The sequence below is a fragment of the Lemur catta genome, chromosome 1 (genome assembly GCF_020740605.2).
Source record: "Lemur catta isolate mLemCat1 chromosome 1, mLemCat1.pri, whole genome shotgun sequence".
NCBI lineage: Eukaryota > Metazoa > Chordata > Mammalia > Primates > Lemuridae > Lemur > Lemur catta.
In genome coordinates, this window is record NC_059128.1 from 224,909,091 (window position 1) to 225,053,269 (window position 144,179).

The window sequence follows — 144,179 nt, forward strand, 5'->3', positions numbered from 1 at the left end:
AACCTTCGTCCTGAGAATAAAAGCATTCTTTAACCCACCCAGTTCTCTTTAGAACTAATGCCACAAGGAAATTTTTTTCTTCACTGACTTCTCTCTTTGTAGATACCAAATAGCCAGAAGTTTTCAGGGGATATGTGTCTTAAGCATGTTCCAACCAGTCACTTTCAGCTTCATGAGCAATTTATCAGCATTCCCTAGAGTGTTAGAGCTAGAAAAATCCTTAGAAGTCTGAAGTTGACTCACTTATTTGAGAGATGAAAAAAAATTCAAGCTCAGGGAGACATGTCCAAGACTCCATATAGCTGAATCTTAAATCCAGTCTTCTGGATTCCCGCTTCAACCCTGTTCCTCTATGAGATGCTCCTTCCTTTATTTAATATGCTATGACAGGAAATCAGTATTGGTACTACGCTATAACTGACCTAGAGCCTTGAAGTGATGCTGTCTGTACTACATCGCAATGTAATCAGAATTTTAGATCTGGTGGGGAACCTTAAATAAGTCAATATTTGGGTGGCTCTTCACCGTTTACAAAGCACTTTGGAGAGCCTACCCTTATTTAATACTCATGACCCTGTGAGGTAGTACTAGATTAGATGAAGTGTGTTGGTGTGGCTTATCTAAGCCTTCCCCTTCCTTCCCCCAAGTTTAAAATCAATTGAGAAGTTAACATAGATGTGAGATAGGCATCTAAATATTAGCCTTATCAAATCTGAATATAGCTTTCTGTATTCTTCCACATAAATTGAATGTAAGCAACCCAAATCACCGGCTTCCCCTGCAAGGACTGAGTCTACCCCTAGGTAGTGTTCTATGAGACTGACCAGAATACGCCACTTTGGGCAGGCAGATTCAAAGGAGGACAGGTCAAATCTTAAACCGTTTAGTGTGGCCCAGTAGAGAAACTTGACCAATTATCTTCAGACTTCAGCCATCTAAGCAGATGAATTAGTCTTTCTCCCACAGGGAGGAAAAAGATACTAGAAAGGTTTCTTCTGGGCAGCTGTTCTGAAACCTGGTTGCACATTAGAACCACCAGAGGAGCTTTTAAAGTGTACAGATGCAAGGGCATTGTCCTCAGACTAGTTGAAACCTACTCTCTAAAGAAAGGTAGAGTCTGGGCATCCATAGTTGTAGAAGCTTTCCTGGGTGACTTTGTTGCCCAGCAAGGGTGATAATCAGTGCTTTAGTGCCAATCCCCTTATGGTAACTTGAGGTCAGTGGATTAGGGTTTTTCCTTAACAGATAAATAGGAACAAAGTGATGAAGCGACTTGCCCAAGTTGTCTTAAATAGTAAGAGAGCTGGGGCTAGAAGCCATTCATCTATCAAAAAAGAATTTTTTTTTAATTGAATGCCTACTTTAGACCAGACACTGATTGCTAATCCAGTGTTCTTTGCTTCTCCATGTCAGTCACTTTTTTCCTAAACTGAAAGTATTTTGAAAGTGTGAGATGATATACTCAAGTAGACTGGCCATATTGAAACCAACTGCAACTAAGGCAGAGTGTTTGCCAAATTGTGGAAAACAAAAGCAGCAAACAGATCAACTTGACCAGAAACATTCATGAAAGGATGACTTGGTCAAATAATTAGGTTACAGCAACAAGGCAGGAGACAGCCTTTCCGTATATGAGAAAAACCTTGTCAAGCTGTGCACTGGTTCTTTTGACCACAGATAAACACATGGCTAACATTGTAAGCAACAGTGAACAGCATGACATTTCCAGGAAAAGAAAATGTAGACATCCATCTTATGACACTATAGTTAATCTGTAAACATAGATTCCCATGATAGGAAAAAGACTCAACTACAAATCAGCACTATGCATAATTTGTACCTTAGTTTCTTCTAGATCTAGCTATGAGACTATGTGATTATTTTCCTGCTTAACTCGGGATAATAATGCAATCTTAAGACTTCTTTGACTATATGGAAGCTTTAAACGGAGAAGAAGAAAACTTGTTCATGATGCCATGGGAAGGATACAGAAAAGAAAATATTCTTAAAAATGTTTTGGGTATTTTCTCCCTACAATTAAAGGCTGAGTTTTAAATGCTGCTTTGGGAGTTTTAAAAGCTGAACTAAATAATGATATGTGAAGTAAGTTTAACTTCTTGAAAATTAAGTTTATTTTACAGCTAGAAAGCTTCTACAATTTTACAATTTTTGTTGTTAATTTTAACCCTCTTGTAACCTTGACAGTGATCTCCAAGACTCTTTCTAAGAATCTCCAATTACCTGTGCTGAAAAGCTCCTTTCTATTTTTTTGTAGCTCTCAAACATTTGTAAATTCTTGTGTCACTCACTGCACACCTTTTAGTCTTCACTATTTAAGTCCTTTAATCTTTCCTCCTGAACCAATGCACATGCAGCCAAGGGCAGAGTTAGTGGGGTAATAAAAACTTTACCCCTAATCTGCAATTAAAATTCCACCCTTTATATCACTTCCAAGGGTTTGTTGTAGTGGATGACAGATGTCAATGGGCAGCTTTGAAAGAAATAATCTTAGTGTTTTATTTCTGCTGAGGGCAGCAACTCATAAAAGAAAGGCATGTGTGTAATTGACCAATGGACGGATAAGAATGAATCAGGTGATTACTAGATGCCAATGGCTTAAGCTGTGGCATAACTGTAATTACATTTTTAACCCTGGCCTGATGTAGGAATTTTTCTCTAGTTCTAAGCAATCATAGAATCAAAAGTTTAGCAGTAAGAGCTTGAGAAGCCATCATCACACCCTTTGTGCAAGAGGACAACTCAACCATCAGGGTAAGAACATATCCTATGTTTAAATACCTTGAGAAAATTTTACTTCTTTAGCAATTCTGAAGCTTAACAATGGTCACTGGAGGAAGCATCTCCTAAGGTTCAAGTGATTTGTGCTAGCCAGAATAGATAAGTGGATAACTTTTCAATTATTCATGCCAGCAGAGAGGCACAGTGACACTGTGTATAGTTGCATGAGAGTGTGTGCACACAAGTGCACATGCTTGCATATGTACACTACCCATTGTAGTATTTTTGTACCTTTGGCTCCAAAATGTTGCTTTTCCCTTCCTCTTCCTTACTTTCTCCCAATCCAAAACTCTTCCCACCACACAAGAATCACATTTCCAACAGTTCCTACCTTTTAACTGTTCATGCAACACCTATTAGGAAGAGAAAATAAGAGAACAACAGAATCAGAGCTCTATGCAGTTGAGACATAAATCTAATTAAGGACTGGACATCAAATTGTGATAAGTTGAGAAAAGAGAATTACTGATGGTGAAGCTTTCAATTTTGACACCAGGAAGCAGCCAGACTAGTACAGATACAGGGGTTGATGTATCAAGGAGGAGGAAAGAAGAGCAAGGTACTTCCCAGCCACTCTTGGCTGAGTGTACCATGGTGCCCCAGTGATTAATGGTTGGTGATTAATACCGGAAGCACAGTGAAGTTATGTATGCATATGATTTGTAAATTGCCACATAAACATATGTACATGTTAATTGTAAACTTATCCCAAAGAGGTTTTGCTTTTTATTCTTTGTTATCCTTATGAATTCTCAGGTAATATAATCTCTTCAAGGTACTATTAAGGAGAGTAACAGTGTCAAATCAATATTTACATTCAGACAAGACCAAATCATTGATGCAGTCCCACATACGCATACACACAGATACCCCATGCAAATGTACACATATGTACACATTAATGAGCCTATTACCCTGAGGATGACTTTCCTGTATGTGCCATTTAGCCCCAAGTAGCCAACATCTAATCTCTTCTTTATACAACCATGAGCACCAAGAAAGGATTAGGCAATCATTCATATACTAACATCCAGAAATACAAGCCCTGTGAGTGCACAATCCAATAAAATTAGGCAATTAAGAAGGTAATAGGGTCATGTTAGATGTAGATGCTGATTTAAGGAATCACTTGGTACTAAGAACCAATCTTCAAAAGACTGCAGCAGCTCTGAAGATTTTTGGCAGTGTTATCTTGCTTTCCTTCTTTTTCTTCTTATTCTCTTATTCTCCTCCCCCTCTTATTCTTCCTCTTCTTCTTTATCTGCCTTCTCCTCCTTCTTAATTATTGATAATGATGCATAGGTCACAGAATTAGACATGGAGGACACAAAAGGTAGTCTTGTCTTCCAAGGGCTTAGTGAGTAGTTGAGAACTAGAACACTGAGAAGATGGCAGTTTGAATATAGTTGCTTTTCCTCCAACCAGTGACCCCAATCTTTAGTCAAAGGGCAGCAAAGGCTTATGGGTATATGAATGAAAATGAAGCTGTGGGCTCTGTATGAGTCTTAGAGGAAAGGATACCAGGCTCCCCGCCCCCCCCCCCCCCCCCCCCGCCCAAAGACTACAAGCAGACCATCATTAGAAAGCCCCAGGGCAAGAACAAACCAATAAATCAATAAAGGGAAAACTTGTCTCATAGAGATCTTGTGGATCCTAAGCATAGAGGTTGATTTCAGCCCCACATGAAAGTGTGACTTCTCTATGGTCCCAAGAAGGAACTGAATAGCAGGCTGTGTCTTCCCTGCCTCTGAGGCTAAGAGAATTTACAAAGACCAGGAAGCAGGGTATCTTCCTACCTGCTTCAGCAGAAGACTTACGGACAGCTTATCTCCACATAATGAGCTCAAAGAGAGGAGATCACTTTGCTGTCCACATCTATGACTGCTGTCTTTTAGTATATTCCACAACCAACCCTGAACCCCACTGAGTCAACAAAGAAAACAAAAATGTATCTAAAGGAAGAAAAAAGGAAATAAAAGATTTTCCAACTTAATTCTGTACATGAATGAAAGGAGAAGATGATCACTGTTGAGACTCAGATTAGTGGGCTAGAAGATCAAATGCAGAAAATATCTCAAAGCATGGAGGAAAGATACAAAACAATTAAAACCATGAGAGAAAGGACAAGCAACTTGAGGATAGATCCAAGAAGGTTGGCATACTATAATGGGAGATCCACATGGAGAAAAAGGCACATAGAAGAAAAGCCAATAATTACACATGTGAAAGGAGAAAATTTTTTTGGACCAAGAGATACCTGAGTCTACAGACTGAATGGATACACCAAGTTCCAGGCTGGATTGATATACACACAAACCTAGCAAGATTCTGGTAAGATTCTGGAACTTTAAGGAAAAAAAAAATTTACACAAACTTCCATACAGAAAGAATAAATTATTTTAAAGAAAATAGAATCAGACCTATTCTGCATCAACAGCAGCTAGAAGTTACTATAATAACATCCACAGATTTCTGATAGAACAGGATTCCAACTCAAAAATTTCTTGACCAGCCAGGACTTCATTTAGTTGTCATGGTGATAGGAAGATACTTGCAGATAAGTAAAAAGTCAAAGACTAATACCTACATTTTCCCACCTAAAGAAAATACTTAAGACGAGACTCTAGCCAAACAACAGATTAACCATAACAGAGACTGCTGGATGATAAAGAAGGAATGAAATGATTGTGAACGACACTTAAACTAAATAGACCAATATAAAGACAGATTTAGATATATAAACAAAATATACACAGAAAATCAAAGATTGAGAATGTTTAAATGCTGATACCAAACAACCTAACAGATAAATATATAAGGCAAAAGCTGTAAGAAATAAGACATGTAAAACACAATTATATTGGAAGACTTAAATACTTTTATTTTAGAATTGGACAAGTCAGATATATAACAAATGTGGGATGATATAGGAATTGAATAGTACAATTAATAAACTTGATGTCATATCTACGTACAGGACCTAACATCCTTCAAACAAACAACAACAAAACCTGTTTTTGTACCCATAGAATATTTACAAAAGTCAGTCATATTTGACCATGAAGAAAACCTTAAAAGATTCTAAAAACCACCTTCTCTGATCTCAATCCAACAGACTGAAAACAAATAATGTAAAGACGACCAAAACCATACACAGAAAAGCAATGAAAAAGAATATTTTTTTACCAAAATTCAAATGTCACAGTGGAAACTGTTCTCAGAAAAAAATGTATACCTTAAATGTTTTCATGAAATAATATAAAAATAAAGTTAATTTTTAACCTCAAGAAATTAGGAAAAAAAAGAACTAAGTATAGTTTTAAAAATTAGGAAAAAGGGGGTGTGATGGCTCACGCCTGTAATCCTAGCACTCTGGGAGGCTGAGGAGGGAGGATCACTTGAGGTCAGGAGTTCAAGACCAGCCTGAGCAAGAATGAGACCCCGTCTCTACTAAAAATAGGCAAAATTAGCCAGGCGTGGTGGCAAATGCTTGTAGTCCCAGCTACTGGGGAGGATGAGGCAGGAAGATCACTTAAGCCCAGGAGTTTGAAGTTGCTGTGAGCTATGACGACACCACTACACACACAGCAAGATCCTGTTTCAAAAAAAACCCAAAAAATTAGGAAAAGGGAATTAATAAAGATAAAAGCTAAAATTAATATAATAGAAGTAAGAAATACAAATAAATAAAAACTTCACAAAAGTTGAATAAGATCTAGGCTGATTAAGAAAAAATACTGGACAAAAGTAGATAAAATTAAGATTTCTACAATAATTCTAAAAAACTACAAATAGAGGAGAAATTCAAAGCATAATAAGAGAAACCCATGGCAACAAACTGGAATCCTAAAGAAAATGGGTGATTTCCTATTAAAAGCACAAATTACCAAAATGGACCCTGGTATAAAGAAACTATAAATAGCATAGAAAATCTTAGAATGGTCATTAAAAATCTTACATTGGGAAAGATCCCAGAGTTACATGGGTTTACAGCTGAGTGTTAGCTGAACTTTACTTAATTCCAATGTTATTTTAAATGGTCAAAGCCTAGAAGAAAAGATGGGACTTTCCTCAATACATTTTATGGTTTAATGTCAAAGCTTGATATAGTTAACATATTCTGACTAATCTAAGATGCTAATGGTTATAAAATTCACATTATTTGATGTACCATTACAAAAGTACTTTCTTAGCACTTAAAAATTTTTTTAATTTACTGAAAGCACTGCTTTAGGCTTATTTTAAAAGATTTTTACTATCTATCATTTTTGTGAATTGATTAAAAAAGAAAATATCTTCATATTCAGAGTCTTACTCTTCTGAATCACTTTTTAATTCAAAGCTGCTGTCGGTGTTTTTCCATATAATATTGTCTTTTGCACCAAAAAGCATTGGTTCTATGACCTTTTCCAAAAGAAAGATCCGTTATTGTCTCTGAGATTTTTTTTCTCCAAGCTGCTGACATTCCATTGGGAAATTTTGATGCATAGCTTTCTTGCTCTTGCCAGGAGGTGTCAATGGAGGGTTTCATGCAAGTTTACACCCACACAGCCGATGATAGCTGTCATGACTTAGGCCTGGCCAGTAGCAGTCATCAGCTACATCCTGATTTCAGACATACTAAAGTGTGAAAAAATATGCTTCATGGAATCAGTGAAGTATAATCGTACAAAAACAGAAAACTATAGACTAATCTCACATATGAAATAGGAACACAAACCTTCTGAAAACAGTATTAGCAACCAGAATCCTGCAAGGTATCAAAAGAATAATGACCAAACACCAGACCCTCAATTCTGAGGAGCAGTTGGGCAATTAATAGGAAGAGAAATTGAGTGAAGATACTGAAGCCATGACTAGAACAGTGCTGCTGTCACTTTTTTTTTTTTTTTTTTTAAGAAAACAGTAAGTATTTGCCTGGAGACTTGAGTTACAATCCTAGTTCAGTCACTCACCATCCATGCGACTTGCACCAGCACAAGTCATTCCCTGGTTCCTGTTCCCTGGAGTATAACGAGAGCACACCTAAGGTCCTTCTCAGTTTTGATATCCCGGGAGTTCATGAGTCTGGGACAGTTTCTCATCCACCAAGAATCCAGCCCAGATTTTATATAGGATCTTGTACATGCCAAACCCTTAGTTAGTCAGGTAGAAAACTGGTTGCACTGCCCAATAAATCCTCCTGCTCTTTAATTTCACACAACAGTGCAGGGTCTAATCACAGCTCGAATAGAAATAAAAAATTACCAGGTTCTCCTCCCCAACTTATTTCAAACAAATATGCATGTCCTGGCTGCTTTCTGACCCCCCCGTAAAAGCCTAGGTTGGCCTCCTACGCAACAGCCTTCAGTGAGAGTCCCCTCAGTGAGAGTCGTGAGACACGGTGTTGATCTTGTTTCTACTGCCACCTCGGAGCCTCACACACAGACACTCTCTTCCTGCAACTTCTTAGTCTCCTCTTGATATTTATTTTTATTTAAAATCAATTTATATATGTTTATTTTCTTTTTTATTGTGGAAAAGTACACATAAGCTAAAATTTACTATTTTAACCATTTTTTAATTGCACAGTTCAGTAACATTCAGTGCCTTTATATTACTGTGCAACCTGTTTACTTACTTTTTCCATTTTTAAAAATAATTACATGCTCTTAGTAACAAATTCATATAGTACCTAAAGGTATAAAATGAAAAGTGAAAGTCTCCCAGTCATTCGTTCCAAAGGAAATTACTTAAGTTTCTTGTGGATTCTTCTAGCAATAATTTAAATTTATATATATATATATGTGTGTGTGTGTGTACTTTTTTATACATCCAGTTTTTATTTTTAAAAATTTATACACATTGTGCTGCCCCTTGCTTTTTTCATTTAATAGAATATCTTGGAGTTGTTTCTATGTCAACACATACAACTCTACCTTGTTCTTTTTGTTGTTTTTAAATGTGTGATTATGAGGTAATTGATTTAACAAGTATCCTATTGATGGCATTATGTTGTTTCCAGTTTTTTGTGGCTATTGTTTCTTTTTCTTGTTACTGTTACTTTTTCTATTATTAAATACAAATATCATCCTTGTGCATGTAATTTGTCATACATTAGCTGCTGTATCTGTGGTCTCAATTCCTAACTGTGGAATGGCAAGATTAAAGGGAAAATGCCAGTAATAGGTTTATTTCAAATATTCTCTCTATTTATACACACACACACACCATGGCACCATGGAATACTATTAATATGAAATGCTTTCTTCTTGGTAGAGTATAAATGTGACATGATTTTGCTTTCCCAATGATTGCTTTCAACTATGTGATGTTGAATGTCCTTTGGCTCTTAAGGACATCTTGAGCAGATTCTGTAACTTTCCAATACATTTAGAACTTCAAAGCTGATTCAAAGCTCTCCCCTTCTCTTGAGAGACTTGGAGAACCTCCTTCAGTGATGGAGACAGGGAGGAGGAATGGAGGTGGGGGGAATGGCAAATACTTCTTGACTTTAAACCCTCTTGTTGGCTGTGCCAGCAAGCACAGGCAGATGGTTGATGTTATTTGTGTGGCAGGCAAGATGTTGAGTTCTTCGGAGGGGTCCTGTGAAGCCTCCTTCTCTCTTACAGTTTCTTGATCTGCCTCCAGCTCCATCTCTTATATCCCACCTTCCACCCCACTGGACCACTGGGATCCACTTCATAGCTGTTTCTCCCTGCATGGGTGACCTTCCTGGATGGGATGCTGGCAAGATAAATCAGCCCCAGGTACTTTCTGTAGGGTCCTGTGAACCCTCTCAGCCCTCAGGACTCAGGTGTTCTTGCCACCCCAGACGGTGCAGAGCAGACTGCTGCCCCTTTCTGCAACTCTTTTTCCCATGTCAGGCAGACACGGGAGGATCAATCTGTCTGCACCTAAGCAAACATTTCAGAATGAAATGTCTATCTCCCTTTATTGTTGGCACCCCCAATCTTTATTAATGATTCTCTTGGCGTTCTCATTCACCTGGATTCAGGAAAAGTTAAGTTAATCCCTCCTTCTCTCTCTCAAAGAAGAAAGGAAAAGCCCTTCACTGTGATCACTATAGTCTTTTCCTACCAAACTACTACTGACCACTACTCCCTAGTCTTCTTAAATGGACTCAGCATATCACTGGGGTGGTGTCAGTGGCAGCAGTGACAGTTTTGTCTTCTATAGGAACAGGAAGAAGAAGAAGAAACCAGACTGGGAAAGCTCCAATCCTCCTGCTATCATATGAGTATCTCTTTTGTACATGTTGGACTATTTTGTGGGGGCATGCTTGACTTCTTATAATTAGCTACAGAGTAATGTCTTGCCTCTACCAACATGAGAGTAGGTATTACCAAAGGCAGTGGATCTGTTGTGAATGCTGCGCTTGCAATGGTAGAGGAGAAATCAGCATCCCTTGAAACCAATGTTGAGCTGCTTACGGAGAGACCTCAAGGGGAGTACAATAAAAAATTTGGCTGGCCTTTGTCACCAGTTCCCGGGTGGTAACCTTTAAATTCTTGGAATTTCCAGAGTGATAAGAGTGTCTTGTTATTCACCTGATAGTTTATGCTAAAGTGGTATCTCATGATGGGCCCCTAGATCATTTATGCTAATGAGATAACTCAGGATAACGACTAGCCATGCCAGAAAGACCAACCGTGTGTTTAGGAGGGTTGGGTTTTAAGTGATGTGATATCAGCTTGACTTCCAGGAAAGGAAGAGGGGGTAGAAATTGAGTTTAACATGTGGACAAAGATTCAATCAATCATGCTTATATCAAGAGACCCCAGTAAAAACTCTGGATGCCAACGCTCAGGTGTGCTTCACTGGTTGGCAATACTCAGCATATTGTCATACACCAATGTGCCAGGAGAATAATGCACCTTGAGGATGATGGAAGACTCTCTCAGCCCTGGCTTTTTGCCTCTGACTTTTGTGATTCGGGCTTACATTCTTTTGCTGTAATAAAACTGCAATTATAAATATAGTGCTTTTCCTGAGTTCTGTGGGTCATTCCAGCAAATTATTAAACATGATGGGATAGAGGGCATCCTTGACTTTATAGTCAGCTGGTCAGAATTGAGGGTGGCCTGGAGACCCTTGAACTTGCAGCTGTTGTCTGAGGTGAGGGCAGTCTTGTGGAGGACTGTGCCCTTCACTTGGGAAGTTTTGGCCTTACTCTGGGTGGTTGGTGTTAGAATCCATTATAGGGAGGAAGAATCTCTAGGCAGAAGTTGGGACTGTGAGGTCTAGTCACCCCTAACCTGAGAGAGAGTCTACTTTCATGACACAAAGAGTTAAGAAAATTAATTTCCATTCATGCTTATTAGTGAAGAGTTGAGCAACCCTGTGACTTAGCAAGTGGACTGTCCATCTGCAATGTTCTCCCATGTCTCTCCTCTAAATACTTGGCCCAATGGGCTACTTCTACAACCCAAGGGAAGATAGTAGGTTCATCAGGGAACATAAGTTATTCAATTTTGTGAATACCTCTCTGAGAGGCCACAACAATGCTTCCCTATGACACATGCTTGCGAATCATCAGTCTTATGGGTTAAAAAAGAAAAGATCAGGCCAAAACAAGGAAGAATGAAAGCAAATGTGATGAAAGTTTATGAAATCATGAAGGGTCTGGATGAGGCAGCCAGAGAGTGCTTATTCCTCACTAAATTTCGAAATATTTCAATCTTGAAGCAGAAAAATTTAACACAAGCCATATACACAGTGGGTAATGGACTGGGAGAATCTGTTAGTTAATGAAATAGTGCAAGCTGAAAATATAAAAAAAGTTTAGAGAAAACTCAAGAGATACAAACCAACATAGATTATTTCTTAAGGAAAAATAAAAATTTAGAAAATTTATCATAACTTTCTGAGGTCATGGAGCAGAGTCAAGCATTCGTAACATACGTACTGAGGATTCACTGCAGAAGTAGAGCCTTCAGCTGAGATGAATGGAGATGACTCAGTCTCATCTCCTGAGAGCAGGGGACCCAATTACATCAGACTTGTCTCAGCCTGCTTAGGACTCTCTGAGGCTCACTTTGCCCAGTCATGCTGGAACTCTTTGACCTGCCCTCAGATGTCAGTTTACACACCCTAGAAGGAATCATTTTTGTCCTTGTTATTGTGTCCCCAACAAACTTCCATTTCTACCAGCACTGTCGAGCACTCTGGTAGGAAGGGATCCTGGAAAAGTCTTGGCAATTTGTTGTTATTTATTGATGAATCCAGCTCCAGGCCAAAATTCTACGTGTGATCTTTCAGGCCTGACCATAGGCAATTACTGACAGGCCTGATGGGGGAGAAGATGCCCTCCCCACATAGCACTTTCACTGCCAGTGCATTACAATTTTCTTAGTGTGGAGGGGGGAGGTTGCAGTCAAGGACTCAGCTCTAGTCTTTCTGCACCCCAAGGAGCCATGCTGATATGCATATTTACATTCCTAGCCCCGGTGCCTTCTTTCAGAGGCCTCCTTATTGGGAGCCTTGCTGAGGCACTTTTCTCCACTTGGACTTAGTATCTTCCCACTCCTAGCCCTTCCCACTCTCTCTCTCCCCCTGGCCCACAGGTCCATAAAGAGGACAGAGCCTTTTGTTCCAGGCTCCTTGCTAGTGAGACGATTCCCTCCACGTGCTCTGCACTCACCTGAAGTTTTCAAAATATGTACATCAACAACCTAAATACCCAGCATAAGGATTAGGTAAATAAATTTTGGTAAATTTATAAGATATAATACTATGCAAATATTTAAAATAATAAGGGACATAAATGAAAACATATTTATTATAGGCAGTTCAAAGCAACATGTACTGTATATTTGCTTTCATGTAAAAAAAAGTATGCAGACAATAGTTATCAATGTTTACCTCCACAATATTACCAACGATTACCTCTGGGGGGTAAGGTTATGTCTGTTTTATTTTTTTGCCTATCTGTATTTTCTAAGGTAGGGTGACCATGTATAATTTCTTTAATAAGAAAAAAACAATAAAAGTTGTTATTTTCAATATGCAAACTCCTTGAAGGAACAATTTTATACTTAGGAATTCATATTAAGGATAAAATTTTAAGCATGCATATAAAGATTTAGCTATAGTAATGTTTATTGCAAGCTTGTTTATAAAAGAAAAATTTAGAAATAACTCAATTTCTAGTGTTAGGGGATTGGGAAAATAAATTTTAATAGATTCATAAGTTATAATATTAGGCAACTAAATTAAATATTTAATGAAAATGTTTAATGTTTTGTGGAAAAAGGTTTGTAATATATTAATAGGTTAAAAAAAACCAGGTTACATAATAGTGCATTTTCATACCCTTTGACCCAGCAATTCCATTTCTAGGAAATACTAGCACAAAGAAACGAGTGTAAATATCTTGATTGTGTCATTTCTGTGCAAAAATAGAGGCTACACAAATTTTATCAATGGAGAATGCTAAAACAAATAATGGCACATTCATACAATGTACTACTAACAACTGTTGAAAAGAATGAAATAAATCTCTATAAGTTAACATGAAAAATGTGATATATTCTTAAGTGAAGATATATTTGTATAGAGAGATTATAAAGTACATTCTAAATTTTATATTTCTAGACCATTTTAACAGCTTTCCACAAGCATCTATACCTTTTATAATCAGAAAAAAAGATTTAGAAATATATGTAGTATGATATATATATTGTGTGTGTGTGTGTGTGCGTGTGTGTGTGTGTGTGTGTGTGTTGTGTGTATAATAGGCATAGCTTTGAAAAAATATTTATCAAAATGTTAGTGGTTGTTTCTGGGTGCTGGGATTAGAGCTGATTTTTATTTTATTGGTTTTGCTAATTTTATACTCTGAGATTTTTACAATAAATATATTATTTTTATAATAAGAAAACTTAAAACTGCCTTAAATTGAAAAACATTCAAATTTTTAAACCCAAGAGTTTGTGCACTGCTCCTGGATTTGTGCTGTGAAAGCCCAGTATAAGGCTTTCTATAGAGATAGAAAGTAGGTTAGTGATTATTTAGGGGTGGGGGTGTGAGGTGGGCACTGGGGAAGGGGAAGGTGGGGATTAGAACGTGATAACTAAAAGATATGGAATTGCTTTTTTTCTTTTTTTTTAAACTTATTTTCTTTTATGCTTTACGTCATTTTATGTTGGAGACTATATGCTATAGTTGTCTAACAGAATTTTAAATTTCAAGAATGTTCCACAGCTACCAGAGCCATGCTGCTTTATTATTCCCATTTTCCAGATGAGAAAACAAAGGTTGGAGAGCATGTGCTGGTCACATGGTTCACAAGTGGAGGCAACAAGCTTGTCAGCCTCTGTAGTGCACGCCCTTCCTGCACGGCAGCTGTGCCCTTTAGCTGTGTTGGAGACAGGCTAGAAACAATCTTTCTTCCCAAATGCCTCTTTATGATGTTCCTTTTTTGTAAATTGTGGTAAATACATACATAACAAAATTTACCATTTTAATCATTTTTAAGTCTACAGTTGTGTGTGGCATTAAGTACACTCACAAGGTCCTGCAACCATCACCACCATCCAACTCCGGAACTTTTCCATTTTCCCCAACTGAAGCTCTCTACCTATTAATCACTAACTCCCCATTCTCTCCTCCTGCCAGCCCCTGGCAACCACCATTCTATTTTCTGTCTCTATAGTTTTGATTATTCCAGGTATCTCATACAAGTAAAATCATATAGCATTTATTCCTTTGTTACTGGCTTATTTTACTTAGTATAATGTTTTCTAGGTTCATCCATGTGTCAGAATTTCCTTCCTTTTTAAAGCTGAATAATATTCCATTGTACACATATACTACATTTTGTTTATCCATTCATCCATTGGTGGACACTTGGGTTGCTTCTAAATTTTGGCCATTGTGAATAATGCTGTTACAAACACAGGTGTACAAATATGTGTTTGAGACTCTGATTTCAATTCTTTTGGGTTTATACCCAAAATTGAAATGCTGGATCATCAAGCGATTCTACGTTAATTTTTTTTTTTTTTTTTTTGAGGAGCCGCCACTATTTTTCACAGCAGCTGCACCATTTTATATTGTCACTGGCTAGGGTTTCTTCTTGAGGTAATAAAATTATTCTAAAATTGGCCAGGCATGGTGGCTCACATCTGTAATCCCAGCACTTTGGGAGGCTGAGCCAGGAAGATCACTTGAGCCCAGGAGTTCAAGGCTGTAGTGAGCTATGATCACGCCACTGCACTCCAGCATGGGTGACAGAGTGAGACTCCATTTGTCAAAAAAATAAAAATAAAATAAAGTAGACTGTGGTGATGGTTGCACATATATGTGAATATAATAAAAACTTTTGAGTTGTAGAGTTTAAATGGGTGAATTGTGTGTTATGTGAATAAAGAAAGCTTTTTTTTAAAAGCAAAAAGACTTTTTATAAAAGAACTATGGCTGAGCCGTTCTTAATATCCATCCCCAAGAAGGGCTGGCCAACTAGCAAGCCTCCCAACCTCAAAGGTCTGCCAGTTTGAATCAAGTTTGGATTCCAGACATCTAGTTTCAGGGAGTCTGGTGCTCTTGTTAAAACTCTGGCTGCATGGGGCCACAACACATAAAACATTTGGTGATGAATGTTCACTTTAATAACTTAATTATTCTTAATATAATGTGTACTTATGTTTCCCACAGGTGTTCCCCTCTGTATCTTGTTCCTGCTTGCTCCATGGACTCACTGTGAGGTCTAGGAGATGGGTTCCCTGCCAAGACTCATAATGGCAACCCTTTCCAATAGTCTCTCATTCATCCCAGCAAACACCAACAAAAGATGTCTCTTACCTTTTTAAAGGCTTGCTAGGGATTGAAAAGTTAACCTAAGAGTCATTTAGGTGCATGACTGTAACATGAAAAAAACCAACCTAATAATAATTTGTTAATTAACTGTGACTCAGTCTCTCTGGTTCACACAAGACCGGTATCCACACATGTGACCAGAATTTTCCCACTTTCCTTATAGGAAGTTATTTAATTTGTGCTCCTGAAACAGTTCTAACCCATCATGTTATTAGAATTCTGGAGGGCATCTGCCCTTCTTCTTCAAAAAGGATGTTGTTGATGCTTTTGCTTCTTAGGATGGATTTCTCACATTGACATCTTTAATTTTTTTAGATGTGCACCTAGTGTTTATACGAATATTCACTTTGTATCTCTGAGCTTCTTTCTTCATTTCTAAAATGAGAAGTTTAAACTAAAATATCTGTAAGATCTTTGCCAATTTTGATATTTTATTAATGTACACCACATAAATTATAGAGAAAGGTATTTATTTTGGGATACTTTTCCTTCTATTAAGGAGTTTAGCCTCTATTGGGACCTTTTTTTTTTTCTAGCTGGGGTCATTGACACTTAACCATCAGGCTCCACTGCCTCTGATTAGACCAGCAGTCGAGAAGCCACACACTCTAGTTCCAATCTCCCTGACCGGTTATCTCCCATTACTCTCCTGTAACATTCCCTCCAGTTTCATCAACATGAGCCGCTTATCTTGAGCATTGCTGCCTCCAGGCTTATGCTCATGTTATTTCCACTACCATTTCCCGTCTCTGCCCTTGGAAAGTCTAATCTTCTTAGACCAGTTCAAGAGCCCTTTTCTTGGTGAGGATTTCTCCATAAGGTCCTTGAGAGCAGAAACAATAACTTATCCCTGTATCGTCAGCACCTGTCACGAATTCTACAAACACAGAGTGATTCCAAAATATTTGATGATAATATCCTCATGTGAATTGTCATTATTTGTATAAATGTCTTATCTCCACTACAAAACCACACATTTCTTGAGGGCAAGAACATGTGCATAAATTCTTTGATCTCTCCAGATTTAGCCCTACAACAAATGCTAAAAGGAGTCCTTCAGGCTGAAATAAAAGGACACTAAACAGTAACTTGAATCCACATGAAGAAATAAAGAGCACTGCTAAATGCAACTAAGTGGGTAAATATAAAAGACAATATAAATGGATTTTTGTTTGTAACTCTTCCTTTATCTTATTTTAAAAAACAACTGCATAAAGTAATAATATAAAACTGTGCTTATGGGTTTATAATGTATGAAATAATACAAACAATATTTGTATGGAAATAATAGCATAAGGGAAAATGGAGCTATATTGGAGCAAATTTTTGTATATTATTGAAATTAGGTCAGTATTAATCTAAATTATATTATTTTAAATTCAGATGTTAATTTTAACGCCCAGGGCAACCACTAAGAAAATAACTAAATATATACAATTGAAAGGAACAGGGCAGATCTGGGGATTTAGTGGATGAGATTAAGGTCAATACTTTTAAGACACTGCCATTTTAAAATTCAATATTCAAACTCCTGGGACAGGGTGTTAATTTGTTTTATTGTGGGTCACGCCCACCATTGTGGTGAGGAGACTAGGGTTTCGAGATTGACAGACCACTATCATGGCACGGGAGTGACAGTGGAGGAGTTTTCCCAAAAGAATGGATTTGGGGCAGGAAGAAATACATGATGACCACTACATGAGGTACTTCTTTGTTAACCAGAATTTTGATTAATCAAAATGGTTTATTTAATGTGACCCTGCCAGATAATCATATATAGAAAATTTATACTATACTATAAACACAACTATGTTTGTGAATGGGGCAATGTGGATTAATAGTGACTAAGCATGGGATTAGGGAGTAGGAAGATGCACCATATTCTAGAATAAATTGTGAAATACTGAAATAGAAGACTGGTTTTACGTTTGAAACTGCAAAGTCTGTTTTTGTTCCCTAAGAGCTATATTGACTCTAGTTTTAAGACAAATGTGACATTAACTTGATGTCAACCTAAATGAGTTACAATTCATTTAAAAAATTACAAACATAGTTAAAAGAGAAATGATAGATCAGGAAAAGTACTTGCAATACATACAACATATTAAGGAGTTACTTTCTATAGTTACTATTTATAATATATAAGAAATTCTTACATGATGAAAAGAAAAAGACCAGTAACTCAAAAGAAAAATGATCTGAGTATATGAATAAGCAATTTACAAAGCAAAAAGTCCTAGGGGTAAATAAAAGAGAAAACATGAGCAACTTTACTAGTAGTCAGTGAAACAGTAATTAAAGGAACAAGCTATCACTGTTCACTTATTAGAATGGCTAAAATTATGCAGAGCAAATTGTTACAGCCTTGTAGATGGCAATCTATCAACTTTTTCAATAGACCAATCTCATATCTGATCATCAATCCCTCAGAAATTAAAGTACCAGGGCGTTTGGATATACATACAATGACATTTTTCACAACATTGATGGCAGTGACAATTTTTTTAAAAAAAGAAGTCGAATGTCATGGCTAGGGGAACTCTTCAGTAAATTTTGGTACATTCATACCGTGGAACATTATGCAGCCTCTAAAATAAAAGAATGAATTTGAACTACACCAGTTTAATCAGAAGAATTTTTATGACTTATTGTTTAATGAGACAAACAAGAATCAGAGAAATGTATATAATATCTCATATTATAAAACAAACAATAACAAAAAATGCAGATAGATTGGTAGATATAGATACATTAGCATGGAAAAATTAACCTCTTAAATATTTGGGAGTAGGGAAAAGTGGTGAGGGGAAGGATCAGGTAAAAAAAAGACTAGAAAAGGGGGTGTCTAAAGAAAACACAGCATGCACAAAATGATTCCATCTGTGCATATGTGCATAGACATATGTATAAAGAGATGCATGAAAATATGATTACCAAAACATTAACAGTGGTTATTTCAGTATGTGGGGGTTTATTTCCTTCTTTATATTTTTGTAAACACACAATTTATATTCAACCAAAAAATGGTCACTTATTTTAAAATGTGTGTGTGACTGATTGCCTTGGAGGATGATGATAAGACAAAAACACACCCTGCCTTGTAGACCCTGACAGTTAGTAGGGATATGGGAGGACAGAGCCAGCCGTAGCATACAGCTGAAAACTTCGTGAGGGCTGTAACAGAGGCAAAGAGTGCTGGGAAAGAGACATTAATTGATCCCACAGATCTGACTTGGAAGATCTGGAAGAACCTCATTAAAGGAGAAGGCAGCTGAGTTGGATCTTGAAGGCTTGGGAGCAACTTAACAGGTAAAGATGGCGCTAAAGAGAAATCCAGGCAAAGGGAACAGAGTGAGCAAAGCAAGCAGAGGCATTAAAAACACAGGGTGGATTCAAAGACTGGCAATTGGCCCACCTTGTTACAACTGGAACACAGGTGTTGAGTGGAAAGAAGATTGAAAAGGTAAGCTGCTTCCTGATTGTGACCATATTGCAACTGCACAGGAGCGCTACTGCAGGTTTGGGAGCAGGGTGAAGGGGAGAGGATGTTTGCTTGTTTTGTCAGGAGAGTGCCATTCTTAAGTCTGTGTTGGTGGTGGGGAGAGACAGGAGGCAAGAAAACCAGCTAAGACACTATTAAAATGACTCAGCCCCAAATAATCAAAGTCTAACAAGAGCAGCAGTGTGGGCATGCAGAGGAGAGGACAGTTTCCAGAAACATTTCTGAGGTAACTATGGCAGGCTTAGGTGGAAGATGAAGACCTTAGTGCCTGACAACTGAGGGGTTGGGGATACTCCAAACTGAGAAAAGGGATGTGGGGATGAGACACAGGGACCAAGTTGGGAGCAAGATTCCCATATCTTGCAGAATATAGAGGGAGTGGTGAGAATAACGGGCCAAGAGCCCAGGGGAATTTCAAAGTAAAATAAAAGCCCTACAGAGATCAGAAGGGCAAATCCTTAATCTAAAACTATAGAACCGAAGATCTGGTTCTGGACTCTGAAGTCAGCTGTCCCAGGGAAAAGATGGACTCACAAGCTTTCTTAACTCAAGCAGCCCCCCAGGGAAGAGATAAAATTAGATCTCCTTAGTTTCTGTAGGTTCCAAATGAAAGAGTCTGGATGTATAGAATGAGAAATCTGGAAAGAGTTCTGGGTAAAATCTCAGACATAATTCATGCAAAAATCTTGGCTATCCTTTTTTCCTCTTGTTTTTCCCCTCAGTAGAATCCTTTCTGTGAAAAGGAGCATTTGGGTACTACAGTGTGTAAAACATCCAAGAATGTTGCTGCTGTTTTGTTGGAATGGGGTCATCGTGACCTGGCTTCCCCCTTATCCCTCTTTACAGCCAAGGGTTTCCTCAAGGCAGCCATAAAAATGTGGGATTTCTCAACAAACATAATAGATCTGAGATTTTAAAACAAAATAAATGAAAATATGAAAAGTCTAAGTGGGTCAGGCACGTTGGCTCACCACCTCTAATCCCAGCACTTTGGGAGGCCAAGGTGGGAGGATTGCTCGAGGCCAAGAGTTTGAGAATGGCCTGGGCAACATAGTGAGACCCTGTCTCTACAAAATACGTTTTTTAAAAAATTAGCCAGGAATGGTGGCGCATGTCTGTAGTCTCAGCTACTTAGGAGGCTGAGGCAGGAAGATCGCTTGAGCCTAGGAGTTTGAGTCTGCAGTGAGCTATGATCGCGCCACTGCACTCCAGCCCTGGTGACAGAACTAGACACTGCCCTAAAAAAAGGAAAGAAAAAAGTCTAAATGGATTCTCAGGACCCTTTCCAGATCTCTCACTCCAGGACTTCTCCTTAAAGGTGTCTGAAACACAACATCTCACACATTTTTAAGGGGTGGATTATGGGCTGGGTGTGAACATCGTGTTTGTGGCCTCCTTGTAGCATTCCTGGAAAAAATAATGTTCTGGTCTTCTGATCTTTCTGATTATAAAATAAATACAAACTCAACGTAAAGAATTGGGAAACGCCAGAAAGCATAAAATAAGAAAACTTCTGGTATGGTAACTCCATACCAGAAATAAAAATGAGCATTTGTGGGAAATCCTTCCAGTCTCGTTACTGGGGCCGTTTGGCACAGGAGCCTGAGTCTCCACGGCCCCAGGCCCCGCAGCCGCTCGCCCGAGGCCCGGGCAGGGGCGCCCACCGAGGGAGGTTCCCCGAGGAGGCGGTCGGAGGCGGGGCTGCCCCGGGGGACTCGCAGGCCAAGCCAGGAGGAGCCGCGCGGCGCGTGGAGCCCGCGGGCCCCGGAGCCGCCCAGCCTGGTCTGGCCGCGCCGCGCGGGGCGGCGCCAGGGGAGCGCGGGCAGGCGCTGCCCAGCCAGTGCCCGGGCCAGGGCGCCCCGCGCCCGCGCACTCCGCTCTGCCCGCGCCGCTGTCCCGCAGCCTCCACGCCCGGCTCCCGGCGCGGCGATGGGCGCGGGGCGGTGTCTGCCCTGGCCCGCTCCGTCCAGCCCCGCGAGCCTCAGAGGCGCCCGGGGACCGGGGACCTCCCGCGCACAGCCTCGGGCTCGGCGCTTCTGGCCGCAGGAGACTCGGTGAGGTGAGCGCAGCGCCCGGGAGGATCTCAAATTCGGGATTTCGTAGGACCTCTCTATGGACACTGTATATCCGCAAAACTTCAAACACTTAATTACAAAGTAAAAAGCGGAAAGGGGAAACGGGCTTTTTCTTCTCTCCTCTCTGGAATCTGGGCAGTTTCTTTGGAAACGGTAAAGAAACTCTTAGAAACTTGAGGCGAACGTGGGGTCACTCATCAGGGATGCGAGCGGCAATTTCAGAAGAGAGAGGAAAGCGCTGGAATTTGGCGTCGAGGGGGCCGCGGCAGTTCGCTGAGTAAGTGGCAGTGCTGAAAAGGAGAGATCCTTCCCAGAGCCTCCTCACCGAGCAAGCGTGTTCCCAAATCTGCCTTGCTGGGGCACGTTCAGCCGCCGGGCGCAGAGTGGTGGGCAGGATGGCTGCCCTTATGGGGATTGTGAAGTCCGCTGTCTGTTGAGCTGCCTCGCTTCCGGGCACAGGGGAGTTGCCCGGGAGCTGCAGCATCCTTCCACCCTGGCCAGCAGCCCTTTCCAAGTTAGCTCTATGGGAAACTAGAGGCTTCTAGTTGGAACTCCAGGTAGCCCTGTGCTACTGCAGAATACGAACCTTGAGGTTTTTCTTTAAAATCGAATTCTGTTGCTAATATTTCGAGATAGAAATCTACAGGAAGAGAAGTCATGGCATGATACAACCCTTTGCTTGTTTTCTAGGTCCATGCATGTATGAATCATAGGTAAATTAACTCCTAGCCTATAATGGCTTTCCTGGTGTAGTTCTTTAAACCAGGATATAAAGGATAACATTACATTTTTGCATCCCTAGGTAAAAGGGAAAGATTTTCACGTGGGAGTTAAGAACTGGAAACGTTGTAGATATAGTTGTTTTAGGCAGCGAGGCCTGCAAAGAAAAACGAATTTTTCCCCACCAATGGCTCAATTCTACCCAGAGGTCTCCCAGCAGGCAGGGTAGCAGCCAGGCTTGCAAAACAGTAGCTTCTTTCCTTGCTGCAGATAAATGGCTGAGGAAGCACTTGCATATGTGTTAAGGCAATTTGAATCTGGACAGTAAAGTGCTTTGGCAGGCTTTGCTTGAATTAGGGAGCTCTTGGGGAGGGGTGGAGGTGGCTCTCTGGTCCCCATTGCCAGCCTAATTCCACTTCAGGGACACCACTGTCTCTGGAGTGTTCCCTCATCTTCCCCCTCTCCCACCCCCAGCTTTTAGCTTCTCTTTTTTCCCCAACAAAGTCTAGAGTGGAGCCTGGTCAGAGGCAGAGTTATGGAAGCCTGGGGAAAGAGAACCTCCAGCCTGGTGAAGGCACAAATGTGAGGTGGGAGAGCCCCCAGGGGCTGGGTGGGATGAAACAACTTCCAGCCTAGAAGGCTCTCAAGAGAGTGGAAGAATAAGAACTGAGGGAAAGGGATTCTCTGGAAAGGAGAAGAGGCATGGAACAGTTTGTTTCCTGTTGAGAGTTTTAATATTTCCTTTTTTGTGTTTGACACCATAAAGGTGTTTCCAGATGGGATAGGAGAAGGATGAGGCCTTCTCTGGAAAGTGCCCCCCCCCCCGAATTCCCATTTTATTCCATTCCTGTGTAGGTTTTCAGAAAGTAGTTAGGCGCAGGGGGAGAGCGGCAATAAGCTCAAAGGCTCTGACATGCCACAGTTATAATAGAACGTGGACTGACTTTGGCCTCGAAGTTAGATTTCAGAGTTGAAAGGAATATTCTACATTTAGTTAAAAATCAGAGCCTTTATTTTGCAGAAAGGTGTTGAGAACCACAACATTCATGTTTAGTTGCTGATGAGTTTTGCCTGATAAAGGATGCAGATCCCTATCTCACTTTTTTCTCCAGCATTTTATTATGAAAAATTTTAGACATATAGAAAAGTTACCTAGCTCTCTTTTTACAGACTGATAATTGTCTTAAAACATAAACTTGTTAATAAGAGTCAGAGTTTAGCATCTAGACATATGTGATCTGGTCCTGGCCAGAGCTTAAATCATAATAGGGTGGTTAGGAAATAGATGTGTGAAGGATATTAAAAAATATTTCGAGGAAAAAAATATGAATTGTATTCTTCTGACTCTCCCAATTGCCTCCTTTTTCCCATTCATAAAACATTAGTTGAATTATATCACTCCCATGCTTAATACCCTCCAACGGCTTCCCCTCACACTTTGAGTAACATCCAACTCTCCGCCAGGGCTTACCAAAGCCGCGTGTGATCTGGCCTGTTTGACCTCATATTCTGTCCCTCTCCCCTCACTCACTGTGCTCCTTGCTCTTCCTGCTGCCTGAACTCTTCCCTCAGACACCGGCACTGCCTTCCTCAACTCATTCAAGTCGCTTTTCAGATGTGACCTTCTCAATGAGACCTTCCCTGACCACTGGATCTTAAACAGCCCATTGTCACTCTGACTCTCCTTTATCCTGCTTCATGGCACTTGGCCCTACCTGACACTATACAGTTTATCTGTTTCCTTGTTAATTGTGCATATCCCTCACTCTGATGTAACCTCCATAAGGACAAGGAATTTTTTGTTTTATGCATGGTTGTGTTCCTGTTTGGCATATTAATAGGCAATTAATAATTATTGAATTAATTAGATAATTAAGTGACACAAACAAGGCATTGATGCTCAGAAGGGTGGCAGAACCCTTCGTAAAGTACTAGTAGTCCTTTGAGGTAATTGGAGTTAATCAATATTTTACAGGTAAATGATGATCCTGGAGACCAGTGGCCTCTTATCCTCACAGTGCTTCTAAGCTGAATCCTATGCTGGAAGCTAGGCCAGTTTTGACAAACCCACATCCCAAATAAGATATTAAATATTTCGACCCCAGAACTTTCCCTATGCCTTATTCTAGTCACCCCCACCATCCAGAAGCAGCAAACTTTGCTCTGATTGCTATGATCATAGATTCCTAAACTTCATATAAATGCAGTTACACAGTATGTACTCTTATGTTTGGCTTCTTTGTGTTCAACATAATGTCCCTGAGATTCATCCATGTTGTTGAGTATATCAGCAGTTCATTTCTTTTTATTCCACAGTAGTATTCATTGCATGAATATAGACTGTGTTTATCCATTCTATTGATGGATACTGGGTTGTTTCTAGTTTGGGGCTGTTTTGAGTAAAGCTGCCGTGAACATCCTTATAGTGTCTGCATTGTTTTGATTCCAGTGTGCTTTATTTGCAAATCTTCCTTGTGCTTCCAGTGCTGAGAGAAGTCTGTGACTGATGTGGCAGCCTGCCCGCAGCCCAGCCAGCACGCTCTCTGGACAGCTCCACTGGGAGCTGCCCTGCCTCCCACTTTGGAGGAAGAGCACTTGGAAGATGAGTTAGACACTTCAAGTGCAATTCAGGGGAGCCCTGGGATACACTTTAAGTGCTTTTAGATCCTTGAAAGAGACCCTGTAGAATGCCTGCTGCCATTGCTGTTCTATTTCCCCGCCCCCCTCAGTTCTCTATCCCAATACAAGCTGACTCTAATCAGCCTCTGAGCACTATGCTATGCTATGCTACTGAGCAGTTTAAATATTTATAAGCAAGAGTCTTGTTCAGAGCCTGATAAAATATTTACGTGTTTCCATGGGGCATTGGTTTCCATCTAGACTTCTCAAGGTGTTTTTCTGAGATGCTTGTCATAATTGTGAAGTACTCAGAGATAGATGATACGGCCTGAGAACACCCGTGTTATTGAATGCCACCTTGCAGAGCCCCCTGCTTTCTGGGGACAGAGAAGAAGGAGCACATAGAAAAATGGGCACTAATAGTGTCTGGATCAGGAAAAAGACTGCATGTGCTCATGAAAATGGCTTCAGAAAAGAAGGGCCTGTTAATACAGTACCCATAAAGATGTGACTCCTGAGAGCATAATGGAAAGAACTTGTTAGAATGAGGAGGGATTAATTAAGATGGGAGGCATTCATTCCAAATAGGAGAATGGAGGAATCAGCATTGTAAACGGCACAGTTCCTTCGACACTGATGTGGACGAGGCCTGTACGAGACAACTATGCCGAGTGCTATAATGAAGCTACCACAACCTGCTAGTAGGGTGTGTGGGTGGGCGTGGAGGCTAGCCAGGGTTTCCAGGTGGAGGGCAGAGAGCTATTTCAGGAGGTCATTATTTTCCTCCGAGGAAGAAGTGGCTTCTGAGTCAGGTTCTGAAGGAGGTGTGCCTCTTTGACTGGCAACTGTGGTGTGGAAGGGCCTTTCCAGAGAGACAGAATAACTGGAGAGGATATTTGAGTCTGGGCCACAGTGCCAGTGTGGTGTGAGTAAGGTCAGAACGGGGTGAGGGGAGGTCAGGGCCAGGTTGCAGTAAGAGATAAAGCAGGAAGCTGAAGGCCACGGGAGTATGGACTTTAGTTTGTTTGTCGGAGGGAATCATGTAACTTTTGACCAGAGATTGGGTCAGATTTTGAGCAGTTTGAGGGAGGTACATCCAGCCTAGGCAAGACCTTGAGGTATGTCTATGTCCAAGGCACTTCTAGAATATTCTGCTGTGTCCAATCCAGTCTAAAGACTCTGTGCAGTCTATTCTAAGAGAGGTAAACCAGAGGAGGTCGCATTCATGCAATACACTCCCAGGACTGACCAGAAGCTGATCTCACCAACCACCTTCCTGCCCCCAGCACATACAGGCACAATGCTCCCAGTCAAACTGAGCCCCAGGCTGCGTGCTGCATGCTCCAGTCTCCTTCGTGACCACTTTGCCTCGGTGGGGGAGTTGTGAGGATCTAAGTACCCCTTTATTACCTGAACCAAAATCGGGGCCAGTAGACCTCAGACATGGATGGCCAGGCAACAGAGGACTAAGCAATGAGGCTGGCGAACCATCCCCATAGGACCAGGCCTGCCTTGACCAGGCCACCGGGCTGCATCTGGAAAGGTGACCAAGGGGTTGAGGTCATACACATTGATATCCATAGACAGGACCACCCACCCACATTCCATGTGTTCTCCCTCCAGGCTGCAGGTTCCTACTCAAAAATACCTCATAATGAAAATAGTGAGGTCGGGAGGAGTGTTAAACCTATCAGTCATCTATTCCTTATGCTTGTCATTGGGAAGAGATAATTGTGCAAATCATGGGGAAGTCAGCCCTGAGTGTTGCAGTGCGGAGCTTTGCATATACAAAGACTAACCAGGAAATTCTGGGGTTCTGATGAGCAGAAGGGATTTCTTGGGGTGAGGACAGGAAAGGCCAAGGGAGGGCCACATAGAGAAACTTCTGCCCAGAGCTCTGTGGGTTGGAATTGCTCTCTTGCTGCCGTGGGTAGCATGGGTTCCAGAGGAACCTTGGGAGCCCCTGGGAAAGTATGCTCTGGGTCTGCCCCTTGCCATCCTTTTGCTGGAATGTCGGAGAGTCTGCACTGCCACCAGCTCTCCATCTGAATTTTCTAAGGGTAACTGGGAGAACTTTGAGAGAGAAGGCAGATGTGAATGTCTTCACTAGGGAAATGCTAAGGGCCTGAAGGTGTGGTCTGGGTTGAAGGTGTGGTAAGGGCCTGAAAGTATTGGTCTGTCAAGACTTCAGACCAACAAGCCCTTTCTTGGCTTTAATCTAAGATATTCCTGATTTTCTGTGTGAGGTGGAGTCTCTCAAGGGCCACATTAGCCTTGGTCTTCCCTCTGAACAGGTGAACAGCGTGTGTGCTTAATTGAGAGCCTTTTTGGAACATTGTGGTGATTCTGTGATTGTGCCAGAGCCAGTGATGGTTGCCTGCTTTTGGATGCTTTTTGGATAAACCCAGAAGATCAGAGTAAAGAGAGAGAGAGGGAAAGATAATGGCAGGAGACAGAAACGAAAGAGAGTAGTGATGTGCTGGGGTCATAGGTAGCCAATTACTTACCAGTGAGAAACTAGAATGAAAGAAGATCGAATAACCACCCATGGGAATTTTTACAAGCAAATATTGCTGACTTCCAAGGCAACTGTGAGGAGAAAGGAAAGGAGGAGACACAAAGGCTGCTGTCACAGTCGGTCTGAGGAATATTAATTCAGGCTTGACACAAATACACATAGCCATACCACAACAGCACCGGTCCCAGCAGGAATGTTCTGTCCAAACCCCACTATCACATCTCCACACATTCTTTTGTATTCATTCATAGTATTAGGTATATTTAAGAGACATTCATCTATACTTGCAAAGATATGCAAATGCAGACTATTTAAAAGGGTAAACAATTGCAAAATATTAGTGTTGAGATTATAAATGATGATTTTATTTTTTTCAACTTATCTGTATTTTCCATGATTGTATAATGAGCATGGATTTATATGATAATCAGGAAAACATTAAGGAAAAATCTATTCAAGAGGCTAAGTAAGGAGACAGAGGAAGAGGCATGGGTGGGGTAGAGTACAATTGTAGAAAAGAAAAATGTTGGAAGATGAGTTGGACAATTTAAAAAGATAATTCTTCACAGACTGCTAGCTTTTGCATACTTTTTCTTTATTATTGAACATCATATGTCTGTTGCCCCCAGAAGATCTGAAAGTATTATTAGCATGAAACCAAATTGCAAATACCATGCCAAGTATCCACCTCCAAGGCCATTGCCTTGGTCAGTGTCATTCTGTGGGTGACAGTTGGAGGGCCCACAGGTGGCTTCCAGTGTCGCTCAGAGTCTCTTCCACCAAAGGGCTAACACTGAACACCTCGAACCTGGGCAGCGGCATCTCTCCCACAGAGTCTAATATTTATTCCTGCAGAGGCTGGGCCAGCTTTGTGCTTCTCATCTCTGGAATATGGAACAGAAGCCAGCAGAGATTGTCAAGAGTTGGAGTAGTGAGATTTTCTCAGACAAAAGCCTGTGCTATTTTCATCCATGCCTTTGCTGGCCACTCACGGGCTCAGGCAGCCCCTTGGGAAGCTCTGTGGCTGAGGCTTTGGAGAAGTAGGTCCAGTTTTTGTTTCACCACTACCAGCTTTTTCCAAAGTCACTGTTGATTCCGTGCTTAATTGGCTTCTGTTGTGTGACACTAGGTGAGCCATTTTTCTGGAAGCAGAAGTTGCTATCTACCTTTACCCACTAGGATTAGTTTAAAGGAAATGTCAGAGAACCACATACTCCACTGAACTCTGGGGTCTGGCATTACTTGTAATTATAAAGTCTCAATAAATCCTTTTTATAATTTAACTTTATTGCATTTTTAAATTATAAAATTACATGTAACAAGTCTAACAAGACAGCAGTATAAAGAAAATATTACTAATTTCCACTTTCTCTCCCCTCCATCTGACAAAACCACTATTAAAAGTTCGGTTTGAGTTCCTTCACTCCTTTTCTATGTCCAAACAGACACATGTAGAGCTATTTTCTATTTTATATGTAAATGGGATCATAGAATATCAGTTACTTTGTTATTTGTTTTATTTTGTTTATTGTATTATATGCATTATTCTAGATTAATACATATAATTGATCTGATTTATTATTTTTAATAGCTACCTGATATTCCATTACAGGAAGTTTCATAATTTCTCCCATTACATCCCCACTGATAGATATTCATATTTATCCTCTAGTCTTTTTATACAACAAATTATGCCACAATAAACACTCTACATTTTTTTTATTTCAGCTTATTATGGGGGTACAAAAGCTCAGGTTATATATATTGCCCATGTCCCACCCATCCCCCCGAGTCAACACTCTACATTTATCCTTACACTTTGGTTTTTATTTCTGTAAGAGAGAGTCCCCAAATTGGCATTTCTGGGTCAAAGAGAATACACGATTTTAATTCTCACTATAGGTCTCCTCTCGAGCAGTTGTTTCCCTCCCTCCTTTTGTCTTTTTCTCCCCTCTCCCACCGCCTTGCTCCAGGAAGGCCTGTGGATTTAGGAAAGAGAGGCTGCAGGAAGAACTCGTCATCCGTGCCAAGTGTGGATTATATGAGCTCAGTGGGGAACGGGGTTTGCAGTATCTCGGTTGCATTGTGTCTCTCTTGCTTTTGGTTGGCCAGACTGTTTACAATTCCCCTTGCTCATTTATTCCATGCTGTGGAATTATGCATGGTCTTCATCTGTGGCGGGAGCATCTGAGGGGTGGCAAGTTGGGGAGGGCTGTGCTTGCAGAGAGAATAGGCTCAGTTTACAGGGCTTTCTCACAAAGCCGTATCTGGTATGTTTTTTGTTATGCCCTTTCTTTAATGGTTGGATTGAAAAAGGTTCTTCAATTCCCATTTCAGCCTCTGTCTTCATTTTAAGGATTTGGGATTTGGGGAGTTTTATGAGTATATAGTCAATCAACTGTAACTGATTATTTGACATGGGGATAATTAGTTAAGAAGGTAGGGGTCTTGGAGCTTAAGGATCAGTGCCAAGCAACAGATGCGAACATTTTTAAACAAATGATTTTAACAAACCCGGTATTAGGAGCGAGCTTCCCAGTATTACTTGGCTTTCATCTTTAGTTTTGCCCTTATTGGCATGTAAAACTTCAGTCTAGTCCACCAGACTAGAAAGGAGTGGGATTTCCCACCACACCAGGGCTGGAGAGAATGTCAGAGAAGCATTCAGGGAAGCTGGTGAGTACAAACAAGTGAAATAGAAACAGTGAACTGACAAATAGAAGTAAATGAGATTTTTAAATCCTCAGCTAAAGACTGTTATGTGGCCAGTGGCCCTGTGAGCTAGTGGACACTTTATGGAAATCTGTGATCTCTAACCAGAATGCAAACATTAGCTAAGCAGGAGAAAGAAATTATCAAGTCCTGTTGGCAGATACTTTGCTTTTGGCTTCTATAAATATGCTGCACTTTTTACTCAGTAGTTTTGGAATGGATATCTGTGTCCTAGTTTGAAAACTAAAGTAAAAGAAAAACAGACTAGAAGTTATTGCAATTAATTTCTAGGGAAAATTTCTTAACTTCAGTTTGCACCTGCATATGCCTGCAGAATAACCATTGTCCTTTGTGTTAATACATACTTTTACATAAACTTTTAATTTTCAGGTATGCACTGAAATGCAGTAATGATGATAGCAAAACTAGTCCCAGTAGTAGGTTTGTGCTTTATAACTTAGGGATTCTATAATGTATCTTAATTGGTCTCATAGTTAATAGTAAGGATAGTTATACTGTTTGCGCTGTCATTTGTGTTTGTAGAATAAAGATTATCTTTACACAATTTGGTCTTGTCAGTAAAAAAGTTTTAAGGTTATACATATTACAAGACATTAAGCATCTGATTCTGGCTATAGTAGACTATCTGGTAGTAGACCATTGCTCCCATAGAGGACATCTAGACAAGCTGGATTTTAAAAATCTATTTGAAGGCATGGAAGACCTACTAAGGCAGCTAGGACCTGAGTACTAAGACCTCAGAAAGAAGAGAAACTCATTAAGTGCCCCACATTCTACACTGCTTTTTCCCTTTAGACATTTACTATTAAATATTTATTAAGTAGTATGTAAGGAGAAGCTAAGAACCCAGATAATAAGCAGCTGTTAAAATCAGAGAAGCTGAATGGAATATTCTGCAGTCTAATAGGTCTGGGGAGGAAGAAAAAATTGGAATTCCAGGATACCAAACGGGCCAGAACATGAGAGGCCACCATCATGGAAAGAGAAGAGGCACAGAGAAATCGGCCCAATAGTCGAAGCAACTTTCCTTCCAAGTCATTCACTAATTTATAAGTAGCACCAAAAAGTAAAACAAACAAACAAAAAACCCAAAAACTCCAAACAGAAGGAAGGTGCTAAAAAGCTGAGAAGCTGATCAGAGCAACTTGCAGTCTTCTTATGCTGGGAGGAAGAAAATTGGAGTGTAGGGCCCACCAAGGTGGAAGGGCCTGAAAAACATCCTAAGCTTTCAGCTGGGATTCCTGAAGGATTATACCTGACCAGTTAGGGGAAACCAGAAATAGACCTAGTCTTATAAAATACTGACATCCAATTCCCGATCAGCTCAGTCACTGATTAGATTGAAATAATCTGTTTTTATTTTAACACCCTAACAGAAGCCTTCTCCATATTCTTGGGAGAAGAAGAAATGATCTAGAGGCTGTATATTTTTCACACATGGTTTCTGGTATTCAGTGAAAGAAAACAAAGCAAAAACAAGCACACTAAGATACAGTTTCCAGAATATGGTGCAAAGAGAGAGAACTCTGACTTCCTGAATTAAGAAGACAGAGCTTCAAGACTAGGGAGACCAAGGGAGCTAGAGTTTTTAGCACAGAGTATTGGAGAGGAGAGAGCTACAGAAGAAACTCTAGAGATCCTCACAGATAAAGCTCAGTGATGATCAGCACATGCAAGCGAGGAAACTACCTGGGTATGGAAAAAGAACCACCCAAAAAGACTTGGGGAAACAGTACTCAGTGCTAACACAGGGCCAGTAATAGTGCCTGTTCCCACCAGCCAGACTGGAAAGCTCATAATTCATGGAGTTGTGGGTTGCATGCTCTGAAAAACCATGCCTTAGTGGTGGGTAATACCTAGCCTGAGATTGAGGACTGCTCTGATCTTGCCTAACAAATCTTGAAAGAGACCTGAAAGGACCAAACTGTTCCCAGTTAATTTGACTGCATCCCAAAACAAAGCTCAAGAATATTTAGATGTATTTGGGGTAGCAATATTAGTATAAGAGAAAGTATATTGCAGAGCAGAGAATATTACCAGGGATAGAGAATAACTTTTCATAATGATAAAGGAGTCAATTCATCAGGAAGAAAACAGTACTAAACATTTGTGTATCTGATAATAGAACTTCAAAATACATCAAGTAGAAATTGATAGAGCTTCAAGGAGAAATAGACAAATCCATAATTGTAGTCCAAAATTTCATCAGCCTTCTCTCAGTAATTGATGAAACAAGAAGGCAGAAAATAATTAACTATATAGAAGATAACAATACAATCCACCAACTTGACCTCATTGCTCTTTGTAGGACACTGTACCCAACAGCAGCAAAATAGATGTTCCTTTCAAGTGCAGAGGGAACACTTATCAAGATAGATCATATTCTGAGCCACAAAAAGTCTCAATAAATTTAAAAGGACTCAAGTCATACGAAGTATGTTCATGACCACATCAGAATTAATTAAGAAATCAATAACAAATCCTCAAATATTTCGTAACTAAATTACATACTTCAGAATAACTCATGAGTCAAAGAAGAAATCAAAAGGGAAATGAGAAATTGTTTGGGGCCAAATCAAAGTGAAAAGTCATGTATCAAAAGCAGTACTTCAGTGGAATTTTACAGCATTAAAGGCTTATAAGAAAAAAAGTCTCAAATCAATATCCTCAGCTTCCATCTTAAGAAACTAAACCAAAAAAAAAAGAGCAAAGAAAACTCAAAGTAAGCATAAGAAAGGAAATAATAAATAAATATGAGAGCATTAATCAATAAAACAGTTTAAAAAGCAGAGAAAAATCATTAAAGCAAATGTTGGTTTGTTGAGAATATCAATAAAATTGATGAGCCTCTCGACAGACTGATCAGGAAAAGCAACAGGAATATCAGGAATGAGAGAGGTGACATCACTACAATTTCTACAGATATTAACAGATAATAAGGGAACATTATAAACAGCTTTACTCCAATAATTCTATCAACTTAGATAAAATGAACAAATTCCTTGAAAGACACAAGCTACCAAGGTTCACTTAAGAAGTATTAGAGAATATAGCCAGCACAGTGGCTCACTCCTGTAATCCTAGCACTTTGGGAGGCCGAAACAGGAGGATTGCTTGAGGTCGGGAGTTTGAGACCAGCCTGAGCAAGAGCGAGACTCCCTCTCTCTACAAAAAACAGAAAACTTAAGCAGGCATAGTGGTGTGCCCCTGTAGTCCCAGCTACACGGGAGACTGAGGCAGAAGGATCACTGGAGCCAGGAGTTTGAGGTTGCTGTGAGCTAGGCTGATGCCATGGCACTCTAGCCCGGGCAACAGAGCGAGACCCCATCCCAAAAAATAAATAAATAAATAAATAAATAAAAATAAAAATAGATAAGAAATATTAGAGATTGTGAAAGCCCAAATCTATTAAAGACAAAGTCTCAAAAAACTAGGAATAGAAGCGAATTTCCTAACCTGACAAAGGGAATTATACAAAACCTGTATCTAACATCATATTTAATGGTAAAAAATAATAATATAATAGATTTTTAACTTATTTATATAGGTAATTATCTTAAGTATAGATTACTCCAATTTAAAGGCAAGATTGTGAGACTAAAGAAAAAACATTCAAAATGCTTATTAAAATGTTTTAATTGGTGATAATTTGTCATAGTTTGCATTTATGAGAACACTATAAAGAATAATTTAAAAATTTTTCTTCCTTGGCTTCAGCTGAGTTGTGGTTTGAAATGAGCCTCTTCACTTGGGGTGATTGGGCCTTGCAGGAGGGGGTGTGGGTGGTCTGTGATTCCCCCACTCTATTTTTTATGTACAATATTGCATTTTTATATACTTTTTTCAGAAGAGAGTACATAGCTTTCATCAGTATCTCATGACAAAAAAATATTTAAGAATCATGGTTTGAAGAATGAAAGAATTGAGTGCCGTTCAAAGTATCTAATTTTTCAGTTATACTTTGCTGAAATTAATTTCTATAGAATAATTCAAATGACTTGAATATGTGTACATGAGCCTCATCAGAGTAGCCTGGAATAACAAGTAAAATGTTATTCCAAGGGTTTGTGTGGTTCAAACTGTGATAAAAGGCCTATATTTTTTATGATGGACTGGGGTTCTCATGTATGATTCCCAGATTGGTAGCAGCAGCAGCACCTGGGAACTGGTTAGAAATGCAGATTCTTAGGGCCCCGTTCAGACCTGCTGAATCAGAAACTCTGGAGGTAGGGACCGGCAATCAGTGTGTTTTAAGAAGCTCTCCAGGTGATTCTGATGTGCACTGAAGTTTGGTAACCACTGGGTTAGACTGTACTTAATCTAACCTGTTCCTGCCTCCAGGCCAGGTTCGTAACAGTTTGTTAAGGAAGTATCCACAGAATGACCAGTCTAATGTTGATAGCTTATATTTTCCATCTTTTTATCCTCAAAGAGCCCAAATCGCTTGCACACAAGTGTCCTAGGTTGCACAGCAACACCTAACAACAGTTAGAGAAATCCGATGTCCAGCTGGAACTGGAATTTAGAGACACAGCATGAGAGTTCACTCATAAAAATTCTGACTAGGAGGCTTTTCAGGGATGAGCCCCAGTAATTCCACGAGCCTTGGCTCTCAGCCTGCTTTGAGGGGTAGAACATTCAGTCTCTTGAACAGAATGAACCTCAGGCATGAGGTCTTCTTTTCCCTCTTCCAGCTGTGTGGCACCCTCACAAACGTCCTTTAACAGAGCGCTCAGTATCACCATTGCTCTGTCTGCAGAGTAGCTTAATGAATTCACTCAGCCTATGTTCTGAATTCCAAGCAGGACAGGAATCTCAGCTGCAGCAGCATAAAACTTAAGTTGTCCAAACCCAGCCTCTGAAACCTTCAAGTCATTCTGTCTGGTCCTACTGTTGCCTGAAGCTTGATTTGTTATGACACCTTACTGTTTGGCTGATGAGAAATAGCATAGGGTACTTCACAGCAGTTCTCATTAAAGGAGGGCAGCCAAGTGGAATTCATTCTTGGCTCTTAATAGTTTTCAAACGAGAATTTTATTGCATATTAATGAGCACTAATTGACATTTGTGACTGGTTTTTATGGAAATCATGAATGTATGATTTGCATAATAGTACCTAAGTGCTTTGAGGTAACAGTGCAACTCTGGGAAGTTGGTAAAGGTTTTTGTACGGTGCTTTTACAAAAATCCCCAAATCCCAGCTCCTGGAATAGCATGTATATTAACAGGTCTCTAGGATCTGAATATAAGGCAGTAGTGGCTCAGTTTATGTGGTTGTGCCAGCTTGTGCCTGAGAGTCAGCAAACACTTCAGGGCAGATCTCTGGAAGCAAGAATGCAGCCACAGTAGCCAGGAGGCATGTTCTGGCCCTCCTGCTACCTTCATGAATCAATCCTCCTGCTTCTCCTGAGTTACAGGGGTATCTAGAGGGTCCCAAAGATTGTTCCTAGGACTCCTATGCTATATGATGTTTTCTGAACATCTTTTCGGGTCCATATCAACAAATATGTATTGATCACGGACTATGTACCAGTCACTGTGCTAGGTGCTCGAGCGAGACTATGTTGGCTTGTTCCATGCTGTGTCCCTAACTCTTAGCACAATAACTAGGAGGTAACATTATCAATCAGTATTTATTGAATTAATGAATAGATCTCTTCCCTTGGGGATCTAAAATTCATTATTCAAAATCTGATTTTAAATACAGTGTAAAGATCATTGCTCTTCATGTTAGAAGAAATATCAATGATTCAAAACTTGGGATTCTGTTAGGAAATTTAGAGAAAAAAGACAACCTTGGTTTTATGTACCCGAAGTCTTCTGTATAGATGACCCTTCTAAATTGTGGAAATGAAAGAATCCAATATTCATTGACAATCTAGTATGTATCAGTTGCTTTTATCCTATACATTGTATGAATTAATCATCAAAGGCCGGGCGCGGTGGCTCACACCTGTAATCCTAGCTCTGGGAGGCCGAGGCGGGTGGATCGCTCGAGGTCAGGAGTTCGAGACCAGCCTGAGCAAGAGTGAGACCCCGTCTCTACCAAAAATAGAAAGAAATTATCTGGCCAACTAAAAATATATATACAAAAAAAAAAATTAGCCGGGCATGGTGGCTCATGCCTGTAGTCCCAGCTACTCGGGAGGCTGAGGCAGTAGGATCGCTTAAGCCCAGGAGTCTGAGGTTGCTGTGAGCTAGGCTGATGCCACGGCACTCACTCTAGCCCGGGCAACAAAGTGAGACTCTGTCTCAAAAAAAAAAAAAAAAGAATTAATCATCAAAAAAACCTATGAGGTGTGGATAGTATTATCCCTGTTTCATTGAGCAGGCAGCTAAGAATTGGAGAAGTGACTGACCTAAGGCACCCATAGATATAAAATTATAGAGCTGAAACTTAAATTCAGACTTGGCTTTGTCTATAGTAGTGCCATTATTACATTAGATGATCCTAGGATATGTGGAGTGAAGCCAAACTGCACATACTATCCTGGGATGAGGGGTGAATTGGCCTATGGGGGTCCTGAAGTGTGCCTTGACATTCAGTTGACTTACTGCATACGGTAAACCTACTGTTCACAACACTGTTTCCTATATTCTGTGGGGAACCCAAACCGATAGCCAGTCTAGATCACTGTAATTCTACCCAGCAGCCAGAAAAGTTTAAACACTGTATAGCAAAAGAATAAATCAAGGTTTAGTAGAAGAAAAATTACAAGTAATGTGAAACTAAAAGGTTGAGTATAGCATTCTGTAGTATTGAGAAAAATGTTCTCCAGACTGTGGAAAGATCATTAACTGTGGGCTGGGAAGGGCAGGAGAGGAGGGACTTTGAAACACAGAGATCAGGAAGGAGTGGTGGTGTAATCCAAGAATTCATCATAGGAGTAACAGTTCCAGGATTGTGGTTAGAAGTTTGTGGAGCAGGCCCAAGAGAAAAAAGGCACACAGTGGAAGGGGAAAGAATATTCTCATAGGAGCATATCAATGTTGGAACTTGAATGTTTTCTCCCCAACAACATAAAGTGAACTGAATGTATCTGGCTTGTCTAACAATCAGATTTGCCTTATAAAAGAGGGAAAGATGATAAAAGTTCCCCTTTGTAGCCCTTACAGTGCCTCTAATTAAGTTTTCTACATCTTTCCTGGTTTCTGAATAATCATCCTGGAGCAGGGTTTGTGTGGGGAAATTCACCAGAGGGAAGAGCAGGGGAAAGAGAGGTGGCTGCTCCAGACACATCCTTCGTAGGGGATTTTACGAGCAGAATGGGATCACAGGGTGGTCCTCGGCAGGGAGGGAAGGTGGGCAGGTTCGGGTGAAGGGGAGTGGACCTGATTCACTCCTTTAGTCTGACGCGGATCTCAGAGAAAACAAAGCTTTGGTATCCTTGGGCTTTGGATTGTATTTCTGTGGTATCAATGGTAATGCCTCCTTTTTCATTTCTGATTGAGGTTATTTGAGTTCTTTCTCTTCTATTTCTGGTTAATCTGGCTAGTGGTCTATCAATTTTGTTTATCTTTTCAAAGAACCCACTTTTTGTTTCATTGATCCTTTGTATTTTTTTTCTTTTTTCTTTTTTTGGTTTCCATTTTGTTTAGTTCTACTCTGAACTTTGTTATTTCTTTTCTTCTGCTGGCTTTGGGTTTGTTTTGTTCTTTTCCTAGTTCCTCGAGATGTGACATTAGCTTCCGAGTTCCTCGAGATGTGACATTAGCTTGTTCATTTGTAATCTTTCCATCTTTTGATGTAGGCAATTAGGGCCATGAACTTTCCCCTTAGGACCGCTTTTACTGTATCCTGCAGATTTTGAAAGCTTGTGTACCCTTTGTCATTCAGTTTGAGGAATCTTTAGATTTCCATCTCAAGCTCATCATTGACCCAAGGATTGTTCAGTAGTAGGTTGTTTAATTTCTGAGACTAGATGCCACTGTTTATTTCTTTGCTTAGATCTAGTAGAATTTGCTTTATGAATCTAGGAGCTCCTGTGTTAGGTGCATATATATTTAGGGATTGTTATGTCTTCTTGTTGAATTGCTCCCTTTACCATTATATAATTACCATCTTTGTCTTTTTATTTATTTTTTTTTGCCATTGTTGATTTAAATTCTATTTTATCTCATACGAGAATGGCTATACCTGCTTGCTTTTGGTTTCCATTTGTGTGGAATATTTTTTTTCCATCCCTTTACCTTGAGTCTATGTGAGTCTTTGTGGTGTAGATATGTTTTGTGGAGACAGGAATACTTGGGTTGTGTTTTTTCATCCATTCAGCCAGTCTGTGTCTTTTGAGTGGGGCATTCAAACAATTCACATTGAGTGTTAATATTGATATGTGGGATGCTGTTCTATTCATCATGTTAGATGATGCCTTATTTTGTTTATCTCTTGTGCTATTGTTTTATAAGAGCTGTGAGCTTTAACTTTTGGGGTTTTTTTACACTGGTGGATATCTATTATGCTGTTCTATGTATAATGCACTTTTGAGCATTTCCTGTAGGGCAGGTCTAGTAGTGACAAATTCCCTTAGTGTTTGCTTGTCTGAAAAAGTCTTTATTTCTCCATCATTTATGAAACTTAGTTTTGCAGAATACAAAATTCTTGGCTGGCAGTTGTTCTGTTTAAGAAGACTAAAAATGGGCCCCCCATCTCTTCTCTGCTGAGAAGTCTGCTGTTAGACTGATGGGTTTTCATTTGTAGGTTAGTTGTTGCTTTTGTCTTACAGCTTGTAGAATTTTCTCCTTCATTTTGACTTTGGCCAAGCTGATGGCTATGTGTCTTGGAGATGTCCTATTTGCTGTGAATCTTCCCAGAATTTGATGACCATCTTGTATCTGAATATCTGAATCTCTGGCAATACCAGGGAAGTTCTCTTCAATAATTTCCTTGAATAAGTTTTCCATGCTTTTTGCTTTTTTTTTTCTCCCTCTGGGGTACCTATAATTCATATATTGGCTAGTTTCGAATAGTCCCATATTTCTCTTGAGTGATTGTTCATTCTTCTTTATTCTTTTTTCGGCATGTTTGACTGACTGGGTTAGTTTGAAACCCTGGTCTTCAAGCTCTGAGGGTCTTTCTTCTGCTTGATCTAGTCTGTTATTGAAGCTTTCTTTTGTATTTTGAAGTTCCCTAAATGACTCTTTCATTTTTTTAAGTTCAGTTATAGCCTTTCTTATGTTGTCCATCTCTTTAGCAAGTTTTTCATATTTTTCGTTTATGTTCTGAAATATTTTTTGGTGTTTCTTTGTGTTGGTTTTCAGCTTTCTCTTCAATTCCATTCATCTTATTTGCCATCCATATTCTGAATTACATTTCTGACATTTTGACAATTTCCTTTTGGTTGGGGTCTGTTGCTGTGGATCTATTGTGATCCTTTGGGACATCGAACTAGCTTGTTTTCATGTTGCCAGAATTCTTTTGCTGATTTCTTCTCATTTGCAACCTCTTCTCTCAGTTCAGGGTGGATAGGTTTGCATTACAGCTGTTCTCCTTTGCTGGGAACTATCCTACTTAGTGAGAAGGAGGAGAGGTTCCTAGATAGTGCTTTTGTGTCCTACTCTGGAGGATTGACCTGGTGGGAGAGGAGAGGATGCACTGAGAGCATATAGCACAGCTGTTCTTCTGCATCCTCCCATTCCTCTGTGGTTGTCACAGTCCAAGCTGGTGCTGAGGGATATTCATCCGGTTTGGTGGGTTGGTCCCCAGGTCACTGTTGAAAGGTCTTGCTAGGGGCTGGGTAAGTTCCCCCCATGGAGACAAGTGTCATGACCCTAGCTGCTGTATGGGCATGTTGGGGGACCTTGAAGGGTGCCTGAGCATGTCGCAAGACCTTGGCCAGTGCCTCGGTGTGTCATAGGACCTTGGTGGGTCTCTGTGTGGGTGGCATGACCTTGGTGAGTGCCTGGGCAGGTTGTGGGACTTTGTTGGGTGCCCAGATGGGTAGAGGGGACTTGGCCAGTGCCTGGGCAGGTTGCAAGACATATGCTGGTGCCTGGGCAGGTCGTGGGACCTTGGCTGGAACATAGGTGGGTTGTGGGACCTTGGCATGCACCTGGGCATGTCAGGGAATTTGTCTTCATGATTCTGTTTATTTTTGTGGCATCAGTTGTAATGTCTACTCTTACATTTCTGATTTTATTTATTTGTGTCTTCTCTCTTTTTTCTTAGGTCTAGCTAAAGGTTTGTCAGTTTTATTTATCTTTTCAAATAAGCAAGTCTTAGTCTCACTGATGTTTTCTATTTCTCTCTTCTCTGTTTCATTTCTTTCTTTTTTAAAAAAAAAACTGCAAAAAACAAAAAAAAATCTTTATTGCAATAAATTAATCCAGTGGGTATACCTGGGCATGTTGTAGGACTGCAGCTGGTGGCAGGGTGGCTTGCAGGACTTTGGCGGGTGCCTGGGTGCATTGCGGGACCATAGCCGGTGGTGGGGTGTGTTGTGGGACCTTCCCAGGTGCCTGGGCACATCACGAGACTGCAGCCGGCAGTCGGGCAGGCCACAGGACATTGACGGGCACCTGGACTTTTTTTGGGGGGGGGGTGTGTTGTCTGATGCCTACGTGGGTGGCAGGACCATGGCCAGTGGCAGGGTGGCTTGTTGGGCCACAGCAGCTCGACCACCCATGGCTGGTGGGCTGGGAAGTCGGGCAGTGTCCTGTCAGGCAGCTGTGGTAGCTGGGGCTCTCCCTCCACCCCAGTCTGACTGTGACAGCTGCTGCGGTGCTACTCAGATGGTAGCAGAAGTGCTCTCCAAATGGCAGCAGCAGATGCTGAGGGCTGGTGGATGCCTGCTCTGTTTGGATCCCTGGGAGGTGGCTGGTGGTGGGGCTGGGTCACAGTGCACATGACAGCGCCTGCCCTTCCCAGTCCCTCCCTGGCCTGGCAAAGTAATGGGGAAGCGGCTGCAGTAGAGCCAACCCCTTTGCAGACCAGGAGCTCTGGGGCTGAAAGCGCAGAGTGGTGTCTCTTGCAGCAACCTGAGTTCAGAAGCTGGAGGGACCCCACTGTGCCTGCTCTCCAGTGTAATGCTGCTGCTCAGTCTCCAAGCAGCTCCCTGATCAGTTCAGAGGCCTGCTGTGGTGGGGGAGCCCCCTCACAGCTTGGGTTGCTGTGCCTGCTGGGGGAGTGTGGAGCCCTGGGGATCTTTCCTCTAACCCCTCCCCATGTGTGGACACTTTCCCGAGGTATTTTCTGATCTTGCTGAGGGGGATCACCCTGCCTCTCTCTCCCCTGGTTTGGGTGTGTCCAGTTGCTTCTCTGATGATTCAGAGCGCTCTCTCTGAGATGGTCCATCCACAGGTGAACCTCTACCCACAACCTTTGATCCTCTCTTTGAGAGCAACAAGTGCAGGCTGCTTCTAGTCTGCCATCTTGGCTGCCCCCTTAACATTATTTTATTCATTTATGTATTGTGTCTGCTGATTGTTTGACTCCTCCATTGGAACACAAATTCTTTAAAGGTGGGGATCCTTATTTTGTTCACCAGTGTATTCCCGGTGCCTAGAACAGTGCCTGTCACATTGTTGGTGCTCAAAGAAAAAGTAAGTGAATGAATATCAGCAGTTCTCTTTTTCCAGAGAAAGGGAACATGTATTGATACAGTTCTGCATTAATGTATATACATCATTCCCTTACACATTTGTGCCATCACTTCCTAGCTCCAGAACTCTGTCATGATTTGGTTTTATTGTTGGTAATGCAGGCTGCAGCTCAACTGGCAATGAAATGTGAACCAAGGCAATTGTGTGTGAAAAATGAAAGGATATAGGTGCTATGCGTGTAAGGAAGAATTCAGTACATGTGTATTTTTCCAGTAGGTACACACTTATCAGCATAGTTTGAAAAATAACAAAAATAGTTTTTATATTTACTCATATAATTACCTTTTCTAGCACTCTTCATTCCATTGTACAGATCCAAATTTGCATCTGGTATCATTTTACTTCTGCCTAAAGAACTTTCTTTAACATTTCTTTATGGTGCACATCTCTCAGATTTTGTCTGAAAATGTCTTTATTTTACCTTCATTTCTAAAAGACTAAAAGTAGAGGGTACTGTATTTTGAGTTGATTTCCCCCCCCCCCCAGGACTTTAAAGATATCATTCCATTCTCTTCTGGCTTGCATAATTTTTGATGAAAAATCTGTAGTGTTACTGTTTTTCCTCTGTAAATAATCTAACTGCTCCTAAAATTTTATCTCTATTGCTGGTTTTTAGCAATTTCATTATGATGTACCTTGTTTTGTTTTTGTTTTTGGTGTTTGTTCTGCTTGGCATTGGTTGAGCTTCTTGGATCTGTAGGTTTATACTTTTCATCAAATGTGAAAAAATTTGGGTCATTATTTCTTTCAAATATTTTTTCTACTCCTTCTCCTCCCCTTTTCCTCTGAAACACCTGTTATACATTTATTAGGCCATTTGCTATTATTCTGTAGTTCATTGAGGCTATGTTTATTTTTATCAATTATTTTTCTCTTTATGCTTCTTTTTGGATAATTTCTATTGCCATGCCTTTGAGTTAGCTAATATTTCTTTTTGCAATGTCTAATTTGGTATATTTTTATTTCAGATATTATATTTTTATCTCAAGAAGTTCCATTTGGGTCTTCTTTATACCTTTTATTTCTCTCCTCATTTTGTTCATGTTTTTCTTTATATCCTAGAGCATATTTATAATAGTTGTTTTAAGGTCCTGTGTGATACTTATATCATTTCTGCTATTTCTGTGTTTGTTTTTATTGATCTATTTTTTTAAATTTATGGTTATGGGTCAAATTTTTTTGGTTGTTTGAAAGCCTGGAAATTTTTATTGGATGTAGGACATTTTGAATTTTATGTTGTTGAACTCCTTATGGATCACTTTGATCCTTTGAGGTTTCCTTTTAAACAATATCTGGGCAGATCCAGAGTAGGCTCTAGTTTTGAATTAATTTAGTTTCACTGTTAAGATATGGTTTTTCTAAGGAGTCTATCCATTGTCCTGTATATTGTGGGGTCTCTCCACCCTGGCTGGTGGGAACACAAAGTAGTCTCAGCCCTGTGTGAGCTCTGAGAATTATTCAACTACCACCTACCAATGGTCATTTCTTCAACCTCAAGTACTTTCCTATTAGTCATGCCCATATTCATACCCAGCAAAAGACTGAGGGAATCTCCTGCAGATTTCCAAAGTGCTTCCCCCACTGTGTCTCCCTCTTCTCCATACTCTGACCCACAAAATCTAGCCATCTCAACATCCTGAAACTCCAATCTATTCTACTTACCTCAGGAAGACTTTAAGGTTCTGTTTGGTTTTCTGTGCATGTGCTGTGGCCTGGAAACTGACTCTAGATAGTATCTCTTAGAAACCAGAGTCCTATGAATTGTGTTGTCCAATGCCTGAAAAGAGTTGTTTCATATGTTTTGTCTGGTTTTCAAGTTTTTTACAGGAGAAAGCAATTCCCATAATAGTTAATTCTTCATGGACAGAAGCAGAAGTTCAACCAACTACAACACAACTTGTTAAAAGACAGTAGTTATATGACTAGTTTTTCAATGGCCACAAATAACGTGTAGAAAAATAAGGGAGATTTTGTGGAAAAGATATTGGGCTGTTGAAAGCTGTGAATCTGTAAATGACCATCTTGCACTTGGGTGTGTAGTATAACTGATGCAGTGTCTACTTGCCTGATCCTAATCACTCAGAAGGATTCTGTAATCTCTATCAAATAAATTGCAAGCACTACTACTCATGGCCTTGGGTCTACTATTGTCTGTAACATAAACAGTTTACCTCTAGAGACCCTTTGTGTGTGGGGACATTGGACAATGGTTGATTTTAGAGGGTGCTGGCAGGCCTTTCTCTTTGTGCTTTGGATTCTGTATCTATCTTGTGGTCAGATGTCTCACCATTACCTTCTCTGCCTATTCCCCATCCATTTTTCCAGTCACTCAACATTTTTTGAAACCATTTAACTCTTTGCTCTCAATAACTGAGCCATGACTGTTTCACCGGCTTGTTATGTGTGAATCTCTGTGAATGTGTGCCAACTTGGGAGTTGAATGCTTGCCCCATGTGGAAGCTCTATATCATGGTGCATAAAGTTCCTCCACTGGATATCCATGTACTAAAGTGGGGGCCTAGCATTCAAAGTTCCATGCCAGTGAGTTCAGCCTATCCAAGGGGACCTTTAGAATATACTTAGAAACTTATCCTAAGTCAGAGTTACATCCCCTAGGACATTATTCAGATGACAACCCCATCATGCTCACAGAATCTCTCAAAGATTATTTGGGTTTAAGACTGTCAGCTCTTCTGGAATCCACAGTGTTGACCAGAGTTTTTCAATCTTAGAACTATTGACATTTAAGACCAGATAATTCTTTGTTCTTTGGCTATCCTGTGACTTGTAGGATGTTTAGCAGCATCCCTGGCCTCTGCCTACTAGATGTGAATTGCATCCTTCTCCCAATTTTAACAACCACAAATGTCTCCAGACATTTCCAAATGTCTTCTGAAGGCACAAAACTGTATAGTTAAGAACCACTGATATAGATACACCATGGTGTTCCATGCTCTTGGGAACAAACAGAAGTGTAGCTCTTGTAACTAAAGCTGGAGAAACCCAACAGGCCATTAGTGTCTTCTTGGGAGAGGTCAGTCCTGAGTGTCTGCCGCATGTGGAGAGTATACTGGGAGGATATTGACCCAGTAAACTCCTAGATTCCCGCCTCTGCAGATTTCAAGGAGGGTTCTCCACTTCTTTGCTCTTTGGTTTCTTTATTTGAAAATGAGAAATGGTGTTTTTTATGTCACACAACACTGCTATAGTGAGAACAAAATGAGGTTTTATATATACATGTATACATATCAACACACATACATACTCCTTCCATATAATACAAGAATATATAAGCATGAAATTAATAATTGTTCAAATATAAGTGTACTTATTTGTGAATGTGATTACAATATAGGAAAAATACATCTTCTTCCAATCCCTCATGTAGTATAGTCCTGCCCGTGGTTTGTGATATTTCTCTGTGCTAGAAGGCACAATAGAGAATGTAACTTTTTAAAAAGGAAAAAAAAAAAACACGTCTTTTTAGCAATTAAAATATGAACCAAATTAGAATGCAAAGAAGTTTTCATATTAGCTTCTTAATTTTGCATTTAGTAATCTGACCAGACTATCAAGAATTTAAATGTCTTCACAGGAGATAGTGGCTTTTAGTTCTCTGAGGATTTTATTGTAATGAACCTGGTAAATAATTCAGGAACATATGAGAGGCCAATGAATGGGCAGCACCTGGTGCTATATTATTTGTGTTTAAGCGCACAGAATCCAAAGATAGCATTCTACACCTGTCACTATTATTTTGGCTTAAACATGGGCCCTATGTTCAGTGGCTATTGAAATAATAGTAATTGATATTTTTTTGCCTTGTCCAATTTTCCTCCATAATCAAAGAAAACTGTGCTAAGCTGTTTCACAAGCACAAAGCAGAAGTGGCACCCTTTTTTAAATTCCCATTGGTAGAATTTCTAATCTATTTTCTCTATTAAGGGACTGATTAAAGAATTAGGGATATGTCTATCTTTTCTACTGGCGCTAATTTGAGCCTTTTTGCTTTTCTACCTTTGTTCTACAAGGTTGAGCTCTTTGTTAGACCACAGTATTCATACTGCAGGCATCTTCTGAGTGAAATAACACCATCCTCCGGCCGCTTATGCTGTGGGAATTCCCAGAGCTCCTGAATTTCTTTTCCTATTGTCAAAGTAAACCTATCTTACTCCTATTAGTCTAATAGTTTAAAAACAAACAAATAAAAACTGCAAAGGGCTTGGGTACCCTTCTGCAACCCCAGTTGACTGGACATAGAATGTTCTTCTACTCACTGAGAGAACAAGAGCTGACGTGACTGACCGACCACGTATGGAGACAGCATGAGGCCCCCGAGCCCAGGGTCACCCAGGACCACACAGAGCGGAAGCCATGAGCTGCATAGAAAGCCCTTGGAAGGACAGGGAGTTTCCCAGTAGGGAAAGAAAGGAAGACGTGCCCCGCAAGTCTAAACTAAAGTTTTTACAGTGCTGGACCATAAAAAGGATCTGAGGAGAGGAACTATAGAGCTTTGTACCTGGAAATTTTTAAATGTGCTTTATCTTTGTTTTTAAAGTACTATTTATTATAATGGCTTAAAATATGTTGTATTGAAATATAGTATATTTAAAACCTTTGTAATATATATAATAATGTATGTAACTATATAATTAAAATGTATAAAATATGTTAAAACCTCTGTAATAAACCATGTGTGCCTTTGTTTAACAGGTTTAATTGCTTCCCTTTCTTAGGGACCAGCGTGAAAGTACTTGGAGCAGTGACTGCCACCTGGTGGTAAGTCGGAGCCATCGCTGTGTGCAACCTGATGATTACTAAGATGCCCACTCTTGACCCCCGTGGTGTGCGCTGGCCGCAGGGGGCCAGCTGAAGGGTGCTGGAGGGTGTCTGATGAGGAGCCTAGTGAAATAACCCTTGGCCTCCACCTGAATGAGTTGTCCATTCCGGATTCTGAGCCAGAAGCCAGCTCCAAAATGGGACCTCTGAAGAAAAGATTTGAGTTGCTCTTGTGTTTTAGTCAAAGATCTGCATCCCTACCAGTGGAGAAGCAAGACTGTAAATAAGCGCACACTAAGAGGGGCATGCGGTGACATGGAGCCTGAAATAAACTGCTCCGAATTTTGTGACAGTTTTCCTAGCCAGGAGCTGGATCGGAGACCCCTTCATGATCTCTGCGGGACAGCAATTGTAAGTGAGCAGCCATGGGTGTCAGGACTGCTTGGACATGCATGGACAGAGGAAGAGAGGGGAGGAGGGGAGGGAGAACTGCTCAAGCAGGGCATGTATGGCCCAGCTTTGGTGATGATGGGGCAGTTCCTGTCTGATCTACAGAAGATCCTTCATTCCTAACAGTTTCTCTTTATTCTGTCCTCAGACATCTTCCCACCACAGCAGTAAGACCATCTCTTCATTGTCTCCTGTCCTCTTGGGTGTTGTTTGGACTTTTCTCAGCTGTGGACTTCTGCTGATACTTTTCTTTCTTGCCTTCACGATTCGCTGCAGGAAGAACAGGTAAGCAGCCCCATGCCCGGTTTCTCACTGCCCATAGCCCGAGTCATGAAACCCAGACTGCTCGTATCATTTGGCACTACAAGCTGCTAGTGGTATCAGCAAAGCTTGTGTCCCACTGTGCCATTAAGCTACATGAGAAGTCCCCCTGAAATATAGCCCTGGCCTTGCAGTAAAGTTCCCTCTTGAGAAGGAAAAAGATCTAGCCTAGTGTTGTGCTAACTACGGCAAGGGCATCCAAAGAAGAGAACTGCTCTATCATCGCCAAAACCTGGAATTACATGTCCTTCTTGTCCTTCTGAGAAGAGGAGGTATTTGTATTAAAAATGAAGACCACGTGGAGAAAGATTCCAAAGCAACATAAAAGTTTGCAGACAGCAAAGTGGAGCCAGTCAGGGTGTGTTAAGGTGTCTGCAAAAGCAGTGAATCCTACCGCCTGGCTATTTGCTAGACAATTCTGGAGGCTGGAAAATCACTGGCTCATCTGGGGAAGTTTTTATGGCCCCTGGGCTGTCAAAAGAAGCACAGTGGTGACTTTTTCCCCAAAGGAACTTGTAGAATCTTGCCCTGGCTGCAATTTTATCCTTCCCTCGGGGCCCATCCTGTGTCTCCTACCCCAACACTCTGCCCTCATCCTGCCCAGCTCCTGGGCTGCCCCCTGATTAGCCCTGCTCCAGCCCTCTCTCCCCAGCCCACCGCTGACTTCTGGATGGAACAATGTCCTCAGACTGGCCAAACTCATCCAGCCCACTCCAGCCTTACACTGAGTGGTGACCAGGCATATTGTGCTCCATTGCCTATGGATTTGGCACTCAGATGAGAATCAGTAGCATTTTGAAGTGCCATTTGCCATTTTAGGCATGGAGGACATGGAATCATTAAGCATCAGTGACTTGGTCACTAGGTCAGCCTCAGCATAATGGTGACGTGTGGCACTCCATCTGGAGCACACTCCAGAGGCTGCCGGAGCCACCTTTCATTCTGTTCCTCAAACACACTAAGCTTCCTCCCATCTCAAGGCCTTTGCACTTACTGTGCCCGTACTGCGCCTCTGCCCGACAGCCTTCCCCAAATTCTCCCATGACTGGGTCCTGCTCATCTTATAGGTCTTAGCTCCAGCGTCATGTCTTCAGAGAAGCAGCCTCTCTACCCAGTGGTCATCTCCTCATTCATTTCATATCCCATCGCCCTGTTTTAATTTCTTTATAGCAAGTATAATCTGATATTACCATATTTATTGATTTACCTGTTGGTCATCTGTGTCCCCCACCAGAATGTAAAGTCTGTGGACACAGGGACCTTGTCTGTCCTATCGTGCTCACCACCATTTCCAGTATTTTAGCGTAGACTCGAACATAATAGGTGCCCAGTAAATATGTGTTCAGTGATCCTAGGAGGAAGGAGAGTTAAATCCCAACTGTGGCTGCTGCCAAGAAAATAACTAGGAAAATCATGCATTTCAAGGTTGGAGAACTATGGAGTGCAGCCTTTTCAGCTGCAACACATTTCTGTCATGCAAATTAATACTCAGTTGGTGATAGTTGGTATAAGAAAAGATGTCATTGTTTTATATGTAATTCTTCTTCAGCAAATCAATATTTTAAAGCATTCAGGGACAAGCTTTCTCAAAGTTAAAAAAGGAAGCCTTAAGCTAAGAATACTATGGCAGTTACTTCCCTTGGGGCAACTGGTGACTGGTTTAATGGCTTCAAGAACTGTTGTCCTCCCGATAACATGGAACTGTAGAAATAGATGAAGAAGCAGAAAAGACATTCGCCTTATGTTCAAAAACTTCAGTTGATTGTTGAAGAAAGCACAGATCCAGAGCAGATTTTTAGTTTTGGTGACAGTATCACCGATTGGAGATGAATGCCCCTGAGGATCTATATCTTGAGATTTAAAACTGCAGAAGTCAGTTGCAATACTGGGTACAAATGATAGTGGACATTTACTGAGTGATAGTGTTTTAGCGGAAATAATTATTTTATTAGCACTCTGGTTACAAAGTTAAATGTTTCGAGTGTTATGGCCTCATCCTATTTTTCCCTCAACCCATTATTTTTATATACAATTTTGCAGAATACAAGGCTTATCAAGCATTTATATATTCTGTTAAGAGAGAACACCTGTACACAGCATTATACTAGAAACATCTATATTTCTTTCACCCCATTAAAGATTTTGCTGCCTGTTTTATTTGCAGTGGGAGCATGACTTGGCATAAAGAATAAAATATTAAGATGCATTGTGAATAAAACCACATCTTACAAATAAGTAGCTTGTAAGATTACACAAGGAAAGATAAAATAACCCAGTTTTAAAAGTGCTTTATTGAATAATAAAATTTGTTCAAAGATGCAGCATCACAATCAGGTGTGTTATTTTGTTCCAGTTCTGGTATCTGTGTGTAAGTATGTACACATATGTGCATGCAAGAGGAAGAAAAATATTTTAACAAAATAAAAATAATACAATAATGTTTAAATTCAGTTACAGATATTGCATTTTTGATAAAAATTTTAAATGTCATCTACAACAAAAAAATCAGTAAAGATATATAAAACTTGAACACTATCAACCAACTTGACCTAACATTTATATTACCCTCGCCCAACAACTGCAGAATATATATTCTTTTCAAGTACACATGGAACATTTACCAAGGTATATCATATTCTGTGCCATAAAAGTCTCATTAAATTTAAAAAGATTCAAGTCATATAAAGTGGGATCTCTAAATACAATGAAATTAAAATTAAAAAATCAATAAAAAAAGATCTCTGGAAAATCCTGAAATATTCAGAAATGAAATAGAACACTTTAACTCGTGATCAAAGAAAAAATCAAAAGGGAAACTAGAAAGTATTTTGCACTGAATGAAAATGAAAATACTACATAAAGTTTGTAGGATGCCAGTAAAGTAGTACTTAGGGGGAAATTTAGAGCACTAAACTCCATATTAGAAAAGAGAAAAGATCTCAAATCAATGACCTCAGCTTCCACTTTACAAACAGGAAAAAAAAAAAAAGAGCAAATGAGCCCCAAAGTAAGAAAGAAAGAAAATAATAAATGTTAGAATGGAAATTGATAAAATAGAAAATAGGAAAACAATAGAAAAAAATCAGTAAAACTAAAAGCTCACTATTAAGGTCAGTAAAATTGATCAACTTCTAGCCAAAATAATCAGAAAAAAAGAGAGAAGATACAATTACCCAAATAAAGAGTGGGAGAGGTGACATCCCTATAGATTCCACAGACCTGAGAAGGATAATAAGGTAATATTATAAACACTGTAGTAGGCAGTCTCTAAGATGTTCTCCAGTGATTCCCACCTCCTTGTAGTCACACTCTTATGAATCCCCTTTCCTTGAATATGGGCTGGACTTACTGACTTTCTTATTAATGAGATGTCACTTTTGATATTAGTTCACAAAAACTGTGGCTTCCATCTTGGATTTCTCTCACTCTTCCACTCGCTCACTCCGAGAGAAGCCAGCTCCATGTTGTGAACTGCCCTGTGAAAAGGCCCACATGGCAAGGGACTTAAGTTTCCAGCATACAGCCGGCAAGTACCTGGGGCTTACTAACAGCTATGTCAGTGAACTTCAACATAGATCTTCTGCTGACAGCAATGTGAATGAGCTTGGAGGCAGGTACTCCCCCGGTGGAGCCTTCAGGACTGCAGCCATGGCTGCCACGTTGACTGCATTCTTACAAGACCCTGAGTTAAGTTATGCCTTAGAAATATTACCAGTTCAACTCAAACACTTTTTAAAAACTGAAAATATGGAACTGCTCTCTAACTCACTCTATGAGGATAGCATTACCCTGATATCAAAATCTAACAGACATTAGAAGAAGAAAGAAAAAAAACAGACAAACTATAGGCTAATAACCCTTGTGAACAAAGATCCAAAATTCTAAACACAATTTTAACAAATTGAGTACAAGCAAATATTAAAAGGATAATGCATCACGACAAAGTGAGATTTATCCCAGGAACGCAAGTTTGTTTAATATCCCAAGATCAATCAATACAGTTCACCATATTTACCAACTAAAAAAGAAAACTATATGATCATCTCAATAGATATAGAAAAAGCATTTGACAAATTTCAATATCCATTCCTGATAAAGTCTCAACAAACCAAAAATAGAAAAGAACTGATAATGTGCATCTATAAAAAAAAACCTATAGCTAACATCATTTTGAATGGTAAAAGACTGAATACTTTCTAAAAGATCAGAAAGAAGACAACATGTCCACTCTCAACACTTCTATTAAACATTGGAGGTTTTTCTATATACTAAAAAGAAACAATTGAAAAATCAGATTAAAAGCAATATCATTTATAATAGCATCAAAAGTATGAAATATTTAGGAATAAATTTAACAAACAATATGACATACCTGTATACTGAAAACTCTAAAGCATTGCTGAGAGAGTTAAAAAAATTTAAATAAATGGAGAGATACTGTGTTCAGGGTTGGAAGACCCAATATTGTTAAGATGTAAATTCTCCCCTAATTGACCTATAGACTCAATTCAATCACTGTCACATTCCCTTTTTTAAAAAAATAAATCAACAGGCATGTTCTAAAATTCACTTGAAAATATGAAGAACCTAGAACAGTCAAAATAACTTTAAAAGAGAATAAAGTTGGAGGACTAGGACCACTTGATTTCAAGACTTATTACAAAACTAACAGTAATGAAGACAGTTTGGTAGTGGGCAAAGATAGACATATAAAAAGGTAGGCATATTTTAGTGTATCAACAGAACAGAATGGACTCAAGAAATAAAGTCACATGTACATAGTCAGTTGCTCTTCAGCAAAAGTACAAAGGCAATTCAGTGGAGAAGGGGCAGTCTTTTCAACAAATGGTGCTGGAACAATTGTATATCCAAATGCAAAAACGAGCAGTGAGCTATGAGATGCCACCACACTCTAGCTGGGGCAACAGAGCAAGACTGTCTCAAAAAAAAAAAAAAATTCTAGAAAATTAAACTAATCTGTTAACTAATCTATGGTGACAGAAGGCAGATCAGTGGCTGCCTACAGATCAGCGGGGTTGATGAAGGGAGTTAGGAAGAAGAGATTACCAAGGGACACGTGGAAACTTTTGGGGGTGATGGGTATGTTCATTCCCTTGATTGTGGTTATTTCACAGGTGTATACATATATCAAAACTTACCAAGTCATGCATTTTAAATATGTGCAATTTATTGTATGTCAGTTAGACCTCAATAAAGCTATTAAAATGTATTATTCAAACATTCTTATTTTTCTGACAAGATTCTCACGGGGAGAAATATACCATATCTAGTGTCCTTTTCCAAAGGGCTCTGCTAGGTGTCCTTAAATCCATCTGATAACTTTGCTTGATATTAATGATTGATATGGGGGAATGTTTTATTTTTGTTAGGTTTCTTATGCAGCTTACTAAGGACCATAATAACTTAACTCTTGGAACAAAGCAGATATTTCAGGCCTAAAGGGAAGCGCTTCTAATTTTTCCTCTGAAGTGCACAAAATAAGGACAATATTGTAAGTTCTGCATAAAGCTAAACTTGTTCAATTAAAGGACTACCTTTTATCCTGAGACCTTGTTTCACTATCACTGGTGATAATGATTGTAGATGATAATTGTTACTTCTCAGAATTAAAGGTGGCATTCCCACAGTAGTATCTGGGATTTTACTGTCTGGGAAATCAAGAATTTTGAGTAACAAGAATTGTATAGGGGATGAGTTTTTCCCCTACTTGCAAGTTAACAACTTAGCCTGGTAACTGTTTCATGGGTATTAGGAAAGGACACAAGATTCCTGGTTCAGAGACCAAGTACTTCATTACTTATGACAAAAGCAAGTCAGAGCTTCATGTTGGGCTTTTGCTGGTTCCCATAGCCCCAAGTTCTATGAGGACAATGAAGGGCCCATGCTGGATGCTTACACACACGGTGGGCTGCTAGTCAAGGAGAGGAACCCTGAGCCTGGCAGAGTCACTGCTTTTATAGTGAGTTGTGACAAGTCTGTTCTTTGTCTAGGGAGAGATGCTACCTGATCCCTCAAGGTTGCTCACTGCAAACACAACCCTGAGAAATGGCCTGGGTAAAGAGCAGTCAGGGCCTTGCCACTTGGCATACTGAACAAGAAGGTACAGAGGTGTTTAGGGTCCCTGGTAGGTTTTCCTCCAACACTGGGAACTAACTGTGCCTGGAGGCACCTGCCACCTTTGCCTGTACCCTGGACTAGCATGGCAGCCAGAGACCCAGACACTGGTGAACAGCTGAATGTCCATTCCTGTGGCCTCCTCATTCCACCACAACTTCCTTCCCAGCTAGGGTCCTCATCTAGCCCCTCTGGCTGCATCTGGCAGAGTTGAGTTTCATACTTTCATGTACCCTGCCATGTTTGTCTTCTCTGCCTTTAGAAAATCCAACATACTACACGAGCCGTGGTTCTCAAGCATGTTATTGTTATACCCTTCTCAGAATCTCTCTGACTCCTTAGGATTCACATTATTTTCCATTATTATAAAAGGCCTCAAGATCTCCATGCTTTTGAGGAGAGCTAGACTCATCTTTTCTTTATTCTTTCCATTCCTGAATGCCTTATATTATCATCCAAGTGAAACTTGCCTATCAATATCAGTAGTAAATATTTACTGAGCTGAAAACCTATTGTGCTCAGGATACTGTGTAAAATGTGATTTGAGGGTTCCTAGGAGCTTTGAATGCATCACCTGGGTAGAAAAACATGAGCAAGTCAAAAAAGTATGTTCTTTTTTTTAAAAAAAAATAGCTTTTCAAAAAATAACACCTTGCTGTAGGGATAGGAGCTGTGCTCCTTTCATATTGATTCTTTCAGGCCTGTCCTCTTTGTAGTTGGAGCAACTGGAGCTGAAGGAAAGGTGACTGGGAAGAGAAGAAAGTAGTACTGATCTTTTTGGCCAAAAGAAAGTTTGCACACTATTTTCCCTATAAGGATGTCTGGGGCCTTCTCTATAATCCCTGGTTTCATGGTTATTGGCCAAGAAGGAAGAAGAGGAGCCAGTCAGGCCTAGAATAAATACTGGCCATATAGCTCAGTTTTGGTGTAGTTTTCCAGGGCCAAGGACTGAATGAGGCAGAGTGGCCAGGAGCAGATCCTGCAAGGCCTCATCCAAAAAGGAAACTAAGGTTCGTAGAAGGGAAAAATTGTATTGATCGTCAATTCCAGACATTGGGAATAGAGCCAGAAATAGGTGTTGTACCACTCAGTCAGAAGCTATAGCTAAGCAGGAATGGCACGGGAAAAGAGGTGCAAAGCAGAAGTGAGGTGAAGAGATCTAGGACCAAGAGCAGGGATGAAGACTTCCTTGGGTACTGGCTATGGGATGGAATCCGGGTGAGTCAGTGGAAGTTAATGAGGTAGGATCAGGGTTAATGCATACTAGTAGTTTCTGATGCTGTTTGTCCATCCTGCAATCAGGCCTAAATCAATATCAGCCCAGATGAAGTGGTCACACCCTTTTCTGCACAATTACTGTTATGACGTGGCTGTCATCATCCCATCATCATAAATGCTCACAGCATTTACTGGATTGGAAGGAGGGGGCTCTGTCTCCCTACCAGATAATGAGCTCCTTGAGTTTACTCATCTTTGCATTCCCATTGTGCCTGGATGGCACGCTTTTTCCTGAATGAACAAATTAACTGGTCTACAATGTAGTAGATGATGATGATAAAGATAATTTCTTAGAATCATCTTTTTATTCTTCAACTTGTTTTAATATAGTATCAACTCTACATAAAATTGTGCCATAGCTAAGCAGTTGGTTTCCACTGCTCCCTCCAGGAACTCAAAGCATGGCCTCCAGAGCCCCGGATACCCAGCCCTCCAGATTGTAGCCCTTCATTCTAAGCTATCCTTTCAGTCTTACCATACCATTAAAAGCTGTCTGCTCTTGATGTACTGTTAACCACAGAGATATGTAATTTTAGAAGGCTTTCTCATAATCAGATTCTTACAAGTGTACCTAGTATTTCAATAAATATTTATTGAATTGGTCAGCAATGTTTCAGATATTGTTCTACATGCTGGGGTTACCTCAAAGAACAAAACAGACAAAAATCACTTTCCTCATGGACTTTGCTTTTCTTGAGGGGTGGGCAGACTGTACACAAAATAAATAATAAAACATATGAAATATTAGTGATTAGAGCAGAAAATGAAAGTAAAACAGGGAAAGTAAATGGGGAATGTCAGGGTGGTAGCTATTATTGAAGATAGTTTGACCAAGGAAGGCCTCACTAAGAAGGTAACATTTGAGAATGGACTTAAAAGATATAAAAAACAAGTCATTAGGTAAAGACCATTCCAGGCAGAGGGAACAGAAAATGAAAAAGGCTTGGAGTATGAACATACCTCGTGTTCAAGGAATGGCAAGGAGGCCAATGTGGCTGGAACAGAGTAAATGAGGCAGAGAGTAGGAGAAGATGAGGTCAGGGAGGTAATGGGGGCCAGACCATGTGGACTCATGTAGGGCAGTGCAATGACCTTGGCTTTCACTCTGAGTGTTGTGGGAGCCATTGTAGGATTGGGAGCTGAGGAATGATGTAACTTGACTTACATATAACAGGAAATCTAGCTGATGTATTGAAAATAGACCTTTAACATTTAAAAGAGCTACATAAGTAAGGTCCCACTCCGTGGGATGCCTTAATTCATGTACATAAATGGCTAAAAGTGGAATTTAAGAATCCCTGGAAATGTTTGGGGGAGTCCTCTTTGGTTCCCTTCTGCTCATGCCTGGTAGGTGAGCACCAACTCCATGTCTCCTGTGTGAGCCATGGATTCTTCCCATGCTCTTCATTCTTTGCCACAGGGACTCCATGAAGTTGGCAGTACACAGCAGAGGCTGCCTCAAGGGGCAGCGCCCTTCTTTATCTAAGCCAAGAGAAATTTGGTTCTGAAAGTAACCAGTAATTACTGCCAATGGCACTCCTTGTATACACTTGGAGAGAGCATGGGCTACAGAATAAAAACTGAAGCTAAAAAACAAACAAAAATGTAGACTGAAGGACTATGAGGTATTACTGATTAAATATTGGAAAGGAAGGAAAAAACTTATTTGCAGACAATATAATTGTATGGGTAGAGAATTCAAAAGAGTGTTCGTATAAATTATTACACTTAATAAATGACAGGGAATTCTGGGAAGATGATAGTGGCAGTGGTGGCATAGGTTTTAGATCTTCCTGAATCTCCACATAGAAACAGACAGGGCAACTAAATAGAAAACGCAAAACTCGAAGGACAACAAATCAAAATGCATTTCCAGGAAATTAGATGACACGGTGTTTCTGTAAGCCTCAAAGTATAACCATTTGGGGACAAACCACCAATAATAGCCATAAGAAGTGTTATTTGTGTCTGTGCAGGAGAAATAAGCGAGAAGCAACAGATACCTGTCAGACCTGAGAACAGAGAGCCCAGGTGGAAAGCATGGCTGGGGCAATTTGAGTTCAGCAGCTGAAATCCAATAAGGGGTGAGTGCGAGGGATCCATGTCTGGAAGGTCTGAAAGGGATGGAGAGTCCAGCTGCCATGAAGTTTCTAAACTAACCTGCTGGGGCTCCTTTCCAAGATAGGGTCCCTTACAGAGGAGAAACTGTTTAGAGTAGAATCAAAATTGAGCAAGATGGGCCGGGCGCAGTGGCTCACACCTGTAATCCTAGCACTCTGGGAGGCTGCGGCAGGAGGATCGCTTGAGGTCAGGAGTTGGAGACCAGCCTGAGCAACAGTGAGAATCTGAAAAATTAGCTGGGCATGGTTGTGCATGCCTATAGTCCCAGCTACTCAGGAGGCTGAGGCACCAGGATCACTTGAGCCCAGGAATTTGAGGTTGCAGTGAACTACAATGGCGCTACTGCAGTATAGCTGGGTCAACAGAGCAAGACACTGTCTCAAAAAAAAAAAAAAAAAAACCGAAAAGAGAAAGAAAATGGGCAAGTCTAAACAGTAGTGTCTAGGTATGCACACTTAGGTGATAAAACCATAAAGATATTCAAGAAGTGATAACAGTAAAAATCAGGACATGGTTACTGCTGGAAGAAGGGATGGGATGTGATTGGAATGGGATATATGGAAATGTTTCTGGGTTGGCTGGCAAAGTTTTAATTCTGGTCTTGAGTGGTAATAAGGATATTTATCTTATAATAATTCAGTAAGTGATATTTCTTGTCAGTGGTTTTTTATATGTATTATTTTGTAATAAAAGGGTTAAAAAGTTGAGTTCAGCAAAGTTGTTACATATAAGATCAATATATAAACACCAAATTGATGTAATGTTTTAAAAGAAATTTTTAGATAATTTACAACAGCATAAAAAATGTAAAATACCTGCTTGTAATGGCTTTGTAATGTGTCGATTTGACTAGGCAAACTACCTTTCCCAGAATTCTCTTTCTTGTGTCTTTGAGTTAGGGTAGACAGACCATAAGGGAGATTCTTTCTAAATTTATAAGTTTCAGCCATTTTGTAGCACACACATTGTTGCAAATCTGCTGATTCTTCCAGTTGGCTTGTAGCAGCAGCTGGGCCTGCCTTGCTCTACTTTCCCCTGGACCCACCATGAACTCATCAGACTCCTGGGCCAGATGTGTATGCTTAGCTCCATGACAAAGGGTCTCAGCTCCTGCAAGATATCCTCATTACCTAGATCAGAGGCAATAACTGACAGGGGTTTTAGTCTGTTCACAGTGGGTCCAGCCTGCTCTGATCTTTTGATTGTCCCTCCTGACTGCCTGACTTGTAGACTTCAAGCTCTAGCATCAGATGTGGAGACAATAGTCTTACAGAGACTGCTTAACCAGCCCCCAAAATTGCATAAGGCAATTGCCCGTGACAAGTCTATATATCTCCTATTGAACCCTGTCTAATACAGTAGGAAAAGATATGTAGAATCTCTATACAGAAAATCATATAACATTTTTGAGAGAAATTAAACAAGTTCTAAATATATTATATTTGTTGATTAGAAGACCTAATATTGTAAAGATATCATATCTCCCCAGATTGACATAGGGATTCAATGCAATTGCAATAGAAATTCCAAGAACTTTTGTGTGTGTGTGTGTGTGTGTGTGAAACTTGACAAGCTGATTCTCAAATTTATATGGAAATTCAAAGTGCCAAAAAGAGCCCAGACAAAAAGGAGAATAAGAGGATTTCTGCTTTTGGACATCAAGATTTATTTTAAAGCTAGTAATTAAGACATGCTAAGTATGTTATTGGGACAAGGAGAGACAAATAGACCAATGGAACAGAAAAGAGAGAATCCAGAAGGAGTTGAGCATATATAGACACTTTTTAATAAATGATGTGGGGTCAGTTGGCTATCCACATGGGGAAAAAGTGTAACTTCAATCCTGCTTCAGCAAAATTGCTTCCAGGTGAAGGATAGAAATGCAAAATATATAACTACAGGAAAATAATAGAGGTGAATATCTTCATGAACTTAGGACAAGATAACATGCCAAACAGAACACAAAAAGTATTATTCATAAAGGAAAAGATTGTTAAATTGCTCTACATTAAAATTGAGAACTTCTGTTCATTAAAGACACCACTAAGGAAAAGGGCAAGTAACAGACTGGGAGAAGTATGCACAATGCATGTATCATTAAAGAATTTTTATCCATGATAAAGAATTGGGAATCAATAAGAAAAACCCAGAAAACCCAGGTTTTTTTAAAAAATGAGCAAAAGATATGAATAGGCACTTCATAAAAGAACATATCCAGATAGCCCCAATAAACAAATGACAAAGGACTCAACTTCACTAGTCATCAGAGAAATGCAAATAAAAACCGCAATGTGGTAACACTACATATTCGAATGTCTGCGATAAAAAAAGACCGACAAAACCAAGTGTTGGGAAGATTGTGGAGCAACTGGAATTCTCATGCATTGCTGGGGGAGTATGTTGATACAATCTTTGGAAAACTGTTCAGTAGTATCTGCTAAACTTGAATATATTCATAACCTTTGTCCCAATAATTCCAGCAAAATTGCATAAATATATTCACCAAAATACATGCACTAGAATATTCTTAGCAGCACTATTTGTAGTAAGTCCAAACTGTAAACTACTCAAATGTCCATCAACAGTGTAATGTCTAAATACATCATGGTATACTTAATGATGGGTACTACACAACAATGAGAATAAACAATCTACAACTACCTGCCACAATATAGGTCTTTGTGGATATTCTTGATATCTGCACAAAAATACTGTTGAGCAAAAAAAGACAGACAAAAAGATTATACACTTTTTGTGTATGATGCATAAGGACAGGCAAAGCTAATGTAAGATGTCAGAGTCAGGATAGTAGTTACCCTGGAGGTCAAGAGGGATGAAAAAGGAGAGAATGGTGACCAGAAGAGAGCAAGAGGAAGGCTTTTGGAGCATTGATAATGTTTGTTTCTTGACCTGCATGCTGGTTGCACAGTTGTGTCAGTTTTTGAAAATGCAGTGAAGTACACATTTGTATATATGCATTTTTCCTTATAAATATTTTTTTCAACAAAAGTTTAAAATATTTTCTCTAGGTTTCCTGACAAGACAAAAAGGAAACATCTGAAAGGATACATATTAGTAGAGATAAAATTTTTAAAAATATTTTTTCTGAAAATATTTCTCACACACAGCTTTTTATCGTGGATATTGAAGTATACAATGGACAATTATACTATAAATGCAGAAGTGAATTATATAAGATGTTTTTATGGCACCTTTGATAATAGTGGAAAAAATAAGAACTTGTGTTTATCAAAGTACACAATTAAATTACACAAAAAGCACAAGAAACAGAAGAAAAATAGATACATTCAATGTCATCAAAATTAAAAACTACTATGCTTCAGAGAATACCATCAAGAAGGTGATAAGAACCTACAGAATGAAGGAAATGTTTTCAAATCATATATATAATGATGGATGTATATCTAGATATATAAAGAATTCTTACAACTCAATAATAAAAAGATAAATAAACCAATTTAAAATGGGCAAGAAATCTGAATGGAAATATCTCCAAAGAAGATATATGAATAGCCAATAGGCACATCATTACCCATGAGGGAAATCAAAATCACAGTGAGATACCACTTTACACCCACTAGGACGGCTGTAATAAAAAAATTAACAAGTGTTTGTGAGGATGTGGAGAAATCAGAACTCTCATATACTTCTAGAAATATAAAATGGTGCAGCTGCTGTGGAAATAGTTTGGAAGTTCCTCAAAATGTTAAATGTAGAGGAGTTACCAAATGACCCAGCAATTAAATTCCTAGCGATTTACCCAAGAAAATGAAAACATGTCCATGTAAAAACTTGCACATGAATGTTCAGAGCAACATTGTTTATGATAGCCCCAAAATTGAAGCAACCCAAATGTCCATCAACTGTTGAATGGATACATGAAATGTGGTATATCCATACAACGGAATATTATTCAGCAATTAAAATGATGTATTGACTCATGCTACAACATAGATGAAACTTGAAAACATATGTCAAGTGAAAGAAGCCAGTCACAAAAGACCACATATTGTATGATTCCATTTATAGGAATTGGCCAGAATAGACAAATCTTTAGAGACAGAGAGGAGATTAGTGATTGTGTACAACTGGGAAAATGCAAATTAAAACTAAGAGATACATACCAATGGTTGGCTTAAATTTTTAAAGATAATGATAAAATAAAAATGTGAAGCTATGAAACTCTCATCTATTCATGGTGAGAATGCCAACTGGTACAACCACTTTGGAAAATAATTTGACTTATCTTCTAAAATTAACAACACATATACCTTGTGAGCCAACAAATCTACTTCTAAATTATACCCAATAGAAATATGTGCACATTTTTACCAAGAGATGTATGAAAATATTTATAGTAGCATTATTTGTGATCACCCAAATGTTCATCAGTAGTGGAAGTAAATAAATCGTGGTATGTTCTTGGGATGGAATACTATATAGCAGTGAAAACGAACAAGCTGTAGTTACACCCAGCAGCATGGATGAATCTCACAAACAACATCAAATTAAAAATCCAACCACAAAGTATCCTGCACTGTGTGATTCATGTTTATAAAGTTCAAAAGCAGGAATAACTAAACTATAGTATTAAAGGTCAATATAGTGGTTTACCTTTAGGGAGAAAGTAGAGGGTGATAACTGTGAGGAAGAAGTTTGAGCTATTATAATGTTTTCTTTGTTGATTTGGGTTATAGTTACATAGCTGTTTTCTTTGTGATAATTCACTGAGCTATACATTTATAATTTGTGCACTTAAAAAATACATTTCCTGGCCCAAGATTATTAAAAAAAAAAAAGCCAATCTCTCAGGGATCTACAATTATAGGAGTCATGAATAGAAGTGGCAATGCCTTCAGGGGACTATTGAACATGAGAACAAAGAGTCAACTTCCAAATACCTTCTTTATGTAATACCAAATGTTATAGAATAAATTTGTTCACCCAAAATTCATATGTTGAAGCCCTAACCCCCAGTGTGACTATATTTGGAGATAGGGCCGCTGGGGAGGTAATCAAGGTTAAATTATGTCATAAAGGTGGAACACTAATCCAATAAGGATGGCATCCTTATAAGAAGAGGAAGAGACTCTGAAGCTGTCTGTCCCTGCATGCACAGAGAAGGGGCCGTGTGAGGACACAGCAAGAAGACTGCTGTCTACAAGCCAGGAAGAGAGGCCTCACCAGAAACCAATCCTCACAAAACCTTGATCTCATACTTCTAGCCTTCAGAACTGTGAGAAAACAAATTTCTGTTGTTTAAGCCACCCAGCCTGTGGTATTTTGTTGTGGCAGCCCCAGCAGAATAACACCAAATGTTCACATGTGTTCAACTGTTTCACCATAATAGCCTTTCTTACTTTGATCAAACTACTGCATCGGGATTTGATCTTAAATTTCCTGTTCCCTTTGCTTTTGTAAATGTATCTGAGCATCCAAATTTCACTCAATTTGAGTGAAATTTGGATGCTAACAAGCTTAGACAGTAATCTGACATTAATCAGTGCCTGATCCTATTCTGTGCCTTCTTCCATCACCGTCCCACTGAGAAGCTTGCTTTTTTCGTTTCTTTTGGTTAAACAGTAAACATTTTTCAGGCTTTTGAATTTTGCCGTTGTAAATGGTGAAAGATTCTCTCTCTGTCTCTCTCTCTCTTTCCCTCCCTCTATCTCCGTCTGTGTGTGTGTGTGTTGCGAGGAGGTGGTGATCAGGATGCTAATCTATGCACAGTGACCTTTGTTTCTATCTGGCTGAGCAGATGTAGGAATTAATCATTGTCACTCCTGGATGGTGTGGCTGCAGCTGTCCCCCACTGCCTTTCTGCCCCTGATAGATTTATTAGTGTGTTTTGTTTGCTGGAAAACATGCCTCAGCACAGAAGAAATGGCAGATTAGAGAAGCTTATCTGTGAGTATAATTTTCTAGAAACATGGTTTTTTCTACACATCTGTACCTATATACTCCAACCTCTTTCAAAAAAGAAAGAGGAGTAGAAGGAGAAGAAAGAGAGAAAGGAAAAGAAACAGGTAATATCGTTTCTGTACTATCTGAACAATTATTTCCCATCTGAAAATTTTCACATTGGATCAGTGTTATGGCTGTCTAGCCTAGGATTGCAAAGAACTGATAGTTTTCTAACCTCTATATTCTCCTTTTGGAACTGGCCCCCTTAACTCACAACTGTCTGCCAGAACCTTGGCATACTTTGGCTCTAGGCACAAGAAAGTAAGTGCTCTGGGTTTACCTAGTGCTAAATTCATTTTAGAGCAGGCCTCACTACAACCTTCAAACTATAACTGACACTTTCTGGGCCCCAAGTATCCCCACAGTGTAGCTATCAACCTCACCAAATGCAACCATGGGATACTGACTCCAGCCTGGATGGAAATCAAAGTAGCCATGCCCCTTTGGATGTTGGCAGTCAGCCCCAAAATCTAGTGTAAGTTTCCTGGGCCTGGTCTCTCTATTTTTAATCCTCCCCCTCCCCGTACTCCCCAAAGCAGTCAGCGTGCCCTGGGCAGAGGCTAAAGAGGAGCGACCAGAGTCTGTTCATGTCTTTCTGGTGACCTATCACCTGCCCAGAACCCTAGATCTTGGCTTTAGATGTCTGTACTAGCCTCAGCCTTTCTGGCACCACCCCTCACTCACCGGGACCTCTGAGAATTCTCTGCACTCCCTGACCCTGCATGATAGACTAAGAGTCTCACTCACAGTGTACTCATTTCTTGACTCTTTCTGTATTTCTCTTCATCAGAATGATCTCCTGGTTTTGGATATCCTTGCGTCATCAATCCCTGTGTCACCACTGCTTGTTCTTACTTCCACATTCCCAACATCTGCCATATGAGTCTCCTTAGTCTTATGGGTCTGCCTAGACTCACAAATTTAAACTCTTCTGGCCTCAACTCTTTGGCCACCATTTGAGCCTCAATTCTGAGCATTTTTCTGTCTGCAACAGTGATACCAAGCATCTTAGTCTGAGAAGGCAGGTTAATCCTCTGAATGTCAATTTAGTGGTTAGGCCCATCTCCCAAAACAATGAAATAAAAACTCCTATTAGTAACTCATTTTGGTCAAATAATCTATTTTGGGATCATTTCCTTAAGACTGTATTTTATTGCTTATGCCATCTCTTGGAGGAAAATGATCACCCTTAAATTACCATGTGTTTTGTGAAGTTGGTACTTTATTTTTTATGTCCTGAATTTGCATATCTAAACCTCTAAATGGTGTCTTCTCTTTCAAGTACTCTAGGATTTCATTCTGCCATACTCAAGATATTTTTGTGATTTAACAGGTTCTGAGCGCATCCTCATTGACTGTCTCCTTTCCAAGCTCCAGAATGGTCTGTCCTCATTCGATAGAGACCATGACATTCCAGTTTTCCTTCTCTAGAATTTATTTATTTTCCTCATATCCTTTTTGAGTAAAGATGACTAAAGTCAAATGTTTCCATTCTGACACACTATGATACTTTGCCCTGGGCTTTACACTCTCAGAAGAAGAGAGGAGGTGGCCTAGTTTTGCATGAAATATACAACAAACAATAATAAGAATAGAAATTCTTCTTATTGGCAAGGGGAGTCTTTCTTAAATATCCATGAGTAAGAATTCCACAGACACACAAGATAACAACAGGAATACATTTACTTTTTTTCTTTTGATATATCACTCATATATGATGAAATTCAGCTTTTTAAAGTTTGCAATTTAATAGTTTTTAGTCTATTCACAAGGTTGGGTAATCACCATCACTAAGTCCAGAACATTTTTATCATCCCCAAAAAAGACTGCTATTGTTAGCAGTCTCTCCTCATTCCCCCTTCTCCCCAGGCCCTGGCAACCACTGGTCTACTTTCTGTCTTTGTAGATTTGCCAGTTCTGGACATTTTATATGAAATGTAAATCGAATCATAACATGGAACCCTTTGTGTCTGGCTTCTTTCATTCAGCATAATCTTAGCATAATGTTTATAGATTGGATTATGTTATAGCATGAAGCATTGCTTCATTCCTTTTTATAGCTGAATATCCCACTGTATGGATCTTCCACATTTTGTTTATCCATTCATAAGTTGATAGACATTTGTTTGATTTCACTTTGGGGCTATTATGAATAATATGCTGCTATGAACTTTTGTGTGTATGTATATTTTTACTTATCTTGGGTATATACCTAGGAGTGGAATTGCTAGGTTATATGGTGATTCTATGTTTAACATAAGTGCAGAACTGTTTTCTAAAATGGCTACACCATTTTATAATCTCACCAACAAGGTATGAGGGTTCCAATTTCTGCACATCATCGCCACTTGTTATTATCTGTCTTTTAAATTCTAGCCATGGTAGTGGGCATAAAGTAGTATCTCATTGTGGTTTTGATTTGCATTTTCCTTATGACCAATGATGTTGAGTGTCTTTTTATGTACTTACTGTCTATTTGTATCTCTACTTTGAAGAAGTGTCCATTCAAATCCTTTGACAATTTTTATATTTTTAAAAATTATTTATTTATTTAGAGACAGGGTCTCACTCTATGACCCAGGCTGGAGTGCAGTGGCATCATCATAGTTCACTGCAGCCTTGAAATCTGAGCTCAAGCAATCCTACTGCCTCAGCCTCCCAAGTAACTAGGACTACAAGTGTGTGCAACCTAACCCAGCTAATGTTTTTAAAAAATTTTGTAGACAGGGTCTTGCTATGTTGCCCAGGCTGGTCTTGAATTCCTGGCCTTAAGCTATCCTCTCACCTCTGCCTCCCAAAGTACTAGGATTACAGGTGTGAGCCACTGTGCCTGGCTGACAGTTTTTAAAATTAGATTGTCTTAGGAGTATACTTAGTAGTTCTCAAACTTGGTTTACATTAGAATCTCCTAGAGAGCTCTTAAAAATCCTGATGCCTAGGCTTTACCCTACACCAGTTAAATTATAGTATCTGGGGTAGGACCCAGGCAACAGTTTATTTGTTTTTTATTTCAAAATATTAAGGAGGTACAAATGTTTTAGTTTACACAGGTGCTTTTGTAATGCTTGAGTCCCAGCTATAGGTGTGCCCATCCCCCAAATAATGTTCATTGTACCCATTAGGTAGGCTTTTGTCCCTTCCCTTCTACCCTCTTCCCCTGGTTGATTTACACTGAGTTTTACTTCCCTCTGTGCACATGTGTGCTTCGCCAGTTAGACATAGACCAATGGAACAGAACAGAGAACCTAGATATAAAACTATCTGCCTGCAAGAAACTGATCTTCAGCAAAACAGACAATGATTTACAGGGGGAAAGAAGCCCTATTCAATAAATGGTGCTGGAAAAGTTAGATAGCCACATGCAGAAGAATAAAACAGGAACCCTACCTCTCACCACTCACAAAAATTGATTCAAGATGGATAAAAGACTTAAATCTAAGGCATGAAACCATAAGAATTCCAGGCAACAGTTCCAGGCAAATCTCCAGGTAATTCTAATGTTGATAACCTTTATTAAAGACTAGAAGACTAAGCTGATGATAATAATACAGAAATGTTAAGGATTTGGAAACTTAGAAATTATGCCAGGTATTAAAAATGAGAGACTTGACCCAAATGTGAATCATAAAGTGCCTAATCAGGTCAACAGGTAGAGATGAGCTTTTTAATTAGGATTTTTGATAGGATGAACTTTCCTATGGTAGGAAGTTTCAAACCACCTATAGCTAGAGAAAATGACCTGACTGCAGTTCTTCCCAAGTGACTAGGAGTTGGTTTTATGAGGTAACCATGATGAGCCAATAAACATGACTGATCATGACAGGATTAGATCCCTAAGCCCAGACAATTAATCTCAATTATTCAATGTTCATTGAGGAAACTGAAAAAAAAATATGAGTATTATCTAGGGGAAAATTCATAAGAAGATTGGAAACTATTTTAAGAGACTTTATTGGAAGCATAGGAAAACAGTAACTGACAAAAAAAAATTCCAAGTACATAAAAATGTGACAGTCACAGTGGTTATTGTGGAGGGAAAATGACAACTCTCAAAGAATGTAAAAGCTTCCCAGAGAAAAGCAGGGAACCCACAGAGTATGATAGGCTAGGTACAAAATAGGAAAAAAGACTTTGAGAAACATTTTTGAAGAGTCCAAAACATGTAAAGGGATACTTAAAGTCTGTTAAAAGGAAAAAGCTAGAATAGGATCTTCTACTGAGAATAAGGGGCACAGGGAGTGCTCAGGTACCAGAAGACAATAGACTTAATTAATTATGTGCTTCTGAATTTATTGAGAAAGATACCAGAGTGATTAGCCTGCTCAAATTGCCTGCCATGAATAGATCAGTAGGAGTTGATCAAATCGTTTTCTGTGTTTTGCCTGTTTCAAGTCAGGTAGACAGAATAAATACTGATTAATCTCTGTAAACTGTTGATATTTGTCTGGAGACTTTTGAAGGCCTCTAGAAATTTTTCTCTCAGTCATGCCCCTCCCGGAAGTCACAGCCCCAGCCTCCCCCTCCTACCACCAAGCCTCTTAAGAGCAGTCTTCACCAGTCGACCCAACTTTCTCTTCTCTGATTCATTATTCAACTCATTCTTCTGACTCTATTGAAAGGTCATTACATCTGACTCCTTGCCAAGGTCATTAAATCAACAGATCCCTGTTTTTAGCCTTTAAGACATACAACACTGTTAACCATCTTCTTTGCTCCTCCTTTCTGAAAACTTCTATTTTCTTAGCGTCTAGCAGGACGGTTTTTACCTCTCTGTTTCTTACCAGCTGCTTTCACAGGCTCCAGAATTACCTGCCCATTTAATTTTGATATCACCCCAGGTTCTAATCTTGATTAACATCTTATACTACACCCTTCGCCTGGTTTTAACCTCTCCTGTGACATATCCCTAGCCCTGCCTCTCTCTAATCTCATTTTCTAACTTCATGTTTGATATAGCCACATGGATTTTCCACAGTTCATTTGGATTCAGTGACCAAAACCAGTCTCATATCTTATCACCAATCTGGCTGTCCCTCCTTGCAATTCCTATCTTGGTTAAGAGCACTACCATCCATTTATTTCCCAATCTGGATTCCTTTGTCTCCCTACACATCCAGGTAGTCACCAGGTCTTAGATATTTAACCTCTGGAATGTTTCTCAAATCTGTTTCCTATTTTCCATCTCCATGGCTCAAGTATAGTCCTAATTCACTTTTTATCTGGTCTATTGCAGTAGGCCCCTAACTAGTCTTACCCACTTTTTCAGCTGCTGCCCTCTTGCCAGCATTTTTTTCCCCAAACACAATCTAGTTTTAAAACAGATTTCTACTGCCTACACAAGTCCTCAAGTGAGCATCTAAGGCATCTTATAGTCTTGCCCTAATGTACAATTTCCTATCTTCCCCTTTAAGTTAAGTTGTGCTCTGGTCATACAAGGGAATGGCCATTCCTCAAGCATACTGTGCACATTCATCACCATGCTTTTGTTCATGCTCTTCCTTTTTTTCATGACTCTTCTCATTTCTCACCTGACAGACTCCTATCCATCCTTTCACATAAACTCTTGTCTCAAAATGTGGGATCTAGGCCAGCAGAAGCAACATCACCTGGGAACTTGTTAGAAACGTAACTTCTTGGGGCCCCACCTTATACCCTACTTAATCCAAAACTCTGTGGGTTGAGGACCAGCAATCTGTATTTTAATAAGCTCGCCACATGATTATGATGCATTCTAAAATTTAAGAACCACTGCTCTAAGGCACAATTTCTTTATCAATGCCCATAGCATTTTGTATATACTTATATTATTTATTGCATTATTTCATAACCATGTTTACTTATTCACTTATCCATCTACTTCCCTAAATTTTGAGTCCTCATAGTCAAATATAATAGTTTTGCATCCTAGCACCTGCCATAATGTCTGGCACACAGGAAGTGCTTGATAAGAATTCAGCATACTAAAACATACTCCCCTCCCCTCTAGGATTCAGTCCAGTTAGAGTACACACAAATACAGGGCTGATAATCAAATGATGTCCAAGGCTTCTACTCTTAAAGGCTAATATGTACCACACAAACCAAAAGCATGCACACTGACAATACCAGATGTTGGCAAGAATGCAGAGAAACTGAATCTGTCATACATTGCTGATACACCTCCTCTGGAAAACACTTTAGCAGTTTCTTTTAAAATTAAACATACACTCACTGTATATATAATTTAGCAATCACACTCCTGGGTACTTACCCTGGAGAAATAAAACTGTATGTTCACACAAAAACCTGTGTGCAATGTTTATACCAGCTTTATTTGTATTAGTAAAATGGTCAAAAAATTGAAAACACTAACAACGAACTATCCAAAAAAGAAGTCAAGAAAACAATCCCATTTACAATAGTTTCCAAAAAAGTTAAAACTTAGGAATAAATTTAACCAAAAAGGGGAAAGATCTGTACATTGAAAACTATAAATCACTAATGAGAAAAGCTGAAGATGACCTAAATAAGTGGAAAGATATCCCATGTTCATGGATTGAAATAATTAATATTATTAAAATGTTCCAAAGCATTCTACAGCTTCAATACAATCCCTACCAAAATTCCAATGACATTTTTCACAGAGGCAGAAAAAAAAATCCTAAAATTCTTAGGAAAACACAAAAGACCCCAGATAGCCACAGCAATCTTGAACAAAAAGAACAAAGCTGGAGGCATCACACTACCTGATAAAGAAAATGTGGTGTATGTTTACAATGGAGTACTATTCCGCCTGAAAAAGGAAGCAAATCCTGTCTTGCAACAACATGGATGAACCTGGAGGACCTTATGCTAAGTGAAATAAGCAAGACGCAGAAGAACAAATATTTCATATTACATGATCTCACTTATATGTGAAATCTAAAAAGTCGAACTCATAGAAACAGAGAGTAAAATGGCAGTTGCCAGCGACTGGGGTCAGAGTGGAAGGTGGAAATAGGGAGATGTTGGTCAGGTCAAAGGGCACAAAGTTTCAGTTAGTATGAATAAGTTCTGGAGAGCTATTCTGCAGCATGGTGACTACAGTTAATAATTGTATATTGTATACTTGAAGAATGCCAAGAGAGTATATCTTAAATGCTCTCACCACACATGACATGATGGATATGTTAATTAGCTTGATTTAATCACTTCACAATGTATACATATATCAAAACATCATGTTGTACACCATAAATATAAAATATTTGTCAATTGTACCTAAAGCTGGGGGGGAACTGGATACAATCCAAACGTCCTTAAACAGGGGAATAGATAAACGGTGCGACATCCACACAACAGAATACTACCCAGCAATAAAAATGGAACAAAGTATTGATACATGCAACAACTTGGATGGATTCCAAGGGCATTTTACTGAGTAAAAGCCGGTGATCTCAAAAGCTGACACATTGTATGATTCCATTTATACACCATTCTCAAAAGAAAATTTGTCATGATGGAGAATAAATCAGTGGTTGCCAGGAGTTAGGGCGGGGGAAAGTTGTGACTATAAAAGGTAGTGTGAGGAAATTACGTGTATGTGTGTGAGAGAGAGATGGAACAGTTCAGTACCCTGATTCTGGTTGTGGTTACAAGTGATAAATTTCACAAAACTACACACACACACACACACACACACACAAAGTGCACGTAAAAACAGGTGAAACTCAAAATAGGGTCTACAGTTTAGATAATAGCATTGCACCAGTGTCAATTTGCCTGTTTTGATCGTGTACTCTGGTTATGTAAGATGTTACTGGGGAAAGCTGGATAAAGGGCACTCGGGAACTCTCTGTACTCTTTTTGCAACTTCTTGTGAGTCTTAAATCATTTCAAAATAAAAATTTTTTTGAGAAAAAGAAACTACAGGGATTTCTGGTGAAAGCTAAATTAGAAAGCACTGCTTGACATCATGCTAAGCTGAGGAAGTGGAAAGCTCACTGCCGGTGAGGTGAGAAAGGAGGAAGGAGAAGCTGTAGAACGTAGCCCAGGCCTGCTAGCCTCCCTGCTGTCCGACTGGTCACTCCTTGCCCGGGGAAGGGGAAGAGTGAGTGCTGGGCTGGAGAAGGAGGTGGAAGCTTCCTTCCCAGCAGCCTCCCACGTGGAGAGAGGGGGAGGAAAAATCTTTCCTCAATAGGCCTAGGAGGTGTAATAGAGAGAAGGGGATAAGGGTTCCTCCTTACAGTGTTCATAAAAGTTTCAGTATGTGAACAATGAAAGATTAAATGGTATAAGAACTCAGGCTCTCGGATCAAACCCCACCTCCAGTCCCAGCTCCGTCACTGACTAGTCATGTGGCTTGATCACTCTATTGAACCTTGCTAAACCCTGTTTCGCTGTTTAAAATCAGGAGTAATGATACGACTTATCTCAGAATGCTGTGAAGATTACATAAGATAGTGTATGCAGAGCACTTAGCAACTGCTTAGCACATATTAAATACATAATCAATGTCAGCTACTCTTTTTAATATTGTTCTATCATTACCAGTATTCTAAAAAGTAAAAAAAAATTACATGCAGATGATTCTGACTATAATATATATATTTTTTTGAAAACAGAGTCTCACTCTGTCACCAAGGCTAGAGTGCAGTGGCATCATCGTAGCTCGCTGCAGCCTCAAACTCCTGGGCTGAAGTGATCCTTCTGCCTTAGCCTCTCGAGTAGCTAGGACTATAGGTGTGCACCACCAAACCTGGCTAATTTTTAAATTTTTTGTAGGGACAGGGTCTGTGTTGCTCAGGCTGGTCTTGAACTTCTGGCCTCAAGTGATCCTCTCACCTCTCCCTCCTAAAGTGCTGAGATTTTAGGTGTGAGCCACCACATCCAGCCTATAATGTAATTTTGATGATTCAAAGGGTCTTCGGGATCCTTCAGTACTTTTCCAAATCATAAAATCAGCACTTAGTCCCTATAGGTGTAAATACAATTTAACTTAAAACATTAATAAGTTGTTACTTTCTATTACATGTCTCTTATGTGCTTTGCACTTGGCATACATTATCTCTAACCTTCATAGCACGCAGGATAAAAATTATTTTCCCCATTTTCCGATGAAGAAACTGCTTCAGTGTGGTTAGGCAAATCACCCAACATGCATAGCTAGTAAAATCTAAGCAGTCTGATTTCAAAACCCACACTCTTTCCACTATACCATGTCACCTCAGTATTAGTCTATGAAAGATGCTTACACACGCGCACACACACACACACACACACACACGATTAGTTCTTTTTACATCAAATTACAGGGCAGACTATACAACTGCTGTCACAGCCTGGAGCAGGCACTTCCAGGCCATTGTGGGGGCCAAGACTTAGAGACACTAGACAATGACAGAAATCAAGAACCCAAAGCCGATTATAGCAAGAATTCAGTCTGGAAGTTCCAGCAAGTGGGTAAATCCAGGAGGCATGATGGGAACTGTGCCAAGGTCCAAGGTCCAAGCCAGCCATCGGAATCTGAAGGGGCAGGCGAAACCCAGCAGAAGGCACTGCGGGCTCTGTGCACCCCAGAGGACTCGAGACTGCCTCTCTGTCTCCTCTTGATGACACTGCCAGCTAAACAGGGCCTTTGTGGATCCTTGGCTGAGGAAGCAGGTGAAAACCCTTGGCCTACCAGCACTACCACAGAATATTAGAAACCAGGCCCCAGGCAGAGGTTCATTAATCATTAGGATGGAAAAAGGGTCCCGGGCAGCTGGGGTGTAATAGTGCAAGTGAAGGAACACTGGAGGAAACCAGGAGTCAGTACATCTGGATTAACTGTCCCAATGTGGTCGCTGTCTGGCTGTAAAACCACATGCAAGTTCCTTCATCCTAAAACAAAGGAGATTCACATCACCATTTTCAAGCTGCGTTCCTGAGCACGCTGAGACTCCAGTCCTGCCCTAGGGAACTGTGGGGGCACAGAGGTGGGGAGCAGGCAAGTCCTGCCTTTACAGCATCTTCCTTTGATCTCTTCCATGTGCTGAACCCTCCAATTCTAATGATGTATCCAGTTTAGCAAACATTTAAGAAGTTTCTAGTAGGTTCAGGGCCTCAGAGAAGGTGCTGATGGGAACAGTGCTGATTAAAACCCAGTCCCAGCACTGCGAATTCCCAGATTCTGGCCTGGTGGGGAATGGTTCTAGCAGCTGCAGTTGTTCAGAATTCCTCTCTGGTTCCAAGGTACACCAAGGCCCAGTGTTCTCCTGCCACTAACCTGAGGATGAGAAAGGGGGAAAGGAAACCTCCCCAGTATAGCAGGCAGTCTTTCATGCCTCAGAGGGATCCATTTACATGTCACCTGGTAGCTGATAATATTCTGGTTTAGCAGAGACTCCTGGTGATTGGATGGTTCTAGGGCCAACTGTGCTCGTGCTTTATGCCCTACTTAAAATCAGGGCATCTGCTCTGCCCTTTTGGAATAGCTACAAGTCTCCTGCTAGGAATTGCTCAAGTCCTTTTCCTGCAGCTAAAAGGAGAAAGGAAGTTGAAATCACTGCCTTATAAATTACAGCACATGTTGTAACCCTAGGGTCTGAGGTTTTAGGAGAAAAGAGGATTTGTGTGTGTTTCTGGTGTTTTCCCCGTAGCATTTAAAAGCACATTTAAAATAGATCACAATTGCATGAGATATGGCAAAAATATATATGGAAACTTATTGTTTAAAAAATCAGTGTGGAATGTAGACATAATACTCCTAAGAAAAGCCACACAAGCTTCCTTTCCACTAAGGGTACCCTTTGGGGTTTTTTCCCCCTCTTCATCGCCAGCTTATCTGGAATTTATCAGTATGTTTTTCACTTCCTAAACTTGGGCCATTATAATGAGGTAATGGTCATTTGGTCTTATGTCTAAATTTCCATATTTCAGCTTTTTAATAGTTGTAAGGATGCATTTTAAGTTGATCCTTAGGCCTGTTTATAGTCCAATCGAACTATGAATTCTGAAATTTGTACATGTCAATTTATATGTATATTCACATATTAATATCTATAATAGACATACATGCATATACATAGACTTTGTTAAATAGCCCACTACATACTGAGAAAACAACTTTAATATTAAATTAGAATGTTATTCTATTTTAAAATAAGAAAAGAAAGAATAAGAAAATTGTATCTGCAGTGAAAAGATTAGAAACCAAGGGGTGAATGTCTTAATGAGCTGAGGGCAGACATGATATCTCAATTGCCTTCCTATCTCCAGTTCTTAATACCTTGGCAAGTAGATATTTAGGAATTGTTGAATTCACGTTTGACACGTAGAGGTCATTAAAGAGATAACTAATAAAGCGTGAGAATACTGAAGTCATCTGCTAAAGGGGAATTGGGGGGCAGGAAATTTAGCAAGTTTTCTTTTGCACTTAATAGCTAACTAAATATTTTGTTTGTTTGATTGGTTGATTGATTGGGATGTAAATTCTACTGCATCTCTGGTAACCAGGTCAGCCTGCTGTTCCTGGTTAAGGAAGAGAGGCAGAAACGCAAAGTGTGACTGGCTTATTAATGAGCCGGGGTTGGGGAAAGAAACTGGCCTCTGGGATAACTTGAGAAGGGAAGAGCTAGAAGGGACCTTCCATTTAACCAGGTCCCACCGCTGCTAACCATCCAGCTATTCCGTGGGCGGAATGTCTTTGTTCTTCCACGTGCTTTCCACCTTCAGCAGCTGTGGCCTGAACTGACAGGACGGGGGGAGGGAACTCACTCTCAAGCACTAGAGGAAAGCAAGCGAATTTAGAGAGGCCAGGCCCACCCAGGACAAGAGGTAGTGCTGAGTGTTTTGGCTCATGACAAAACAATTTACTAGCTTCAAGGATGTAAAAAGAAGGCATGCTTCCTAGCCCAGCTGCAAACAGCAACTCAGTCCAAGATCAGCAGATTTTCTGAAGCCCGGGAGTGGGATGCATGTGTTAACCTCTGATGCAGATGTCCGCTGAGAGTCTGTAATCTGTGTGGCCATGAAGATGAGTTCTCATCCATCAATTGCTCGACATGGGCTGTCATCATATCTCTGGGCCTGCATGGCCCTCTACACATGATGTAAGAGACATATTGGAAAAAGAACTTCCTGGGGGAATTCTCCAGGAAGAAGTCAGCCAATGGAAAGGAATCTTTTGCATGGCCTGATCTTATTGGAGACAAGTAAACATATATGTGCATGTGCGTATGTGAATATACACTGCCCCAAATGCTGCACTTTCCTAGAAACAAAGAAAATGAGAGAGCAAAAAGCTTCACAAGCATCCTGTTAGGATCCTTTCTCTCATTTATTTTTAGACTCTTTTCAGCACTATGCTGAGAGGGGAAGCAAAGGAAGGGCTCACCCAGACAGCAAAGTTTTTTAGTGAGGGTTTAGGGTGTGGAGATTTGCTAAGTGGTCAAAAAAAACCCAGTGACTGTGGAAGTCCACAGCACTCAAAGCCCCCACCCCCGAGGATATCTCTGGCTCTTTTGCATCCAGTAATGTCAGGGAATTCTCAGCCATTCCAGGAGGGACCGCGGGGATCCCCCTGAAACCACTACCGTTACCCAGAATGTACCGCTTTTGTCTTAATGCACAGGCGTTGAACCAGCTCATGACCCTCTCTCTGCCTCTCAGGCATCTCTGGTACTATAGAGCCATTTGGCACACCTGCCTAGCCCTCGTCCTTCCATCTAACAGAGGAGTGCTTTGCCAGGGAAAAATGAGACTAGGGAAGAGGACAAGAAAAGCAAGAAAAGACTAGGCTTCCAGTTCCATTAAAAATTCATTCATTCATTCATTCAACAAATAGTTATGCAACACTTATCATTTTCCAAAGACTGGGCTAGGGGCTGGGTTATAGGCAAATAAACAGCTTGGCTTTTGAGGAGTAAAAACTGTCATGGGACTAACATAGAAAGGTGGTAATATAACATAATAATTGTATAGATGCACATAGACCCAGGGGTGTTATAGGGACATAGAGGAAGCACTAGACCTAGACTGAGGGCATCATCCACACAGATACGTGCTGTCATTTCTTTGAATCCAATGAGTTGAGTTACTCACTAAGAGAATATGAAGAAATACCTCATAGAACAAATAAAAAGATTGGTGGCACAGTAAGCTTGTGTGATTGATGTTGGAGACCATCGATTTTGGTGGCAACGATCTGCAAAGTTGTATAATTTTCTCTTGCAGCACTTGGCTGCCTGGATGTAAAAGCAGATGATGGATTGTAATTCTGATCTGAGTTTTACTGGGCAGATGCTGCAGAAGGGCTTTTTTGGAAAGGGAATTGGGTGTTATTGAGATCAGCAGTTCTGATGACAAACCAGAGGTTTGAAACTCGGTAGAGAAAGGAAGAGACTGATAGACTGTGGGGAAACAAAAAACCAAGTAACTAGAGATGTAGGCTGTAAGCTGTCAATAAGGAAGTGAGTTAGGAGTGAGCACATGAGAGAGTTGGACGCTAGGAGACTCCTTCGTCCACTCCTCAAGTGTTTGTTGAGTGCCTCCAATGTCGAGGTAGAGTTCTAGTGCTGGGAGTACATCATGAATAATCCTAATTGGAAGGAGAAGACAATAAACAACAACAATAATAATATACAAGTCAATTATTTAATATATTAAAAGTTTTGAGTACTATGGTGGGATAGAGAAGGAGAGAATAGAGCAGGATAAGAAGGATTGAGAATTCTGGGGGAATAGTATAATTTTAAATTGGCTTGTCATCACAGCCCTGCTTGAGAAAGTGACATTTGAACCAGAAATCAAGCGAGAAAGAGAATGAGCCATGCAGACATGTGGATTGAAATATTCCAGGCAGAGAGAACAGCCACTTCAAAGCCTTGAAGTATCTGAGTACCTGGCATTTTCAAGCAACAGCAGGGATGCCATGTGGCTGGAGTGGAGTGGACATGAGGAAGAAGTAGGAAATGAGGTAGTGAAATAACAGGGACCAAATCAGTAAGTTTTGTAGACCCTGGTAAAGACTGGCTTTTCCTCTCAAAAATGGAGAGCCATTGTGGGGTTTTGAGCAGAGAAGTGACATGATCTGATTTATCTTTAATGGATCACACTGGCTGCTATGTTGAAAATAGACCTTCAGGAAGTTCCAGGGTAGAAGCAGGGAGACCAGCTAGGAGGCTGTTGCAATAATCCAAATGAGAAATGCAAAGTAAGACTTTGATCAGGTGGTGGCAGCAGAGGTGGTGAGAAGTAGTTGGATTATTTCAAGCATAGAGCCAACAAGATTTCACAACACATCAAATGTGGGTGGTGAGCTACAGTTAGGATGACTCCAGGGTTTTTTGATCCAAGCAAACAGAAAGACGGACTTGACTTGCCATTATCTGAATGGGGGAAGAATGTGGGAAGTTGAAGGAGAGGACTAGGGGTTACATTTTGGACAGATTGTAGTCAAAGAGTGGGATATTCGTGTTCATTCCTGAGGTGGATCCATTCTGAATGATCCTGAGACCCAGGGTGTAACCCGGCCATGGGCATCTCTCTGAAGTGGAATAAAGTGAAGTCATTACGATTAAAGAATTTAGAACTCTGAAGGTTGAAAGGTTAATGAATTCTCCTAGGATAGTCTATTATGTTGTGGCCTAGGCAAGAGGGGAAGGAGCAGGGCTAGCCCTTACCATAGAGAGTTGAAATGCAAATGGCTAGATGTCACATTAATATTAGTTTGAGGTGTGCAGAATTTGAATTGGGTTCAGATTGATTAACACATTAGAAATAAGCACGACAGCAAAAGATCAGATTTGCTGAAACACATCAGATAATATGATAAAGCTGTTTGGAGGGTTTTTTTTAAGATAGATTTATAATCCCATTGTAGCATGGATCAAAAACAGTGGATTGAAAATAAATTTTCACAATTTAAATCTTAATTATTTTATTAAAAATATTTTTAGAAAGACATTCATATTTAGTTTTAGATATGTTAAAACCCAGTATCAATTCATGCAGCATTTTAGAAAGCATGGTCCTGTGACGTCTTAGGAAAGTTTTCTGTTGGTCACAGCACACCAAGAAGTACCTTCTGCCCCACTTTCAGGCCGTGTTTCCAAACTCAATAACCTCCAAGTTCAGAAACCAATACTTGATAAAGATTTTTAAAACATAATAGCGTTGAGCTGGTGGATGACACTGAAGTGTCTGAAGGCCGGGTGGGGTGGCTCACGCCTGTAATCCTAGCACTCTGGGAGGCCGAGGGGGGAGGATCGCTTGAGCTCAGGAGTTTGAGACCAGCCTGAGCAAGAGCTAGACCCTGTCTCTACTAAGAAAATAGAAAAAAAATTAGCCAGTCAATTAAAAAAAAACAGAAACAAAAAATTAGCTGGGTGTGGTGGCTCGTGCCTGTAGTCCCAGCTATTAGGGAGGCTGAGGCAGGAGGATCACTTGAGTCCAGGAGTTTGAGGTTGCTGTGAGCTAGGCTGATGCGATGGCACTCACTGTAGTCTGGGCAACAAAGCGAGACTCTGTCTCAAAAAAGAAAAAAAGTGTCTGAATTCACTGAAGACTATTGAAATGATAATCCAGGGTTATACAGGGTCTGCAGCTGTAGATGGGTATTTATCTAGATGTACTGAGACCTTACTTGAGAATAGAAAAATCAAGAACGCTCTTGCCTTACATTTCCAGTCAATAAATGAAGAGGAGGTGATAATGAAATAAATATATAATACTTTAAAAAAAAAAAACTCACCTTGTTTCTGACTGCTGCTAACCCAATCCAGGCTTTTAATGTTTTACAAATGGAACACAAGTAATCTAGATGGTACTGGCTATTTATAATTAAGTATAGAATACTTAAATCTACTTTCTTTGTGGAAATTATGTGTGTTTGTGGCTGATTAAAACATTCAGCTCTGCAGGCATTATCTTTTAGTTCAATAGAAAAATATAAATGACATTGGTGGTTGAATTCCTACCAAAGTGGTGAAGACATTCTCCAGACATATATAATTCACCTGCTGAATTGGAGATGATTCACCTTTCAGTGACTTCACAGGTGTTAACATGGCCAAACAAAATAGGGAAATCATCTTTTATTCATTTTTTTCCCCAAGGCAAGTTTTCAGTAAAATTGTTCAGGAAAAATATCAAAATATACATATATAAGTCCATAACATGTCGATTTGAACAATGAATTAACATCAACATCTGAGATGTGAAGGCTATGTAATGTATATTTTGTCAAAAATTGCTAAATTGAGCTCCCTCTAACTAAATCAGAAAGGGAAGAAATTCTAAGTCAGGATTTCATGCGGTACTGCATCACTCAAAGAAAACCTGATTGCACAGTGGTGTTCAAATAAAATGGATCCAAGACGAATTAAGAGAGAAACTTACCCATCAGTGATCTAGACAAAATAGATACATGGCTGTGAAACCCAGGCAGTTGCTTGGTGAGGAGGTCACCGTAAGATATTCATGGCTTATGTGCAGGAACATGGTAGTGGCCATGGGGAAGAATGGCCTTGGATATTGGTCTTGCAGGAGCCCACTCCCTGGTTTTGCCACTGCCCAGGCTTCTGACTGCACGGAATCACCAGTCCCAGGTCAGCAGTGCCCTCTGTTCTAAATCAGTGTCAGCACTGCTCTCTTTAATGTGTTACTTTTCTTTAAAAAAAAAATGCTTTGTGATGCTACTGGTTAGCCTCGTTCTTACTTCCATAGTTAATATTCACCACATATTTTCCTTTCTTATGTGGAGAAACCAAGGAGGAGCACTCCCTGCAAGTCCACAGTTTGAAGGCATTGAGACTGAGGAGGCAAACCTGAGTGAATAAGTGGATGGTACAATAGAGCTTACATTTTGATACAAGAGACTTAAGGAAAGCAATAGAAAATTGTTCTGTATACATGTAGCTCTTTTGCTAAGTGATAAAGGTGTATTAGAACAGGATGTATCAGAACAGAAAAAAAAAAAACCAGGTGTTACAGAGAGCTGAAGGTTACACCAAAAGTCTGAAAAGTAATATTTTTGCACCACCTTAGAGTTTGCCAAGAGTTTTGGCACACACCTCATTTGATCCTCACAATAACCTGTGGGGTAGATACGAAAGATATTATCTCCGTTTTACAGATGAGGAAACAGACCTGTTTCCTCATCAGATGGGCTCAAAGTTACCCAGCTGCGAGTGGCAGAGCTAGTATTCCCACCTGTCACACCCAACTCCAGTTCCATTTCTCCTAACATGACTGTATCCTGGATAAACACACTGGCAGGAATGGAGAGTTAGAGAAAACTCAGAAGGACTTTGAAATAAGAAGTGAGAGAACTTGGCAATTGATTGTGTATATCTGATAAAGAAACAGAAGAAGGAAAAGGTGATTCCTAGGTTTCTAAAACGTGGAAGAGGAAGAGGGTGAGATTATAATACCAGCAGTTAATGTTTGCAACATGCCTGCCATGTGCCAAGCACTGCCATATTGCCTCACTAAATCCTCATAATTCTTTGGGGAGTAATGAGGGGAGGTAATATTATTATTATTTTCATTTTACAAAGGGTGTACATAAAAGTTGTTCTCCTTTTTAGAAAGAGAGAAAAAAAATCTTCTTTCTGAGATGAGGTTAAGCTCAACTGGACACATTGGCCTATGGTGACAGTACTTGTGGCCTGAGCCCTGGGGCGGTTGTTTAGTCTTCTTGTGTGTATGGAGGTATTGCACTACCAGCCACCAAGTAACCAAACTGGGCCCCTGGTGGTTACGACATTTGCAAACCCAGCACTGTCAAACTGGGTTTAGTGCCTCCTAGCTACTTTGCCTGTCATTAAAATAGGCTGCACTAAGTGGATGGTTTTGCCTTGGTCCCGGCCTTTAAGGTAGTTGGCCAAGCGATCAAGAGATATAGATAAGAATGCTTTCCTCCTTAGTTATTATTTAACAATAAAAGTGTAACAAACATATCCCTGCTATATAATCATCAAATGACTATTAGTAAAAATGTTGCATTTATGCAGAGTATACTATTTAGATCAAAATTCTTAAATATAATCGCATTCCTTCTTGATATTTGTTACTTTTAATTAATCATTATCAGTCACTGCCCAGCATAAGCCCAGTTTTCCCCTTAGCTTAACCAGTTCACCTCCTGAAACTCTGTTGCTGTCCGGGGTTTGTCTGAGACCCTGATCATCCGTGTCTCCCTCTCACCTTCAAACTGCTCTCTAACCTCATTTAAAACTACTTGGGAAAGACCCTTCCCTAATTTCCTGCTTCGGATCCCTGCTTGCTCCTTCTCTCCTGGTCAAATACAGAGAGGAAAACAATTTATGTATAAGGTGAATAGTGTATGAAGAAAATCCCAAGCCCCTTTCCAAATAGCAGTTTACCTTACAGCTCATTTCTAAAGGCTCCAAACTGACTCTCTGGGTATCTACCTGCTGGTTATTTATTCACTCGGCTGCATGTAGCAGTCCCTTAGCACCCACAGACTTCATGCATAAAACTCTAACTCTGGTGCCACCTGTTTGTAGGTAGTCAGCCTTCTTTTAAAAGACTTGAAGTTACACAAGCAAGAAGTGCCAGAATTTCATTCTTTTTGAAAATAAACTTAAAGTAATCATAAGTTTTCACAGGGCTATAAAGTGGTTTCTTCCCAAGGGCCCTTCCTTCACTCAGAGGCTGCACTGGAGACTGTGCTGGTGGGGAAGCTTTGATCTTACAGGTCACTGGCCCCAGGGCAAAGGGCCCTGGCTGTGTCCTTCTTCCTGATCCCCTCTAGGATTGTGAAGATGTCCAGTCCCAACCTGAACATTGTGACTTTACTGGGCAGTTGTCTGACTTATAGCAGTGCTTACCTCTTTGGGATTCAAGATGTTTCAGTGGGGAGCTCAATGGAAACTCTCATTCAGGTAGGTCAAATTTTTAAATTTGGTTTTGAATATAATGTTAAAATTTTGATGATTTTTTTTAAAGTATCTAATCAAAGGTAAAAGTTTTGATGATTTTTTAAGCCAGCTGCTCCTGTGGGTGGGGGTTAGCTTTATCCTTGGTGTGGGTACTTTTAGAGGCAATCCCTGGAACACTTAGTGAGGCCCAGCTTCCACCCACTGCCTTCTTGTGGAAACAAGGCTTTGCAGATCAGAGTGTCTGGAGAACCAACAAAGGTTCCTCCTCGTGACTCTTGCTTCTGTCCCCTTCTACCTGTAGACAAGACTGTCCATGCTATGCATCGGGACCTCCCTTGTGTTTGGCCCCATTCTGGGGAAGACCTGGCGACTCTACAAGGTGTTTACCCAGAGGGTCCCGGACAAGAGAGTGGTGAGTAGGCAGCAAGTTCACATGTGTGGTTGCAGATGGCAGCTCCACTATTGATTAAAAGCTAGAAAAGTGCGTGCAGATTTCTGGGCCTAGCTCCTTTTAGGACATCTAAGTTCTTGCTCCTCACTTGAAACCCTGGAGTTGTGCAGCCTCATAAAGCCCCAGGCCTGGAGGACTGGGGGTCAGTGCTGCTGGAGAACAGGTCTTTGAACCTGGGCTCTGCTCACGTGGGTGTGTGAGCTGGCTAAAACCTGGTGCTGGGTGAGGGAGAACAAGATGCCCAGAGAGACTGTTGCTTGGGACAGAGGTGAGCTGGAAGTAGAGGGAGAGAGGGAGAGTGATTGCAGAGAAGCTATAACAAGTAAACAGAGTTATTTCCCTCTCTGGAGTCTAATTCTTTTCTATGTAGAAGGCAGTTCTCTGTACTGACAAGGTGTGTCTAGGGCAGTGAGCAAGGAAGAGTATACCCATTCAGCAGATTGAATCAACCCTAGAAGTTATGTGGCAGCCAGATCACCTCTGTGGTCCCCAACCCCCAGGCCATAGCCCAGTACTGGTCCGTGGCCTGTTAGGAACTGGGCTGTGCATCACCGCCTGAGCTCCCCACCTCCACCCCTCATCCCCATGGAAAAATAGCCTTCCATAGCACTTATGACCGGGCCACACAGCAGGAGGTGAGCGGCGGGCCAGCAAGTGAAGCTTCATCCATGAAACCAGTCCCTGGTGCCAAAAAGGTTGAGGACCGCTAAATGTCCCCGATATCAGGCATCAACTTAGCTACTTTCTCCCATTTTACCAGGTTCCCTGATAGGACTGGCCAAACCTCAACACCTGACCATCAGCGAGTGTCTTTGGCTGCATGCCCAGAGGTTGCCCAGACCTAATCTATCATTCAGTTGGTGTTTACTTCTCTGGAATGATGGGGTTGTTTTTTTTAAGCAAATGTTGTTGAATCATGGGGTATACTTACCAAAAGCTCAGCTCTGCATAACCATATGGATGAAGAAGATTGTCTAAAAGGACAAAAAAATTCATCCATCCCTCTGGAACACTGATTGCTTTTTTAAGAAAAATAACTTTTTTGAGGTATAATTGACATGCAATGAACTATACATATTTAAAGTATATGATTTGATAAATTTTGACATGCATATACATCCATGAAACATGGTGTATAATGAACATACCCATCATCCCCAAAAGATTCCTTGTGCCCCTTTGTTATCTTCTTCTCCTGTCCAATCCTTACGTCCCCCTTCCTGACCTCAGGAAACCATTGATTTGCTTTCTGCCACTATAGACTAGTTTTCATGGTTTTACATAAATGGAATAATACAGTATGTATTCTTTTTTTGGTTTATTTGGCTTATTTTAGTCACATAATTATTTTATGAATATTATAATTATTCATACATGTTCTGTGCACCAGTAGTTAGTGCTGAGTAGCATTCCAATGTGTAGACACATTTGCATATCTGTTCAACCTGTTGATGGATGTTTGGGTTGTTTCCAGTTTGAGCCATTAAAAATAAAGTTTCTATGAACATTTATTTACAAGTCTTTGTGTAGACATATGCTTTCATTTCTCTTGGAAAAAATGGTAAGTGTATATTTAACTTTTTAAGAAACTGCCAGACTGTTTTCCAAAGTGGTTGTACCATTCTGTTAATACATTCCTACCAGCAGTGCATAAGAGTCCATATCCTATACATCCTTGCCAACATTCGATTTGGTCAGTCTTTTTCATTTTAGCTATTCTAATAGATACATGTAGTAGTATCCCATTGAGGTTTTAATTTGCATTTCCCTAATACAATGTTAAGCATCTTTTCTTATGCTTATTTGCCATCTATATATCTTCTCTGGTGAAGTGACTATTCAAATCTTTCACCCATTTTTTTAAATTGGATTTTTTTGTTCTCTTAATATTGAGTTTTGAGAATTTTTTTTTAATATTCTGGATACAAGCCCTTTATCAGACATATGATTTGTAAAGATTTTCTTCCAGTTTGTCTTTTAATTTGTTTAAGTGTCTTTCAAAAAGAAGACATGTCTAATTTTGATGAAGTCCAATTTACCAATTTGTTCTTTATGGATCATGATTTTGTTATTTTATTTAAGAAAATTTCCCCTCACTAAGGCCCCAAAAGGCTTTCTCCTGTGTCTAAACTTCTAGAAGTTTAGAGTTTTAGTTTTTACATTTAGGCCTATGATCCATTTTGAGTTAATTTTGGAATATAGTAGGATGTATTGATTGAATTTTATTTTTTTACAAGTGGACATTTGATTGTTCCAGCATCATTTGTTGAAAAGACTGTCCTTTCTTCACTGACTTTCCTTTGTATCTTTATTGAAAATCAGTTGTCCATAGATGTGTGGATCTATTTCTGGATTCTCCATTCTGTCTCACTGATGTGTTTGTTTATCTTGACACCAATACGCATTACTTTGATTACTATAGCTTTTTATTAAATCTTGAAATCAGAGAATATTCTCCAACTTTTTTCTCTTTCAATGTTGTTTGGCTAATTTAGGTCCTTTGAATTTCCATATGAATTTTTGAATCAGTTTGCCAATTTCTACAAAAACTCTTTTGGGATTTTGATTGGGATTGTATTAAATCTATAGATCAAATTGTGCAGAATTGACTTCTTACCAATGTTGTCTTTTGACCTATGAACCCATTTATTTAGGTTTTCTTTGATTTCTCTCAATAATTTTTTTATATTTTTCAATATAGGTCTTTCAGATCCTTTATCATTATATCTAAGTATTTTATATTTTTATGCTATTGGACATGTTTTTTTAATTTCACTTTCCAGTTGTTTGTTGCTAATACATAGAAAGATTAATATAGTTGATTTTGGTATGCTGATCTTGTATGCTGCAACCTTGCTAAATTACATATTAGTTCTAGCAGCTATTTTGTAGATTTTATCAGATTTTCTACATAAATAATCATATAATCTGTGAATAAAGATAGTTTCTTTCCAAGCTCTTGTCTAATGGCACTAGCTAGAAACAATAGTACAATCTTGAACAGAAGCAGTGACAGTAGATATCTTTGTATTATTCTTGATCTTATGGGGAAAACATTCAATCTTTCAAAACTAAGCATGATGTTAGCTGTAGTTTCATTTTAGATGCCATTTATCCAGTTGGGGAAGTTCTATTTTATTCTACTTTATTCTGAGAGTTTTTATCAAGAATTTATGTTGGGTTTTGTCAAATGCTTTTTCTGTATCTATTAAGATGATCATATGGTTTTTATTTTTTAGTTTATTCACATGGTGGATTATGTTAAATGATTTTAGGATGTCAAACCAACCCTGCATTCCTGAGATAAACTCTACTTGGTCATGATTTATTATCCTTGTCATGTATTATTGCATTCATTTTTGTAAAAATTTTGTTTGGCATTTGTATATTCATGTTCGTAATGAATATGCTCTGTAGTTTTTTTTTTTCCGTAATATCTTTTTCTAGGCAGCGTTCCCTGAGTTTTCCTTTCTGAACTGAAGGGACTCACTACTGGTGGACAGTAATTCTCAAAGTTCCTTATTTTCAACCTCTAATTGGGCTAGTTTTTTCTGAATCTTACAACATTGGTCATCATCCACCAGAACTGCTTTCCTAATCACTTCTCCCATTTCACAGATGCTGTCAGTCTGACTCAGTTTCTGCAGCATGAGACGGTGAGCTTTCAGGACTCGTTCAGCATCCATGGCTTTTTTAGCAACCATTAACTGCAATATCTGTTTCTGATACTTGTTCATGCTGAGTTCCAAAGCATCCTGGTGTTCCTCCAAGGAAACTCACAGTTGTCTGTTTTTCTGCTGCAAGTCGCTAATCTGTATGTTCTCTTGGGACAGTAGAATGTGAGGTTTGTATTTGGATATGACCTTCATATTGGATGCATCTTCTTGATATTGGTCCAGAAGCACAATCCCCGCCTCCCGATGGCTGTCACCTGCCGGCACAGGGCCTCAGACTGATCCACTGACGACTCTCCAACAGCGTCTTGGCATCTGTCAGAGTCTTTTCAGTGGTGGAGCTCGTAACGGCAGCACAACCCCTGTCCCACCAGTGGTCTTAATTTCCTGTGTAGATCTGCAATTTTATCTGATATAATTTTCCTTTTGCCCAAAGGATATCTAACATTCTAGTGTGGGTGTGCTAGTGCTGAATTCTTTCAGCTTTCAGCTTTTGATTATCTGAAAAAGTCTTTGCTTTGCCTTTGTTTCTGAAAGATATATTGCTGGGTATAGAATTCTAGATTGAGGTTTTCTTTTTTTCTTTCAGTACTTTGAAGATGTTCCTTCACTGTCTTCTTACTTGGCCTTGTATCTGATGAGAAGTCTGATGTCTTTCTTATCTTTGTTGCTCTACATATAATGTGTCCTTTTTCACTGTTTGAAGATTTTCTCTTTATCTGGTTTTGAACAGTTTGGTTAGGCCAACTGATTTGTTTTTATTTTACAAACACCTTGAATCATGTAACTGGTTGTACTTCTTTCTTTTACTGGTTGCCAAAAGCTCAGATCCATACTTCTACCCTGATTAATGAATGCTGTACACACTCCTCACCTGAGCCTTTATCATAATTCTCCTTATTTTCTCTCCTTCCTGATATTTTTCAAGGTTTTAATCCTGTCACAATATATATTTTTTTTTATTTTATTTTTGTAGTACAAAAGTAATACATTCTCTTTATATTAAGTCAAATACACACAGTCCCCCACTTACAATAGTTTGACTTAAAATTTTTCAGCTTTACAGTGGTGCAAAAGCAATGTGTATATTATAGAAACCATACTTCAACTATGTAGACCACCATTCTGTTTTTCATTTTCAGTACAGTTCTGACCTTGACTCTTTTGCAGATTATCAAAGACCTGCAGTTGCTGGGGCTGGTGGCAGGCCTGGTGATGGCTGATGTGGTCCTGCTCGTGACCTGGGTGCTGACTGACCCCATCCAGTGCCTCCAGATCCTCAGTGTCAGCATGACGGTGAGGGGCCCAGTCCCTAGGGAATCTAATTCATGGACTGGACTGGCCTCTGTGGGTACTCAGGGGTCTTCCCTGAAACAAGAAGATAAAAGACTCTAGAGGAAGGAGAGTCAGCAGCTGGGGCTGCCATGAGCACCTTGCCAGGGTCTGCAGGGTGTGCTGCTGCACCCACTGCCCCTCCCGACCAAGTGTCTCTCTGTTGGCCTACACTGAGGTGTCAGCACACTGGGATCTGGTGGTTATCTCTGCTTGCACATTATCAATAATGGGAACTTTCCCCCATGAGCAGTTACATTCCCCTAATTGCTGAGAGGTAGAAATAGTCTTTGGAGGTGGTCTTTGGTGCCAGTCAGTCCTGGTTCAAATCCCAGCCCTGCCAAGCTCACCAGCCATGTGACCTTGGGAAAGTTATTTAACCTCTCCAAGTCTCTGTTTCCTCAAGGTAAAATGGAGATAATAATACTACCTATTTCACAGGGCTGTGATGAACATTAAGCGAAACAATGCAAGTAAAGGACTTAACTGTGCCCAGTACATAATGTTCAATTAATAGGAACTATTATATGTCTCCAGCCTCACAAGAAGCTGAGAAATACTAGGGAATCATGACATTGCAATGTTCATGTTTAAAGTTTCAACTGTTGGCAAACAGCAGGTCCATGATGAAATAGTTGGTAATTTTGCTGAGGCACTGATTTGAATCACTGTGGTAGCAGAGCACGAGACTGAGGGGTGAGCCCCACCGCCAGCAGGCATGCACACGTCAGCCCGACTTTGTCTTTTCCTCCAATTCATAGTCACTCTCATCTAGTCTCTGATGGAGTCACCCACATTTTACAGTTTTTAGGTCCTGAGGGGGAAATCATGTGCTGTAGGGAAGTTCATGCTCCAGGATGTTCACAGAGATCTGCTGTGTGTTCCTGGTAATTGTGGGCACCCTCAGTCCTAACTCGCCCTTCCTCCTAGGTGACAGGGAGAGATGTGTCCTGCTCTTTGACAGGCACCCAATTCTGTGCTTCCCGGTACTCCGATGTCTGGATTGCTCTCGTTTGGGGTTGCAAGGTAGGTAGCCACATCTCCCTGGGATGCAGTCTGTCACCAACAAAATGGATATGAAGAGGGAATCAGGAATTAATGAAGTGATGTCTGCAAAGAATCTTGAACTCCAAGGAGACCTCTGTTGATACATAAACCTCAAAGCCGTGACCCTTTTTATTTTTCTACTTTTGGTTTGAGGGGGCTCACTTTCCCAACTCTTTGGACTCCCTCGTTCAGTCCTTCCCCAAAACATCTGCAATTCTCACAGTTTCTCCCATTTCTTGATCAGGTTTTTTAATTGATTTAGCAATACCAGTTTTCTTCCCAGCTCCCCTGCAAGGGGAGTGCTGAGGAGACATTTGACCCAGCTTAATTTGTTCTCCTAAGTGCCCTTATTATGTGTGTTTCTTCAAGATTTGGGTCAAGGTATCCTGCTACCTTTCACCCACCTGACTTTCTTGCTCCAGTTGGAAGCAGTGCTGGCTCTGAGACACATGGCAACATTCACGGTGTCCTTTGAGGGCTTCCCACTGTCTCAAAGTGTCTCCCATACTGCACCAAATCTCCCATCATTAGGCTCATTTGTCTCTGTTAGATGGGGAGAAGTAGGATATTATTCCCAGAGGGTACAGGCTACCTGCACAGGTCACTAAGGAGGGTCATCAGAACAGGACAGAGAACTGTCTGAGGGGTACAGGGCAGGCCTGTTTCAATGAACAGGGCCAGCCCTACGTGGCAGGAGGCTGCCTGTTGACTATCAGGGCGGGGGGACTGACTGATCGACTGATGGCAGAGGAGGCAGCATTTTTGTAGAAATAGATCCCCTTTAGAGGTAAACTCGACCCACTCCACCACTAGGAAAGTCTTACAAGTGGCTGCTTCTGAGGAGCAGGCCTGGGGCTGGGCAGGGCTAGAGCAGGGAAATGTTGCTTCATAACTTACGTGCATAAGTTACTCTGATAGAAACGTTTTTATGAGACGACTCTAGGAAGTGAACAGCTCTTGATCACTAGTATGTTGCTAATGGTTAAGAAAATGAGCTTCAGAGTGTGACAGACAGACTAGGGTTTGGATTCTTACTCAGGTCCTTCCTAGCTGACCCTGAGCCTCACTGAATGAACCTCACTGAGCCTCAGTTCCCTCGTGGTAAAATGGGCATGAGGGTAATGCCCCTTCAGAGCTGCTCCAAGTTTCCAAAGAGTTCATGCCTGGTAAGGGTTTCAGCCACTCCTGGCCCCTAGCAAGAGCTCAATAAATGTTAGATATTATTATTACTGTTCTTTCCCCTGCCCCCAGGCAGTTCTGGAAAATACAGTGCCTCTCTTGCTTCCTGGAGTCCTCCCGTAGAAGAGCGTTTCCTCCCTGGCCCAGAGACCTAGCACGTCCTCCACAGCAACTCATTTTGTGACTCAACTTGATTTATTTTCTCCATTGCCTTTTATATACTCCCATTTCCATTTTATTTTACTGTAACATCTCTCTGCAGGACAAAGAAGGAAAAGAGTGCTGAGCATCAGGAAACTTCCTGAGCCAGACCCCATAGGCTCCCTGGCCAGTGAGGTGCTCCTGCAGAGGACCCCAATCTTCACCTTAAGTTCTGAGGCCCCCGCTGAGCCTGTCACCCCCCTGCCTCCCACTTCTCAGCAGTTAAGGCAAATGACACGCAAGAATCAGATAAGACTCACTCAAACATGAGCCATGGATGTGTAGAGACTTTATTCACACTTATTTCTCTTTCAACAAGAATTTTAATGGAATTAAAATCTTTAAGTGGAATCCTATTTGAACATTTCAAAATTGTAGAATTAATTTCATTCACATTTGATTACATTACTGATGATCCAGCTCTGCTGAATACGGCCTGATGGCGTCAGTTACCCAAAAGCCAGGCCCCACTGGCCTCCTGACTTATGTGTCCTCCATTTGCTGAAGATCTCAGGGTGGCCACATTTGGCCCTCAGGCCCCATTTGGGGACGAGGGCACCTGTAGGCATCTCTGCCATGCTCACTCCTTCCCTCCTGGCACAGCCATTTCTCCAAAAACTTATCTTTAGGGCCATCTCTGCAGGCGGAGTTGGCCAGGTTGTACGATTTCAGGGTCCCCAGCAGGTGTCCTGCTGATCCCTGACCTCACTTTCTTTGTTAGGTCTCCCTCTGAATACCAGGGTCCCCACCCCACCTGGTCGCCCATGGCGTCTTCACATTCTGTGTTATAAGCATGGACACGTGTGCGCTTACCTTAAATCTGCCTACCAGACTGGGTGCCTTGAAAGCCAGGACCATGGCGTATTCTTCTTTGTGGCACTGTTTTCTGCCCTACACCTTGTATGACACTTTGCACATAGAAAGGTGAACATATGGTGAACTTAGATATTGTGTATGATTCATTAAAGCTTCGATTTCTGAATAAATGCAGCTCCTCTGGGAGAGGCAGCACTTCAAGGTGCTGCGAGATATTTTCTCCTTAGTACAAATGAGAACGCTGAGAGCAGGTTTACATTCATGGGAGAGAGGAAAGAATAGGGCCCTGGGTTCCTTATGGTGGGGGCGGGGAATGTCACACAGAGGGTGAAAAGTATAGATGGGGCTTTTGCTGCCTGTGCCTGCCCCACAGTCTTGCCTAGGTCCCAGTCTGTCTTTGTTCTCCTCTTTATTCACCCTTCATCTCCTGTAAACACTCACTGGCACAAAGCCACTGCTAGCCTATAGACAGGCTTCGTGTAAATTAGAAAAAGGCATCCCTTCTAGGCAGATGCAATCTTACAGGTGCAGGGCTTGGCAAGCAGATGGTGCCTTTGGGTATATTAGAAAAAAGAGCCCCTTCCTTTGGGCACTGCCCCTGCCATGGCACGTGACTTGACAAGCAGACCACAGGTCAATTTCCACTTGCACGTCTCAGCTTTGTGCAGTGTGCAAAACTGCACAGTGGACGTGGGAGCTCTCACCACCAGCGGCAGTCTGTGCCCACTGCCCTCCTAGTGCACAACGGCCCTTTCTGTAGGGCTCCCACCCACCTGTATGATCTTGTGCCTTGTCCCAGAAGAGTCCTGTATGATGGCTGACTTGCCAATTTCTGATAAACTAATTCTCAGTGAAGGAAAGGAAAATAACATTTATGAAGTACCTGCTAGGTATAAGGGGCTGCCCTAAGGGTTCTCCTATGTGTTATCTTAGTAAATCTTCATAGCAACCTTAAAAGTAGGTATTATTACCCCAATTTTACAGAGGAGGAAATGTATTCCAGCCCTACTGCTGTTTAACCTGTTGTTCCACTCCTTTGAGCCTCTGGTTCTCCTCTCTGCCCAGGGTCTGCTCCTGCTGTATGGTGCCTACCTGGCTGGCCTGACTGACCACGTCAGCTCTCCTCCTGTGAACCAGTCCTTAACCATCATGGTTGGGGTCAACCTCCTGGTACTGGCCGCTGGGCTGCTTTTTGTGGTCACCAGATACTTGCACTCCTGGCCCAACCTGGTCTTTGGACTCACGTCTGGAGGCATCTTTGTTTGCACAACCACAATCAACTGCTTCATCTTCATTCCCCAGGTATGCTCCAGGAAAAGTCTTGCAGGGCTGGTCCTCTTAGTCACTCCAGAGTTTTCACGGGGGACAAGAAGTTGCTCATTTTGTTTTCTACTGATAACCCCTCCATGCCATTTGTTGGAGCATCAGAAGGAAGGCAGAGGAACCTAGTGAGGCGGCCACCTCTGTCCTTCCTCACTGTCCTGGAGGAAGGCAGCTCTGCTCCCTGTCACAAGGCGGGCAGGCCAGAGTGGGCCAAGCAGTGGTGACAACCCCCATTTCCACCCTTCACACCCACCGTGCCTGTTCCTTGGGGGGCTGCATCGCAGACCTGCTTCTCCGCCCACCCTCCAGTCTGCTGCACTCATTCCCAAGCCCCCCTTCATGTCAATAATGTTATTTCTTTCACTAGTGTGGGAGTGAGGAACCTTTATGTCTTTCCAATTGGGGATTGCAGATTCACAGGGAAAAATGCGTTTGGAACTTTATGATTTAAAATGCTTTTCCTTTTTTCTTATTGGAAGAATGTTTATAGAGCATTCCTCTTCTTTTTACAACAAGGAGGAATAAAAACTAAATAAAAATATATTTAATATTATGGGGATTAAGAAAAAAATCAAATGAGGGGAGAAGCTAGTAGCAGGAATATCCAGACAGCAAAAAAGAAGGAAGATTCAGAGAGAAAGAAGACGGGATCCATAGGCTCAAAGGGGCAAATGAGCAGTAGTGTTCATGCCGTGCCCTAGGGACCACTGAGCCACAGATGCCTAAGTTAATGAACTTGGCATTAGGCACTTTCCTGTTTCCCTCCTAATTCTCCTTTTCTTCCCCCGGAGGCCTCCTTCACCCCACTCCTCCCTCAAGACCCCATCCTGATTCCCACTGCAGCTTCCAGTTCACTATGAATGATGTCCTCATGTCCTCATGAGGGAGCTAACTGATAATTTAAGTGTTGGCGGGTGGAGAGTTATGGTGTATTTTTTAAAGAGAGAGTATACTTTGGGGTGTGATGGTGTAACACAAGCATGGGCCCTTTACTCTTCTTCCTGTTCATAAATTCTCATTAAAATACTCAGTAGAATAAGTAATGATGAAAAAGTCTGCAGCAGCAGCACTAGAAACCAAGGATGGATATTGCCTCTGTGCCAGAAACTGGAGGAATTTTTGCCAAATCTTAATGTTGTAAGAACTGGAATGAAGGAAGCCACTGAGAGCTGAGGCTTATTTTTCTGGGATATAGCAGAAATGGGCTCTGAAAAGCAAGGACTGTTCCTCCCTAGGAGATGGGGATGGTGGGGACAAGTGGGCAGGGGCCTTTGGGGAAGGCCCTGTGGCCAACATTGTTGATTGTTAACCTCTTTGCCAATGCCTGTCTTCCATGCTTACCTCCACTAGGTAGATGGAAAAGCTAAACTGTTGCTTTGCCAGCCTCCCTAATAGCTAGCAGTGCCCATATGACACCATTGTGAACACTAGAGGTTTTCTGGGAGGCCTGTGAGAAAGCTTTTGCTTTCCTAAATAAAATGATTAGCGTGGCTGACATTGCCCCTTTTACCTTCTTCCTGCCTGGAATGTATGTGATACCTGGAGACATAGCAGCCTTCGTGTGCTCAAGAGGGAAAGACCAAGAGAATATAGTTACTATGCCAGGAGAATACAGATCTTCTCGTGTAAGACTATAAATTCAGGGGGAAAGGACCTGTGAAGGGAGTCTGCAGTTCACAAGAAAAGGGCCACAAATTTCTCATAATTCAGAGAAGCTGCCTTCCTCTGAAGTAGAAGTTTTTAGAAGATGTCTGATTTGTCTTGTCAATGGGATTCAGAAGATATTGCCCCTGTTCAACTAAAGCAAACCATCATGAACATAATCTTAGATAATGAAATATTGAATAAGGATGAAAAATATTGTATCAAATTTAAAGCCCCAAGAGAAGCACTGGATAGGCAATTAGACTCTGCAAAATATTGAATTCGTGAATTCATTTAAGGAAACAGAAAGCAAGAAAACAGATAGAAATGAGAGACTAGATAAGAAAATATGGAAAACATCTAGGGATACAATTGAAAGCTAATAGGAGTCTCTGAACGAGAACAGAATAATGTGGGGTAGACGTGATCCTCAAGGAACTATCAGAGGAACGCCTTCCTGATCTCAAACAAGACCAATGTCTGAAAATTAAGTGAATCAGTGACCTCCTCGATGTTGCCCTACTTACATCTCCTCTGTCCACCCTCCCTCTCACCACTGCCTCCTGGCATCCCAAGCCTCCCCCACACGACTTCTGCTTCCTCTGGTGTGTGAATCCTCAGCACCTAGGACAGGAGTGACATCCGGGCACTCCCATCTGCACACAAAAGTGCAGGATGAAGCACAGCTTGAAATCTGACTTCCAGGTTTGCGCTAAGCCACAAGCACCTGATCTGCTGGAATGGGAGTGGACAGGGAGTGACTGTGGGGTACAGGATCTGGGGGAGACAGACAGCATTGGCCATCTCTCCCCTTCTGTCTGGCTCCCCACCCCGGTTTCCTCCTAGCTTTCTTGAGCTTCCTTTCTCTTACCTGTCTTTCCTCTTCTATTTTCTCTCTCGTGCTTTTCTTCCCCCTCCTCTTGAATGAACTGACCACGATGTGAACAGAAAAAAACATATCTTATAGTCTACTGTATTTGATGCTTAGGAGGTAAATCCTTTTTCAAAATACAAAAGTAACTGAGGTTTGTCAGTTTCTTGTGCGTTCCTCTCAGGCTCAGAGGTCAGAAGGAATCTCCCTGTGAGACTTGCACTGTGTGTTCCCTGGACAGTAAGACAGCTGAGCACATTTGGAAAAGCGCGGGAGGGGGGCTGCGTGGCGCGAGGTGGGGGGAAGGGAGGTTTGCGGCCAGGTGGGCTTCCCTCCCCCGCGGAGCTTCCAGCCCGGACGCGACGGGAGGGGGTTGTGGAAGCAAAGGCACAGGTACCCCCAGGGGCGGCCAGGCGGCGCCAGAGAGCTGGGTGACATGGAGGACGTTACTAAAGAGGCAGGTGCACCACGAAGCATTCTGCACAGGCCCTCAGGAAATGCCCGAGTGTTTATGCCAAGCACTGGCAGGAGTCAGCCAGCCTCTGCTTTTGTGACCTGAATGTGACCCATCCTCCACCCCTCCACTTCCTCTGAGAGGCAGGCAGGTCCTGAGCTAGGACATTGTTTTCTCCAAACCCCGAAGTGTTTCATCTGCTCCTCCGTGAAGGCACTTGGGACTTTGTAGTCCGCCTCGTAGTTCTCTCTGTGCCCCAGCACCCCTGCTAGATCCGTGAGACTTTTAGAGGAAAGCTTCCTTCATTTGCTCAGGTATCCATCCGTCCATTTATTAACTGCTGGGAATGCAGCTTAAAGACGTGACCTCGCCTCTGGGTCTAGTGGGGAGCAGACGCGAAACGAGTTATAATGCGTGTTAAGTGCTTTGAGGAAGACATGTGACACGAGACTGAGGAAGACCCTCCCTGGAACTAGGTGACACCTTCTCAGCAAATGGGGTGTTTGAGCTCAGGCCTGAAGGAATAGTAGGAGTTCATTGAGCAGATGGGGGAAGGACAGGGGTGGGATTTCAGATGAGATAACATCATGACCAGAGGCAGAGAGGCCCCAGAGAGAATAGGGTGTGTTTGGAGCACAAACGGAAACTAGGGGAGAATGACAAGAGGAGAGAGGGCAGAGACGGGGAGCCTCTGAGGCCCTGGCGTGCCCTGTTAAAGACTCTGCATTTTATCCCACTGTATTGCTTTTCTATTGCTGCCATAATAAATTACCACATTTGGTGGCTTAAAATAATCGAAATTTGTTAACTTACAGTTGCAGAGGACAAAAATCTGAAATGTGACTTATTTGGCTAAAATCAAGAAGTCAGTAGATCAGTATTCCGTCTGGAGACTCCAGAACAGAATCTATTTCCTTGTTTTTTCCAGCTTCCAGAGGCCACCTGCATTCTTGGGCTCATTGTCCCTTCCTCCAACTTCTGAGCCAGCAGTGTGGCATATTCAAATCTTACTCTCTAACCTCTGTTTTTGTTGTCACATCCCCTTCTCTGATTCTAACCATCCCGCTTCCCTCTTGTGATTACACTGGGCCCACCTAGATAATCCAGACTCATTTCCCCATCTCAAAATCCTTAACTTGTTCCCATGTGCAAAGTTCCTTTTGCCATGTCAGGTAGCACATTCACACGTTCCAGGGATGAGGAGGCCAATGAACATCTTCGAGAGGCCATTATTCAGCCTACCATACCCACATAGCCTAGTGGCTGAGAAAGCCAGAATGTGTCTGTCCTTCTGAAGGGTCAAGTCTTGAGGACCAGCATCTTCACAAAGAACGAATTAAGGGAGGTGGGGCAGCTTTAGTCACAGAGTACCTGACTTGACTCCACCTGGCCAGCTTAGGCCCAAAAGCCCTGGAAGTACCCTTGTGCCAACGTTGGGCTGTTCTTCCAGCAGCCCTGCAGAGAGGCCTCAGACCGGCGGTGCTGGGGAAAAGAAAGGAAAAGCTGTACTGCTAAGGAAGCGGGGGTGTTGCTGAGCAGCAGCAGAAACACTGCAACACGGCCAGGGTCAGTGCTAGGAGAGTAACCCTAGTCCACTCCATCCACCAAGTCCAGAGAGTGACCGTGTGGTGTTGGCTCCACCGGTTCCTGAGTGGAGTGGTGAGCTGACAGCATCCTTCAGAAGGGAGGGCGCCTTCGAGAAGGGCATCTGAGAGGTGACATTCCTGGCCTCACCCAGCACAGTTCACACAGGCTCCTGACGCCATGAAGGACTCATGCTGTGTCAACAGAGGACCCAAGAGGACTTGGGTGAGAATGTGGTATTGAAATTGATGGCAAGACTTAGAATTCTATCTGAGACTTATGGAATTTGGGTTATACCCCATAGTCAGAGCTTAATAAATGTTTGATGAGTGAGCAAGGAAATTCCAGGTTCCTTTTGAGGCTACCCATAGACACCTCAGCATCATTTCTAGAACTAAGGTGCCAGAGTCCCCAGCCTCTGTCAGTAGGACATTTAGTTATGGGGATTTTTAAGGGAAAAAGAGAAGTCTCCACCACTGTGGCCCCCTCCGTCATTCACATCACTGGCATTCCCCAGGTAGAGACAGTGTCCCAAAGGCTCGGGAGGACGCCTGTGTGAGTGCTCTGTGTTCGGCTCCATCCCTGCTAAACTAAATCGGCCCACGCTTCCACGGATTGTTTCTCAAGACCAGTTTCTCCTGAAGAATCTTCCCGAGGACCCCCGCAGTGAGCAGTCTCTTTCTCAATCAACTGTGTGAGGACACGTGGTGGGGCACAGTGCCCCGGTTACAGCTGGGGCCCTGCTGCTAGCCCATGTGGTGAGCTTAGACAGCCACATTCCTCTTGGATCCTTCATTTGTCAAGGAAAAAAGAGGATCAGATCTCAGACCTAATGTTCTATCATATGTATTGACATTTGTGGTTCTCTGTTTGAGCCTTAATAATTGACTTGTGTTAGAAGTCCACCAGCAAGGAACTGGGGTTTCAATAGAAGTTACCACACCATTAGTGAACAAACGAAAAATAATTAAGCACAGCTAGACACAACTAGAAATGGTTTCATAGGAAACATACGGTGTTTAGATTACTTAACCCTGTGATAGCTCCCAAACGCTGGCTTTAGGATATGGCTCTGGAAGGATAGTTCAACTCTGGCTTTATCTGATCAATTTGGCAATGGGTAGGTAGATGGGCTAAGATTGTTCTATTTCATCTACCTGTCATCTTCCTTTGGTGTTTTCTAAAACTATCCAACCTTAACATTCTCTATACCTTCTGTCATCACTGTCTATGAGCTCTCCAGAGTACAGTACGTTCTGAGGAGAGAATAGCTTGTGCACATGTGTATCTGTGACAGTGTCATTCCCTGGTGTTTATGAGAAAGAGTGAGAGAATGTGCTTCTTGGTGTGTAATTAAATAAGTAACATGTGTTCTTTTATCTAATAGCTGAAGCAATGGAAGGCATTTGAAGAGGAAAATCAAACAATCAGATGCATGGCCAAATATTTCAGCACTCCCAGCAAAAGCTTCCATACCCAGTATGGTGAGGAACAGAACTGCCACCTGAGAGGAGAGAAAAGTTCCATGGAGAGGCTCCTCACGGAAGTAAGCTGCACCCCTGCCTGGTGGATTCTCTGCAAAGGACTTCAGTCGTGCATCGGTGGCCCCCAGATGCTCTCGTTGCTCTCATCCTCTTTTCCTCCCATCCTCCCACTTCCCTGAACAGCAAGCAAAGCCTCAGCCTTTCCCCAATGATCTGCATCATTCAGTGAACGGAGATCTATCCAGTCACTCCTGTGTGCAGGGCATTGTGCTAAGTGCTGGTGAACAAAAACTTAGTTCCTGCCCACATGAAGCCCACTGTTGAGTGGGGGAAACATAAACAGATAAATTGTGATTAGGAACATCTATATGGAACATAAACATGTAAATTATGAAGGAAAAAATCAGGGTGGTAAGGGCAAGGGAACCTAATATAAAGCAGTCAAAAAAGATTCTCTGAGCTGACGGCTGAAGGCTAAGTACAAAGTGGCCAGGCAAGGAGTACAGGGAAAAGCATTCCAAGAAGAGGGAAAAGCATTGTAGAGGCCCTGAGCTGCAGTGGACACTGGCTTCTGGGTGACACTCTCTTTACTTAGAGTAGTGCCTTCATGTCCAAGATCTTAGGGGACCCTGAGTCTCTTTCCCAGGTGCTGACTAGAGGTTTCAGTCATCCATCAGCCCAGTAAATCCAGACATATCTACAGATGGGGAAGGGGACTAACCGAGGGGGACTAACCAAGGGCTTCTGCATGGTCTTATAGCACCAAGGGGAGCCAGGCAGTCCCCCATTGTTCTTTCTTCTGTACTTGAGCCAGAATTGGCCCCTCTCCCAGACTTTGGCAGCGTTGTGCAGGCTTGAAGAAGCACGTGGAAAAGCTTGAGGGGTGCATTGACTCAGAATGAAGGCACAGGGCCCAGGGGAATTAGTCAGTATTTTGACACTAATTGAATTACATTCCATATTTTCTTCAGTTCAGAACATAGCTAAGTAGGTGCTATTTGGGAAACTGCTTTTTTGTAATGGGACTTCCACCTGGGTGTTAATAGTCCCTGGTGAGAGGATGGTGTGATGGGGACCTACGAAACATGACCGATGAAGGTACCTAGGTACCCAGTCTGCCTAGGTACCCACTGTCCCTGCCCTCTGGTTTCCCACAACGTCCCCTTGGTTCTGGACCTTTTTCAACTGTCAGAGCAATACCTCTCCATCTCTTCACTATGTATGAAGCATTTCAGGACATTATTTCAAAGCCAGATTTCTTCCCACCTGGCAAGGGAGTAGCATTGCCTTTGATGCTCTGTGAAATATCAAAGAAGCATTTTTTTTCCAGCTAAACAGGAGGCCAGAAACTTGGCTAGAACAGCCAGGATGGTTTTCATTCACGATCAGTTAATGTTGGAACAGCCAAGTGGACTGACTCTTTAGCCTTATGGTAATGTGCGACGTGCTTTTTGTACTTCTGCCATGCTGCCCTGCTTCCCACGCAGGGACTCAGTCTGCTCTATTCAAAGCGATGCTTTGAGTCTCCAGAGGAAGGGCCCTCAGTGAGTACAGATGCACAGGCAGTAAAAAGCTGACCTTCCCAGCACATGCTACACCTGGAACACCTTCCGCGGAACAGGCCTGAGAACCAGCAGCCAGTCCCAGGACCCCGGGGCAGGCCTAGAGGGGATCCAGTAGCTGCGTCCCCAGCTCCAGTGCTGCCCAGCAGATAAACACAAATGTCTCTCCAGCCTCAGTATGTGCACAAACCCTGACACCAGCTCACAGTTTGCAGTTCCCTCTTGTGCAGCCCCTCTGCCACCCATGCCCTTCCTCTTACTTTCCCATGGTCTGGGCTGTCCATCTTCTCATTCTAGCCTCTCTTGCCCCTATGGCCAAGGGTCCCGTGGAAGCTGTTTGGGGTGGCATCTGTCACTGACTGCCCTGTCAGAGTGAAGGCCAGCAGACAGGCCACTCTGTAGCCAAGGAAACCCACCCATTACTTTTCTTCTTTGAACCATAGAAACAAGACGTTGATTCCATTTCTGCTTACGGCCTGCACCCTATGAAACCCGCCAGTGGTCATTTTGCTTCCCCCAATGTGCCCAAAGTAATCATTAGTAAGCTCATTGCAATGCAGCTGCCACGGTAGGTCGGATTTTGGTCTCACAAAGGCAGTGCCTCACACCACACCTCTAATTAGTATGCAGCCATGGAGAAAACAGTCCCACTTCCTTTTCTGGAAGAAGGGAAATTGACTGTTTAGGTTGACATTTCTAAGTCTGCCAGCAGCCAGCTTCAGATGTTGGTTTGCTGGGAGAAAAATATTCTTCCCAACTCGGTGTTTATGCTGTTTTTCTATACTCAAAGGAGTTTGTGGATGAAGCACAAAAATGCAGTACTCTGATTTTGCCCGCTGGAGTGTTTGTCATCAGCTGATGGCCTCTTCCTAACTCTGTGAGGCAATCGAGGCCTGCAGAAGCCAGCATGAGGCTGTGCAGGGTGGGCTTCAGGAGGAGAGACTAGGGGAGGAGGAGGGACTTGGGGTCCCTCCTGTGCAGCCGTCACAGTCACCCCTATGAGATCCTCAGAGAGAGAGAGCGCGAGCACAGCCCAGGTATCCTGAAGAGGCCCAGTGTCTCCTGTTACTCATCCACGCTGCTCCTAGCGAGTCCTTGAGTCATCTGCACTCACCCAGCAACGCCCAGCCCTTACCTCTCTGCAGCGGGGGAGCACAGGCATGCAGGTGCTCAGCTGAAAGTCCCTTCCGCCTTATTCATCCGTCACTCACTGATGCTGGACTCTCTCCTGATGGTAAAAGAAGTAGGCTTAAACCAGGGTGAAACTGGGAATACTGACTATCAGAAAATCAATCCCCTTGCTGCTCATACGTGGGGAGCAGTGGGTCTGTCTGGGAAGTTGCTAGTCAGAATATTGGACTATTTTACTGAAGTTACTGACTGCTCCCTTAAAGGATCATTTCTGGGCAACTCTCCCATGTAAAACACTTGAGAAGAAACCACAGGTTCAATCCATAGGCAGCTTGTATTAGTTATCCTAAAAGGGGAATATCCTTTTGTTTCTAGGGCATCGTTAACGTATCACTATGTCCAAATGGTCATCTTCAGCTTCTACAGGGCGTGGCAGCAAAGAGGCAGCATTTTGGTGTTCAACAAGACTTCCTAGAACATATGCTTATATTTTTGCCGTCCCAAAACCCTTAACGCCATGTCATTTGCCCCAAGAGCAGCTGTTCCCCTTGAAGATCTCATCCCTGCTCCTCCGCCTTTGAGTATAAGAAATTTCCAAAGGTGGACATGCGGTCTGAGCCAGAGAATCAGCTGCTGCATGAAGGAAAGATGTCCAGCTTCAGTCATTCCCTGTACACCCATTGCCAACACTCCCTTTCCTACTTGTGCCCCAGAATCTTGCAGTTAGGACAGATGTGTCTCTGCAGCTGTCACCTGCCAGCCCTCCCCGGCACAGCCTGTTGATCAGCTGACCTGTGCAGCAGGTAAGCAGTTCAGTAGCAGAACTGCCCCAGCCTCATTCATCTCCTGGGCTCCATTCTAAGTCTGCTGAATCAAGCTATCAGGGACTTAGTCCTAACAATATATAATTTTTCAAAGTTTCTCCAATAGTTCTGATGCATGCACTTCTTCAGGAGATACTGACAGTTGATATTGGCACATGTTAGCTTTGGCCTCTCACCCCCAGAGGTCCAGCCTAGGAAGGTGATGACACCGACTGAGATTCTCTTTGGCCCCTCCTGCCTCCAGTCTTACGTGTTTGGCCCAGGAACCTCCACTCTTCTCCCTGCTCTTTCCATTTTCTAGGCTGTTTAGCGAGAGGCAAAATACTTGTTTCCCCATTTGTTCCTCCCTTGGGATGTGCTTCAAATTCGTCTGTATTTTGCAAAAGTGTGATAAACCCGGAGTTGGACCACCACAAACATTATTCAGGCTGGTGTCTTGCAGAAGGACCTGACCCCCTGAGTTCTGGGGAAGGGTGGGGGGGTGCACCCCAGCAGCTAGGCTGTGACTTCTCCGTCCTCAGACAATGCTGCACAGCCTGGGGATACAAGGGGAGATGAAGACAACACCAATAACTGGTGGCTGTTTATTGAGCCTCATCCATGCAGTTATTGTGCATATCAACTCATTTCACCTGAGGAAGGTACCGCCTCAGAGCCTGAGGCCACCAGCCAATACATTGGAAGAACTGGAATTTAAACCAAGGTCTTCTGAAGCCACACTTTCTCCACCCTGGGAGGCAGTATGGAACCCTCATCAGCATGTTTTGTTGATGTTTTTACTTTTATTTTACAGAAAAATGCTGTGATTGAAAGCCTGCAGGAACAAGTAAACAATGCCAAAGAGAAGCTAGTGAGGCTGATGTCTGCTGAGTGCAACTATGACCTCCCAGGGTGGGCTGCCCCACCTGCCTCCTCCCGGAGCAAGGACGTCCAGACGGCATCCTCTGCCCAGCGGCCTTTGGAATGCCCCGCTGGCTCTCGGAATGATGCCGGCGTGGCTGCCCAGGACTCCCAGCGTAGCTCAGTGCCCTCCCTAGGTGTGCAAAGCCTTGAGGGGCCTGAGAAAGACACCAGCCCCTCCCCAGGACAGCAGGAGAAGATGTCTGACTTGAAAGACTTTTCTGATCATTTAGACTCAGGTTGTAGCCAGAAGCTACAGGCTGAGCAAAGCCGGAATATGGAAAGAGGAGAGCAGGCACCCATGGCCCCCAGCCATAGTCTCCTCCAAGGTAGAGGGGGCTCTGATACCCAGAGACAGAGGCCGCTGGAGAACTCAGAGGAGCCCCCACGGCGGCTGTCAAGGGTCAATTCAGTGATCAGGGAGAAACTTCAGGAAGTCTTACAAGATCTGGGCCTGGGTCCTGAGGCTCCGCTCCCCTCATCCCCGTCTCGTCCCCAGCAGCCCTGGAAGAGCAGTGCTGCCTTCAGCCCCCAGAAGATGCCCCTCTGCAAGGAGCTGGGCTTCAGCCCGTACATGGTTAGGAGAAGGCGGGCGGCTCGGCAGGCTTGCTCACGCCCTCCTGGCTCTGGACCCTCCTATGCGGGGCGTCAGGCAAACAGGGCTGTTTCTGGGGCACACAGTGGGCTGAATGTGCAGAATGGGGACAGCCCCAGGCTGGCCCCCCAAACTGCTGATTGCAGGGTTCCAAGACCCTCTTGCAGGAAGCCTTCTCTATTTTCAGGTCCTCAAGACAGGCCAAGCACCCTGGAGGGCAACAAACAAAGCCAGACAGATCCCCAGGGGGCTGAAGGGAATGATGTGGCCTTTCCTTACCAGCCTTCTGAGTCTGGCCGGGCACAAAGTCCTGCTGCCCCACGGCCATCCAGAGCCTCGCCAGACTTGCCTGAGCAGTGGCAGCTGCGATCCCCAGCATCCCTAGGCTGTCCCTCCCTGTCTTCTCAGTACGACTATTTTGACACTGAGTCCAGCAGCTCAGATGAGTTCTTCTGCCGCTGCCACCGGCCCTACTGTGAAATCTGCTTCCAGAGCTCCTCTGACTCTAGTGACACATCAGACACTGACCCCGAGCCTGCCAGGGGGCTGGCTTCCTGGGAAAAGCTGTGGGCCCGCTCCAAGCCCATCGTGAACTTCAAAGATGACTTGAAACCCACACTGGTGTGAAGGGCAGCAGAGCTAGTCCGGAGACAGAGGTTAGTGCGGGAGAAGCCATGAGAAGGCCCGCAGGCGGACAGCCAGTTTCTGGTCTTCAGGGAACAGACCAGTGCCCTGCATTCAGCCAGCCCGTAACGTGTTTCAGCTGTGCCCCGGCTATGCTCGCTGTGTTGCTGAGAGCACTCCTTGATCTATAAAAAGAAGGGTATTGCCTGTCTTGTTACTACCTCACAGCATTACTGTAAAAGACTCCAGTTGAGTGACTATAAAAGATACTGACTCCTTAGATGAAAGGTGCTAAATGAACACATAGGGTTTTCCATCCGGGTCAGCCTGCATTCTACAAAACTATTAATATGTACCAGCTGGGTGGCTGGATGGACAGATAGATGGGGAGATGGATGGGAAATTTCTGCAAAACCTGAGTTGTGGGGTCCAACTGGCCTGTTGGTGGACAGACCTGCCAGGAAGATAAGGCTCCTACGTCCTGGAAGGTGGTGGTTTTGTTTCTGCTGAAGGTTGTGAACAGCACCACCCTGAGATTCCGGCTTCTGGCCAGACTCAGCTCAGAGCCACCGCTACACCGCTATTTCTTCTTCACGTCTTTCCACTATTACGTCACCTCACCGTTATCCCCGAGACAGCGAGATTTCCAGGCACCCACAGGCTACCCAGATCCCTCTCCTGGGCTCAGATGTGCCTGAGACCCAGGCTGTGCCCTGGTCCCATGGCCCATCCCTTTGACTCTCCCGGCGGTGCAGTTCTGTGCTGGGGGAAGGGCATCCCAGCAGTCTCTGGTGGGGCAGAGGACGCCTTATTGTTCAAGAGGTGCTTTGGGTGCCACTGGGATTACGTGACTACCAACAGACACATAAACCTGGAAGCCAGATGGGGAAACCAGAAAGAAGAAATGGGGGCAAGAAGGCAGGACAGAAAAGAGGGTTTGAACGTCTAACTTGAGTCTGGCACAGTACTTGGCTATATCAAATTTCAGTGATTCATTATGATACCTCTGTGAAGTAGACACTCATTTTTACAGATGGGGAGTATGAGGCTCAGAGGAAGGACAGAACTTCCCTCAATGGCACACTGCTGGAGAGTAGCCCATGGAGGACTTACACACAGCTCCTCGGACTCCAAGGTGGATTTCCTTGGGGACACAGCTCCTCACTCTTTCTGGGAGTGGCAGAAGAGGCTTGGCAGTGGCAAGGCGAGGCCAGACAATAAAGCAGCAGATGAGAACTGCAGCCCAGGATGACAAAACCGGTTTTTCTCCTCTGGGAAGCAGGCCTCTACTTTCCCACTGCCACCACTGCCACCGGGGCACACCCGCACCTGGTGTGTGCGGTGAAGGGAGCCAGGGAGCTGGTGAAGAGAACTCAGCAGCTGCCAAAGCCACAGGGAGAGCACAGCAGGGTCCACTTTGCTTGCTGCTGAGCTGGTTGTCATGAACAGGCTGTCCCCTGTCCCCAGTCCCATGTGTGCATCTGTGGGTGTGCACTTGTTTGTGTGAAGGAGTTTGGGCCTCGTTAGGTACGCTCAGAGGGGGCATTTGGCTGTAAATGTCTTATAAATTCATCATGGACTCTCAGGGCTGCTGCCACCCCATGATTCTCCAGCCACTGGACCAGAGGCCCCCCTGGTAGCACAGCTTCTTCTATCATCTGCTTTCAAATATGAATTTCATAATTTATTCTGTGTGTGGATTTGTAGTTTGTTCTGTGTTTGCTGTCCAGGTGGTACCTTAATAAAAGAGAAATGACTCCCAAGGCAAATCTCTTCTGAAATTTTAGTCTTGGGCTAGGGAGGAAGGGCCCAGAGAAGACTGAACCACCCAAAGGAGGGGAAGCACAGAAGCCATCAGAGTTGCTGCTGCGTTCCCCTGGGTTCCAAGTGTATCTTTTACCAAACTTCCATTTGTAACAGATTATTCTGTGGTCTCCCTGTGTAGCATCTTATCCCAGAAACACTCCCCCTACTGGATACAGGAAACACTGGAGACCCTGGACTCTTCCCACCCCCAGGAGTCCTGTATCTGGGCTTCCCTTCCTTCAGCTCCCTGCCCCCAGGTATGACACCACTAGCAGCCTACTGTCCATTAATACACACCCTGAAGGCTCTAAACCTGGAAATCCTTCTTGGCTTCTCACACTGCCTCTAGACCTTCAGTCCCACCATCCCAACCCTTCTACTACCTCCATCCTTTTACTAGAATTTCTTTCCCCACTTCATGCACCTTGTGAATTAGTTATCCTTCAAGACTCAGTTGGAGCATACGTCCTCTCTTCAGCCTTTCCCGAACATCCCCAGATAAAATTGACAGATCCTCTAGTTAAATGAGGAAGAATGTTTTGGGGTTCATATTTTGGACTCGGCTGTATGGAGCCTTCTGTCATCCATTTGACCTAGAATGACTTTGTAACCCTTGCCAGACCTGGTTGAAAAGGTGGAGAATGTACCCTGAATATTCCTTATTTATCATTTGGTTTGAAAAGTATACGCCAAACATCCTGGCTGCCTGCCCCAAAATATTGTCTCCAAATCTATTGTTTAATCTGTGTACCAGTCCTCTCCAGCTCCTTTCCTAAATCTTGTACCTAAGACCAGCTAATCCAGTGATGAGATTCTTAAAGAGCTGAGTGTGCAAGAGCTGTGGCATGCTCTTGGTTGTCATACTCTTGAGGAAAGGGCAGTAAATTGTGCAAAGGAATCCAAGAGAAGTAAATATTGCCTCTGCTGCATCATCCAGGCTATACAAGTATCTGTTGGTACTAAGGTGTGGCATGGAGCCAGGCCTGACTCTGACCCCAGTATATGTTCTCTGCTGATTGAAAATGTTGGGGTTAGAGGTGTCCATCCTGATCCCAAAGTCTTTTCCTGTCGCCTGGCCTGTCCCAACCCCTCTTTCCTAAAGGATCAACTTGGCCTTCTTGGACTTCAAAGAGGAGAAAAAAGCATCAGATATAAGAGGACTGTTTTTGTTTTTGTTCTTTTAATTTTTTTTTTTTTTTGAGACAGAGTCTCACTCTTTTGCCCAGGCTAGAGTGCCGTGGTGTCAGCCTAGCTCACAGCAACCTCAAACTCCTGGGCTCAAACGATCCTCCTGCCTCAGCCTCCTGAGTAGCTGGGACTACAGGCGTGCACCACCATGCCCAGCTAATTTTTTACATATATATTTTTAGTTGTCCATATAATTTCTTTCTATTTTTAGTAGAGACAGGGTCTCGCTCTTGCTCAGGCTGGTCTCGAACTCCTGAGCTCAAACGATCCACCCGCCTCGGCTTCCGAGAGTGCTAGAATTATAGGCATGAGCCACTGGGCCCGGCCCTTGTTCTTTAATTTTTTAGAGACAAGTTCCTGGTATGTTGCCAAGGCTGGCCTCAAACTCCTAGGCTCAAGCAATCCTCCCACCCAGCTTTCCAAGTAGCTGGAAAAACAGGCATGAGCCACTGTGCCTAGCTGTAGGAGGCTTGTTTTTAAAGAACCACATCACTTTGATAATATGTCATGGGATTTGAGAAAAAATAACAAATACATAAAAAACAAACAAAAAGAACCATATCACTTTGAAAGAGAAAAGTCGATCCAAGTTCCATGACATCTCTTCTGTCTGTATTGTGTTATGTTTAGATGTGTCTCCTCCACAAATTGCAAGTACCGGAAAGCATTGAGCATGTCTTCTTCATCTTGTGTCTCTTCTAAAGTAGCCAGTAGAGAGCTTTGCACAAACCATAAGCCCAACAAATGCTTGATGGGTGGATTTCTGGGTAGATAAATGGGTGAAACAAAGGAAGGCACAGACCCTGTTCTGGGACCAGCGCAGAGCCGCAGAAAGGGAGACAGAGCCATCTGGTTCCACTACCTTCCAACGAGTTAAAGCATGAAACAACATCACTAACAGACCCAGACGTAACTGAATTCTGAAAAGGACAGTACTTCAAGTCTCTTGGGGAAGGTGGGATAGGGTGATGGAGTTATTAGAAGGGAAGGTTCTTTCGATAGGGGTCTTCTCTTAAAGATGCTTTCGTCACAGGCTTGTTAATGGGTACCAAGTAGTATTATCAGGAAGGTGTCTGTTCATCTTCTTCACCATCTCCTTCCCGAGTCCCCTTTCTCAGAATCCCAAACAAAGCAGTTTCTCCATTCCCTCTGGCTGCTGCACTTTCCCCAGTAACACTGTCTGGGCTCTGTTGGGGGAGATTTAATGCCACAATGGTGTTTAGGAGGCTGAAAGCAAGGAGGAGCTTACGGCTTTGTCCTCAGACTTTGCTCTCCCCCCTGGCACCCACTCTGATATCTTCCTCCCCGAAACATTTCTGATCTTAGCATCCCCAACCAAACCACATTTGAAAGGAGAACACCGTGGGATGTTCAGTTCACTACTGAGGTCACAAAAAGACAGGACATGCCAGTGTCACAAGACAAAATAACCTGCTGTGAGTTTGACGAGGTCTGTGTCAGGGTTTCACAAGACACGGACGCTCAGAGAGTAAGTGCTTGGGAGAGGCCCTGGAAATGTCTGTGGGTGACTACGAGAAAAGCAGAAGGGCAGCGTGAAAGAAGGCAAGGAGGATAAGAAGTCCAAAGAATGAAGAGACAGGAGGAAGATGTGAAGGAGGGAACCAGGCAAAGAACAAAAGGCATCTTTGGTCAGTAGACAGTTTGCGGCAATTGTCTGTCATGTAAATAAATGTGCTGGCTCCAGTTCTGAGTTGAGAGAAGGTGAGCCTCACCTATGTGACTGTTGGTTCATTTCTCCACTTTTCGCACTAGACTGTGAGCTACTTGAGCCTAGAACTTGTTATAATTGCCTTGGAGTCTCCCGCACCTAGCACTGTGCCTGGCGCATGGTCACCCAGCAAATGTTTGCCAAAGGAAATCGATCAAGGGAAGAGTGGCTGAGCCAGATCTAGCTCTCTGGGAGGCAGAGGTGGGAGGGCTGCTTGAGCTCAGGAGTTCGACACCAGCCTGGGCACAAGTGAAACCCCAACTCTACCAAAAAGAAAAAGAGAAAAAAAAAAAGAAAAAACAAAACCCAGCCGGGTGTTGTGGTGTGCACCTGTAGTCCCAGCTACCTGGGAGGCTGAGAAAGAAGGATCACTTACAGCCCAAGAGTTGGAGCTTGCAGTGAGCTACAAAGACATCACTGCACTCTACCCGGGAACACACAGTGAGACTCTGTCTCAACAACAACAACAAAAAAAAAAAATCAAGGGGGACCACAGTGAGGCAGCTCACAAAAATTCACCTGGGAAGCAGGGCTTAGGTATCTCATCATCTTATGTGGTGGATGACAGTGTTGCTGATTCACCTAAGTTTAAAGTTGCTCTGATAACATCTGAACCTTTTGTCAAAAGAAGTCATTTTAGATGGGCTCTCTTCTCCATTAATTTTTTTTTCTTTTTTTTGAGATAGGGTCTTGCTATGTCACCCAGGCTACCATGCAGTGGCATCAGCCTAGCTCACTGCAACCTCAAACTCCTGGGCTCAAGCAATCCTCCTGCCTCAGACTCACCAGTAGCTGGGACTACAGGCACACACCACCATGGCTGGCTAATTTTCTATTTTTTGTAGAGACAGGGTCTTGCTTTTGTTCAGGCTGGTCTCAAACTCATAGCCTCAAGCAATCCTCCTGCCTCAGCCTCCCAAAGTGCTAGGATTAAGCCACCGCACCCAGCCTCCATTAATTTTTATACAATAATTTTCTACTCTCACTGCAATTCCTGGGCTTAAAGTTACTCACTTGTCTGTGTGGCTTTCAGCAAGTTGTATATATAACCTTTTTGTGGCTCAGTTTCCCCAGCTGCAAACTAGGATAAAGCACCTACCTGATAAGGTAGTTATGTAGGCTAAATGAATTAACATTTGTAAAATGGTTTGAACTGTGTCTGGCACACAGCAAGCATTATATAAGTGTTTTTTAAATAAAAATAAGTAGATAAGATATCTTAGAAAAGTGTTTGGAAAACACGGATTTATTTTTAAAAGTTCTATGTTTTCTTGCTTTACACCAAAATTCCCCATCTCTTCAATTTGTTCTGAGGGAACAGATTTGGCAAAGTGACAATGAATGGGCTTTTGGCTTTGCCCACCTTTGGGGCAATGGAATTTTCTCCCTGAACTCTTCTTAGTCAGGTGCACTTACTGTGGGGAGCACATCCACCTGTAGGACTCAAATGTCGGGATGAGGCCAAAGGGAAAGGTGTAGTTGGAAAGTCAAGAAATCTAATTTTTTTAGGGTGGAACCAAGAGACACAACTAGTTTTCCTTGTAGAAATATTATGCTGTAATAGAAAAAAATCATATATAGGATACCAGCTATGGGCCATTGAATGCTTGTCTCCTTTAATATTTATTACCACCCAGCAAAGTAGTTATTGTCCCTGTTTCATAGATGAGGAAACTTTAACTGGGAGAGGTTAGATAACTTGCTGAAAGTCACACAAGGTTAGAGGCAGAGCCAGAGTTTGCACTGAAATCTGACTTGATTCCAAAGCCCTTTTTGGATTCCCCAGTGCTGGTTACAGAGCATGTGCTACAGGCATGCTACAGAAGAGAGAAGGAATTTCAACCCGGCAGGGCAGGGACCCAGGCTGAGGTTTTCTTAGGACACCAAGGCTTCCTTAGGAAAAGCAAGCCGGTCTGGTTCTGTAAGCATGTTGCAAAACCCTCCATTGCTGAGTCATTGAGTCAGCATCCTGGAGGCTGGAAGGAAACTCTCTAAAGCTACCTGGTCACTCTCCCACTTCAGGAAGTTCAATGCCAAATACAAGTGATACTGAAAACAAGCAAGCCTCTTGTTCAGACCAGTCAGTCTCCCAACCTGAAAATTTTTTCTCAAGCATTGTGCTCTTTAAGTGGCACAGAAAGATGACGAGAGACCCAGAAGACCCTGTGACAGCTTGACCTCAGCTGTTCTGCTGACCAGGGGAAAGACTCACAGAATCTCTGTTCAATTCATGCATTTACTTTGCTGAAAAGCCTTGATTGCCCCTACCTCCCACAGAGTGAAATCTCACCTGGGTTTGAGGTTTGAAGCCCTCTTTATGGAGCTCCTCCCTCCCCTGTCTTCAACTTACGTTAAACTCCCCTCGCTCCTGCCACGTGGGTTTACTTACTGTCATTTCTGGAGCACACTCAAGCCAGCTCAGGCTCTGCACTTTTGTTTACACCAGCCCCTCTCTCCTTCATTCTTACTACCCCAGCCTGAAGTGGCCTCTCCTTCTGACCTATTCCAGCTGTCCTCAGATTTATTAGGCAATAAATCATGTACTCCTGATGTGGCCCTTGATAGCAATGATACTGATGCATTTGGCTGTTATATATAAATCTGTTGTTGTTAACTTCTCACATGCTCATATCTTGCCTCTCCAAACAGATTATCAGAGACTGGAGGGCAAGAGCCATGTCTAATTTATCATTACATTTCCATACTATCTTATGTATCTGGTGCCTAGCAGATCTCAATCAACATTTCTAGGTCTATTTGGAAAATGGGTCATCTCTTTGCTCCCACCTTTCTGTACCAAGATGATTCTGAGCAGATAAAAAAGAATTTGGAAATAGTTTTCTCCCAGACTGTACTTGAAGTTTAGCATTTCAGAGAATCTCTGCTCTCTCATTGTAAAGGAGGGAAACAAACATTTCTGAGAGCCTCCTGTGTGCCAGACGCTGTGATTGGGGCTTACATATATTGCTGGAAGAAATTGAGCTAACAAAACCCAACTAGGAAGGTCTTGGTCCATTTGTGCTGCTAAAACAAAATACCACAGACTGAGTAATTTATAAAGAACAGAAATTTATTTCTCACAGTTCTGGAGATGGGAAGTCCAAGATCAAGGTGCTGGTGGCTTCAGTTGTCTGGTGAGGGCTGCATCCTCTAGAGGGGAGGGGCACTGGGTCTTCCCCTGGTGGAAGCAGGACCAGCAAGCTAAAGGCTGCACAGAGACTCTTTCATAAGGGTCTCATTCTCATTCATGTGGTAGGAGCCTTGGTGGCCTAATCACCTCTTAAAGGCCCTACCTCTTAATATTATATCACATTGGTGACACTTGAATTTTGGAGAGGACACATTCATATGACAGCGGTCCCTAAAACACTGGACACAATTTCCCCAACATCCTCAACATCCTCAAAAAACAAAAACAATAACAAAATACATCTCTAGATGTTTTCTATCCATGAACAGCTGCAGGAAGCTGAAGGGGCCAAAAAAAGAGGGAGACAAGGTTAATCCTGCTGCTGTTGCTGCTGCTCCCACCATAAAATACAATACAAATTGGAAACAGGATGCAGATCCATCAACACATTCTTCTGATGTCACAAGCAGGCATTTTCATTCTCAGGAAAAGGAGGCCATACCAGTGGAAGGCAGCCAGATGCCTTATTTCTAGCAGTTACAGTTGTCAGTCTGGAACTGCAGATGTCCCATGCCTGTCCCAGAGTGGCCTGGGCCTTACAGTTGGAAGCCACTGATGTCCATCCAGGTCCTAAAGGGATTTCTTCCCTCTGAAGCTCTGCCTGCAGTCCTGGGATATACCAGGTCAAGGTAGGATCTAGATGTTAGCATTTCTTAAGTTCCTAAGGTGATCATAATGTGTAGCCAGAGTTGAGAACCTCTAAGCTTTGGCTCTGATCTCTAGGATGCCAGAATGAAGCTTCTGGTTCTGTCCATCATCTCCATCCCCAACCCTTGCCTGACTCTGCCTGGGGAAATCCCACTCCTCCCTAAACATAGCTCCCAGGTGTAAGGGAAGACAATAGATTATAAACATTCTATTCCCCTATACTCTGTCAGGTTCCCTTATTTCATCTCAAGTTCAGGAGCCTCCTCCTCCATTAGCCATTTCCTACAAGCCCTCACCCACTGCACCTTCCACATCAGTAGTTATGATCCAGCACCTGGCCAGGAAACACTCACCTACTACCTGGTAGTGGAATGCCATTCCTCCTGTGGGCATGCTTTGACTCCTCCCTGAAATCATAGACTTCTTGGAGACAAGAGCCATTCCTTGTACCTCCTCATGCTCTGACAGTGACAAACATAAAATGCTATGCACACAGGAAACATAAGAGGTGCTTAAATATTGAATGGAGGGAGAAAGGGAAGGAAACAAGGAAGAATCAATTCATATTCAACACATATTTCTTGCACATCTATCATGAAGCTAGTAGTGAAACAAGTAAACAAAAGATAAGACAGTGATAAGATGGCTGACCAGAGACACCAGCTACCAGATCATCTCAGAAAGAAGGAAAAGTTTTAGATGAAAAAGAACAAACAAATAAGCAAACAAATGTAGATTGAGTGTAATTCTGAGGGAAAACTGCCAGAACTTATAAGAGATTCCACAAGAAGAAGTTGCAGAGCAGAATGAGAAGGAGCAAGATATTGGCAGAGATCAATGCCTGAGAGGCTTGGAGAACAACAAAAAGGGTAGGTGAAGCAGTTTCTCTCTCCCTTCCTCACATCTCTGGCAGTCACCAGGATCCTGAGCTGCTGAAGAGCCTTTCTACCCTCACAAGCCCAAAACTGCTGCTGCCAGGGAACTGGGAGCTTCTTGAGGATAAAGCACCAGGCTGGCAGCCCTCTTGGGGCACTTTCCATCACAGACCCAAGCAGAGATGGCAGGCGCCATATTGCTTCTTCACCTACTATTAGACTTTGTCTTCCCCAGGGGGTTTCAGCCCCTCAGCTTTCATCTTGCTTGTCCCACACAAATATTTCCCAACTCCAGCCAAGACTAGAGATTCTTACCCAACATATACTATAGACACAACTTTATGTGTGGGGGCAGGGAGCCCCATCTAAACAAAAGAAAATCCAACAATAAGAAGCAACAGCTGCTCCAGATGAGAAGGAATCAACAAAAGAACTTTGGAAGTATGAAAGATCAGAGCAAAAAGACACACCCAAAAGGGAACACCAGCTCTCTAGCAATGGATACCAACCAAAATGAAAATATTGAAATTACTGATAAAGAATTCCAAATATGGATTGTAGATAAGCTCAATGAAATCCAAGGGAAAATGGAACACTGACTCAAAGAACCAGAAAAACAATTCAGGAAATGAATGAAAAAAATCACTAAAGAGATTGACATATTTAAAAAAAAAACCAAATAGAACTTCTGGAAATGAAAAATTCTTTAAAGAAATCCAAAACACAATGGAGAGTTTTAATAATAGACTAGATTAGGAGAAAGAATCTCAGAACTTGAAGGCAACTCTTTCAAATTAACTCAGTAAGTCAAAAATAAAGAACAGAGAATTAAGAGGAATGAACAAAGCCTACAGAAATATAAGAAATATGGGATTATGTAAAACTGCCAAATATAAAAATCATAGGCACCCCTGAGAGTGAAGAGGAAAATGCACAAGGGATGGAAAACCTATTTGAGGGAATAATTGAGGAAAACTTTACTGGTCTTGCTAGAGATTTAGACATCCAGGGACAAGAAGCTCAATGAACACCTGGGAGACTCATCTCAAAAAGGCAATCATCAAGACATGTATTCATCAGACTGGCCAAAGTCAACATGAAGGAGGAACTTCTGTGAGCAGTGAGGTGAAAACATCAAATAACTTACAAAGGCAAACCAGCTAATGGCAGACTTCTCAATGGAGACCTTAGAAGCCAGAAGGAATTGGGGTCCCATCTTTAGTCTTCTTAAACAGAACAACTGCCAGCCTCCTTCTTGTATGAAACTTAGTTCTGAAGCAATTCAACAAGAAGATATAACGATCTTAAATATATATGCACCTAACAAAGGAGTGCCCAGATTCATAAAGCAAACCCTACTAGATCTAAGCAAAGAGATAAATAACAGCATTGTAATTGCCAAGGATTTCAACACCCCACTGACAAAACTGGACAGATCATCCAAGCAGAAAGTAAATATAGAAACACTGGACTTAAATGGGACTCTAGAACAAATGGGCCTAATAGACATTTACAGAACATTATATCCAAATCTACTGAGTATACATTCTACCCATCAGCACATGGAACATTCTCCAGGATTGATCATATCTTAGGGCACAGATATCTCCCAACAAATTCAAAAAAATAGAAATCATACCTTGTATCTTCTCAGACCACAGTGGAATAAAACTAGAAATCAAGTCCAAAAGAAACACACTCAATTATACAAAAAGACATAGAAATTAAATAACCTGTTGCTAAATGATTACTGGGTCAATGATGAAATTAATATGGAAATCAAAAGATTCTTCCCAAGACTCAATCAGGAAGAAATAGAACTCCTGAACAGACCAATAACAAGCAATGAGATTGAAGCAGTAATAAAAAATCTTTCAACAAAAAACAACCCTGGACCAGATGGATTCACAGCCCAATTTTAGCAGACCTACAAAGAAGAGCTGGTACCCATACTAAAGAAATTATTCCATAGCATCAAGAAGGAAAGAATCTTCCCCCAACTCATTCTGCAAAGCCAGTGTCACCTTGATATCAAAGCCAGGAAAGGACACAACAAAAAAAGAAAACTATGGACCAATAACCCTTATGAATATAGATAAAAAAAATCTTCAATAAAATACTAGCAAACCGAATACAATAGCACATCAAAAAAATAATCCACCATGACCAAGTGGGCTTCATCCCCAGGATGCAAGAATGGTTCAACATACGTAAATCAATCAATGTGATTCACCACATAAATAGAAGCAAAAACAAAGATCATCTCAATACATGCAGAAAACGCATTCAACAAAATTCAGCACCCTTTCATGATAAAAACCCTCAACAAACTAGGCATAGAAGGAACATATCTCAAAATTATAAAAGCCATATATGACAAACCCACAGCCAACATCATACAGAATGGGGAAAAGTTGAAAGCATTCCCACTAAGAAGTGGAACAAAATAAGGGTGCTGCCCACTGTCACCACTTCTATTCAACATAGAGCTGGAAGTCCTAGCCAGAACAATCAAGCAAGAAAAAGAAATGAAGGGTATCCAAATCAGGAAAGAGGAGGTCAAACTACCACTTTTTGCTGATGATATGATCTTATATCTAGAAAACCCCAAAGACTCCACGAAGAGACTCCTAAAATTGATAAATAAATTCAGCAAAGTATCAGGTTATAAAATCAATGTATAGAAATCAGTAGCATTCCTCTACACCAATAATAGTCAAGCTGAAAGTCAAATTAAAGGCTCATTACCATTACTACAAAGAAAATAAAATACCTAGGAATATACTTAACCAAGGAGGTGAAAGATCTCTACAAAGAGAACTACGAAACACTGAGGAAAGAAATAGCAGATTACACAAACAAATGGAAAAATATATTATGCTCATGGATCAGTAGAATTAACATTGTTAAAATGTACATACTACCCAAGTGATTTACAGATTTCAGGGCAATGCCCATCAAAATCCCAATGTCATCTTTCACAGATCTAGAAAACATAATTCTGTGCTTCCTTTGGAACCATAATAGAGCTTGAATAGCTAAAGCAATCTTAAGCAAAAAGAACAAATCTGGAGGTATCACATTACCAGACTTCAAACTATACTATAAGGCTATAGTAACCAAAACAGCATGGTATTGGCACAAAAATAGAGATATAGACCAATGAAAAAGAACAGAGAACCCAGATATGAAACAATCCACATGCAGCCAGCTCATCTTTGACAAAGCAGACAACAATATACACTGGGGGAAAGAAGCCCTATTTAATAAATGGTGCTGGGAAAATTGGGTAGCCATATGTAGAAGAAGGAAACAGGATTGATATCTCTCACCACTCACAAAAATTAATTCAAGAGGGATAAAAGACTTAAATGTAAACCATGAAATCATAAGAATTCTAGAAGAAAATGTAGGAAAAACTCTTCCATATATTGGCCTAGGCAAAGAATTTATGAAGAAGACCCCAATGGCAATCACAGCAACAACGAAAATAAATAAATGGGACTTGATTAAATTAAAAAGCTTCTCCATAGCTAAGGAAATAATCAACAGAGCAAATAGACAACCTGCAGAATGGGAGAAAATATTTGCAAATTATACATCCAATAAAGGGCTAATAACCAGAATCTACAAAGAACTTATGCAAATCAGCAAGAAAAAAAATCAAACAACCCCATTAAAAAGTGGACAAAATATACTTTCAAAAGAAAGTAGACAAATGGCCAGTAAACATATGAAAAAGTGCTCACCATATCTAATCATCAGGGAAATACAAAGTAAAACCATAATGAAATATCACCTTACCCCAGTTAGAATGGCTTTTATTAAAAAGTCCAAAAACAATAGATGCTGGCATGCATTCAGAGAGAAAGTAACACTTATACACTGTTGGTGGGACTGCAAATTAGTACAACCTCTGTAGAAAACAGTATGAAGATTTCTCAAAGAACTAAAAGTAGACCTACCATTGGATCTAGCAATCCCACAACTGGGTATTTACCCAAACGAAAAGAAGTCATTTTATCAAAAAGATACCTGCACTCGAATATTTATTGTAGCACAATTCACAATTGCAAAGATGTGGAAACAACCCAAGTGCCCATCAATTCATGAGTGGATTAACAAATGTGGTACATGTATACCATGGAATACTACTCAGCCATGATGAAGGATGAATTAATGCTTTTTGTAACAATCTGGATGGAACTAGAGACCATTATGCTAAGTAGAATATCTAAACAATGAAAAAATAAACATAAATGGAATATCTAAACAATGGAAAAATAAAATAATGTACTCGCTATTAAACTGGAGCTAACCAATGAGCACACGTGTGCACAGAAGGAAGTCAAACTCAGTGGAAATCAAGCAGAGGGGCAAGGGGAGATGAGGGTGAATGAAAACCTACCTAATAGGTACAGTGAACACTATCTGGGTGATGGGCACACTTAGGACCCTGACTCAAGCATTACAAAAGCAATCCATGTAACCAAAAACACTTATACCCCCATAATACTTAGAAATAACAAAAAATGAATTAAAAAACCTAAAAGGTAAAATAATTTCCCAGAGAGTGTAAGTGCAATAAAAAATAATAAATCAGAGTAAGGAGATGGGCAATGTATGAATAAATAAATGAATGAATTTATTAAATAAATGAATCTAGTAAATGTAAACCACACAAACATTTAAGTTATGTCCACCCAGGATTCTTCCCATCAGATTGTACAAAAGCCCCTGAAAGTCTATATTAGATTACTAGGACTGTTAAAATATCACAGACTGGGTGGATTAAACAACTGAAATTTATTTTCTCAGAGTCCTGGAGTTTAGAAGTCTGAGATCAAAGTGTCAGCAGGATTGGTTCCTTCTGAGGACTGTGAGGGAAGAACCACATTCTGAGATCCTGGGAGTTAGTAATTTTGGAGATACACAATTCAACCCATAACAGTGTCTAAACAGAGTTTTCACCTTTCTATCAGGATCCATATACTATTCAGGCTTTACCACTTACAGATTCTTTTACTCAATTGTAAGTGCCTTGAGGTCAGGAACTCTGTTATTGTTCACTCCTGTCTCTTGAGTCACTAGGAGGAGGCCTGGCTTATGGAATATACTTCACAAATGTTAGATTGAATTCGCTTTTGTCCAAGAAAGCTCAGGGCAAAGGGTAAAGCCATTTAACCCAGGAAACTAAGAAAGATTTACAGCCTGCAGCAATTCCTGGAACTCTCTGAGTCAAAGGAAATTATGTCTCCATGACACAGAATCTGACTCTGGATTTCTTAATTAGGGGTATTTGCATGATGAGCGGAGACTTGTTTCTGAATAGTCATTGCCCTCCTCCTCTCAACTCAATAGCCGCTGCTTCTGACATCAGGATTATCTCTACAGCAATTACATGAGTCATACAGAAAAGGTTTGGCTCTCAGGAGGGAAATGAACAGCAGAAAACAGGGAAAGCACCTTAAGACAGAGACCCCTCACCAGGATGTACAGGAGAATAGGAGAGCCCACAGCTCAGCCTCTCAGTGACCAAATGCAACAGAAACAACAAAATAGCTTTCAACTGTGCGTCTCCCCACCTCAGGACCTACTGCTACTTCTGTTTCAGCTGCTCAGTAAAGGTCCCAAAGTCCCACACCAGCTGGGCCCACTGCCCTCTGTCCCTGGATCACCTGTGAGAAGCTCAATACCCAACTACCCAGAGAGAAGTCACCATGGGTATGAGAGCTCCAGGCTATTGCCACCATCCTGCCATACACTGGTTGACTCGCTGAGGTCTACTGTGTACCAGTGTTGTCCCCTAGAGTCTTCAGATATGGAATCTCAATCTAGCCATCCCAGATTCTCTGAATGGGCTATTCAGAGGCACCTGAAGACATGCTACTCATGTCATCTTCTATCACTAAAAATGTTGAACGAAGGTCTCAGCAAAGGCCTTGTCTGAGTGGGCAGCATTCTGAAGATCTACCTGTTTAGTTGATTAATAATGAGAAGGTATATGGTTAAGCAGGAAAAGATTTCCATGCTTTCTTTTCTACCAACTGACTGCCTGCATCAGGTGTCCAGTCCTCCAGATTGAGCACCAAGCAGAATCCTAAGAATGACTTTTATAAGATGACATCAACCAGAAAGCCAGACAATAGTAAAGAAAGAACAGGACCTTTTTATCACACTGCTGTGAAGAGGCTACTGAAGAACCACAATGCATCAGAAAATGGTTAAAAGCAATTAATGTCTTTTAGTAATGTCTCTGAGGGAAAGACACAGAAATGGCCAAGACCAAATCCTTGAACTACACCTTCCCAAGGGGGCACTGGGAGAAGACTCTTGCAGCAAGTGCATGATGCTTATAATTACAGGACTTTGGGCCTTTGTTCCAGGAAGTCAGCTGGACCATCTAAGAGCTGGGAGGACATTGTTCGCCCCTCTGTCCTAAGGCTTAGATCAGTGTTTCTCAAATGAGGAAGATATTTTCAGGGATCTACAAGATCTTTCTGAGAAATTTTGGAAATTTGGCTTTTTATTTTAACGATAACATAAAAATAATTCTTAGCTTGTTCTGAATCGTCTGGATGACTACCTTAGAACACTTCATGAAATTTCAGTGCCTAAGGTTGTGCATGCGAATTTTTTCACAATAAAGCTCGAATGATGTCAATAACCACTGTATAAGTAAGAATTTTGAAATGATTTGAATGTAAAAAGAGTGGTGGGAGAATTGAATCATCATATGACAGATGGTAAATGTGGAAGATTGTATTTTCCAAAAATGAGCTCAGCAGTATTCCTGGTCCTATATGATCGTCCAGAATCTTGTCACTGTCTCATCAAGAGGTGGAGTCTATATTTCCTCCTCGTCAACTTGTGACTGCCTCCACTCCTTGTGACTGCCTCCACAAATAACATGGTGGAAGTGATGTCTCAAGACTTTTCAGGCTAGATTATAAAAAATACAGAGCTTCTACCTGGCTCTTTCTGAATACTTATTTTTGAACACAGCTCTATGTTGTGAGGAAGCTCAGGCCCCATAGAGAGGCCACATGGAGAGAGGTGTTCTGACTGGAAGACCAAGATAAAGTCCCTGCCAGCAGCCAGCATCAACTACCAAACATGTGAGTAGCAGATTTTGACCTGTGGGCCAAATCTGGCCTGGTGCCTATTTTTATAAAGTTTTATTGGAACACAACCATGCCCATTTATTTGTCTTTTGCACTACAGGATCCATAAGTTGAAAATAATTTACTATCTGGTCCTTTATGGAAAAAGTTTACTGACCTCTGCATTAGATGGCTTCAGCCCCAGTCTTTGAGCCACCCCAGGAAAGGCATAGTGTTGCAGAGATAAGCTGCCCCCACCAAGCCCAGCCCAAATCATAGACTTATGAGCAAAATACTGTTTTAAGCCACTAACCTTTGGGGCGGATTGTTTCATAGCACTTGAAATAGTTCTATAGATATGCTGAACTCAAGAGAACCTAGCCATCGCTGGTAATGTTGCATTCAGATTCTATTGCTTGAAGCTTATCTTTGTATTTGCCAACTTGCAGTAGGTCATTAGCAACAAGTGTTCCCAAGAAATAATTTTTCTGTTCCAAATTCTAACAAGAATGAAATTAGATGCCTCTTTAATTCAGATTTCAATAATACCATAGTGCTAATCTTATCTCCAAGAAAAGATATTTTACATTATTACCTAGTAACACCTCATTAAAATTGTCCTCCAAGAATCACTTGCTGGCTGTATTATGGTTAAGTGTGTGGTCTGATTATCCTGCACTATCATACAAAGTTTTCATGTTACATTTTCTATAACATATTTATATAAACAGTTATTCTTTGCATTAAAATAATTGAAGCCAAAATGCAAATACAAGTTAAATATAAAAACAGACCCAAAACTATTTCTATTATTAAACAACTTGGGGGTTTTGTTTTAGCAAGACATCATCTCTCCCATTAAATTGAATTATACAAGGTTTTGTGGATTTTTTTTTAGGTTTAGTTTGATAATTTGATTTTATAATTGTGTAAGCTATAAATAGAGCTATTCACTTAGGATTTTTACCTACTTTTACGTGCATGTGTGTGTGTGTGTGTGTGTGTGTGTGTGTGTATGTGTGGGGGCAACATCAGAATACTCAGGAGAGCAAGCCTGTAATATACAATTTCCTCCTTTAAAAGAGGCCTATATAAGACACAAGAGGACAAATATTATTGTATGATTCCACTTACATGAGGCACCTAGAATTCACAGAGACAGGAAGTAGAATAGTGGTTAACAGGGGCTGGGGGAGAGCAGAATGGAGAGTTAGTGTTTAATGGGTATGGGATTTCAGCACGGGAGGTTGGAGAAGTTCTGGAGATGGATAATGGTGATCGTTGTAAAACCATGTGAATCTACTTATTGCCACTGAACTTTACATTTAAAATGGTTAAAAGCTAAATTTTATGATATGTATATTTTGCCACAATTTTCTAAAAGAGGATTGTTCATTACCCAAATATAAGAAATCCCCACCCAGGCTAAAAGCGGCTGTGGGTCTTTCTAGAACTCTTTTTCTCAGGCCTAGCTGCTTAACCTAGACCTTTGAGGTTTTAACATTCAAATGGTAAAAAGAGCCCCTTTGGAAAAGGAAATCAAAGGATTAGTGCCTGGGAAAGAGCATCTCTCGATCAGACTCTGAGCAGTGCCAGCCTGAGCCACGCACTCCCAGGCCTTTGGTAAGGGGCCCCTTCGCAGTCCCTCGCATGGAAGGAGGAAGTGGTTGCAAAGAGAAGCCAGGAAACTCTGAAAGCAGAGGGCCCTCCACCTGGAACACAAACATTTTAACATCTCTTGGCAACTAGAAGCTTCATCCTTAATATATCTTCGCTGTGGTTTTGTTTTGCCCCAAATGAGAACTCCTCCTGCTAGAAAAGAGGGATCTATGACCAACCCTGGAGACTGAGGTACCCTTCAAACAGGAAAGGGGGAGGTGCAGTGAAGGAAATGGGGTACTTAGAAGGGAGACTTGGAGGTAAGCACTGAAAAAAATGATAGCACCTACGTGGTGCGAGACTCTGCTTTACATTCTTTATTGCCTTTAAATTCTTCATATTTTTATCTCCTTTAAATCTTCACAATAACACTAAAATAAATAAAAACTAAATGTTTGTATTTCCATTTTGTAGAAGAGGAAACTGAGCCTGGAGAGATTAGCTAACTCACGTAAATTGTCACACAGCCCATAAGACGCCAGGATGAGAACCTGGGTCTGTCTGACTATACCAACCCTGGTCCCTGCCGGTTCTGCCTCCCTGTTTTATGGATATTGGCCTCCTTGTGACACTGTCTCTCACCTGCTTTGTAATGGCTCTGCCTTGCTGCACATTAGCCTCCTTATCTGTAAATACCTTCTTCACAGTCTTTGAGGAGCCCTGGGGCTCTGTGAGTGATGTAAGAATTTGGCAAATAATAAGGGACCCTGAAGAACTGGCTTCCACGGGGAAAACAGTGAAACAGACTGACCGACCACCCTCAGCTGGGCATGGGCAGAAGGCCATGCCAGGACCCCTCGTGGTGCCAAAGGAGCCACCACACATCATCTGGGGAGCACTGATGGGGATTTCTTTCTTCAGAACGTTTAATTCAACATGTTGGTGCACCTAGGCACAAAGCCACTTTATAACAAAATCAGCCATGCTAAACACTCTTGCTAGCAAAACAGCCCACAGCCCTTTCTAGCCACACTATTTGAAAATAGCTCTAAAAATAACACCAGGAGCAACTTCTCTTTGCCCCTTCCCAGGAAAAGGTAAACAAGTAAAATCAAAGGCAGCTGCTCCTGCAGCTCCTCTTCCTGTATTTGTTCCTTCGCTTAGGGACAACTTGCTCCCCACCCACTCCTGCTTTTCCTGCCCTCTGCGGTCCCTCCACCAACACCTCTCCTCTGTCGAATAAGACACAGAGGAAACATCACTCACCCACATTGGTTTGAGTAATTCTTCACATTTTAGTATGAATTAGTTTCTGGTTGGATCAATGTTCTCCAGTAACCAAACTAAGGGGCTATGACCTGAAAGAGAACAGTGGAGTTTGTACTAAATGACTTGTATAGGCCATGGTGATTCCTCACCTGAAGAGATTATAGATGCTAAAAATGGAGCTCACACTTGTGGGTTTGGGCCACTAGATGGCAATTCTGCCCCTTTCCACTGTTGCAGCTGGCCCACAGCAACAGGCTGGTCCCTGGAGCCCTGTGGTCTGTCTGTGGAGCACTTTGATCTCTTTTTGGTGCAAAGATCTTTGAGAAGTTCATAAATACCCCTTTCATTACAGTGATCAACTCTTTATTATCTACCTTTAACTTTACTGAAACACTTATTAAATCACTCAGAGAGGCCAGGCACCGTGGCTCACACCTGTAATCCCAGGACTTTGGGAGGCTGAGGGTGGGACGATCACTTGAGGCCTGAAGTTCAAGACCTGCCTGAGCAAGAGCAAGACCCTATCTCTACAAAAAATAGAAACATTAGCCAGGCGTGGTGGTGTGTGCCTGTAGTCCCAGCTACTCGGGAGGCTGAGGCAGGAGGATCAGTTTAGCCTAGGAGTTTGAGGTTGCAGTGAGCTATGATGACACCATTGCATCCTAGCCTGGGTGACGGAGCGAGACATTGTCTCAAAAAAAAAATCACTCAGAAAAACATTAAAAGTGAAAAGAGAAAACCTTCATACCTCAGTATTAGCATCACCTGGGAACTTGTTAGAGCTCCTCAGTCAGAGCTCTGTGTGACCAAACGTTTACCTAATATTCAGCAAGAACCTTTGTGCTGATTCCAGTCACCTTCCTTGTGTTAAATGCTTTGGGAAAACCTTGGTCCAGGGGCTGCTCTCTCTTCCTGGCCTTTCCCTGAAGGACACCTATCAGGAAACACTGCTTAGAATCCCCTTCCATGCCTCCTCCTCCACCTGGTAAAGTCCTAGCTCCCAGGCCACTCTTCTGGGAAGGCTTTCTAAGTCCTTTCCCAAACCTTATCCCCACCCTCTCGCTGAGTATGCTAAGTACAGATATTTGTCATAAGCCTCTTAGAGAGTTAGTGCATCGTTCTGTTGTTACTTGCCCATGTGTGTCTTCCTCACTCAACAGTGTCTAGAGAGCAGGAAGGAACTTTTATTTATTTATTTCTGACTTCCACAGTGCCCAGCCTAGCGAGCTGCCAACTACTCCCTGGACAGCAGGAGGAGACTGAAGAGAAAAGAACCCTGTCACCTTCTCTAAAACTCCCAGCTGTCCAAAACCAACCCTAGTCTAGTCTGAGCAATTTCCCATCCTCTCTTTTGCCCTGTCCTAGCGCCTAAAGGCTGAACCACAGTCGGCATCACTGGGTGGGTGTGTGGGCGAAGGATACAATGTCATTAGGTGAATATTTGGGGGGTATAAGCACAGTGGGGTGGAAATGCCTACATATGGGTGGGTTCCTCTTGAGCACTAATCAGTTACCTTATTTCTGCTTGCTTACAAGGAACTGTCATCTCTCTGGGAGGAGATGATGAAGGCCATTTGCCGTTTGTCCTAAAGGTTCTTTTCTTTCCAGCTATAAGGAAATTATGCCCATAGAGGAAAATCTGAACTCTGGGATATTTTCCTTCTACTTAGCCTCTATCAGAATGTTGCTACTCAAAGTGTGATCCTTGGGCCCACAGTATTAGCATCACCTGGGAACATGTTAGAAATGCAAAATCTCAGGCCTCACCCAGATCTGCTGAATCAGAATCTACATTTTTACAAAATCCCCAGATGACTCATATGCGCATTAAAGTGTGAGAAGACTGATCTAAAGCACACCTTGAAGCCACAGTATTTCATGGTGAGTGTGGTGGGTGCTCTGTCTGGTCCCAAAAAGTCAGGGTCCCAGTGAGATTAGTCAAAGTCTGCATGCTTTGGGTGTTCAACAGAAAGCTCATTATGTGGCAATGTTGGGGCATTAAACAACCCTGACACTTTCACGATATTGGGAATTAATCGTTAAGCCCCAACTGATGAAAATCTGGACTCTAGACTAAGGCCTCTGTCAGGCTATCAGAAACTTCCTTTACATTAACCAGGTCATGAATCCCTGAGGTCACCTGGGATAGTGTATAGAACAGATAAAGACAAAATGAAGGATTTCTGACAGGCTCTGCAGAACTATTGCACTCTGGATGGGGTTTTCTTAGTAAATGCATTAGACAAATCTAAGCATGATCAAGTTGCTTGGGGTGGGGGATGGGAGACTCATGTGACCGGGGAAGGCATCTGTAGCCGGGGCTTACTTGAATGATACTCATGAAGTCTAGAGAGACCCTTGAGGTTAAACCACGGTAAACCTCAGAAATCCTCCCCAGCATCGTAGGCCCAACAAGGAGGGCCTGGTGCTGACCTTGACCACGCTCTGTTTTCTTTATTAATAAATGGGGCAATACACTGTTCCCAAGCCTTCCTAAGGTCAAATAAGTCATGGGTCAGAGAAGAGCGTGTTCTCGGAGAAGATAGGAATGGAATCGATCTGGGAAAGGAGCCCATGTCATCCATGATACAGATTGCCAAGGTTTGTACCAAAGCTCATCCCTAGTAGATGAACATCTACAGGACAAGACAGCACGTGGCAGCCTGAGGTTAGGCAGCCAGTGTGTCCATGGCCAGCTTAATATGGAGGAATCTCCTAAGGCCTAACAGGGCATTGTGTGAGGTCTAGGATCTCCCAACTGGTCCTTGAAAATAGAGCCAGAATTGGGGCTCAAGAACACAGAGGTAGAGAATGAGCTTTTGTGCTAAGAAAGCCCAAGAAACAGAACTAAGTAAAGCAATGAAATGAGACATACTTTCATAAACTTTAATAAGGATATGAAGGAGAAATGGAAGAAAAAGAGGTCCAAGGAAATGAAAGCAGGATGGGATTGGACTGAAGACCTACTTGTCCACAAGCCAAACTTACCCTAAGCTGACTGCGATGTCTAGAGAGATTGTATCCTTAGTTTCTTCTTTTATCTGTTCCTTGTTGTGCAGGAAGTGACTCCTTGTCTCCCTTCTTCCTCTTGATGCCCTAATAGAATCCTTTCTTCCTCTGTCTCTAAACACATTGGCTTTTCCTTTCAGAATCTGAAGGGGCAGTAGTCCCTGGTGTAGAAGCTATCATTGACCCATGCAGTGTCCAGTCAGAAATTGTTCCCAAACCAGCATGGACAATGTGTGCCTTTAGCTATGCATATATACAGGCATACCTTGGAGATATTGCAGATTCAGTGCCAGACCACCGCAATAAAGCAAATATCACAAAAAGCAAGTTACACAAATATTTTGGTTTGTCAGTATATATAAAAGTTGTTTTTACACTATACTGTAGTCTGTTAAATGTGTAGTAGCATTATGTCTAAAAACAATTACATACCTTAATTTAAAAATACTTTATTGCTAAAAATGCTAACAATCATCTACGCCTTCAGAGAGTCATAATCTTTTTGCTGGTGGAGGGTCTTGACTCAAAGTTGATGGCTGCTAATTGACCAGGGTGGTGGTTGCTGAAGGTTGGAGTGGCTGTGGCAATTTCTTAAAATAAGACAATCATGAGGTTTACTGCTTGATTGACTCTTCCATTCACAAAAGATTTCTCTGTAGCATAAGGCCATGTAAAAGTGGCATTTTACTCAGTGTAGAACTTTCAAAGTTGGAGTCAGTCCTCTCAAAACCTGCTGCTGATTGATCGACTAACTTTATGTAATATTCTAAATCCTTTGTTGCCATTTCAACAGTGTCCACAGCATCTTCACCAGAAGCAGATTCCATCTCAAGAAATCACTTTCTTTGCTCATCCATAAGAAGCAACTCCTCATTCATTTAAATTTGATCATGAGATTGCAACAATTCAGTCACATCTTCAGGCTCCACTTCTAATTCTGGTTCTCTTGCTATTTTCACCACATCTGCAGTGACTTCTTCCACTGAAATCTTGAGCCTCGCAAAGTCATTGGTGAGGGCTGGAATCAACTTCTTCCAAACTCACGTTCATGTCCATATTTTGACCTCCTCCCATGAATCATGAATGTTCTTAATGACATCTAGAATGGTGAATCCTCTCCAGATGGTTTTCAATTGATTTTGCCCACATCCATCAGAGGACTCACTATCTATGGCAGCTATAGCCTTACAAAATGTATTTCTTAAATAATAAAATTCGAAAGTCAAAATTACTCTTTGATCCATGTGCTACAGAATAGATGTTGTGTTAGCAGGCATGAAAATAACATTACTCTCTTTGTACATCTCCATCTGAGCTCTAGGGTGACAAAGTGCATTCTTGATGAGCAGTTTTATTTTTAAAGGAATATTTCTTTCTGACCAATAGGTCTCAGCAGTGGGTTTAAATTATTCAGTAAACCATACTGTAAACAGATGTGCTGTCATCCAGGCTTTGTTGTACCATTTATAGAGCACAGGCAGAGAAGATTTAGTATAATTCTTAAGGGCTCTAGGACTTTTGGAATGATAAATGAGCATTGGCTTCAATTTAAAGACACTGGCTGCATGAACCCTAACAAGAAAGTCAGCCTGTCCTTTGAAGCCGGGTATTGACTTTGCCTCTCTAGCTAGGAAAGTTCTAGATGACATGATCTTCCAATAGGAGGCTCCTTCGTCTCCATTGAAAATCTTTTATTTATATAGTATAGCCACCATCAATTATCTTAGCTAGATCTTCTGGTTAACTTGCTGCAGCTTCTACATCAACTTAATCCTTCACCTTCCACTTTTATGGTATGGAGACAGCTTGTTCACATGAACCTCATGAACTAACCCTGGCTAGCTTCAAACTTTTCTTCTTCATCCATCTCAGCCTTCACAGAATTGAAGAGAGTTTGGGCCTTGCTTTGGATTAGGCTTTGGCTTAAGGGAATGCTGTGGCTGGTATGACCTTTTATCCAGACCACTCAAACTTTCTCTATATCAACCATAAAGTTGTTTTGCTTTTTTATCATTCATCTGTTCACTGGAGTAGCACTTTTGATTTTCTTTAAGAACTTTTCCTTTGCATTCACAACTTGGCTCACTGTCTGGCACAAGAGGCCTAGCTTTTAGCCTATCTCAGCTTTCAACATGCTTTCCTCACTAAGCTTAGTCATTTCTAGCTTTTGATTTAAAATGAGAGACATGTGACTCTTTCACTTGAACACTTAGAGCTCATTGTAGGGTAATTAATTGTCCTGATCTCAACATTGTTGTGTCTCAAGGAACAGAGAGGCCTGAGAAGAGGCAGACAGTGGCAGGTAGGGCAGGGGGAGGAATGGCCGGTGGGTGGAGCAGTCAGAACACACACAGCGTTGATTAAGTTCACTGTCTTATACAAGCATAGTTCATGGCATCCCAAAACAATCACAATAGTAACATCAAAGATTGCTGATCACAGATCACCACAACAGACATAATAACAATAAAAAAGTTAAAATATTGTGAGAATTACCAAAATGTGACACAGAGACATAAAGTGAGCACATACTCTTGGAAAAATGGTGCTGGTAGACTTGCTTGATGCAGGGTTGTCACCAAAAATCTCCAATTTGTAAAAACCACAATATCTTCAAAGTGCAATAAAATGAAGTATGCCTGTACATATATGTGAATATGTTTATTATATTTTAAAATTTTTGTATTTTTAAAATATAAAATTTGTGCTAACAATTTGATAGCATTTTTATATTTATAATATTTGTTAATTTTGTGGTAACAGCGAAACAGTATATTTGTTATTACACTGTTACCACAAAAATTATCCATAACCCTCTCACCAAAATACAACTATTTTTATCTCTCTGTGGTTCCTGTGTGCCTTCAGTTGACAAATAAACACATCTGAATATAACCCATGTTGTCCCAGGCCACACCTGTCTGAAATAAAAAGGGTCACAGCAATGGTAAAAATGGCATTTCTCTGACTGTGCTGTCACCTTGAACTGCGGGAAATCTGACCACTTTCAAATCCCACCCAACTATTTCTGGGAGTCCTGAAGCAGGGTTGGGGATGGGGGTGGTCTCATGTGTTTTCCCAAACAAGGTTTTTTCAATCACAAGGTGATCTCTACTGTCCCTCCCCTCCTCGTCCCAGCAGCTTTGGCGTTACCTCATGTGTCCCTGCACCTAAGCAGGAACGTCTTTCCCAGCAGCTCCATTCCATTGGTAACCGCTGCAGCCTGTTATAGATTTAGAGTCATCCCAAGGTCGTCCCCTACCTTAAATCCCTGCGTGGGGACTGTCAGTATCTTAAAGGTCTCTGGTACTCCAACGTGAGCCCTGGCTACTGGTCTAAAGGACAAGCTGAGGAAGTGGCAAGGTGCAGCACTCAGAATCACACTGCAAGACATGCTCTTGGGCAAACCTGAGGTGATGTGCAGTCACCAGTGCTGGAGAGGTGGCTCCACATGCAGAAAGCCCAGCAGGACTCAGGTGATGGACAGTGGTGTTCACGTGAGAGAGAATCTTAAAAATGCTTCAATTAATTAATTACTTTAAAATTCATAATATTCTGCTTTAATAATTAGTGGTAACACATAGTGACACACCTCACAACTTAACATGACCATTAAAAACTGGAAAGTTGAATGGTTTTTGCTGTAGAAATTGGAAAGATTGATACCACTGGGCTGAGTCAGAGACGTCTTCACCCAGCACAGAGGATATGAGTCTGGTTTTTAGAGATAAGTAAAATTGATATGGATAGGAAGAGCTGGGTTAGGGTTAAGGTTAGGGTTAGGATAAAAAAGCTCTTTAGGTGAAGAAGATGGTATGAACATAGGCACAGCACCAAGAAAGCATGAGACCTGCTCAGTGGCCCATTTGGCTGGAAATGCAAGCTCAGGCAGGGAAACAGTGGGAAGCACAGCTGGAAATGTAGGTTTGGGGCGGCCACGTGGAAGAGAAATCTCAATGCCAGCTCAGGAGTCGGGACTGAGATACATTGAAAAGTTCTGAGCATGTGAATGGCATGATGACATTGGCATTTTAAAGAAAATTATCCTGGTGTTTGTATTCAGAAAATTCAGGAAAAAATTTCAAAGCAGATAAAGACAAACATACTTAATTGTATATTTAGTATATTTAGATTTTTTTGAATCTTGCTCTAAGTTGCTTGTTTCAACACAGTTATTGTTAATGCTAGTAAATGTTTCATTCAGCACATGTTATTCTAATCATTTTGTAAATTTTTATTTTTGGTGGCAAAAAATATATAACTGAGTGAAGAAGCATTCTTTATTATTCAGTTAACCATGCTTTTAGGGAGTTCAGCTGCTTAAAACATCAGCTTATATCTAATTAACTATATCTGTTGGTACATTAGAAGAAATAACTTCCAGTGACAATAAGAGAGATAAAAAAGATGGCATGTATTCTGAATCAAACTTTTGGTTAGAAAACCAGGAAATGTGAAATAAATGCGTTTCCAATATGAAAGCTATATAAATTCAGATGACTTAATAAAAATTGTCTCTTTTCCAGATGTGCCTAATGTGTGCTTCTATTTTTTCTATTTAAAAAAAAATTAGTGATCTTTCTGAAAGTGTTTACATTGATGTTACACTTTTGGTTTGGTTTGATTTGGTTTGGTGTAGGTTGGGTTTTTTGTTTTGTTTTGCCTTATTACATTTTCAAAAATATTACAAGAGTAAATGAAATTTTTCATTTTTATTTTGACTTCTATATTCAGAGAATGACCTACCTTGTGAGTCTCGGTGAGTGCAGATCTTGCCTTCCACTATGAAAACTGAAAGTTAAGATTTTCACTTTCCCAGCTTCTCTGTCCTTGGGCATGGGGAAGTGTCCTAAGCTCAGTCAAACCAGTGTGAACTCCCCAGACACTGAAGTAGGGACTAGGATCATAAAGAATCAAGTTTCCATTTTGGTGACAGGTAAAGGCAGAAGAGGGAGCAACATTGAGTTTTCAGGTCAGCAGCAGTAGTATCCAGAATTAAAGGCTAGGTAGAAATGTGAGCTGTGGTGGCCAGGGGTCAGTGGCAGCAATGGCTAAGGATTAGTGGCAGCAAAAGTAGCATCCTTACCAGACTTATTCCAGGGATGGTTTGAGGCTCCCTAGTTACTGCCTTCCTTCCAAACCTGGTTTTGCAGACTGCCAGGTGGTTTTGTGAGTTCCCAATATTCTTTCAACAAATTCCTCTTCCATTTAAATCAGGCCTGGTCTGTTCTACTGGTTGGAAGAATCTTGGCTGATACAAGTTGATTATAAAAAATTAAAAATATAGACAAGGCAAAAAATAAAATCACTCATAACCTCATTGCTCAAACAACAACATTTAACATGTTGTTTATGTGGTCATTAACAATTTGTTTTATGTATCTATTAAAGCACACACACACACACACACACACGATTAGTTAGGATGCTTTTGGATGCAAATAATAAAAAACCAACCCATATTGTCTATAACATGGCTGCTGTTCTTGGCATCCTGGCCTTTAACCTTACTGAGGCCCTGTAGACTGCAGAGTACAGACTGACTTCCTAGCCACCTTTAATAATCCTGGCTTGTCTGACCCTACTTTGAGTATATCAGTATCATTTTAGAGAGCTATAAGGTCCTGATGCCGCTAACCGCAGTGACCACCTCCTGACTGAATGTAATACCAGCAGCTGCTCGCAAAGTTCCAGGCTTCGTGGACCAGCATAGGTCCATCCACAAGAGGGCCCTCAGGGGCTCCAGAAGAGCTTACCATGACAATGCTTCCTGGACCATGTCATCTTGGATCTATGACATACCCACTCTGGTTCTCTTCCTTGGTCTCTCTACAATCTCCTGCCTAGATCTAAAAGTCTCTCTTGGATCTTGATATCCATACTTGTCCCTTCTTGGGCTGGACATTTTCTGCGGTTGTCTTGAAATCTGGCCTTGGACCACCTTTAATTCCACCCTATCCTCATGGGCATGCCTATCTTTAATTGTTCCATTGCCTTACCTCAGCCAGCTCCTGATTTATGAATTGCTGTTTCAAGGTCCCACTACTGAACTCTGGTCAGGATTCGTGGTCCCTAAGGCTGGTGGCAAGAATTGGGTCAGAGTGCCATTTCTCCTTGTATCAATGGGTATCCCATAATTCTGGAAAGTCTAGGAAAGGGAAGTAGCAGAAAAATAATAAAAATCTGGGTATTGTATCAACAGAGGCAATCTGGGAAGATTATGGACCAATTTTTGCTTCTCTCTGCAGTTTTCTATGTTAAAACTTATATGTTTAAACAGTGTAATAATTTGACCACATGGAAACCATTTATAGCTAAATAGGGCTTATCCATATTAATAAATCCATATTATCATAGAATAATAATTTTAAATTATATTTTAAACCTAACTGACCATGATGTGCTTTTATTGTTGTTGTTGTTTGTTTGTTTTGCTCTTTTAAGGAGGTGACATGAATTGTTCCAAATGGTACAAGAGAAATAGAAATATTGGTAGGTCAAAATGTCTTCCAGTTATTGGGTGTTACTAATTGCAGAGCCTTGAAGTTAAGGGGCACTTTGTTTTAGCAAGGGGCTTTAATGAGTCTAACTCCATAAAGATAGGCATCGTCATCTCCCCTCCCAGCAGGCTGATGGCCCATGAGTTTGGGAGGCAAAGGAAGAGGAGGAAGGGATGCAGGATAAGCAATATCTAATGTCCATATATACCTCCATTTCACCCCAAGTCTTCAGTGTACTCTACTACATACTCAAATGTCTCATGGGAGATTTGGGATGGCAGGGAAGGGAAGGAGGCTACAAAAAAAAAAAAAAAGAAGTTAAGCTCCATATTGGATATGACAAAGGGGCACGGGGAAAAAAGAACTGCCAAAAAGGAGTTGCAAATGAGACATCAGAAACCAGAGCTAGAGTCAAGTGACCACAACAATGTGAGCTGCTTGGCCTTTTTTGCAATGGCAGAGGGCTGTGCTATCTCCTGAGAATGCAGGTGGGATGAGGGCAAGGGGCTACATACTTCTTAAATTTTGAAGGACAAAGTCACTTCTCCTGACATCTGGGTTTAGGTATTGAGTATTTCACCATTTCCAATCTACTTTATTTTTCAGGAGACTGTCATTATCTCCATCTACACTTTGCTACAGTAGGAAGAGTCACGTACCCAACAAAGGAAAACACACTTAAGGAACTTACTTATTGTGCAGAACTGACTTCTTTGGCACTACATATTGCTCACCAGGGGTCCACTGACACTAAACCCAAACGATGTTGCCTATGAAATCTGCATATTTAAGTTGCACAAGTAACTTAAACATGTCTGTCTACCTATAACATTTCAGAACACAGAGAAAACAGGAAATGGTGTGCACATATAACCCCAGAAGTGAATGAAAGCAAGCATCCATTAGTATGTCACAGATAATGAATGAATGAATGGCTGCGTGAGTGAATGAATAAATCCACCTTTCACAAAATCTTTTCCAAGAACAGAACATTTTTTTAAGTGTTTCCTTCTTTACCTAATTGAGAAAAATCTGCTTCTCTGACCTGATCTGTTCTTCAAATTCTGGTCATATGGATTCGTATTTCAATTGTTTACCCAATATGATCTCACAGGTCCTGAGACAAATGCCAAAGAATGGAGTTATGCTTTCAGCTGGATTTAATGGAGGAGTCATAGAATCGTTTTCTCTTTTTTTTTTTTAAGAATTTTTAATTTTTTTAAATTTCAAAATATTAAGAGGGTACAAATGTTTTCATTATAGGAATACCTGGTGTAATGCTTAAGTCAAGGCTTTTAATGTGCGCATCACCATAATAGTGTTCATGGTACCCAACATGTAAGTTTTTACCCTTCATCGTCCTCCCCCTTTCCCTGCTTCTTCATTTCCAATGTCCTTTATGTCTCTTTGTTCCCACATGTGCCCATGGATTAGTTCCCAATTATTAGTGAGACCATGTGGTGTTTGTTTTTCCATTCCTGAGATACTTTACTTAGGATAATGGTCTCCAGTTCCATCCAAGTTGCTGCAAAAGACACCATTTCATTCCTTTTTATGGCTGAGTGTATATATATATATATATATATATATATATATATATATATATATATACACACACACACACCACATTTTCTTTATCCATTCATGAACTAGAGGCACTTAGGTTGATTCCACATCTTTGCAATTGTGAATTGTGCTGCAACAAACATTCATATGCATGTGTCTTTTTTATAAAAGACTTCTTTTCCCTTTGGTAGATACCCAGTAGTGGGACTGCTGGATTCAATGGTAAGTCTTCCTTTATTTCTTCAAGGACTCTCCATACTGTTTTCCATAGAGGTTGTACTAATTTGCAGTCCCACCAACAGTGTATAAGTGTTCCTTTCTCTCTGCATCCACGCCAGCATCTATTGTTTTTTGAATCTTTAATAATGGCCATTCTGACAGGGTAAGGTGGTATCTCATTGTGGTTTTAATTTGCATTTCCCTGATGATCAGTAATGTTGAACATTTTTTCATATATTTGTTGGTCATTTGTTTATCTTCTTTTGAAAAGCTTCTGTTCATGTCTTTTGCCCACTTTTTAATGGGTTTGTTTGTCTTTTTCTTGATGATTTGTTTGAGTCTTTGTAGATTCTGGATATTAGCCATTTATTGAATGTATAGTTTGCGAATATTTTCTCCCATCCTGTAGGTTGTCTGTTTGCTCTGTTGATTATTTCCTTTGCTGTGCAGAAGTTAATTTAACCAAGTCCCATCAAAATACCAATGTCATATTTCACAGATCTAGAAAAAAATAATTCTAAGCTTCATTTGGAACCAAAAAAGAATCCAAATAGACAAAATAATTTTAAGTAAAAAGAACAAATCTGGAGGCACCATATTAACTGTCTTTAAATTATTCTACAAGGCTACAGTAACCAAAACAGCATGGTACTGGTATAAAAGTAGAGACGTAGACCAATGGAATAGAATAGAAGACCCAGAAATAAAACCATCTGCCTACAACCAACTTATCTTTGACAAAGCAGACAACAATATACACTGGGGAAAAGAAGCCCTATTCAATAAATGGTGCTGGGAAAACTAGATAGCCCCATGCAGAAGAATGAAACAGGACCCTATCTCTTACCATATACAAAAATTAATTCAAGATGGATAAAAGACTTAAATGTAGGACATGAAACTATAAAAATTCTAGAAGAAAAAATAGGAAAAAAACTCTTCTAGACATTGGCCTAGGTGAAGAATCTTTCTTCTTGATTGATTCCTTGCCTGCCTGCCTAGGCACTCTGAGCTGTAGCTACCAATGTCCCTAATGTACATGCTTAGGGTCACCCTGTTCCTGAGGTGATCTTAACCAAGGCAGGCATCCTAAACCTACCAGCTAGTGGGGCCTAGATATAATCTTAACATGTGTTGTGAGTCTCAGGTTGGCCTTGGCAATGCAAATGCCTGCTATGCTACTGCATACTCCAGCACACCATCTTTGTCCATCTGTACTTGACCATCTCCTGCTTGCCCAGAGTTCTGGTCCATTTGGCCAGAGCTCCAACTCTTTGCCTGGATCCTAGTAGCCCTTTCCCAATTTTTCCCCTACACCTCCATACTCATGCAGGGCAGGGATTTGAATGAACAGAACTTTGAAAGTTATGCTCCTGTCTCTTCCTTACTTTAAGTGGTAGCATTGCCTGGAAATAGTTCCCATCTAACAGAGTAACCTCCCTTAAGTATTAGCATGGAAGTCAGCCAGTTTCAAAATGATATCCCTGTTTATCTAGGCATATGGGGAGTGGGCATACAGATTCAAAGTCAGGTGGCTGCCATCTGTAGCAGTGGCTTAGCTTGACACCATCTGTTCATTCTTGGCAGGTACGGTGGCTGGGTCTCCACTCTTAGGAAAAGATGGCTAAGAATTAGACCTTACTTAATTGGGCTGGGGTTCAAGGAGGTCTCCAGTTCTGATAAGTTACTGGCTTGCCAGATAGGAAAAGTCAAATAGCTACTTGCTTCCATAGACTGGTTCAACATAAGGTAGGGGAGAAAAGGATAGAGCTTTTCAAACTGTGGGTCTCAATGAACTAGTGATTTTGAAATTAACTTGGAGGTCTCTACAAATATTTTTCAATAAAAGGAAATGCATTGAACAGAATAAAATGCATCAAAGTACGTTGAATGTAGTAAGGAGAAGTATGTTTATGAAACTTTTGCTTCAGTTACAAATGCCTGTGTATGCACTTATCTCTGAGGTGATACGTGAGAAACAAGGGAAACTTAGGGGTGGAGAGAGATTTACTTTCATTTTCAGTCTGAAGTTTTTATCATATGCAAAAGATAAAAATGCAAGCCACAGAAAAATACTTGAGATAAATATAATGGACAAAAGCTAAAAAACCACAATTGCATGAAGATAGATATGTTGTTTATTACAACATTATTTGTAATAGCACCAAATTGGAAATGATTCAAATGTCTATTAATGAGAAGCAAATAAACTATGCTGTTAAGAAGAATGAAGAAGATCTGTATGTACCAACATGAAAAGATTTCCAAAATGGATCATTCATTCAGAAAGCAAGTTCTAGAATGATATGTTACAATATCACTTCTGTATAAATTTATTTATTCAATAATTATTTACTGAGTGCTTACAAAGTGCTGGACTTTATTCTAACTGTTGGGGATCCAGCAGAGAATAAAACAGACAAAATTTCTGATTTTATGGGTTTTGTATTCTAATAGTAGAGACTGACAATAAGCAAAATAAGTAAGTTTTACAGTATAGAGGTAAAAGGTACAGTGGAGAAAAATCAGGGAAGGAGATAAAGGTTGCCATTTTATCTTATTTATTTTTTTAAGTCATTTATTTTTTTGAGACAGAGTCTTGCTCTGTCTCCTGGGCTAAACTGCAGTAGCATCATAATAGCACATTGCAACCTCAAACTCCTGGAATCAAGCAATCCTCCTGTCTCAGCTCCCTGAGTAGCTGAGACTATAGGTGCATGCCATCGTGCCCGGCTAATTTTTCTATCTTTTGTAGAGACAGGGTCTGGCTCTTGCTCAAGCTGTTCTCGAACTCCTGGCCTCAAGCAATTCTCTCGCCTCAGCCTCCCAAGGTGCTGGGACTACAGGTATGAGCCACCACGCCTGGGCAAGGGTTGCCATTGTCAATGAAGTGATAGCAGAGACCTTCTGTAGAAGAAGACATTTGAGCAAAGATTTGAAAGAGGAGAGGAAGCAAGCCATGTGAACAGTGGGGAAAGAGCTTTCCAAGCAGAGGGAATAGCAACATCAACAGCTCTGAGGGAGGAGCATGCCTGGATTGTTCAAGGAAGAGCTAAGGCCAGTGTGGCTGCAATAGAATGAGCAGAATGAGCATTACGTTTATTAAATCAAGAAATATAGGTGTACACATATTTAATAGATACTTAGATTCCCCGAGCAAGTGGACATGGCTATGATTAAACGGTTCACATAAGAAGAAATATAGCACCAGGAGCAGTGGCTTAGGCCTATAATCCCAGTGCTTTGGGAGGCTGAGGAGGGAGGATCCCTTGAGGCCAGGAGTTCAAGACCAGTCTAGTCAACATAATGAGACCCCATCTCTACAAAAAATTTTTAAAAATTAGCCAGGCACAGTGGTGTGTGCCTGTAGTCTTAGCTACTCAGGAGGCTGAGGCAGGAGGATCGCTTGAGCCCCACAGTTCAAAGCTATAATGAACTATGATTGCACCACTACACACTCCAGCCTAGCTGACAGAGCAAGACCCTATCTCTAAAAAATAGAAGAAGAGAAAGAAATAAAGACCATAAACCAACATTTAGAACATTTGTGTAGCTTCTATAATGCAAATATCAAATATTCAAGCCAGGCATTCTTCCCAACAGGTTCCTTTGTCATATGCCTGCCTTATGGTATTGTAACTGCTGTTCCCAACTGGACTTTGGGCTTAGTGAGTGTAGAAACTGTTACTATGCCTGTTGTGTTTATAGCTTTCTCTCTGGAGTCTAGCACTGTTCCTGGCACTCATGGGCATTCATAATGGCCTGCAGTTACAGTGCTTCCTAAATCCCAGAGACAATTCTAAGCACGTAACTCATTTCATTTTTACAACATGCCTTTGAGGTACATACCATTATTGCTGCCATTTTAAACATAGACTACTGAGACATAAAGAAAGCAAGTAACTTACTGAAAGTTATTAATATATGTCAGAGCAAGAATTTGAATGCAGGCATTCTGGTACCAGAGTGCTTGATTTCAATTACTAGAATCCCTTTTAATAAATATGCTCAAATTTGTCAGGTATGAGATATAATTCAATATTTATCAGAGTAACTAAAATAAAAGGAATAAAACCTCTTGTTGGAGAGGCTATGAGAAAACAAGCACACTAGTCCATTCCTCAGAACATAGTGACTTAATAGAATCTTTCTACAGGAACAGTCAGTCTATACAGGCAATATATTAGAATTGTTCATTCCTTTGATCTACAACTTCTGTTTTTAGCAGTGTTTAAGGGAATAATTAAAAATGGGGAAAAGTCATTTGAATAATGGTATTTATAGCTATACTATTTATAATGAGGAAAAACTGAGCACAACATAAATGCCCAGGGTTAAAGACTGATTTTGCAAAATATTTAGTAAAATGATGTTTGAATGACAACTTTGTGATCTATAATTGTGTATTGAAATGTGCATATGAAATAAAGCTAAGTGGAAAAAGAATGAAACTAATATGTACAGAGACATTAAAACTATATATTATATTTTTATAATGATAAACATCAAGAGATTTACATAAATAGCTACATTAATACAATAAACTCTTTGTGTTCATTTCCATAAGAAATGTTTAATGTGTAATAACAGAGACAGTGATGTATGTCATCCTTTAATAGGGCTGACTTCATGAGGCAAGTTCTACAAAGGCCATTTCTTCTAAGAACTAAGTCTGAATTGTTGGTTGGTAGCCTTTAGTATGTGCACGTCTGAGCTTGAGGTTAGGATGGATAGAGCAGCTCTTTCAACTCTGCTCCCAGGTTAGAGAACCAAAAGAGAGCAGAGTTAAAGCACTTTACACTAAGGAATGTTTTTTCATAAAATAAGCCATTCGTATTTAATAAGTGTGTAAATTGGTTAACTATTCTCTATAAATGATTGGCTCTTAACTCCAGCTCTAAATCATAATCCTATGAAATATTTTCAAAATATATGATATACCCATGGAGTATTTTCAAACAGACATATATCTAGGTTCTAATTCAGTCCTTCTAAATCCAAATCCCCAGGGATGTGACCTAAACATCTGTATTTTGAATAAAGACTCTAAGGAAATTCTGATAAACAGCTAGGTTTGAGAATAATTACAATGGTACTTGGGAAACACATATATATGCATATAAGTGTATATATGTTCTTAAAACTAATCAGTATGCCTGTTTTTCCATAGCCCCTTTAGCAAACGATTTAAACCTTTTATGTTGGCTACTTTGATAAATATGAAGTGTTAGCTCCTCCCTGATACATTTATTAAGCATAGTCATTAAAAAATCATCATTATGGTACATATCTTTTTAAAAAGCAGCAGAAAAATGCTAGCAAAAAACTAGAAACAATCTAAATATTCATCATTTTCTGACTGGTCACATAAATAGTTGTACTTCCACACAATGGAAGATTGTGCTGCTGTTAAAAAGTATGAGGCAGTACTATACCTAAAAATAGGAAACATCTCAAAGATATATTGTTAAAAGTTAAATGTGAGGTACAGAACAATGTGTCCATTGTGGTTCGGTAATGGCCTGCCTTGCCCTGCTGACCCTACTCCCTGACTGTATGTTCATAGACCATCTCTAGAAGGAGACACCAGAAACTGGTAACAGTAGTTGCCTCTGGTAAGCGACTTGGTTGATTGGGGTTCCAGTGATTAGGTAAAAGTATAGACTGACTTTTTATTATATACCCTTGCATGTATTACTTGTTAAATAATAAAATATGAACAATTATATACAAATGGAATCCCAATCTATCTAAATTTCATCCATTATTATTGCTAAAGTATCTGGAATGTCAACCCAGATCTAAGTTTGACCCTCACTACAAATCTTTTGTAGGCCTCATTCATTGACTTCACTGCTTCGTTTCCAGAGCTATTATGTTGATCTTTCTTCCAGTGCTCAGCTCTTATTTAGTTGTTGTCCTATTTCCTTTCTGGGAATGTATCTATTCTTGTATCCTGAAGCATTCTCATTTCTGCTCCCTGGATAGTATAATCTAGGATATAATCCATTGCACCTGGAGCTTCATGGTGGTATAATCAGGAAGAGGCCTTTGTTCTCTTTCTACTCACCTAAATAGGTCAGAGAAATATCTACAAACAATCAAACACTTACTCGAGAGTCCAGTACCATCAGTATATACAGCACCATCTTTTCTTATAGTGTCATCCAATCAGGGGTTTCTTTTAATAATAAGAATTTCTTCTACTAGGCTTCTCTAATCCTAACAGATACAAACATTTCTATGCAATGGAATTTCATTATGGAACAGTAAAGTTTTGAGGATTTATGATGAATTTGCTCCTAAAGATTCCCAGGAAAAAATTTCAAGAGGATATTTTAAATACAATCTGAACATATTTATTAAAAAATAGTGGTCTATTGGTTTGCCTGTATGTAACACTGGACATAAGGCATTCGAATACATGGTTTACTTATAATTTCCCTTCTTGGAGGCAACCTCTCATGGCCTGAGATCACAGAATCATCACAGCCACAAGGGAACTGAAGGGATTGACTAGTTTCTTCTCTCACTAACGGTGAAAATCACTGCCACATTACTCATAGCATGTGGTCCTACGGAACTTCTAGAAAGGCACATTCTCCCAAGGCAACCATTTTCATTGCTTAATGGTGTTCACTGTTAGAAAGTTTTTGTCTTTAGTTTTTAATGCCAAGCCATGTTCTGTCTTCTATAATTTCTTCCCTCTGAATTTTATTTGTCCTCTATTTAGGGAAAAAATTGGTATGATACTGATAGGAAAAAGATGTATATTCAGAATGGATGACTAAAGATAATTTGATAAAAGGCCTATTTACAAAGATGTCTTTTCCCCTTAAGATCAGGAACAAGGCAAGGATGTCCATTTTGTACTTAACATTGTACTGGAGGTTCTAGCCAGTGCAATAAGGCAAGAAAAAGAAATAAAATGCATCCATATAGGAAAGGCAGAAATAAAAATGTCCTTATTATTTCTTTTCTTTCTTTTTTTTTTGCGGGGGGTGTTGAGGCAGGGTTTCATTCTGTCACCAAGCACCCAGGCTGGAGTACAGTGATGTGATCACAGCTCACTCCAACTCCCAGGCTCAAGCAATTCTCCTGGCTCAGCCTTCCAAGTAGCTAGGATTACAGGCACACACCACTATACCTGGCTAATTTTTAAAAAATTTTTGTACAGCTGAGGGTCTTGCTATCTTGCCCAGGCTGGTCTTGAACTTCTGGTCTCAAGCAATCCTCTCATCTTGGCCTCCCAAAGTGCTGGGATTACAGGCATGAGTCACCATACCTAATGTTCTTATTTCTTATAGTGAGAGTGTGCTGATGATGAAGTTTTTTCAACTTTCAGCTTTTGTATTTCTGAAAATTTTCATTATCTTACCTTTATTTTTGAAAGATATTTTTCCTGATATAGAATTTTAGGTTGACAGATTTTTCTTTCCCCTTACAATACTTTAAAGATGTTGCACGGTCCTTTCACTTGTATTGTTCCTAACAAGAAATATCCTGTCATCCTTATCTTCATTCCTCTATATGTAACATACCTGATTCTTTTTAGCTTTTCCCTTTCTCACTGGTTTTGGACACTTTATTATGTATCTTGGTGTAGTTTTCTCCATGTGTCTCATGTTTGGGGTTTGCTCACCTTCTTGGATCTGAGGAGTTACAGGTCTTATGAAACTTGGAAAAATTGTGGCCATTAATTCTTCAAATAATTTTCTGTCCACCCCCTTTTCTCCTTCAGGAATTCCAATTATATGTAGTTTAGGCTTCTTAAAGTTGTCCCGTAACTTACTGATACTCTCATATTTTTTAAATTCTCTTTGTTTAATTTTAGACAGCGTTTATTACTATGTCTTCAAGTTCACTAATCTTTTCTTCTGTAATATCTAATCAGCCGTTGATCACATCTATTATATTTTTCATTTCACAGATAGTACTTTTAATCTTTAAAAGTTTGTTGAACTTTTTATATAACTTCCATGTCTCTATTTAAGATTTTGAACCTATTGGATACTATTTTAATACCTTCATTCAATAATTCTAAAATCCATGTCAGTTCTGGATTGGGTTTGATTGATTTGATTTATCTTCTCAATGAGTTATAATATCCTGCTTCTTTGCATGCTTAGTAATTTTTTATTAGATTCCAGTCATTGAGAATAATAACAATACCAGAACACACTATAGACATACATTCACACATACACACACCCCTATGCAATTTCTCTATACAATGGGAAACATTCCCTAATTATTAGTTTTTTCAGCCCATTCTCTAGGATATTAAAGTATTTTGTAATCTAGGGTTCTTTTGCAGTTTATATATGTTGAGTTTCTAAATCATACATTATTATGTATAGTTTCTTTTTTTTAATACTGCTGAAAGAACTGGGTTAGAGTTGATGAAATCAAATGCCTCTTTTTAAAATCAATAAAGAGTAGTAGATAGGATGAGATTCCAGATTCTTTTCTGTTCTCTGTGGTTGATGAATGACTTGGTTGGGACCAACTGTTTATCCTTTAGGGAAATCTGACTGTTCTATTTATTGATTTTTTTTACATGCATTTACATGATTTTTTGTAAGCATTTGCTGTACTTGCTTGTAACAGCAGGTTAACAAAATTACGACTTTTTTATCCTTTTGTATGGCCACCTGAAGTTAGCAAACATTTTTTAAGGACAATTTCCAATAAACTTAACCTTTTTTTTTCTGATCTTCAGTTTTTTTATGGATAATGAGGAAAATAATACAATTTAGCTCATAAAAAATGGTGTGAGGACTAAATGAGATAGCACATGGTAACTTGCCTAGAAGAATGTCTGGCATATAGAAGGTCTGCCATGAATGTGAGCTCCACTATTTTGGGGTTCGGGGTGGATACTATGAAACTTTGAGTCAGTGTTTTCCCTTTGGTGGCTCTTTTGCTTTAATTTCTGCTTTAAATCAATCTAATCCTTAAGAATTTTAGATTTCATGAGGAATGTATTTCAGAAAGCTCATATATTTCTGCCTTCATACCTAGTACATCTCTTTTGATGCCACTCTTAGCTCTAGAAATGAAGGTGCCTGGCATTTAGCCACATGACTTCTGGTGAGCAGACCAGACATTAGCTTAGAGCAGTGGTTCTTAAAATGGGTCCCCTGACCAGCATCACGGACATCACCTGGGAATTTGTTAGAAATACAAATTTTCAAGCCCTATTCCAGCCATACTGGGTCAGAAACTATGAGGGCAGGACCCCATAATATGTGTTTTAATAAGCCTTTCAGGTGATTCTGATGCATGCTAAAGATGGAGAATTTCTGTTGGAGCAATAAATGAAAGAAGAAGCTGTCTCCTAATGTCCAGAACAACTTCAACAAGAGGCTAATAATTATGTGGCAGGAGAAATGAAAATTTCAGAAGGAAATGAGTAGGTGTGGGGCGGGCAGGGGAATGGCTGAAAAGGGTAAAGGGTAAACACACAGGGCTTGAAGCAAAAAAGATACCCCTAAAAGGCAAAGGAAGAGAAGGTTGAGTTGAGCAGGTATGGTCAGAGGAAGAGGGCACAAGCCCTGGGGGTATGGTGTGTGTGTGTGTGTGTGTGTGTGTGTGTGTGTGTGTGTGTGTGTGTGTGTGTATCTACTGTTTCAGAACCAAAAAGGTAAATCTGTCCCTCAGCTAGGGGGACAGAAAAGGGGTAAGACTCTAAGCTGGCTGTAGACTTTCCATGGTAGTGTAGGCAATATCTCTTTTTCAAAGAGTTTTGAAAATCTATGTTCCTTTTAATGCATTTTTAAGTTGCCATTTAAGTTTTTTCATCATAAGTTTAAAGCATTGAAAAGGATGTAATGTCCAGCATATTATAAATAAATCTATTTCATCACTCTTTTACATTTTTTCAATGATATCTAAAGACCAGAGTCTCTTGATATTCATTTTGTCCATTTTAAAATTTATAACAAGCTCTGCTTTCACAGTTGAAAATTTTATGATTTTTTTTCTCCTTGAACTTATAGTTCCATCCCTCTTTTTCCACAGATTTTAACCTAATATAGTATATTCTTATGCTTGATGTCTTTTATTGATCGCTCTATCATTCTTCAACAAATATATATATACACATATGTAAACTGAAAGTTTTAAAAATTTCCTGTGACCATAAAGCTCTAAATATCAAAATTTTTTTTGCATTGAGCCACTAAAACAATTATTAGGAGTGAGCAAAATAGCCTATTTTATCATAAATTTTGATAATCTTATTAAACCTAAAAAGTAAAATTTTATCAGAATTGGATCTCTCTCTCTCTCTCTTTTTTTTTTTTTTGACACAAGGCCTCATTATGCTGCTTAGGCTGGTGTGCAGTGGCTGTTCACAGGCACAACCACAGCATGCTGCATAGCATCCAGGCCTCAAGCAATCCTTCTGCCTCAGCCTCCCAAGTAGCTGGGACTACAGATGGACACCACCACGCCCAGCTCAAAACTGCCTCTCTTAATGAG

General features: G+C 41.1%; 1 protein-coding gene and 1 pseudogene across 2 annotated transcripts; one reads left to right on the plus strand and one right to left on the minus strand.

Moving 5' to 3' along the window:
* Positions 1-46,467: 46,467 nt before the first annotated feature.
* On the plus strand, positions 46,468-103,136 carry GPR156 (G protein-coupled receptor 156). Of its 2 annotated transcripts, none has more exons than XM_045556961.1 (9): positions 46,468-46,573; positions 46,761-46,897; positions 81,171-81,300; positions 81,599-81,709; positions 86,593-86,718; positions 87,685-87,780; positions 91,063-91,299; positions 97,261-97,419; positions 101,668-103,136. In XM_045556961.1, exons 1-9 carry the CDS (start codon positions 46,478-46,480, stop codon positions 102,994-102,996), a joined length of 2,421 nt encoding a protein of 806 aa, XP_045412917.1. In that variant the 5' UTR covers positions 46,468-46,477; the 3' UTR covers positions 102,997-103,136. The 2 variants fall into 2 exon arrangements, with proteins under 2 accessions (XP_045412917.1, XP_045412924.1); XM_045556968.1 differs by having other exon boundaries at positions 86,593-86,706.
* On the minus strand, positions 85,192-86,256 carry LOC123643274 (annotated as a pseudogene).
* Positions 103,137-144,179: the final 41,043 nt, after the last annotated feature.

What these genes read in the sequence shown, in the direction of transcription:
- GPR156 (XM_045556961.1), top strand. Translation starts at nt 46,478, where the DNA reads ATGGAGCCTGAAATAAACTGCTCCGAATTTTGTGACAGTTTTCCTAGC. An exon ending in ATCTCTGCGGGACAGCAATT is followed by an intron (nt 46,574 to 46,760) that starts GTAAGTGAGCAG and finishes TTCTGTCCTCAG; the next exon opens with ACATCTTCCCACCACAGCAG. An exon ending in TGGAGAGGCTCCTCACGGAA is followed by an intron (nt 97,420 to 101,667) that starts GTAAGCTGCACC and finishes TTTATTTTACAG; the next exon opens with AAAAATGCTGTGATTGAAAG.